The sequence below is a fragment of the Nyctibius grandis genome, chromosome 28 (assembly GCF_013368605.1).
Source record: "Nyctibius grandis isolate bNycGra1 chromosome 28, bNycGra1.pri, whole genome shotgun sequence".
In the NCBI taxonomy this organism is placed as follows: Eukaryota; Metazoa; Chordata; class Aves; order Nyctibiiformes; family Nyctibiidae; genus Nyctibius; species Nyctibius grandis.
The window spans coordinates 4135642-4260283 of NC_090685.1; the positions used below are offsets into that span (position 1 = coordinate 4135642).

The window sequence follows — 124642 nt, forward strand, 5'->3', positions numbered from 1 at the left end:
GATCGCCACAGTGGAAAATTGAGCCTGGAAGGAGGAAAATAAATTTCTTTGCTGGGACAGTGCTGTGCTGTGCCAGGCTCTGTGATGGAGCTTCGCCCTGAAGGTGTGAGTCCAGCCCGGGGGGACCACGCCAGAGCCAGCGCTGCCTCGCTCCCCTTCCCTGGGTAGCGAGGGAACGGCTCCTGTCGATACGCACCATACGCACCAGCACAGCCCCAGAGCAAGGGGTGAGGAAGGGAAGTGAGATTGCAAACCCCAGACAAACGTCTAAATGAACAGCACAGCAGCTCAATAGCGTTTCCCCATGAATCCAGCGAGCCACACTTACAAATGCCTCTGACTGAAAGGCAGATTTCTCATCAGCTCAGCAACCACCACTCCTCAGGGCACAGGCTCGTACTGAACAGCCTGTGCCTGCCTGGGCTGGGAGAGAAACAGCAGCTGTAGCCACAAAGGTGAATCACCGAATCATTTTGGTTGGAAAGGACCTTTAAGATCATCGAGTCCAACTGTTAACCCAGTACTGCCAAGTCCACCACTAAACCATGTCCCTCAGCACCACATCTACACGGCTTTTAAACACCTCCAGGGATGGTGACTCCACCAGTGCCCTGGGCAGCCTGTTGTTTCAGCCAGGCTGCTGCTCAGCAGGGTGTATTAGCCCAGCCCCGTTGGGCTGCACAGCATCCAGTCCCCAAACTTGGTTTGAAGCTGGATATCCTGCCCTGAGCAGGATAGTGTGTCCCAAGGACAGGGGAGTCCCTGCTCCCGGAGGCCAGGATGAAACCGGAGGCTGGTGCTCGCCTCCCAGGGCTGCCAGCATCCCCTCTCTCCCCTCCCACTAACCACCCTCCTTTCCAGCTCTTCCTGGCTTGTTAAAACCAGATTAAGCTTCTGGGTTCAATGTAGTTTCAGTCCTTCTGTGGCTAGTAGTAAAAAGTACAACACTCCCCTTGCACCTGTAAAAAAAAAAAAAACAAACTCCAGCTATCATTTGGATTTTTATATTCCTCTGCCTTTCAGAAATTATGAAATACAGCCACGGCGTGCCGATCCCCATGGCTGTGGGTGCTAAGCTGGCCACAACAGCACCCCTCTGCCCGTAAGGAGCCTTTGCTTCCCCTGCGTAGGGAGCCACGGCCATGACCAAAAGCTCCCCGGACACAGCAGCACATTTCAGCCTTACGCTTATTACCGCTATACTTTTAGAGCAAAGAGATGCTACAGAAACAAAGCACTGTGTGCTCCAGGGCCCTGCCTCTGTGCCCGAGATCCTGTCCCCCTGGTCTTCGCCCATGTCCCACAGGACATACCTACAGTCTCCTTTCCACTACCTACATTTGCACTGAAGAGCCTCCCAAAAATACTTATGGGATTTGATGTTGAATAGTAGGAAAAAGCAACGTGGAAAATTGGAAATAACAAACCACAGGAGACCTCAGGCCAATCCAGAGGATGCACATGGCCAACAGACCGCAGAGCCCCTCCTCAGGGGACAAGTTTCCACCCTAGAAATGAGCTATGACCACCAAAACAGTTGAGCCCATAACATCTAGAAAGGTTGTTTACTGGCTGTAAAATTACTCCATACTTGTCCAAAGAAGCCATACACAGCTTTGATTTCCCTCAGCAGGAGGGAAAAACTGGAGTTAATGACACCCTGCAGCAAAAGCTCCTTCAATTGATTTGTCCTAAAATTGTGTACTTGCTCACTCAGTTGAGCAACCCACTGGAAGGGACCAACAAGAACTGGGGAGCTCCACCGAGCATCATCTCCTTCCTGGCAGGCAGACAGGAGGGGAACAGATGCTGATATTTGCTACGTCCGTGAATGCACCTCAGGGCCTCAAGATCAAGGACCCCACGCACAGAGCACCGAGCACAGTCCTGCCCCGAGGAGCTCGCTGGCATGCTGCCAGTGACCGTCTCTGCTCAACAGAATTAATTATTTATTTGGTTTTATTAACCTTCACATGTCTAGACACAAGGGCTACGATTTATAGCTCACACACAGTCAAATATGAAATCACCACATCTCCCCATTTAAGACATATGCAATCATGATGTGCGATCTGCCCCATTATTAAACGCTGGTCCCAAATCCAGGGATACAAGGGAAGCAATTTCCTAGAAGGTGGGAAAGCCCAGCTAACCCTCCACCCTCGCCATCCAATGCATCACCCTCAGTCTGTTTGCAACACCTCCCCACATCACCCTGCTTCGCTATCTCACCAGCCTGGGCCACCATCTTATTCCTGATTCAGGAAGTCACCGCACCTGATTTACTGCATTCAACAAGAAGGAATTTAAAACACAAGGTCTATCCAGAGGTGAGCTTTTGAAGTGTTTCTGCATTTCTACCTTTGTCCCCATCCTCCCAAAAGGTGTGACCTGTTTTGAGTGGAAGAGGTCATTCGGGGCAGTTTGTAGCTATCCCTGGGGCGCAGCAGAAGCCCAGAAGCTGAGCTAAAGCACACCTTAACGATACGGCCTCACGCATCCTTTTCAAACACCTGCATCTCATTTACTTCAGAGAACAGATTTCTGACACGGGAAATGCAGCAAAACTAGCTGGGGTGTCTTTCGTGCCTTCCTAGCTCATTTTGCCACTGGTTCTTTCAAAGCAAACCATGAAGCCAAAAACATCTCCTTTAATGCACTTGATTGGGGTTTGATGTGAGCGGTGGGCTCTTTCATCTGCTGCTGCTTCAAAAAAGGATGTAGATAAAAAGATAAAAGGAAAAGGAAACCTCGTGTATGTACGTATTGCACCGAGGGATTTGCTTGCTCTGCACTTGCTCCTTCACGGAGCTCGTGCTCACACGTCACAGTTTCACCTCTCTTCTCCGAGCAGGGGGAGGCAGCACCCTGCCCATCCTGGTGGCCTTAGCCCACGGGACAGGGCTGTTCCATCCCTGGGCCACCAAAAGTACGGCCAGGACGGTGACAAGGCCAGCCAACGTGTCCTGCTGGCACAGGTCCCCAGGCACCTCTCTGCCGCAGCCTGCCTCGTGAATACAGCAGAGCTACACGGGGCTCCTGGGCACTGCGATCCCACCCCAGCCAGCTCGGACATCTCCACAGCACCTCAGCTCACCCGGGCCGTGCCAGCACAGCCCTGCTCCCCCCGAGAGCGTGCCTCACGAGCCGGGCAGGGTCCCCCCAGTCCCTCACCCCTCGACCTTCCCTGCTGCAGCCTCTCAGGGACTCATCTGCAGTTTTTCCCCCACTTCGTTCCTCAAGGTCTAAAGGTTCAGCCGTACTGGCAGGAGAGGGCTTCCCACTAACCCTCGCGGGTACCCACCTGCTGCAAAGAGAGCATCAGCCAGGGCATCACCTTCCTAGGAACAGAACGGGGGGGAAAGGAACAAATCGGAGAGGAAAGATCAGGATGAGAAGATATGAGAGTTGACAGCACTCTCATCTATCACCGCAGGTCTTAGCCTCAGCGCTCATTAAAGCCCTGGGTCTTCAAGTCATGCGAATTAGAAGTGGTGACAAAAAAAAAAAAAAACACCAACCTCTAATGGAATGGTTCCTTGTAGAACAAAGAAATGTCACTTCTGTTGAAAAGTGAAAAAAATCTGTTTTGACTTGAAAATCTTTTGCTATTGTAAGTGAAACAGAGAGGTAAATATATTTCATTTAGGTTTTATTACTGCAACTCATTCTGACATTTACATTGTATTAAAGCTTTAATATTAATATTGTGCTGCTATATAATATTTAATAGAAAAATTAAATATATATATTTAAGTTAATATTTCATATGCTAAAACCCAAATGGCAAAATCCCTTTTCTCTGTCAAAGATAAAAGCACCCAGCACTAATTAAAAGCTATCTGATGTTACTGAGGCTCAGGACCAAAAGCAGCACCAAATAAATCCCCTGGAAACAAACCACGATGATGCCAGTAACGTTTGCAAGAGCATCTCAAGGGCTCTTCACTGACCTGTAGTGATGTGGGGACCAGGTAGACAATGACCCTTCTTGTTCTTCACACCTTTGTGCATCACACGCCGTGAAAGCAGAGCAGCACTGAGACAAATATGAGGAGAAGTGGGATGAGGAGGGATGGTCGATGGTATTTTGCAGGAAAAACGTTAGCTGTGTAAGCAAGTACCTCCAGCCAAGGCTTAGTAGCTCTCAGCTGTCCATTGCAGAGGGTCAGGGCCCCAGAGAAGGGAGTGCTGCCTTGGGGCAGTGGGTTTGGACCAGATACAACCGCTGTCCCCATCGTCTGCCCCGGGCCATCACTGAGATGTATTTCTTAGCTGTGCCCATTAGTAAGGTGAGCAGCCATGGAGCCCACACAAGAAATCAAGAGGAACTGTGCAAATCTACAGTAAAACTGCTACTGGGTCCCCAGCCGGCCGGTCTGCCCTACGCACCATCGTGGCCAGCAGAAAATGGAGGATGGTGTGAGAGCAGAAGTCTCAAACACCCAAACCACAGACCCCAAGCCAAGCCGTGCATGGTTCTTTGGGTATTAGAAGACAGGGGAGTGCCCACATTTCCTTGTCATCCATAGCTTGTTGGACACCCAAACACTTTGGGGCTGTCCAGGACTTACCCCTCCATGGACACAATCACCTCACCTACGGCACAGCCCTTGGTCCTGTCCAGGTCCAAAGAGTTGAGGCATTACAGCCCACTGACACATCTCTAAAAGAGAGAGAAAACTGAGGGGGACAGAGGATACCCTTCTATTCCCCCAATTTCTCAAGCCCCTCATCCAGTCAGCAATATTCCCCCAGTCCCCAGTTGTTCCAGTGAGCATCACCTCCAAACCTCTCCTGAAGCCTCAAGCCTCTGGTCTCCACCAGCCTGGAGATCACCCCAGCTTCCTTCCTGCTGAAGAATCCATTTGGGGTAAATCACCACGTGCAGGCAGGACCATGAGCACCCTGCCCACAGCTGGCCAGAGGTTCATTCCCACCAGGGAGCAACTGCAGATGCACGGAGCTGCTCCACAGGTCCTCCTCTCCAGACAAGCTCCGGTTCTCCAACCGCCTCTGCTTAATTGAGGGCCAGCTTTGAACTGCCTGTGTTTAACAGGGCCTAATCTTCAAACTGAATATATTTAATAGGGCCTGATCTTCATAATGTCTGTGTCTGAGGCCCTGGGTTTCAAAGCAGCTCCACTTAACAGGACTTTGTCTGGAAGCTGCAACCACATAATAAGACCCCGTTTTAAACCAGGAGTGTTTAATAGGATCTGATGTTTAAAGTGCATGTATCTAATTGGACCTAATCTTTACAATCCTCCTTTCCTCCTCCTTTTCTGGTGTTTCTTCTCCTCTTTTGCTGCTCTCACACCTCCAGCACCGAGACCCCCATCCCTGCTGTGGCAGATCCCTGCCTCTGCCAGGAGCCCCACCAGTGCCACCAGCTGCTCTTGCAGGGACCGTCCCAAAGCAACCACCAATTTGAGGTGTCCCATTTGAAAACCCCCCAGGGTTTGCCAGACCAGCTCCTAATTCCCACTGCGCTCCCTCTGCTCTCACCATCTCCTCCTCAGGAGCTCACCCAGCTCCGGCTGGTCCAGGGATATGGGCACAAGCCCATCGTTAAAGGCTTGTTTTAACAGGAATATGAACAGTAGTAAAAAGAAACAAACCCCTGATCTGGTCAAAGGAAAACACACAGGGTTTTTTCCATCCTGCTCTGCAAGAATCACCAGCCTCACACAATTTTATTTCAGTATTGCCTTCCCTGGTGCTATGAGAGAAGTTGCTCACCTTGGAAGGAAGGTCCCCTCCTCTCCTTCTGTTCTAGAGAGTTGTAACTAAAAGGCTGAAGCAACAATTTATTTTCCCTCATTATTTATGAAATGGGAATTTTTAATTTTTTTTTTAAATCAACTCTATTTCACAAAGCTCAAGCATGAGGAATCAGCATGTCTTCCAAACACAGAAGCCATAAATACACACACACACAGTGTTTCTACAACAGCTCCGAACAGTCCGTGCCCACCTACATCCGAGCCTTAGCCATGCCCACCTCTGACTACAGCCAAGCCCCTCAGCTCTCGCTGCCAGAAACACCACATCTGCCCAGATTTCGAGGCACCCAAGTCGCCCCACACCCATCCATGTAGTTTCTCTCACACACAAATATTTCAAGATACTTTTTTCTACGTACTTAGAGCCCAAGCCTTCAAAATAACACAAATCGTGGGGCCATACTGTGATTTTTTCACATTGACAGAGACAACAGGCTGTGCTGCTGGTCGGTGCACACCACAGGAAGGGTCACAAGGACTGTGCCAGCAGCTGCTGTGCCCGACCCTCCCATCGCCTACCTGCTGCTGGCACCATTTCCGAAACACCTCAGAGGTTACTAAAGCTTCAGTAGTCAATTTTAATAGCTGCGTTGACTGTGCTTTAAACTGTACTGTCCACAGGCCAAGCATCTTTTAGCACACCTCACATCTAAGGAAGGACACCATAACCACGCCATAAAGTTTACTGTCCCCAGAGCTCTCAGCCGGCAGCAGATCACAGAGCACGAGGAACAAAGTTTGATGGGTTTTGTTCCCTGCCTGACCTGATCTCTGCCACTAACACAACCGCTCTCTATACAGACTTATTTCACTCCTGAAGGTCCCCCTGCACAGGGGAGATGAGCTCTTGAGCTCACGCCGAGGCTGCCCAGGGGTCACAGCAGCCCACCCTGCACCTTGGCCATTATCTGGCACCTCGTGGCTATTGCAGAGTTAAACAAGCCCATGTCCAGCACGGCCTTGGTCACCTTATCTGCTGGTCCCTGGAAGTCATGCTTTTACCCAGAGGCCACAAATTGTCCACATTAATATTGCCCGTGAGCAGAGGCTGGGGTGTAGCACAGCCAGGCAGGGATGTGGCCATGCACGAGCCCTGCGGGAGGTGGGATCCCAGGGCACAGACCTCTGCCTCGGTTTCCCCCCACACCCTCCCTGCGGCACTGGGAGGGGACAAGAACATCTGTACTTCATGGCCCATTGCCATAGGACCTTTCAGCAATGCTCCTCAGAGCCATCGACCTGCAACGTGGAGGGAAAAAAAAGAGAAAAATATTCTTGACCCCAGCTGACAGAGAGAAATTAAAGCAGAGAGAAACCAGTGGGTGGTTCAAACGGCGAGGAAGGATGGGGCGTGCAGCAGAGCCAGCACACGGCAGCTCTCCTCCAGCGCCTGCACAGCCCAAGAGCGAGGACATCCCACATCTCCAGTCCCTCAGATGGTCAATGAACCCTTCCCTAGAAGGATGCTTCTCTCCTACATCCCAATGCTGACCCCAGCACCTCCCCGGACAGGGCAGCCCAGCTCAAGCCCCACCACGGGGTTAGGCACCCACATCTGCCCCGTGCCCACCCCTCCGCCGTCGTTCCACCCGCCGGGCACTCCTGCGGAATTAATTCGCCATGTTTTACTCGCAGCTGAATCAAGCTCTGGCACTGCCCTAAGATTTATGCTCCGTGCGAGCCTTATTGACAGACAGCGGGGTTGGGAGGTTAGAGAAGCAACATTTCCAGAATTTGCATAAAACAAGGGCATTTCATAATTTAGCTGATGCAGATTTGGATAAAACGAAATTGTTGGCCACTTCATAATTAGATGGCTAATCAGGAAATAACATTTGCGAGTCATCAAAAATCATTATTATACAAATGAATTCCTTGTTCAGTGTTAAACTTACTTTACCCTTGTCCTTGAGGATCAGAGACAGTAAAAGATGACCTTTTTGGTAGAATTCATTCCGCAGCCAGCCCCTCGTAGTTACTGTGTTTTATGGATCACAAATGCTTAATCAATAACGCGGTGCTTGCGGGAATGATGGTCTTCCTCGTGTCTTTCTGGGGCTGGAATGGTTTGGCTGGCTGCTCACAAATCTTTTGACGTGGATTCATTGTTTTGGAGATATCCTTCTCTGCATCTCAGGGCAGATTCATCAGCTGAGCTAGAAGGAGGGGGAAAGTTTATCGGGGTGAAAAGAGACGTCCTGGCAAGCAGCTAGAATCATTGCTCTGGGTTCGCTGGTGGCTTGTCAGGTTAATGAATGGCCCCAGGAAGCCGTTAAGCATGCAGCAGCTGGAAGATCCCCCCTTAGCAAATAAAACCAAAGTGCTTCTTCCCACACGCCAGCGCTGCTGTTCTCAGAAAACCAGCCTAGGAAAGGCGATTCCTGCACAGGGACCCCCTGCTCGGAGCCCAGGACCCCTGCACAGCCCTCACTCCCTGCCCATCCCTCGCTCCCTGCCCACTGGCGATGCTGCTTCCCCCGCAGCACGACAGACCCTGCACCAGCACCTGGATGCAGAGATGGAATTTTCCAGAAATTCAAGTTTCCCCCCACAGAGCTTTCCCTACACTCGATTTTCTGTCCCATTACAGAGGGGCAGATGTGTTGCTGCACGGTTAGAGCTGAAGAGCAGGTGTCAAGGCTCCCCACACACCTCATCTCCCCTCATATCACAGTATTTCTCTGCCTCGTAGGGTTGTGAGAACAACCCCATTAAGCAGCTCACAAAAAAACCCTGCATCAACACTGGGGACTTAGCTCAGCTCCAGGCCAGCCCTGACCCAAACCCACACTGAGCTTCAGCAACACCCAGACCTTGGGCTCCTGCTGCCACACTCACCCCTGCACCAACATCTTCTGTGACTCAGACTTTGCTGCAAGATCAAAGCTGGGGTGTGAAGGTGGCACTTTGACCAAGCACAACTGCTTGGAGGGGGAAAAAACAGCAGAAAATGCTTGGACTTTTACACACCTGGAGGCAAAGCAGGAGCCGTGGTCTGCAGGGCAGCCCCTGCCCAGCAAAGGTGGCAAGAAACTTCCTTGGGAATAGTCTCTGGAAAATAGACAGGCACTTAATTCCTGCCCTCTCTGTTTAATTTTCCATGCTCATTATAAGAGGAATTATCTATTGTAGCTCACCTTAATTCGTGTGCCAGGCTGTTTAACAGGTGTACTGACCACGTTTGACTTTGCCACCTGAGTAAATGTTGTATCTGCTCAGACCTCACGGACGGGCAAGAACGAGAGACGAGCGAATTGGGGTCTGGCTCGTTACACAAACCATCTACGACGACATTTTTCCTCCAACAATCTCAAAGCACTTTGGCAAACAGGGATTGAACCGAAACCCCCCACACCTCCGGCACGCAGGAGGGGGTGAGCAGCCAGCCAGCTTACAGCAGGGACCGCAGGAGAGGAGCCACCGAGGAGCACGAGAGGCTGCAGCTCCCCGGCCACCTCCTCGTCACCACTAGCTCACACCCCGGTCACTGGGTCAGCCCGTGCACCCGCTCCTGCCTCCCTGATCATCACAACCAGCACCTTTGGGCACAATTTCAGTACAAACTGAACTGAGACCTTGTCCCCAGTTCTGCCTCTGGGATGAACCCAGGTGGGAGCAGGACTTCCTTCACGGCGGCACAAGGACCACAAGTGCCGCGGGTCGGGCAGCCAGCAGCATGGGGCAGCCCCACGGGCTTCCATACGTGCAGCGCAGAGTTACTGTAGAAGCATTAACTCACTCTCATCAACTATGCAAACAGTGCATTCCAAGGTCCATTGCACAAGCACCTTCTCACTGCAGTACACTTACATTTTAATTAGCAGCTCATGCACTGATTACCCTGTTGGTACCCAGCACGCTACGCGGTGTGGCTGGCTCGCTCCCCGCACTCACGGCCTGGCAGTCAGTGCAGGGTGATAACTGCACCCCTCGCCACGCATCGCTCCTGGCTCTGGGGTCTTCTTCCTCGAGAGCCTCCTTCCTGTGAGACAGGCAGACAGGCTCTGCTGGGGATGCAGGAACTTTCTCAGAGGGGCTGATCTGGCCGAGCTCCTGTCTGAAGGAATCATAGAATCACAGAATCATTTTAGTTGGAAAAGACCTTTAAGATCGTCGAGTCCAACCGTTAACCCAGCACTGCCAAGCCCACCACTAAACCATGTCCCTAAGCACCACATCTACTTGTCTTTTAAATACCTCCAGGGATGGTGACTCCACCACTGCCCTGGGCAGCCTGTTCCAGTGCTTGACAACCCTTTCAGAATATCCTTCTGCTGCTGAGGGTTAATGGGATTCAAAGGAAAAGAGAGAAGCAGCTGGAAAGGACAGGGGAAAGGAAGAGGTGATGGCAATGACCGGGAGATGAAGAGAGTTGGAAAGGTTTAGTCGCCCTGGCAAAGGCTTCCCGATACAGCTACGCAGAGGCAGGCAGGGTCTCGCCATCTCTCTGTTCTGTCAAGTGCCTTGAAGCGCAGCAAGGCGAGGGGACTCCTCGGCCTCCACCCGCAGCCCACCAAGGGAGCGGTGGCTTGCGTTAGCCACGCCAGCCTGGGCGGCAGGACGAGAGCAGTTACCCATGGCCAGGGTAGGCTGGCAAAACTTTGCAGTGTTGGGAATCGATCAGATAATTCAGGCTGGAGGTGTCTCATCCAACCTCCTGCTCAACACAGCATTAGCACTGGCTTCAGACCAGGCCAGGCTGGTATAAGCATCAAACATGTCAGGAAGGCGCTGTGCCAGTCGCAAGGTGCTCTGCCCTTACACAAACACCATCTGCAGAGCCCAGCACCCACAGCAAGCACCTTTCTGTGCACTACAAGACAGAAGGAAGACATACCCTGGTTCAGCAATTAGATGCCAAGTCCTGGCCAAATCATCCAGACGATTCGTCCCCCCATCAAACTCATTTCAGAAAGGACAACACATTTAAAGCCAACCCTGTTCCATCACTTTCCTGCAAGGAGGCCACCTGAGACCAAGGGGCTCTCCAGGCACGACCCTGCAGACAGAGCTGGCCCTTCTCTCAGCCTTCGACATGGCAGATATTCCAGTTGTCTCTCCTGTGGTTGCTGCAGGGCTGGGACCCTGGGTTGAAAGGCAAACTGAGGGTGCCACCTCCAAAGAGTTCTCCATTATTTGAAGCTGCATGGTCTTACCCAAAGTTCATAGGGAATGAAAGACTTTGAGGACCTTCCCATCCTTCAACCCCCAAGTGAGGCCACTGCAAAATAGCCTTTAGGTACAAGCACGACAGAGGCCAGAGATCAAGACGGGCCAGTACCCACAAGAGTATCACAGCTGCCCTTGCAAACCAGGACATCGTGGGTTTCCTGAACTACAGCTCACATGTGGACTTCCTCCAATTTCCAAGTCTCAGCAACTCTGTTGGTCAGTTGGGACAGGAGAGGTCACCAACACCTCAGCTGCCAGTTCACCCCTGCAACACATCAAGGAGGCAATTCATAAAACAATGTGAAGTGTAGGGGACTGGGCCATCTCACTCAAAAGCCATCATTTACCTGATAAAGCAAAAGTCTTTGTTTTGTCCTAAGTAAGAGGGATTGAATAAATTGGGGCAGGTGGGGAAGAAGAGGATTAAGTATGTAAGCTTATAAAAAAAAAAACCCAAACAAAAAAAGCCCCACAACTTTAGAATGTGGGTCATACATCATGTACAGCAACCTGCCTTCATCTGTGCAGTGCAGCTCAGACATCCACGTGATCCTCCTGTAAACCTGGTGCTAATCCTGAAAGCCTAAAAACTGTTGACCCATCATTATTAATTAGCTTGCTGTTACCAAAATACACAAGAAAGATGATTTACGTTCTTAATTTCTGTGCTACCTGCTGTGATGCAGTGCTGGGCAGGGGAGCCTGACAGAAAGCCCACCAAAGGATCCCCCTCCCACGCCCCGGGAATCAGCTGCTCGCCCAGAGCAGAATTCCAGCTTGGCTGCAGGCGCATCCACAGCACAGGATAGTGTGTCACCATAGCAAGCGTGTGATAAACACAGTTATGGAAGAGACTGATGATTATTCAGGAGCGTGTGTGGGCAGAAGCAAGCACTAAGCGATGTAAAAGCATTTCAGTAACTGCAGCAGCGCTTTCAAAATCTCCCAACTCCATGTTTTATCAGAAGAACAGGGGGAGCCATCGGTGGAGGATCTAACAGACCTTCCTCTTTAACCTCGGTACAGCCACCAAAAGCTCAGGCTAAGCAGGGTTTACTCACACCTCCTGCTACGGACGGCTGTTTACTCCCAGAAACTGCATTACTTCTTTCTGAGAAAGAGAAGCACTGATCCCTTTGCACTTCGCTTTGCCTCTCCCACCACCCAACGGAGAAGCCCCGATGTAGAGCAGGACACACAGACCCACCGGCAGCAGGCAGATGTCCCAGTAAAGCTCGCCTGGGAGGGTCTTCTGCCTGCGAGGACAGCAGGCTCTGTCACACAGCCCCAGCCCTTGCTGGGAGCCCACCTGGGCACACCAGACCACTGTTTGGCCCACGGCTAGAGGCTTCCTCTGAGCCCGGGCAGGCTGATGTTACATTTGATTCACATCATTCACGGCACGGGTGATACGCAGCGTTACCAGACGCACGCTGCGACACCAAGAGCTGACGTGCAATGCCCGGGGCATGTTTCCTAACAGAGCTATTATGGATTTAAACGATAGCATTTTCCAAGCACTTGCACCAAGACGCTTTCAAAAGCCCCGTGTGCTCAGCTGAAGAGCTGAATGATCTCTTGCAGAGATGGGGACACAGAAAGGAAGAATTCAGTTGATTCCTTATCAGTAACACACAAAACGGCTTTTTTTTTTCCCTAGGAGGACAACTTCTCCTCAGAAACAGCAGCTTTGCCTTCCTCGCCTTTGCTGGCTGATGCTCTTTGTCCTTACTGAGTTATTCTGCTGTGCTCTCACCAGCTTCCCACCCCGACCTGGTTCCTGGTCATCTCCATCTCCCAAAGTCGTTCTGATGTCCTGGCATCACCCTTGTCCCAGGGACACGGCCCCAGGGGTAAAACCCCCAACTAGAATATTAAACACTATGAGGGAGAGATGGTGAAAGTTTTGTGTTTCATTGTGGCTTGTTCCTGATCACAAAGGAAACTTGGCAGGTCTCCAGCCAGCCACAGAATCCTCCAAAACACCCATGACAGACCCAGCATGGCTTTTTATCACACAGAAAACCAGTTCATCTCCCTTCACTTTATCTTAAAAGACACCTCTCGAGGTCATTTACCCAGAAAAAGCAACAGAAGGAACACCACAAACATTTTATGCTTAAGCACGCCTTTTCTGACATAAATCCCACGCGTGAGTCCCCTGCCTGACGCAAAACCAGGGCGAATTGCTTGGGGATGACTGGCAGAGAGCACCCGGAGAGCATCTCCCAGGCCACTGGTGTCTGCAGCCCAGCATCTCAAGGCAAACCAAACCCAGCACCTGGGCAGTCAGCGAGCCAGCTGCCCTGGCACAAGCCTCTGCTCGGGCACACCCAGAGCCAGCGCGGCACCAGATCAGGCCTTTCTCCTCGGGATTTCACAGTCCTCCCTCCCATCGCCTATGGGTGGTGAGGAGGAGGACAGGGAAGAAATAGGATCTCACTGCCTTCTCCTGTGCGTCACACAAATTCAAGACGGATTGGTGACCTACTTCGTCTGAGAGGCAGTAAATAATACGTGGTGCAACCGATTGCCACTCAGACCCGCCAGCCACATGTAGCAGATAAATCTGCCTGGGCAAAGCAAGGTTTCCCACAGCACCCCACTGCCAGAGCATGGCCCTGGCCTCATAAAACCCTGAGGAATGGACCGATGAGAAGTACATGCCAGAGACACGCAAAGCTGGAGATGCTCAGCAGGTCCATGCTTGACCAATGGGAGCTGGGAGAAGGGGAAGGTGGGCTGGGTGGAGTATCTGCCACGCAGGCACAGAACCAGCTCACGGGGAAGCTCAGCTGATCTGAGGTGTTGGTGTTGGGACTGCTGTGCTTGTGCATAATTGCCTGACTTTTAAATAAGGTCCATCAACACAAAAGAGCTTTTGGTAGAGGGTGCAGGGTATCAATGTGTAACAGAGCTCCCGCTGTCTGTGTAACGCACGGGAAGGCACCAACACAAAGCTGCTCTTGGGTTCACTGGGCCACCAGAAAGGCTCTGCGTGATGCACTCACAAGGGTTTGGGGAAGACAAAGGCAGTCCTCAGAGAGACTTCCTTAGCGACTCCTTCCCTGAAACGCCAGCAACGTCCCCAGATCACTGCACGGCTGAGAGCCAGACGTGACCAAGCCAGGTAGCCAAGACACAGAGGGGCTCGAGAGTCATCCGCAGGTACGAAGCCTCTCCAGGGAGCTCACCCCGCTCCACCAGCCAAAGTGGGGCCCTGCAAAGCCCAGCAGGTCCCACCACAGCACAGCACCCTCAGCTGCAGCACCCATCCCCGGTCTTCCACCTCCCGCAGCGAGGAAGTCACCACCCCAGCTCGTGCCAGCCCAACCTGGCACCTACTACATCACGCATCTCCATCGCGGGGGGTCCCCTGAGCCCCACACCCCGACACACCGGCCAGAGATCTGCTGAAGACAACCAAAGCCTTTTTGGGTCAAATCAGTCCATTGCCACCTGCATGATGCCGCTCCGTGACCGGAGCCACAGGGACAGGCCACCTCTCCCACCTACGGCCAGGAACTGCGCCCTGAACATCCGCACTGGGGTTATCCCAGCTCCCAAACCCTTTAGGCGATGCTCTGATCTCTGGCTGCCTCTCCTGCCTCTCTAGCGCAAACACACAGGAGCTCTGCCGTCCTCCCACTCAGACCCATCAAGTCTGTGCTGAATTGTGGGTCCTGCCGTTTTTGGCAGGGCTGTGTGGATGTCAGTGCGTGGCAGGGGGGAGATTTGGCTTCCAAAGCAGAACAAACATGATTCAGCCACTGTTTTACAGCCTGGGAGAGGCAGAGCAGGCAGGGAAACCGGACGGAGCTGTCACCAAGCCCCAACAAGCTCTGGGTCTGGAGGAGCTCCCTGCTGCGGGATGGGGGGTGCTGGGCTACAGGACTCTCCCTGTCACCAATTTGCAAGGCAAAATCCTTGTGTAAAAATGAGTGTGTGCCCTCACCAAGGAACCTCACACCTTCCACCAAACCCTTCCTTTGGCTTAAGCTCAAGGCAAACAGAGCTGGAGCAGGAGCAGTTGCCTAAATAAGCCTACGGGGACAGGCCCAAGTGCTGAGGCCCCCTGGGCAGGCACTGCTGCCCCCCACGCCAGAGGGGGCTGGGTGGAAGAGGGGGGGGTCTGGCTGGGTTCGACCAGGAAAATACTGGTAATACCAGTCTGGAGGAAAGTGCTTTATAAGAATATTGTTGATGTGATGGGAAAACAAGAGCCATGAACACCAGCCCAGACACACAACAAGGGTTGGAGGCAATCAGACCCAGGTCTTTGGCCCATAACCCAGCGGGTTCCCAGGTGGTGTGAAGGGGGCGGCGAGTCGGAGCCCTGCCAGGTCTGCTCACCACATCACAACTGGTGAAAAGCCCCTGGGTGCTCAGACCCAAAAACAAGCCAGATGCAACCAGCTGACCCATAAACACCAGCAGCCCTGGGGCAAAACCCAAGACAGAAACCCAACCACTGCCCGCACAGACCGCCCGGCGCGGTGGGACGAGTATATATATGAGGTGTTCGTGCTGGAGCCCCTGCTTCACCTACCTGTTTTATTTTTAATCTTCATTTCATAGAGCTCAGACAATTCTTTCAAGGTTCCTGTGAATGATCTTTATCCCTTTTGCAGCTCATTCCAATTCTGTGAATAAAATCCCTGGGTGGCCCTGGAGAAGAAGAGAGAAAGGATGATATTTGAAATAAGAAACTGAAAACAGAACATTTTTAAAGAAAACTCACAACTCAACTCCAGCAAGCCATAAACAAGTGTGTTTGGCATCTGTAGATCCCAAAACCCTCTGTAGGGAGAGGCAAAAAAAATTAGATGAATGGGGTTATCTACATTTCATAGGCAAAGAGACTGAAGTCCCAACGAGGGAAAGGGTTGAATTGCATCTATCTGGTGTATCTCACAGGGCAGGGAAATAACCTTGAAGTCAACTTGAGCACATAAATTACGACATGAGCATCAGACCACATGAAAGCACCCCAAAGCAGAGCTCCTGAGCTGCCCTGCCCTAACAAGTGACCAAGCCCCACTGCCTCCTCCCTCCTCCGGGCAGGGAGGGACCACTTCCACAGCAGGCTTTGGAGCGCTTCTTTTCTCCTTGCTCCACTCGTTCCTGCAGCAGGAAAGCCCGTTTCACCACACTGCCAAGCGTTCATCCACACCCCTGCATCCTCATCACGCTCTCCCCGCTCTTCATCAGCGTCTGTCCTCCTCGGGCCTCAAAGGGCTTTGGGGGCCAACCAGTTCCTCTCGGCCCAAGTTATCAAACCCATTTCGTTGCGAGGGAAGGATGATACTCGCCCTTGTTGTCCAAGACAAGTCTGAAATGTGGGTCACTCCCCGCTTTGATGGAAAGCAGGAGGGTATTTGCCCTCCCCTGGGTGATGCTGTGGCGAGTCCTTCACCTCTCCCATCGCTCCCCGAGGAAGAAGCAGCTGCGAGAAGGGATGAGGACCGCTTGCTTTGGCCACATCCCGGTCTGCGGCAGCCCTGCAGCGTGGCAACACTCCCCCTTAGTGGCAGGAGCTGAGAATAAGCCTTCAGACCAGAAATAACTCTAATAAGGGACAAAACGATCTCCTGGCTCAACATGGGTCCAGTGAGTAAATCTGGGTATTAATCTGGCTGCGTCTCCACAGCGTGGTACTTACCATGGCCTTCTAAAAAAAGGTGCCTGACATCAGGAGAGGGGGGAAAAAGATGTTCTTCCTTGCGAGGGAAGGATGCCATGCGCTCCCCTGATGGCAGAGCAGGGGTGGGTTTGCAGGAGGGGTTCAAGCCACAGTCCAGCACCCCAGTGCTGGGGGTAAGGCAGGATCTTCCCACGGCAGCCCAGGGACACCGACCGGGAGGGAGCCGTGGGGCAGGATACGGCCCCGTGGCAAGGAGGGCTCTGGAGAGCCGTGGCTGCAGGGATGATTAGGCAGAAAGTAATCTGTAAAGAAAACTTAGCAACAGTTCGAGCAAATATCGATTTTGTGTTTGTCTGCTTCTGCAGGGCCTGAGAAATGGCAGATTTAGACCTTAACTGGGGCTGGTTTGGCTTAATTCAAACCTCGATTTACACTAACCCTGGGAATAGACGAGTACATCAGCAGAACCGAATCTAAGTTATTACTTTTTTTTTTCCCCCCTTATCTAGGCCTTTTGAGCAGATCTGACACCAATTTTGGCACCCATTACCTGCTACACAATTACAGATAACAGGCTTTATTTTTACAGGGCTGCAGATTCTAATTTGATAGCGGAGTTTTGCGACCAGCAGTCTCTCTGGACGGAGGCACTTGGCAGCACCGTTCCCAGCTGCTCCCACCAGCTTTGCAAACACAGGACATGAAAACCACAGTTTTATGCACCAGACTTTGCACTCGAGCTCCGGCTGCAGCAGCAAGGAGGGGAGCAGCGGGCAGGGAGGCAGCTCTGCTCCCCCTCGGGGTGGTGGGGAACATCAGCACAAGGCGCTGGAGCATCTCCCTGTCCAAAGCGAGACGCTGCCCTGGGTCTTTGCCCGAAGCACAGCCGGGCGCTGGGCCCTCCCTTCCCCAAGGGACAGACTCGGGAGCTTTCGGCAGCTCGGTGCCCCGGCCAAACTCAGGACTGGACACAGCACGTTTCCACCAAAAATAAAAAAAAAACAAGAAATAGCACCTTAAAAAGCATCCCTGCGCAGCAGTGATGCAAGGCATCCTTTCCCCTGGGCCAGCTGCTTCACTCGAAGCCAAAGCTTTGGGTGAGATTTCCAAAAATCAACCCAAAAAAAAATCCCTAGGGGAATCAGGAATGTAATTTCTATTTATTTTCCTACAACATGTCTCGTATTTTGAAAAGAAAAAAAAAGAACTAATGCATTTACAAATAAGCCCCCTATAAAGGCATTACATCTGCCTTTCACTAGCCATTAGGTCACGTACGTCCCCGGTGGTGGTTTTGATCGCTGCCAGTTACACACGTACAAGCCGGACACTGCCCGTGGCCAGGGGAGATGAGCCTGCCTCGTCCCCAGGCACTTCTGCTGAGTCTTTTCACAACCTGGGTTTTAACTCTCTCAAATTTCTCTTTTCTAACATTTTCCAAATGGAAACATTCATTTCCTCACTCCGAACCCTTTGGTTGCCACAGCAAAATGTGTTCCCTGACCTCGTACCATGTTTTAATCTTTCATTATTCCGTACTGGCAAAGATGAAGAACTGCAGTTTCCTTGCTCCAGAAATGGGGGGGATTAAGTTTCCAAAGCACAATTAGTTTCCCACCCAGCTGCAGTCAGCTCTTACCATGAGCGGTCTCCATCCCTTGCAAAATCCAGGAGCTGCTCAGCTAATCCTCAGCGTGTATCTACCAGGCTAAAATTATCCTTTTAACTTCCTAAATTTCTAAACCCACAGGTTAGAGCGTCAAAAAAAAAGCACACAGGAAATTTTACAAGGTTATTGCTAAGCAACTGTTCAATAAATACCATAAGCAAAGGCAGGAGAGGAGGGACTCTGCTGCTTTTGAGTAATCCCCAGGGTCAAAGCATTTTTTGTCAAAGCAGAAGCCCCAGATGCCCACCCCGACCTCAGCATCCCCTTGCACCCACCACAGGGTCCGACGCGGGGTCTAGGGCAGCCTCCCTTCCTGCACCGAGCTGCGATAAAGCTCGTGAAACACCACGGAGGTGTGACCAACTCAAGTTTAGCCACCAATGGGAAATTCATCTTTTTTTTCACCCCAACACAGCACACCCGCAGCCCCAGAGGATGCGCAAGCTGGGTAAACCCTGCTGTCGCGGGCGGGAAGGCAGGAGAGCAGGGACGGAGTAGCACACCCGTACCCCAGGGAGCAGGGACAGCTTCTGAACGGAGCTGAGAGGCCCCCGGTGCAGCGACAGGTCACGCTGAAGCTCAAACCCCCGTATCAGCATGAAGCAATTACTTATCGTTCCAGGCCCTGCAATTTACTTTGCCCTCTGCCATCGCATTAGTTACTAAGTACTGTGTGTTAGAAAGGTCAGCAGGGCGAGTTTGGGTTGTGGCAGTAACTGCACCCAGGTTAGCGGCTTCTCCTGTGTGGGAGCCCCTGCTTTACCAGGGCTGGTTTCGTGGGCGAGCCAGGGAAGGGGGTGCATCCCTTCAGCTGCCTTTTTCTTTTATTTCCTTTAGTTACAGGAAATACCCAAAATAGGAAAAAACACTTTATTCACCGTTTGCGTCCCTCCACGGCTGCGTGCAGGGTCAGCTCTCCCCATGGGTGCTGTGCCAAAAACCCCTCTGTGAGCAACCTGCTGTTTGCACAGAGCTTTAGCAGAATTAGCTGTGAAAACAAGATTAAAAGGCTGTGAAATCCCTCCAACCAGCAGGAACAAGCCCGGCAGCCGAGAGCCCTTTGAGGGACATGCAGCTGCTCCCGCGCTGCCGGCCAGGGAGCAGTGTGAGCTCAGCACCGCTCTGCCCCACCAGGCACCACCCAGCTCCATCCTGAAGGAAGCCTGCCAATAAAAAATCCTGGGTGTCCTCTTTTTTTCCTCCTTACCACAATATTTTTGCTCTCCCCAGTTTTTCCAGGGCTTGTCCCAGCTGGAAGCGATGTCCCAGTTGCGGTCTGGGCACTACCATGACCCAGGAGCTCCAGTTCTGCTATTCCCCTCTTGTCCCTGCTAAAAATCAATCCTTTTTCCATGTCAGGATTCAAACTGGGGGTCAGTCTGCTCTGTTGAGGAATGCAAAATACCAAAAGCAAATACAAAGTTTAAAATAAAGCAGCAGCCCGGGGTTTCTGCAGCTTCCCGGCATCCGGGCCACGGGAGGGGATTCCTCTCCCACATGGCAGAGGCACCGCAGCTCCTGGGACTCTTTTGTCCCAGTCTTTCTTTTAAAGCTAAATTAAATTTCCAGGTTTCTTTGTGAATTAGGGCTGTGCAGCCTGAGAGGGCTGGGTTACTGCAGAGGCTTTGAAGGGACAACGGTCAGGGCACAGCCGGGGACACCGCACGGACATGGAGCCCTGGACCGAGAGGAGTCTCCAGCAAAACTTCCTCCTGGGGTCTCCAGCTCCAGTCCAGGGACTCCACAACCACCATAAAGTTCAACCTCTGCGAGAGTTTTACTGGATATAAAGCAGAGCATCCAAATTAACAGAAAAACGAAGCAAATTGGGCCTTTTTTCCCCACCTGCAGCGTGATGCTTATTCCTGAGCCCCAGGACAGCCAAGCCAGGCTGGTAACATCCACACCAGAAGCAGCTCCATTTTCCAATTAAAAACTAATTGTCTTTTTACTCATTACTCATGCCAGGCCTTACTCATTTTCCTCGGTATTTTTCTGCCCCTCAGTCTCTCCTAACAAGCGCTCTGCAACGCAGGGCACCCGGCGCTATCTGGGTTTACAGCATCAGAGCAGCAGTTAACACTTCTCAGCCTCATAAACCTTTAATTTAGGGGCAGCTCCCGAACACACGTGCCAGCCTTACACACCGATTTACCCTCCGGCAGCCGCTGCCTGCTCAGGACTCCCAGCTCACATCGGCCCCGGGAAGGAAACGCAATTCTGGGCTTGGTTTTATAAAGTCGCCCAGCACAGGCACGGCCTATCCCGCTAAAGCCCAAGTGGAGAGGGGTGGTTTTATGATGATTTCTCTTAAAACAACAGAATTGAAGCGGCTAAAGCCAGGCTTTCAGACAAGAGGTCCCAGCCGTCTTTCCAAAGCAAACACTGCAGCACTGAGAAACAGAAATAAAGATGACTTCATGGATTTGCTTTGGCCCTGAGCTTGTAAAAATGAAAAATGAGCTGGGCTTCTAAAACTCCCTTCGTTCCCAGGATCCAAGGTTTTATTAACAACTTTGTCAGTGAGGATTTTTTTTTTTTACTCTATTTCCAATGTAAGCCACAAGCTGAAATGAGATTTATACCGCTCTGCTCTTTTTCCACCCTGCAAAGGGACTGGGGACAGTGACCCCGTTAAGAAGCACAGGAGTGAACAGAGCCCTCTCCCATCTCTCTGCTGTGCGGCCACCCCCAGTCAGGGGCAGATCTGCCACGATGGCTTTGGTGGTTTGCAAAGGACAGCACAGCACAGCCCTGAGCAGGGCTCACCCAACGAGCTGCTCATGTGCTGGTCTAACCACTGAGCTGCTCTTCAGTTTTCCCAGCACCTTTCCAACCAGAGTTAACATATCGCTACAGTCACCACATTTCATCCTTGGCTATGTCAAAACAGGACACCATACTACTGCTATTGCACTGAAACCGCTCCACGGATACAGCTTTGGCCTCTGAAAGACAGAAGAGGCTCTGCTACATCACACGCTCCTGGTGCTGTTCTCCAGCCCACGGTTCTCTACAGCCTCCACCCACTCCTGCAGCCTCGCAAAGATCCCAGCCATGCTAAGCTCAAACACGCTGCAGCACCATACAGTAGCCAAAATCATTCCTAAACAGCTGATGGAACTGAGGGTGGGGGGAAGCCATCCCTTCTACCGCACGCTGAGATGCTGAATTCAGCAACTTGCCAGGAAAGAAGAGATCCCCCATGAAGGCCAGTGCTTTGCCACATCTCGCCACGCCGGCCCAGCGCTGCCTCCCTCCCAGCGCCACGAGGCCCCGGGCAGAGCCAGAGTCTGACGACAGGGTGATGTTAGCACCATCGTTTATTTGAAGAGGGAGCACAGCCCTGGGGAGAGGCGCCCGCCGCTCCCCTTCTGCGGCGCGGCAGTACAGAACAGCCCACAGGGAGCAAGGGGCTGGCTCCAAACATGAGGCCCCCCAAAGCACGTCTCCCACAGGTATGCAACACCCTCCCTCCTCCTAGAGCGAGGAGGGACCGCTCCAGCCCCTGGGGAAAGCTGGGAGACACAAGACACGCAGGAACCTTCACAAAAGCCGTTCCCGAGGTACCAGTGCAGCCAGCACCAAGTCCAGGCAGGCTGCGAGGTTCGTCCCCGCCACACATGCTGCTCCGAAGCGGAACACGGCTGCGTCGTTCTACTTTTGCAGAAGCCAGGTCTTGCCGAGAGAGGTCTTGCCGTTAGCTCTCCATCCCTCCCTCATTTGCCTTTCCGTAATGATCCCAAACTTGCTTTCCACACACTAGCCAGCAGTTAGCCCAATTTATTACAATACAGCTCTACCTGGGAACAGAGGACAAAGAAATCCACCCCCCCACACTAAGGCCTGGCAGAGGCTATTTTTTCCTGTGGTTGCCCTTCCCCTTCACTTATAAAAAACATTTTAAAAAATAAAATTAAAAAAAGCAGAACAATCCTTCATGATAAGATTAAGGTCCTTGATGTGTGACTCTGTTTCAACGTGCCCAAAAACTGTCGAGCTTTCTCCTGCATGAAGAGTTGGTCTCGGGTTCCACCACAGGCCACCGCTTTCCAAGCCCTGGTCATCTACAGAGGGAAAAGAAAGCATGTGTACAGCACAGTCAAGGGAGAGGACAAACACAGTGTCAGCAATCTGCTTTAAAAGACTGCAATAAAAAACTAACAACTATCTGCTACCCAAGGGAAATAAAACTTCAGACTTATGAGCACCCATCTTGCAACCAGGAGGAATTGCACACTCATTACTCATCACAGCCGAGATGGTCGTCTCTAGCAAAGGGGGGTTACATTCAGCAGCTTCCCAGGGGAGTCCTCCATTTCAGGATGACCCACATGCCTTTTTCAGGCCTTTCCCTTACTTGGCTTGAGACAAAAACCCCAAAGCACAAACCCACTAAGGCTCCCTGTGCTGCAGATTCCAGAGGGATGGAAAGAATTCAAGAACAGTTTTGGGGTTTATTCCCAACCAGTTCAACTCCTACAGGAGCTGCTCAGCCCCAGGTCTAGATTGGTCCAAGACCATCCTTAACAGCCCTTTGGTGCCTTCAGTTTCAGCAGGGCCCCAAAGCACACTGGAAGAGCTGAAAATCAGGTGTGCTTCAGTCACTGCGTGCACTAAGGGCTCCCGTGAGGTGTTTTGGCACTCCAGGAAAACCCCTGCAAATCCTCTGATAAGCGCAGCCACGACATCCACAGTGCCCTGAACTGGAAATACCCGTTTACACGCACTGCAAAGAACCAGAGCTCGAGTTTCAGCGTTTGCTTACAGTGACACCACCCCACGCAGCCACAGCACGGCTTCGGGGCTGATTTAAGCTCCGTGAGCTTTCTGAATACCTAACTGCCACACCAGCCCGGCACAGTAAATCCCGAGAGCCCAGCAACACCACAGACAGCTCTGCTGTCTTTGGGCAATGGGATTTCACTGCACACCTGTACTCTGTCACCACGCAAGCTGCCTTACTGCCACCTTCAAGTCGCTCCCAAAGCTTTATTAGTATGGATCTATTAGCTCTCAGAGCAATACAACCCTGCCCAGGACAGGAGGAGAAATGGAAGTGTTTAAGTAGGGTTTATTTTGAGAAGGGGAAGGAATTACTCTGGCTGAGGAGTACTTATTTGTCAGAAGAAAGAGCTTTCACAACAGACAGCTCTAATCCAGGGACAGATGCAATCCCCCTCACTGCAGTGTTTCATGGAGCCTGAGCCAAGGCTGCTCAGTGAAGACAACACCGCACCTGGGCTCTTCCTGGGATGTGAAAACAGCCCCACACCAGCCCCCAGTTGCAGTTTCAGCCCCACTCCCCCACCAAGGGGAGCAGGTATTTCCATCCTCATTCAAGCTACCAGAGAGCTCCCATGACTTGGCCCAAGCAAACACCTGCAAAACCATGGCCCAAATGCCCTTCTCTAAGGCACGTGGCCTAACAAAGCAGGGATGCCCCTCTACTAACGTGCTCTGCCTCAAAGAGAGCACAAGAAACTGTTTATGCCCCAGAGGCCATTTGGAGGCTGCTGTGACTCCAGCACAACCCAGATATAACTGTGTGGAGCTGAGGAACAGAGTAGCTGTAACAGCAGCAACCTGAGCATAAGCTACAAGGTGGCACAGTGTCAGATGGAGCTCTGTATTAACCCGGGTTCAAATAAACAGCACAACAAAGCCAGCCTGTGCTGCCTATGGCACACAGCCCTCACCACAACCTAGAAACACCCTAAAAATCACAGGGGTGGAAAATACCTTTTTGTTTAGCATTTATACAGCACTTCACAGACTTGCTATGCCCAGAGAAAGAAAAGGGATGAGCCTACTGTTGTCCACCCAAGGAGCGCTCGCTGGAAAAAGGAAGGTTTACTTCACTGCTGGATCAGTCATCTAAATTCCCTGATGGCCTGGGACAGGATGCAGATTCCTACGGGGAAATCCAGGGCCAAACATGCTAAACAGGACACAGCTCTGATCAGCAACAGGGCTTTAAGCCCCAGCAGAGAAGGGCAGGTTTGAAAAGAAACAGGAGGAAGCTGTAGTGTGACACCACTGGCTCAGCGCCTCCAAACCTTGGTGCAACGACAGCCCTGACAGCGTACGGATGCCCATGCAGGAGCACAGAGCTTCATCCCCTCGCTCCTCCTCCTGAGGAGGGACAGGGGCTGCACCACCAGCTGACCTCCTGGCTGGGAGAGCGGGGGCTGCAGGGCTTACCGGTGCTGGTGGTCTGAAATGGCTCGGCATTTTCCTGTAGGACATTTTCTCTGGCTGCACTTGCACGAAGGCTCTGTTGAGCAAACTGCTATCGCTCTTCCTGCTCGAGGAAGAAAGGTTGAGGGACCTCGACAGGAAATTCACAGGCTACAAAGGGGGAAAAAAAAAAAAAGCAAAGCATAAGGAAACAAGTTAGTTTGCCCTAACAGTGCTGATACTTGGCCTGGCCAAAAGGCCAGCTAACAAATCCACATTCACATGTACTGTTCAAAGGCAGCTGCAGGCAGCAAAGCTCCCACCGCTGCTTGGCACAGGGCATCTCTGGAGCAGCAGCCAGCTCTGCCCCTGCTCGCAGCCCAGTGCCCCTCACCTGGGCCCTTTTGAAACAGACAGCCTTGGGGAGGGCAGGTATATTTTGTGTCATATCTTCATCCACAATATCCAGGGCCAGAGACTTCCGGACCTTCTTGATGGGACTCCTGCGCAACTGGGGGACATGGAAAAACAAGTGTCAGCAGGAATCAACCCGGTGAACCGCCATCCTAAGGGCCCAGGGTGCACACCGAGCCCACGTGACCCCAGGTCTGCATTGCACCAGCACCTCAGGAAGGTGTGCTGCAGCCTTCCCCACCACAGGGCACAGCAGCTTCCAGTGCTCTCCTCCTGGCACCAAGAGCCACCCATGCAGAAGAGGAAGCCCCTTTCAATAGGAAAGGGAGGCCACCAGGGACTTTGCAGACCAGCCCACAGCCTTCTGGGAGCCCAGCTCGCCACAGGTGCTCCGAGCGTGCCAAAGGTCTCTCCTGTAGGTTAGGGACACATCATCTCCTAGCATGCCCCGAGTTCAGCACAAACCAGGGCACAGCTGGCAGTATTCTAAGCAGGTCTTAACCTCAGGCACCTCTTGCTGATTAAAAGACAGCAGCCACAGGCCAAAAACTTTTTGGCATCAACATTAGGATGAACAAAACCAGCCAAAACACCCCTCAACAGCACAGGGCAGCTCAGCAGCAGGCACTAGATGCAAAATCAGCTCACCCCTTGTTTCCTCTTCTGTTTCTCAGGCTTCACATCATCCTCGATGATAAGTTCAATGCCAGCTTCACTTCGGAGCACTTCTTTCAAGTCTTCTTCCAGGTGAGGAGTCTGGGGCTGGTGTGAAAAGGCAGAGAGCAAGCACAAGACAGTCAAAATCTGTACGCTGGGTAGACTCCCCAGTATTTCCCTCAAGGGATAACGGGGTCAGGAGAGCCCACAGTGGGAGGACAAACACAAAGACGACTTATTTACTTCCCAGATGGAAAACATATGACAAGATTTCTGCTAGCCTGACAGATTTACAGGATCTCCAGGCACGAGAGACTCTTATCAGAACCCAAATGTGCCATCAAGAGACCAGTATGCACAGAAGACCTGGGATACTGGAAACTGCCATCCCCACACTTGCATTAAGAGACCCAGTTCCTCAGGGATGCTTAGTTAGATCGTTCCCTTGCTTTTCCTCAAGGTCATCACTTGCCAAGCACTGCAGCCTGATTCAAGGGCAGGTTTGGGCATTTTTAGCTGGTTTAGAGGAGCTAGATGTCCTGCGGCTACTTACCATGACACATTCACCATGACAAGGTCCCCTTCACCCCTCCCATCTCAGCCTGGCACTCCCAAACCGTACCTTCTTACGGCACGGATAACGGCTCGCTCACAGCTGCACTGCCACCCACCCCACGTCCCCTTTGCATTCATTACGTTTCTGCCACCAGCAAGCAGCGGACCTGCCCAATACTTACCAGAGGCCTAATTGGTCCATATTTCTCCAGGGCATTTTTGAAAGGCGTGGGGGTGTGAGGAGTGTTGTCCACCACATACTTCTGATCTGGTGTGACAAACCTGGCAGCAGAGAGCAGCAAAGACGAAGGATCAGACATGTTGTAACCCACACAAAGTAACCCCCGTCCTTCCAAGCCCTCTCATTACACAAGCCACCTTCAGAGTCTCATGTGGTGGTGGCAGAAGCCACCTGCCTGGCTAGACTGCTCCTGGGGTGCAAGCAGGGCAAACAGGCACAGAGGAGCCTTTAGCAGGGAAAAAATCTTTCAGGCACGCCAGCTACGCTGCTCCACCCTGCCAGCAGCTAAGCAGCCTTGTCAGAAAGCAGAAGAGCACCTTCAACACAGGCAACATGCAGCTCTGCAGGCCAGCCCTACTCGGCCATGCTTCTGCTGGCCGATCTGCTCAGGTCCAGCCTGGGCTTCACGACAGTCGCAGCTGGCCCAGCAGAAGTCCTGGGTGCAAATGCACTTAGAGCAGCCAAGCCAGCTCGTGCTGGCTGGACAGGGGAGCTGCTCTGGGCCAGGCCAACAACAGAGGCTTCACTAGCACAGCCAGCACCCCCAAACACTGAGCTGCTTCAATGCAGTGACAGGCCTGCCAGCAAAGCACTCCCCCCATGCAGACCACCCCTTCTCACCTGCCTGGTACAGTGGCTTGGGTAATCACCACCCCGAACTGCCCCTTAGGTCAGGTAAAGCAGAGTGTGCAGAGCTAAAGGGATGGATCTGAACAGCTCTTGTTGAGGAAATCAAATCCCTTCCCTGCTGGCACAGGGCTCACAGCACAGCAATGTTTCCCAGACAAAGACGTGCACAGAAGGCAACAGCCCACCCAGCAACTGAGCACAACGGTGGTCACTTGGCTGCAGCCCAAATCAGCCTGGACGCTTGTTCCCTGCAGCTCAGAGAGGAGCTGTCTTTGGGGGAAACACTGATTTAAGGAAATCCCCAGCCTGCCCTGCCCCTCTCTCAGCAGTGCCAGTACAAGTACTGGGGGAGGTATGTTTGAATTGGACCACACTCCTGTGCGGAAAAGGATGCTGCTCAGGTGGGGGTGGGGGAGGAGGAAAGGACTTACGCGGAGTTCTTCTGGAGCAGAGGGGTCTTGTCCCTGTGCAGAGGGGTGGTGACAATCACCTTCTGACTGCACACGGGTGTGGAGGTCAGAGATGGGTTCTCCAGTTCTAGTGTATCCTGTTTGGTCCAGAAGTTTAAGAACTGCACAGCACGGGAAAGAAAGAGAAGACACTCAGTCTCAAGCATCCCAGCATAGTATCACAAGTCATTACTTTTTCCTAAGCATCAGGAAAAACCTGAAGTAGGGACAATCCTCCCTTACTGAGTGGCACAATAGTAATATGTCCCAGTATAAACCCAGATGACTGTTACAAACTCATACAGCCCTGTACATGGACACACACGTGGAAGTTGCCAGAAGGTGCCTCACACCTATAAAGGTTATTCACTTCCCATAAGGGATGAGCTGATATGACTACAAGCAGGTACAGTGTGGGAAAGAAGTCTCTCCTTGCACTGGTCCTGATAAGGCCAAGCAAAATGGTGAAGGAAAAGTAATGCCAGCCCACCAAAGGTCTATTCCAACCTCAGGCTGGCAAACGTGGAGGCAGTCCATGTAACACAACAGGGTACAAGTCAGCAGATTTTGCATTGAGCTGTCTTCAGCCTAAACTGCAAGAAAACAACAAACTGTCTCACCCCTGCTAGGATTTTACCTCACGACAGCTAAGTGACAACTTTACTCCCATAAGGAACACAGTTTGCACCCAAGAATCTATCTATCAGGAGAGAAGAGCTGCATGTGTTACATTCACTGATGGCTGAAGCTCAGCCCAAGAGGCAGGACATGCCATTTGCCTTCTCAGATTCACTCCAGGCCTTCCAGCCTTTTACGTTCTGCAGAGCTGCACATTTCAGGTCCTGTTCTGATTTCCCAGTTCTTGCTGGCCTTGCATTCGAGGTCCACCTGAACCTGGGTGTCACTGTCGTGTGATGCTCTCCATGTGCCACCCAGGGCTGCAGAAACAGCAGAAATAAAAGGCCTGGAAGGCGTGGGTAGACAGGGTCTGAAGTACAGAGCAGCTGTGGGAACTGTGCTGGAGAACACAGCAATGCAGCAGCCTTTATTCTGTTTTACAGACAGAACTCCACCCTGTCAACATACGAGACACCAGGGGGTTTGAACATCGCAGTGCTCCAAGATGATGTATGTCAGAGACCACGTGTGCACATGCGTGGACACTGTAGGAGTCATGGCAAAGGCTGAAAGATCCTGAGTCCCTTTTGCAACGAAGACAAGCCCAGGAGCATTTTCCAAAGCCCAGCAATTCAGAGACCTGCACAAGGCGTGTGCTGCCGAGCCTGCCTGCGTCACTCAACTGGAAACAAACGTGGAAAGCCACTTTTTCGTGTTGCCACTCTGCTACCCACAGCTGGGGCAGCGATGCCCAGGGGACAGAAGCATGGTGCTCTCCGGGGATCCTGAAGTGGGCAGGCATGTCGGTCTGCACAGTGGTGCTCTTTCCTCACAGCAGGCACGTGCCATGCCCTGCCCATCACACAGGGCAGCTGGGCTTCCCTGATGCCACAAGTGCTCCCAGAGGCAGACCCAGGCTGCTGCTCCCACCAGAAGGGCAGCACTGAAGACAAGCAGTGCCAGAACCCAACTCCGTGCTTGTTTTCGCAGAGACACACGCTGTGCACTGGCACTGCCTCATTCAAGGGAGGAGAAACACAAAGCTGACAGAGCTGATGGGAATACATGGTGTTAAGGTGAGCAGACAGAGCACTAACATGCTTATTAGCTCACGTCCAAGCCCAAGCAGAGGAGCACAGACTGGGCTCTGCCATTGCTCTGTACCTGAGACGGAGAGAAGGGCAGTGTCTTGACAGGGGTGCTCTTGGGCGTCATGCTATTGCAGGAGTCAAGGAAGGAAAGGCTGGTGCTGGTGGCATTCTCCGTGACGGGGGAGAGGGAGATCTTCCTCTTCTTCTGCCTCTTCAGCACAGAGGGTGGCGTGCCAAAGCTCACCTCTGCGTGCGGAGAGATGGGGATGAGCTCCCCCTTGCTGCTCTTGCTCAGGTCTGAGATGGTGTGGCCGTCCAGGCGGTACTCGGTCACATTGGGCAGGGATGGCATCGGCTTGCTGGGGGTTGGCCTCACCGGGCTGTTGCTGCTACTGCTGCTGCTGGCGGAGGGTTCCTCAGGCAGGTCGAACTGGGTCAGATCACACCACCCGTCTGGGTCCTGCACACAGGGGAAATGATCAGCAGCAGCCCAGGAAGGAAAGCTGGGCAGCCCACTGGTGCAGATGAGGACATGAACTGGGGGGTGAAACAAGTGGGTGTGGGAGATTGCACCAGCTTTTGCAAGGAGCCTGGCTAGAGGAGAGCCCAAGCCCTCCTCCCCTCTGCTGCCAGCACAGCTGAGAACCAGAGCAGGGAACTGACCCAGCTGAAAGCTGCTGCGTGTGCGTAGGGCAGATTTTCCTATTTACGCAAGGTTGGTTTCCCAGTTCAGTTCACAGCACAGCTGCACAAACAGCTGCAGCCCCACACTGAGGGCACGAGAAAAGCAGCTGGGGATAGGTCTGGGGACAGGGGCTGAATGCAGCGACTGTCACCCAACACCAAACCACAGCCTTGGTCTCGGACACGGGGCTCTGCTGTAACCAGATTAAAAATAACCAGACCAGTTCAGAGATCAGCTGCTTCACAGGTCAACCCCACCAATACCCAAAGTACCATACAAGCAGGCCCCTAAGGACCCCCAGATGGGCCGTTAAGCCTTGGGCACAGACTCTCCCTCCTGCTATACACATGCAAAGCGGATCCTTAACGGATAATCAGCTCATAAGCTCCTCAGGCAGGGTGGGGGCTGCAGAGACATTTCCCTCTGATGGCAGCGAAGTGCTCTGTTGATTCTAGCCAGCCCCCTGCCCTGGCATGCCTCTGTCACCCTGGGGGCCTCAGTGCTGCATGACTGGCCCAAAATTACTAGTTTCAGCGAAGCTACCTCCACTGAAATCAAACGGTGGCATCATCTCAGTGTAAAGGGGTCTGTCCTGCACACTACAAGTGGGTCTGGCCTATTCCCAGTCTGTCCTGTCCATTCCCATCCCATTACAGGAGGGAAAGGAAAGCCCATGAGCACAGTCCTGAACCATTAGGAAAGGGAGAGCTGGGGACACTCTGGCTGATAAAGGAGGGCTTGAGATGAGGTTTGCCAGCATCTGCAGCTTCCCACACCAGCAGAGCCCAGGCACAAGGACACTCACCTAAGGGAATCTGCAAGCCCAAAGCAATACTCACAGAGCTGGAAAGGCCTAATTCAGCTGTGGAAAAGAGACAGTGGGAAGCCACAACCCAATGACAGACCCAGCCCTCCTCAGGATGCCCATGGTGATCAGCAAGGGACCCAGTAAGTTCACTCAAGGGAAAGGGGTGGGGATCAGCCTCCCTACATTAGCCAGAGGAGCAAGGGTCTGTTACTTACGGATTCAATCATGTCCAGAGCTTCACTGAAGGCTGGCACAGATGTTGGGTACAAATAGTTGGCAGCTTCAACGACCCATTTGTATGGTGATGTGACAAATGAAGAGCCATCATCAGGCACCACATCATCTGGGGTCCCCTCGGCGTTATGCTCTGCCAGTTCAGCAGTTGGCAGCTCCGAGGGCAACTCCTGTACACCCGTCACTTCCTCGTCACTGACATCCTCTTCCTTTATTTCAGAGATATCGACTGGCCAGTTCGGTGGGACACTCTGTGCAAACAACAAAGAAAGTCCAGCCATTAGCAGAAACCAAAGGAACAATGTCAAGTCCTGGGGACAAAGCACAAGGGTCCCTGGACACACTCAGCTCCACCTGCGCTCCTACCTGCCATTCAGTTTGTTTCACTTCCCCGCTCTCCCTCACTGCTCTGTCCCACACACCATCTGAGCAGGACTCCATGCAACGTAATGAGCACAGGACTGTTTAATTGAGGATTTCACTTAACAGTATCCCAGGAGAAAGCTGAACGAAGGCTGAGGAGGTAGCACTAATTCTGCATTTCCTACTTGCCAAGAGCCTGCCTTTGAAAACTACATGCTTTCTTCATGAAAAAATAATTGGGTGTACTTCCTCTGCTTCCTTTTTTAGAGGAAAGGAACACAATACCTCTTCACCATGCCCCCCACACTGTCTGGAGCAGTCTCCTTCTTCCACCAGCAACAGCACAATGGAGTCAAAAAAATCTTCAGTCTCCATGACAGACTTGATACTGGGATCGGCAAGACAACAGCACTAGCAGACTGCTGTCCTCTGCCTGGATAACACACACGGGCACACACTACACCTCTAGCTCCTGGAGGAAGAGATCTCCCAAGAGTCAGTGTCTTGAAGAAGGCTGGGGGAAGGCACAGACTGTCTATGTAGACACCAGGCTGTGGCAAAGGCGGTGTGAGAGGCAGCAGAAGGGTGGATGAACAGCTCTGATATGCATTAGCAGAGCAGAGGACTGACCCAGCTGCCTGCTGCAAACGTGCTGGTGCAGTACCTGGCTCCCAGCTCTCGTTCGACTTTGGTTCTCATTATCATCCACCTCCACAAGCAAGTACAGTGACTTGGACTCCTTAGTTTCGTTGAGAAAACCTCCCGTGTCCACCTTCCGCTTGATAGTGGAGTTCCAGTGATTCTTCACAGCATTGTCGGTCCTGCAGAGAAAGCAGAAGGAAACAGAAATCACCATTTACAGCAGCTTTAAAGCACAGCTCCTACACACTCTCCAGCCCCATCCGGTGAGCCCAACACATGGACCTCCACGGGCCACCCAGCTGTGAAGGCACCAGTGAGCAAAGCGGTCCTACCTCCCAGGCAGCAGCTTGGCAATCTCCGCCCAACGATTCCCCAGGACCTTGTGGGCCTCAAAAATGATGCGATCCTCCTCCTCTGTCCACGAGGACTTCTTCACCTCAGGGTTCAGGTGGTTATGCCAGCGTTCCCGGCACTGCTTCCCTAACCGCCCTTTCAGGTGCTTGGCTATCAGGGTCCATTGTTTGGTGCCATATTTTTTAACCAGTTCAATTACCTTTGAAGAGAGAAGAAGGGAAATAAGGAAATGGAATAAAGGACAGGAAGGTCAATACAGTCATCTTCAGGCTTTGCTCTTCACCTCTATTGGGACCAGGTAAGGGCAGACACAGAAAGGAGCCTTAGGAGAAAAAGCTGGAGGGATCCAGCACTAACAATCAGGTGTCCCAACACCTGTGAGAGCAACAATTCAGCTGAATTTCTGAAAGAAGTTGTTTCCACACAGACATTTTGTCACATGGCACCTGTGAATGCAGATGACCGCTCACAGAAGAGGGGGTGGAGACTGGCAGGTGCACCAGGGGCAGAGGGGCCCAGATTTACAAACACACGGCCATTTCCGAGCAAGGGCCAAGTCCCACATGCTCCAAGGCTCCTCTGCCCTCCCTCCTACCAAGGACCTGGCCACATGACAACAGTCCCCGTCAGCTCTGCACTGGTCTGCCTGTGGGCACAGCCTCCCTTTAACAGTGTGCTACACCAAGCACATGGAGGGCTGCAGCTCCATGCCCCACTAACACCAGGACACACAGTGAGAGCTCCAAAGCATAAACAAATCATATTCACTTAAGAGCCATCCACTTTCCCTTCACCCAGGGCTTTGTCACTTCTGCCTGAGGCTCAATGCAAATGCTTCTGAGCACAGAATCTGTTCTGAGCCCCTGCGACACGTCCACAGCATCACGACTGGGTAGGCTGGCAGAGCCAGGACATGCAAAGGGAAGGGGAAATCAGGCAGCTATCACGCTGCTACCGGAAGGTGGAAGGGCATCATGATAAGCTTCCTTAGGATGTGCTCGACATAAGACACAGATGGGAGGCAAAAGGGACCATAACAGCCTGTAATGGGACCAAAAGGGAAAGAAATGGGGGAGCAGAAGTTTTACAGAGAATCTGAAAAACTAGGAAATTTTGCAGCAGAAAACCTCGGTAAAAGTTAGAATGCGTTTCAACTTTTCTTAAGTGTGTCAAGATGAGTCTGTCTGAGCTGGCCCCTCTCAGCTCACTCTGGAATCAGCAGAGAAAGAGGCTCACAGAAGTCCTGATTCACCTAGCCAACCTCAGACATGCACTTCAGGCTGTCCACTGTGGCACAAGAAATGCCAGTTTTATTTTCTCTTAGGTCCAACGTGGCCAGGTCAGGTGGAGATCTGCCAGTAGGCAGATGAATTCATTCCCTTCTCTGCTCTCTCCCTTGGCAGCCTGCTGTAGCAGTACTGTGTGAAAGAGAGAAGGTGTTTAGCTGAAGAGGCCTAGACCTGCTCCTGCATGTCACGACCATGGCTGCATTAGGCTGCTCAGAACAGGCCACAGTGCTGCTCCCAAGGGTATCCACCATTGGAAAGGATTACCCACAGTTTACAAAAAGCCCTGAGGGTCTGACACATCCATCCTCTCTGCAGACAGTCACAGCCCAACACTCAAATCCTCTCAGCCCTGACTTACCTTTTGGTCCTCCTCTTTGGTCCAAGGGCCCTTAACCAGGTCTGGATTCAACACTCTGAGCCACCGGTACTGACACTGCTGATCGCTGCGGTTCTAGGACAAGGAATGAGAGTAGCCACGTGTTAGACCGGAGGCTCCAAAAGCCCCAATAGCAACAGCAGTGCCCACACACATAGGCTGTCCCATGGAAAACCTGCAGAAGCACATGGAGAATACATGCTCTGACTAGGGCACTGGGCACAGGGACAGGAACCTCAATTTCTCACCCCAGCTCCAACAGACTCGCCCTTGAACATCCTCTGTCCAAGAAGGATGTCTCCCTGCCCCGAAGGAGAGCTGTTTTACAGCCTGGAGCTGCAGTCACAGAACAGCATTGTGCAAGGTGCTGCACAGACACACAGAACCAGCACAAGGAGCACAAGAAGCAACATGCAAACACTACGATTCCCAACAGGGCAAGGGGTCACTTACAGGAAAGTGACTGGCCAGGAACTTCCAGTCATTCTGCCCGTAATGCCTTACTAACATCTTCAGCTGCTCATCCTGCAAAGAACAAAGACATCCACATTCACATATACTGAGGCAACACACACCACAGGCACCCCTGGGCTGATGGCATCAAGAGAACAAGCTAGATATTTTGAACTGTCAAGAAGGTGGTTTTGGCATTCTGCGTTCGGGGGGGGGAAGGTAGCTCACACCGTCCTTTAGCAGCGCTCCAGTACGTGGAGCCCAACTGGAACAAACTGTTTGGTTCTGGACTCTATACTGGGCAAGCTCATACAGTGAGTACAAAACAAGAGCTCAGCTCTTTCCCAGTACAGTTTGGTTCAAACCCTGTGGCCAAGGCTACCTACCTACCCACCCAGCTCCAGTACCCCCTGACCAGACAGTCCATCTCCAAGCTCAGCCACTGCTTTTGCCTGGCCAAGCAAGCTGACTGGTTTAAGCGTATCACCACTAGCCAGTGGTCTACTGTCCTTCAGTGCTATTGGGCTCTACAGCATTTCTTCCACGAACCCTGCTATAGCCCAGGTTTGCCTACTCTTACAGCTCACAAAAAGCCTACCATGGGTCCTTGCCTGTGTGCTCTGTCTGGGCAAAAAGGCATGAAATAATCCCCTGCCCAACACGAGCCCTAGGCTTTGATCTCTGCACAAAGACCATCTTACTCGGTGTTCAGACTCCAGAGGAGACAGGACATATTGTAGTTTTCACACAGAACAAAGACGATGGAGGAGGGAAGAGAATAACCCAACTAATTTCAGGCTCTTAGCCAGGATGACTAAGCCATGATCCCAACAGTCTTAAAGCTCCGTGCTTTTGCTAGAGAAAAGGGAGGACTTTTCCACTGTGCAATTCAGCTTGCTAGAGGCCTCAGCCATCCTCTGGAACCCCTCTTTGCCCACAAAAGCACGGCAGGCAGCAGATGCCTCGCTCAGGGCTCACATGCTTAAGCTAAAGTGGTCAGAGTTCTTACTTTCCAGACTACATTTCAAACTCACCTGAACTCCTTACCCCATTAAGACCTTGGCTCACATCAGCAAAACAGACACACGGTCTTCCCCAGTAGCAAGACAGCAGGAGGTGGTGTCACGGCCAGTGGGTGAGAACTGGGGTGGAGGCACCCAAGCCCTGGGCACCATGCCAGAGGCCTACCCCAAAGCACCTGCTCTCAGCAAGTGCCAGACTCTCACTCACCTCTTCTTGCGTCCACTTGACTTTGCACCTGCCGTCCCGCTGCTCCGGCACATCCGAGTCAGTGTCCTGGCAATGCAGCTCATCCTGGTCCTCACTAGAGATGGATAAACGTAGATTATAATTGCTGCCTCTGATGAAAATGCAGCAGAGAGGAAGCAGCTTTCACCATGCAGCGCAGAGCTCCAGACCTACTCTCTTCCAGCACCGCACCCTGACACCTCACAGACATTCACTCAGACACCCCGGGTTTAAAGGGGTCCCTCACCTTTGGGCTCCCGGTGCGTGCCAGCGATTTTAACGCTACCGAGAGCGGGGGAAGGAGCGTTTCTCTTGATCTCCGCTCCCTTCTGCCCCTCTGGCAGGACTTTGCATCTAGCGACTGGCACCATTTCACCCCTTACAGCCCTTACGGTGTCCCGGATCGCTGGAGCAAAGGGAAGGGAGGCGCGGAGCAGCCAGGGCCAGCAGCCAGCGCCGGGCAGCGGCCCCCACGGGCTCTGCACCCCCCGGGCCCGCCCTGCCGCCCCCCTGCTCCCGCGCACGCAGAGCCAGGCCCGCACCCAGCTCCCGGGTGGAGCCGTTAGCGCGGGGCCCGCGGAACACAGAGCCCGGGGGTGCGGGGCCGCGGCCCTGCCTGCAGCCCGCCACCCCGCCGGAGAGCGGGAACGGGCCGGCCGGCGGAGAGGAGCCTCCAGGGGGTCCCCGCGGCTGCCCCGCACCCCCTTCGCCCCGCACGGCCGCGGGGGCAGGCACGGGGCCGGCACCCGGAGCCCCGGCGGCGGCGGGGCCCGCACTCACCCGCGGCTGCGGCGCGCCATGGCGGGGCCGGGCGGCGGCGGCGGCGCTTTCCTATCTCGCGCCAACGGCGCCCCCACCCCGCGCGGGGCCGGGCCGCGCATGCGCGCTGCCGCCTCCCGCCCGCACAAAGAGGCGCGCGCGGGAGGGCGCCCGCCCGCCCCGCCCCTGCTGAGCCCCCCGGTCCCCCCACACACATCCCCACAGGCATCCCCGTGCGCGGGGCGGGGGGATCCCCCTCCCCGGGTCACCCCTAGCCCCGCAAAGCCCGCTGCTGCCCCCCGGGGCCGCGGGTCTGGGGGGCACCGAGCCCCCCTCAGCACACGGCTCTGCCCAGCTCCAGGAGGGGTTTGCGCGGCCACAGCCCAGCTGCGGTCACCCCACGCCACAGCGAGCCACGGGGCGCGGGACCCCCCCCTGCAGCCCATCAAAACGGGGGAAAAAAGGTCAAATGGAAACCAAGCCCCTTCCCCACGCTGCCTCTGCAGCCCCCTCGCTTCAGGGGTGCTCTAGGGGGTCCCCGGAGCACAGCACAGCTCTGGCGCTCCCCAGAAGAGAAGGGGCGGTCAGCGTGGGGAAGCCCCGCTCTGCCCCGCGCCCGGGCAGCAGCACTGTCCTGCCGCGCACGGGCGCAGCCACCCCGGTGCCAGTTGCCCCTCAACACAGAACCACAGACTGGCTGGGGTTGGAAGGGACCCTGGAGATGATCCAGTCCAACCCCTGTCAAAGCAGGGTCACCCAGAGCACGTTGCACAGGGTCGTGTCCAGGCGGGTTTGAATATCTCCAGAGAAGGAGCCTCCCCACCCTCCCTGGGCAGCCTGTCCCAGGGCTCTGGCACCCTCACAGTAAAGAAGTTTTTCCTCATATTGAGATGGAACTTCCCCTGTTTCAGTTTGTGCCCGTTGCCCCTTGTCCTGTCACTGGACACCACTGAGAAGAGTCTGGCCCCATCCCCTTGACACCCGCCCCTAAGGTATTTGTAAGCATTGATAAGATCCCCCCTCAGTCTGCTCTTCTCCAGGCTGAACAGCCCCAGCTCCGAACGTGCCAGGACTTGGCACACACGCATTTGGGATTCCCACTCTTGTCACGCTGCCTGTGCACACACAGCACACACCTGCCGGTGCCCTGTCCTAACCACAACGTCTGTGTTTAGCCTGCGCACGTGGGCTCTCCCAGCCAGTGTTGCAAACAAGACAAAACTTAAGATGCCACCTCGTTGGGGACCCTCCCCGAGTGCTGTGCCCAGGCAGGAAGGCTCCCTGTGTCCTCCTCCTCCTCCTGCAGCACAGGAGCGTGGCTCCTGTGAACAACCTGACAGGCGACAGGCTACAAGCACACCGAGCCCTCGCAGGACTCAGTTTCCCCTCAGCAGTCAGCCACAACCCACAATTACTGCCCCTGTGCTTAAAAAGAAGCAAACAACAACCCCTCCCCTCTCCCAAACAAGCTTAATTAGGAAATTAGCTTGTTAATTAACTAACAGAACTATAAAACTGCTATAAGCAACACTAGCAAAAAAGGATCAAGATTCCAAGGAGGGTCTCTATAGAAGCCAAAGGTAAGTAGTGCTTTTAGTCTATCCTCTTAGCATGTACTTTTTATTTCCCTTATATTTCTCACATACTAATTTACTTAAATTACATTTAAGGAAAAAGCACTTTAGCCTCTTAAAGAAAGCATTCCTCCTAGACTGACCATATGCCCCCCTTTGCAGTAAATTCAGGAGCTTTTTATCTCTGCTTTTAGCATGTTCAGAGTAAAAATGGTTCCAGACCAGCATAGCTGCCTGTCCCTGCTCTGACCTGTCTTGGGTTCCCTCTGGGGGTGGCTAGAAGGCAGCTGCTGACTGAGCTCGTGGTGAGAACCTCTCCTAGGTGGAAGGGGAGCGTGAAGGAAGCTCCTGCCCAGGGAGCAGAAGACAGGGTTGTATGGCATGAGACCTGCCAGGAGGGCTTGTCCCCAAGAACCTCCTTTGCTGCCCTATGTAGGCTGTGGTACCCAACAGGTCTGCAGGTGGGACTATGTGTGGGACTCAAGGTAAGATGAGAGCTGCTCCTCAACTTCTCCCATTCTAACAAGAGCCTGGTTTTAGTGCCTCCTACTCAAGGGGACTTAACTCTAACTGGGGTTAATGGCCCTCTGACTTGAGGAATGAGGATGAAGTGTCTTATCTCTGGTGAAAACCAGCTCCATCTTAGTACCCAGCTCCATCTTAGTACCACTAATAGATGGAGAGGTGTACTGAGACTCTCTACACCCCCATACAAAGCTAAGAGTAGTGGTATACAGGCTTAGGCCAAAAAAATACAACTCTAGGGAGGCTCCATGATAACCCCCAAGCAGTAAACAGGCCATGGTGCAATTGTGTTGCTCTAGAAGACAGTGACAAGCTGGATGCCTACCTACCTGTCCTGGATCCTGCTCAGCTCCTCGCTCTCCTAAGCAAGAGTGAGCCTGGACTTTGCAGAGGGTGCTCCTGCTGCTCTAAGTCTGTAGCTCGCTAGTGCACAGTAATGAACAGTAACACTTTTATTCTGACAGGGACGTCCTGGTCTCCATAAGCCTGACAGTGGTGAGATTCTGCACCATGCTGTCCACCAAGCGGCACGGCGCCAGCATCCTGACCATAAAGGAAACCCTAGAAAAGGGGTTTGTGGCCGGGGCCTCCAGCCATACCCATTCTTCTCCTGTCCACACTTATTACATGGACTCTAGCAGTGCCTCCAAACCAGACACCTGGGAGCTTCTCATGGACTTGGACAATGCAACAAAAGGCAGTTCCCTGTGTGTTGTCAAGCAGTCAGAGTCTCTGAGCAGCTGTGTGAAGACTGACCTGCACAGCCTGACCCAGGGCACCTCTGACCTCAGTCTTGTCTGTTTATGCAAGACCCACCACGGCCAGGCCGCCTTTGACCTGTCTGGTTTGCCTTGTGAGCACCCCAGCAGAGCCGGCTGCCTGATGGACATGGCGTTGCAGAACACCTCAACACCATGCAAGAAAGAAAAGCACCCCAAAGCTCTAGAGAGCCTGCTCTCCAAGAGCACCGAGCTCGTCAGCGACCTCTCAACCCTTGGGAAGACACCAGCACCCAGATGGGAGATCTCAGCAATAAAAGCCCCCCTGGACACCAGCCTGTCCCTTGATGTGAGCACTGAGGACTTACGGTTACTGGGATGCTCCAAACCGGACACATCGTCCCTGGAGACCTCTGTAGTAATTCCTCTGGCTTGGCCTGGAGCCTTCAAGAGGCACCCTCTGCTGACCCACAGGTCTGCCACCCCGGAGACCCAGCTGAGCGATCTTGACCCCGTCCCCGTGTTTCTGCATCAGGCTCTGTGACACTGCTGGCTCCATGCCGGAGCGTGGCAGGGCGCAGGGTGCCAGCCCGTGGATCCTCTGTGCTGCACAGAGCTGCCATCCACGCTGCAGCACAGACGATGCTGAAGCCGCCCTGCCCTGAGCCAGGGGCTCGCTGGCTGAAGGCACCACACGGGGAAAGGGTCAGTCCTCCAACCCGGGGTGACACAAGTGGCACCAGCTTACACTGTGGAGGGCAGTCCCCCACCGCCAGCGCCAGCCCTACTGCCTCCCCCCTCCTCCCCCATCGCTCTTTTGTATTCCTGCAATAAAGACATAAATCGCGCTGTGCCGGTGGTCTCTGATGCTCGCTGCCGGGCACGGGGCAGGGCCCGCGGGTGGGCCCGGCTCCAGCCGCACTGGGGCCCGGCTGCCGGTGAAGCCCCACCGAGAGCAGCCACCTCCGGCGCTTCCCCACCCGCGAGGGGAGCCCCACGGCCGCCACGGAGCTCCGGGGGAGGGGGCCCGTCCGCGGCCGCCCCCCCCCGCTGCCTCCCGCCGCGGCCGGCTGAGGAGGGGCGAGAGGCCGCGACAAGATGGCCGGGCCCTGCCGAGCCCCGCGGCAGCCACCGCCCCGGCCCGGCCCCGCTCCCAGGTGCGCGGCCCGCGGCCGCCCCGCCCCCGTTACCTGGCAGAGGGGCCCGGGGAGCTCTCGGTGGCGGAGGGGCGCGGGAGCGCGGCCCTGGCCCCCGCGGCCGGGCCATGGCGGCGGCGCCCGGGCTGCCCGGCTGCCGGGGCCGCCGCTGCCCGGGGGGGGCGCGGGCAGGGAGGCGCCGCCGGGGCTGGGGGTCCCTCTTCTGGCACCGGGGGGAAGAGCAGCCTGCGAGCGGCGGCAGCGGCCCGGGCAGCGGCGGGGCGGCACCGCGCCGCTCGGCAGGGGCAGCGGGGATGGAAGCGGCCCCGGGAGCGCCCGCAGCCCTCCGGCCCCCCCCGGGTCACCCTCCCGCCGTTCGTTCCGTGCGGGATTTTAACCCCCGGCCCCGCGGGAGGAACGCAGCTCGGCGGGCAGCGCTGCGGGGGCAGTTCGCTCTGCGATGCCCCCACCCTGCCCCGAGGGACAGCAACGAGCCCACCCCAATCGCACCCCCCCGTTACGGATTTTCTTGCTCTGCTGTTCGAGCTTCCACCTCACACAGCCACCTGCTCTCCTGCCTTTTTTCCCCCCTCTCCCATCTCTGCTTACAGCGCACACGAAGGCATGGAGAATGACTTGCTAAAACCACTTTTCAGGGCATTTGCAGTTTGCTGAAGAACAAATATACCCTCCCCTCGCTTATGGACAGATTAAGGGATGAGAAATCATGTTGCACGAGAGGACAGACACAAAAAAAGGACAGCAGCAACAGTTGCTTGGAACCTACTTTTGTAAATTACAGCAATAATTTCATTAATATATAAACTTCCCGGCTAGCTGCGTGCATAACCTTCCCGTGACCTAGCCTCGCTCCTTGAAAGCCCTCACCCACTTGTACTCCTCCAAAATTCTGGCACTCAGCCATAAACTGTATGTGTATCATATTCCCACAACCAAAGTAAGCTCTTCAGTTTACAAAATAATAGTTTAAATACTTCCAGAGGGCCAAAGGCACAGCTTTGAAAGAGAGATGCAAGCTATTGCCTCTGCATATATTTCACACTAGAGCTTCTAGCCAAAAAAACATCCATTCAGTGAAAAAAAACTGTTCTTTTACTTCAGCTGTCAGAGAGGCAGTACAAACAGTAAACAGGGAACTGCTTGTATCCTCTGGCTGCTCAGATGACTTTTTTCTAAACCATGTTACAACATCAAGAACAGGTGACAAAACAACCCAGAAAAAGGGCCTGGAAAGAGAAAGTATTTACAGTTTGAAGTATAAACACCACAGAACAGTACAAACCAGATCTATAATTAGCAAGAGGATGGCACAGTTGTTTGGTTCAACAGCAGCCTGTGCTGGTTGACTGATTGCTATTGATACTGCAGAGGAAAGATTAAGCTTATTGTGTAAATCCGTAGCAGGAACATACAGAGTACTCTCTGTGACAAACACCACCATGCCATTAAACAAAAATAAATAGAAGAGGAAGAACTGAAAAATTTCAACCATGCTGCTATGAAAAAGGCGTGTCTGCAGTGCAAGAAGAGATACAACTGCTTCTGCTAACATTATATTAGCACATCTCAACTGGTCAGTAACTTAGCAGGTGTTTTGGGGCACCTCCCTCAGAAAAACCTGTGCCAAGTTGGCATCCAAAGCATGAAGCAACGTAAAATGAAAGGATTTTTTGTGGGATAAAAGATGAACAAATCTTTTGCAAAAAAAGTGGCTTTGACGTTAAAAAACATGGCAGAGCAAGATAAAGCACAGGTGTCACAAAGGCTGCACAGAAGGCTTGAGCGGGGAAAGAATTCACATTTCACAGTGTCAGACTGACATCCAAAAAATGATGCATTTAAGTGCAATCTCACAGTGTTGATATAAAAAAAGTCCTTGCAACACAGACACTGTTGACAATCTTTCCTTCTCACCACTCATGTCCTTGGCTGTATTTTTGCTGTGCATTGAGCTTCAACATTTCACGGTCAATGAATTTCACATGAATTTCCATTCTTGTGCATTACCTGGCTCACTGTCTCTGGGAATGGGCTAGATACCAAATAACTGTAAGTAAAAATATTCCTGAGTTTCTAGACAGTATCACGTTTTCTTAATAATGATCCATTAAATCTTAAAGTCTTTTTCATCCAAATGCTGTCACTTCTTTTCAAATACTGGATGTATTTCCAGTCTTACATGAGGCAGCCATCTGCAACAATGTCATTATTGCTTAATTTCAGTTCTTCCCCTCCCTTGGAAGAAATGTTTTCCTTCTACAGCAACAAACCCACCTCTCCTCGGTTCACTCTGGCAGAGAGACAAAAGGAGACTGCCTCAGGGTGACAGACTAGCATGTTTTCAGCAGCTCCTGTATTTATGGCTATATTTTCCTTTCCACAGTTCACAAACCAAAATAACAATCTTTCCCACAATGCAATTAAGGACTATGTGTACAGCAGGAGAACCCACAGCAAGCCTTACTACAAGAAAATAAATACTAGAGCCAGAAAGAAGGACCCAAAGCACATTTTCTTGTACAAGATTTTTTTTATATATATTACAAAATTACAGTTTCAATAAAGTAGAAAAATAGGAAATAATTTGGAAAGTGCTTGCAAAATACAAGCAATTCCTCGAAAGGCATTAATTATCCAAACTACTATACACAAACTATCTGAACATTCAGTGAACTACTGAGATGGTCCCAATCAATACGCTGAACATAGAGGTTGAGAAAAATGGATAAGTATGTTTTTACCAAAAGGTCTGCCTCAAACTGGGGAACGGCAGGTCTCAGTTACCGTTGTGGAATCCAGCTTCACTTGTGTCAGTATCATGCTCCTTAGGTAAGGGAAAAGGAGGAAAAAAAAAAAAGAAAAAAATAATTCTAACAATACAGTAGAAATGTCAGATTTTTGTCTTAACTATTTCAGAAACAGGGAATACTTGTCAGTAGGAACAGCTGACCTGCCAATATGCTCCAAACAGACTTTGAAGCATCAAATGTATTATGAAGAATTATTTCAACACAGTACTGCTTGTGAGTAACAACGCTGGTTTCACAGGGACATCATGGCATGAGCAAGCACTGTGAACATTCCCGAGGCCACGCTGCTGTTACTCAATGCGCCATTAGTGAACTGTGTTTAGCTGAAATTACCGAAACTACACTTGCATGTATTAATCCCCCAATTAAAATAAATGAGAGACTTAATAAATTGAGCACTACACATTCTATACTGATTAACAGTCACAAGTATTCTGGATCACACTTCACTGGTCTAATTTATTATACAACAAATGTCTTAACACATTACCTTGCCTGTGACAAGTGTAGCTGCTATGACGATATATCAGCCCCAGTGCTGATACCACCAATTATTCACTTGTAATTCTGTTATTAAAAATACCTGATTCAGCTTCTTAAACTCAACCACTTGGAAGAAGATGTGCTCCAGGATATGTTTGGCGTCTTGCTTCTCCTTTGGGAGTTTACTTGCGACGCCTAAGATATCGCCGCATTTCCGTACGTAAAACTCCAGGTCATCATCAGTACCTAAACAAGCATCCCAAGGAAGAAGGCAGTTGAATATCACACATATCCACATCAGCTGGGCAAAAATGTTCTACAAATCTCATCTGTTGTTGGAATTTTGGGATGTTAAGTCCTATAACTAAGTTCAGGGGACTAGCCATGATGTACTCCTGCAGCTAGTACTTCCTCATCTTTTTAGATTTAAGGTGTGTTTAGAATAATCTTAACATTTTAACATCAAAGCATAAGAAGATGTGAAACGAATCAGCAGAAGTGCACAAAGCAATTGATCCATGATGTACGAAACAGCAGGCAGAAACATAATAAAATGTCACGTAAGAAACATAATAAAATGTCATGTAAGAAACAAAATGTCATGGTACATAAAGTCACGTTATAGATTTTCAAGGCCTTTCAATTTCTCAGCCCAGGAGATCAGTGGATTTTCATAAATGAGGTCCATGTTTTAAAATTAAATATAACAACAATTTTCCTCCAAAAACTTGGACTTTATATATAAATGTGTAAACAATCAGTCTGCTCAGCTTACATTTGTTTGTAATCTCTGCAAGACGAGCTTTCTCAGAGGAAAAGGTTTCATCCAAGTCAAACAGCTCCAAAGGGGGAGGAGGCAATTCTCTGAAAGCAGGTGGAAAAACCTTGAAGAGAAGAATTAGCATGGGTTATTGCCAAATATTTTTCTTATACTTTACAGGTCTCTAAGACAACAGTTTTGGACTTAGATTGGACTTGAAGAAACTGTTTATAAAGTCAAAAGCAACTCCAAAGGCCACAGTACAGAGGTACACCTTTTTAAAAATTCCATTTGTATTTTGTAAAAATAAATGAATATTCCAAAAGAGTTTAGTCACAAGTATGCCAGAATTATCACCCACCATCACAACCAGACATACTGCATTTGCAGTTTGTTTTTAGTTTTGCTCCATGAGATCCAGGTGATAGCTGAGATAGCTGAGGTACTAAGCGCACCATAAGAGCTCACCTTGGAAACATATTCACATTACTTCTGGTAAGGGTATGTTCTTTTTCATGCAGTCACCACTTATGCCACAAGTTGGACTTGTGTTTTTAAAGAGCAGCACATGAGACACTACTTTCAGTTGCCCCCCTGCAGCTGTAAGGATCCCAGTAAGGTTTCCTGCAGCCAAGGTAAACAAGGATGGAGCCATGATGGCAAAACTCAAAGATACCTGCTTTTCAAAATAAGTTTGACACTGCAATAGCTCATGTTGTTGCTGCCAGCCCAAATCTCTGCTGGTAAAAAGTTTGGCCAGCCCTTGCTGTAAAAGACCAATGCTCCACTTTCTACTTCCCCAAAGGATATGGGAGATGGAAGAAGAGTGGGACAGACTGGCTCCTCCCCAGGCAGCAGTCAGTATATTACTCACACCACCACTGCTTTCTGAAATACCTCATTCTCTTTTCACAGTGAAGGCTGAACCAGCACCTCAGAGGACTAGGAGCAACTACTCAGCTGAAGGTTTATATACACACGGCATTCTGAGCTCTCTGGGAAGTTGTGCTATGGCACTGGATGCTACATTTGTGAGCTCTGTTGATAAAAATCAGAAGCGTAAATAAGTGCTCTTTCCTAAAAAATAGTCCCTGCAATGTATTCAACTCCCAAATGATTATTACTACAGCATTTCTCACTTTTTTCTTTTCTGTTTTTTTTTTAAAGAACTATGGAAATAACACACAGAGGTGTTACATGAAACAGAAGGGTTCTCTGTGTGCTGTATCAGCAAGGAGATTACTCACAGCTGGCTGGAGGACAGGTAGCGGAGTCTCAAATTGAGGCTGAATGAGTTGGAGGGGTTCATGCTTCACATTCAGCTGTTCATAAGCTCTGCAGCACAGAAAAAGACAAAGTATGAGAGAAAGAACGATACAACAGCCATTTCCACTTGCACGCAATAAAGGCTACAGAGATTAATTTTTATGAAGATATCAGGGTCAACATTATGCACAGTCATAGCATTAAAAAATGGGATGTCTAATTTTAGAAGGAGCCCAGAGAACTACGTATCAATAGTAACTGACTTGTACAGCAAGCAAATTAAAATTATGACTGAGACGATAATGATAAGTGGATATATAAGATGATAAAAAAGAAGGTAGTCACACCTCAATTCTTCAAGCAATTTTTAAAGGGATGAATGTGCATGAGCAAAGAGTGATCCAGTTCAAAAAGAGCAGACTTGGGATTTCAAAAAGGTTTTTCAGGAAGTCCATAACCAAAAGCTATTTTAAAAAGTTATTTGTTATGGGATGAGAAGGGAGATCCTACTATGAATTCACATTGAGCGAAAATACTAGAAATACAGAGTAAGAAGAAGAGTGTCCACAACAGTGTGGAGTTTCATCGAATCTGTGTTAAGCCTGCTACTATTCAACATGTTCATACATGATCTGAGTAACAGATGAGTTATGAGGGACAAAGCTGCTAGCGATACAAAACTGGTAAAACTGAGCAGCAGATAAATCTCAAGACATAATCATTGGGAAATGCAAAGATGAATGAAATGCAGCTTCAGTAAATGCCAAGTAATTCAAAAGTGGAAAAACAACCAGGTCTCAATTATCACTCCAGAAAGTACCCAACATCCCTCTAAATACTTCTAAAAATAGCAGTTCACTGCATCAGCAGTAGTCAGAAAAAAGGAGAAAACAATGTCAGAAACTACAGCTAAGACAAGAACCAAGAGAAAACATCACTGACACACTGTACAAATCTGTACAGATCAATCTTCTTGTATATCCACATTCAGAATGCTGCCTACAGCTCAGTCCTTTCTGCTTTTAAGTAGACACAGTTAAGCACAAACAGATAATGCAGACTACACGATGGAAAAATAAATAAATAAATGAATAAATCACAGCTGCTGACTCGATAACTGAAGGGAGGGCAGTTGTGTCCAGCTGATAAAGGCAAGTATCAAACAGCTTTGTGAAGTCTCTTGGGTTCTCATCTCCTTCTTGCAGACAGACTCGCAGCTGCTCAGACAGTGCGGCTGTATCGGGGAGCACGGTATAGTCTGAAATCTGAACACACGCACACAGAATCACACACCTACGATTTAAAAAGACCAACCCATTGACATAGTCGCTTTCTAGTTTATATCTCACCTAAAATCTCATCTAGAAATAATTGTTTCACTCTTTACCAGGTATGACCCTTTGCAGCACAGCTTACTAGGTTAGTAGACTGCGCAGACTCTATTCTCTTAGCTGTAAAGCTACTCGCCACATGGATGTTGTATCTGGATTTCTGTTAATTCTTTAAAATTAAATAAGACAGCTTACTAGTCAACTGTGCAAGACTCTCGTTCTTTTTATGCACACCGTGTACTATTTTATCACACATATTTCCAAATAAAAATAGCATTTGCATACATCAGTTAAAAAAACAACTAAAGTTGATACACAGGTTGATCCCTACTCACACGCAGAAAATCTGCCTTCACTTCCTGCACATTCCTCCTGTCTGAGGGCTCAGAGCGAAGGGCAAACTTATTATGCTGGAGCAGCAAATAATCTCATAAACATGGGCAAACTGGAAAAAGACTTTCACAAATGAAACCTGACAATGAATAGCAATCTGACAGAGCTAAGATACCATTATTTTTTATGCCTAATCCATCTGTTTTCTCAATCTCAGACCTTGAATAAAGGGTCTGCAACAACAACAGCATCCATCTAGCTGTTGACGATTTTGTGCTGAATATATGATTTGCCAAAACTGGTGCTAATAGATCACACTATCATTTATCTCCCTGTGATGGATCTCTCTTACCTCAGGGTCCTCCATATCCATCTGGTTTAAATGGATATCTGATGTTGTGAGCCACTGGAAAAGCACATCCTGGAGAAGGCAAAACATTAATTTCAGGAGGGTCCAAGTAATCTTGTATTACGCTTAAACATTCATATTAAATCTATTAAATAACATACCATGAAAAAGAAGAAAAAAAATGGGTAATAAATCAAAGACCATCTAGGGAGAAAATACAAACTTTATTTGTATTTACATATGGAAGCAATGAGTCATGGCAATAAGCATACATTGTATGAGGTGCATACTTTCAGGACACCTCAGCAGGAAACTCCCCTTCTCACACATAACAATGTTACATACCCCACTTTGGAACGTGCGTAACAATCTCCAGGTATCAGAAGCTACATATGCAAAGGTTTATTATTAATCAGTAGCCATAATCAAGCACTAGAGAAGCTAAGAAAAAGTAGTAAACAAAAAAAATCCCTACTTAATATTTAAATATTAATAACAATAAAGTGGTAAACAGAAGTAGGAAAAGCTTTTCAGAGTTCTATAACATAAATAATGAACTATATCTTTAAAAACTCCTTCCTCTTAGGTGTGCTCTAACAAATTCCTCAGGATGTTACTATTGGGTTAGAATCTCCATACTGAATCCATTTCATAGATGTCTCACTCCAAGATGAAGCTAGTGAGCTTGGATTCCTTTGTAAGTGCTGTGAAGATCCACTAAGGTGGTTTTTTTTAACAAACAAACAAACAAAAACTTACCATGATCTTACCGTTTTCTTCTTTATCTAAATACTGATCACAGAACATGTGGGAAGATCCCAGTGCTGCCATCTTTCCACCTTGATTCTAACAACAAAGAATACAATATAGCAAGACATCCTTCCAGACTGCAGTTTTAGAGGCAATTGTTAATGCTGTCTAATTACAAAGTGATTTAAAGAAATAGGAAAATTTGGAATAAGGAGCGGAAAAAGCAGTTGCAAACTTCGCAGGCTCACAAGAGCGCAGCATTATTATAACAGTATATGCTCTTAAAGCTCATAAATTTATTAAAAATACTGATCTGCATTTCCTAAAAGTAGACAGACAATTGGCTGGCAATCAAAAAAGAACAGAGAATATTGTCAAAAATAGCTGCACTTAGGCTATTTTTTCAGAAAAAGAACACACTCTTTTTCAATCAAGTAAAAAAGAATTAAGTTAAATGAATGCATTATTAACTGCCTGCAACCCATTCTTCAGTGTTCAGAATGTGAACCTAGAGGCCAGTGACATGCATGAATGTCAATATAGCACATATTCATGCCAGCTGATGAGAGGAGAGTTTGGTAATTTTATTAGTTGTAAGATAAAATGCAAAATATGCAGGTCATTCTGTTTTAATTTAGCTAAATTAAACATGCATGAAAATGCATTCATGAAACACCTTTGGAATTCTCTACCAGATTACCCCTTAATCCTTCCACCAGGACGTACGTAAGAAATATTAAGTTTTCAACAGGACAAAGAACACTGTAATGCTCCCTGCACCAACTGTGAAACCCATGGCGTAACATAACCGTGAAGACCACCGTAACAAATCTGAAGATATATCAAACAAAGCTCCAGTTCGTCTAACAAATTTCTGATGTTTCATACTCCACATTTGGCAAGGTTTTAACCTGAATTCTACATGCTTTACCCGCAACAGCATAACTGAGTAGTATCCCCTGCTCTTACTTCCCATTCCTTCACTTTCTGTTGCTACCCTCTTTTTCACTCCAAGAGATCTTGTTTTCCTTTTAACAACCTTCTCTGCTCTGCTTGAGAGACAACCTCTGTCTCTGGCTTCATCTTGTACCCTTGTGTCTATAACTTTGAGCTAGATAGGAAATACGATGCCATCTATTTGACATTCACATCACGGTATTATATCAAAGGAAGAACTATTGGTATGATGAGTACTGGTTTTCACTGAACAAATTTATTACACTTCAGCGATCAACCTATGCAAAACACTTCATGGAGGTGCAATCAAGTTACGTGGATTTCACTTACAGCATAATTAAATTATAGCTGTTCTAATTCTCAGAAGAAAATGCTCACCTCCACACCGATTACGTGAAGCACATAAACTGGCAGAGTCTTGAAACAAGAACACCAACCAGCAAGGCTATAATCCCAGTAGAGTTAAGGCTTTACAGAACTTATGTCATGAAAAGACAACTCTACCATTAATGCAAATAATGTCAATATTATCATGGATGCAAAATTAGGCATGAGTCTATGGGTCCATTTGATCTATGTGCAAATATTGTGTGGGTGGAGGGATTTTATTATATCTTACTCTGACAGCTGCAGATAAAATGTGAGCAGTAATTGTCCTTGTAAGTTCACCTCATGCTGCTGTATTGTCTTTGATTTATGGGTTTATTTCAGCCGCAACATGGGGGGATGAAGTTGGGAACCCTCAGAAAAAAAATCACCTTCCTACTGAAGATATTAAAAAAAACACAGTAGTGTTAGAAACTCATCTACATATTAAAAAATGTGTTAACGTGTTTATGTTCCCTAACAATATTAATCCTTTGTTCGTGCCCATCAACTACTACTAGACTTCTGAATTTTTTTTTTTAATAAGTTAACAGGGCTGGATGGGTAAGGTAACATATAAAAATCTACTGGTTCCAAGGTGACAGTCCTCTTCCTTAACTCAATATGGTGTATTTATGAAGCTAATGATAATCATACTTACTAAATGATCTCTAAAACAGTGGGAAAAAACACCAAACTTTAAAGAAGAACTAAAAAATATCCGTCAACCAAACAAGTATATAATCTTTGCTGACCATCAAATTAATTCTCCTCTGAACGCCATGCAAAGCTTCCCATAAAAGGAGGCAGGAGTCACTGGGCTCATCTGGAGTTGGCAGATGCATCAAAACATAGCAGTGGGTTTGTAAGTACTCCCAGAAAATACACTCACAACTTTTGTGTGGGGTAGGGGGAGAATGCGTGGTTTGTTACATGCAGAATCATACCTCATGCTGATAGAAAGCAAGAACAGGCCTGTTGAGTGGGAAGCAGACAGATCCTGTTGACAGAACAGCCGCTGCTGGTTTCATCACATTCAGGGTGGCACCAAATGGATACACAAAAGTGAGAGCTCTGCAGGAAATACAGAAACTCCGTAAGTACCTGTATGTATCAGGTAGGCTGGACGTATTTATAAAACTCAGTCTGTCTGCCTAAACTGCAAACTGGAATGGTGCACTGGTGGTGGAATGCCAAGAGGCATGGTTTTGAACATTCAGATCATTATAATGACATTTCAGTCTCTTTCTACAGGTCTTTCCAGGCTGACGATTTGTCTTAAATAAGGAACAAAGACGACTCTTGATTTCTGCTTCCACACTCCTGGACCCGTGAGAAGCGCAGGGGTATTTAACTCACAGATGAATATATATTCTGGAACAAAACTACATGAAATGTTTTTACACTTACATTTTTTCTTGTAATCAAACACATGGTCATTTATTAGTCTAAAAACTAGCTGCAAGGAGGAATACAAACATTAATAGTTATTTACAGAGAAGCTGTATTTTCTCAATACTTTTTCAGTCCTCTACAGCAGAGAGGGATGGAAAGCTAAAAATTGCAATAAATGTCTATCTTACCCTGGATTAAGACTCTTTAAAAAGAGGTAGAGTTGCTCACGTCTGCAGCCAGACCACCCACTATCTAGAGGTTATTCATATTTACATTGTTTAATCAAATTCAAATCCACAGACTAGGGGCAAAAAAGATCTGCTCAGGAGAGCAATAATTCCCTTCAAAACCTATCCCTCCTGCTCTTTTGTTGGTTATCAAGTGTTACTGAACAGATTCTCCTTTCCAGATATAACCTTGAGGAGCAAGAAGGTGACATAAGCAATACATTAGAAAATCTCAACATAAGCACAACATACTCCTGCTAAATTACAAGCCTGCCAATTCAAAGTTGGTCTAAACCTTTTCACATCAGCTACCTCAAAGGAAAGCACTTACTGTGAGTCATGTCCACTTCCATCTTCATCTGTTGTCTCAAGTACTGTTTTTCTTGCAGCTTCACTGACTCCCCTACATGTTGGAAAGCAAAACTTACTGAAAACATTATGGATTATAAGAGTTTACTGTAAAGATTTATATACCCCAAATATTTACCTATTCAAAACTCCATCAGAGATTAGTGCTTCTTTTGGGTGGTGGTACTTGTAATATACATTTCGTACAACAGCATCTTGAAGAAAGAAAAAAAAATAAGAAATTTACATCTCAGCTGATCAGTGTGCTAGCTATAGCAATGAAAAATGAGTTTAGCTCTTGGATTCCCTGGGTGTTTGCCTCTACCACCACAAAGCTGGCATATGGCTCCCAAAAGAATTCAAATCAACGTTCACTGACATTTCCTTTTGGACATACAGATTGAGAACAGGAATACATTTGCAAGTTCAAATAAGAATATGAAAAACAAGCACCTCTCCATGTCGTCTGCAAAGCAGAAGAGGCGAAAGGATGACCCAGTTAAAAGAATACATATCAAGTTTTACAAGCTCAAATTCTTTTTTTATACAACTTCCAAAAGCATGATGAATCTAATACTGTTGATGCAAAAAAAAAGGCAGTCTAGAAATGCCACCAAAGACCGTAGAAATATTTTATGTACACTGAGACACAGTTGGGGTTTTTTCACATTGGCAGTACAACACCAAATGAATGGCATTTTGTTGGTCTGCTAAATAAAAGTGCCACTGTTTATTCAGGGTGAGTATGAAGTGATTCAACCCATTAAAATGGAAAAACTGTTTGAAATGAAAGGCTTTTTAACCAAGAAATGCCACTGGAATTATTTTTTGTTGGTAAATAACATTAAAACTGACAACTATAGCAAAAGAACGGAGATGGTCAAGTTGTTATCAAGGTACTCTGTCCACAGAAAGCCCTTGATGTGTTTCGGTATTACGCTACCATGTACACGTAGACTGCAAGAACAAACATCCCTTAGACCTAAAGGTACTTTGTGAGAGGGATCTGCTTGGCTTACACCAACAAAGGCTGAACCTGCTCTTTAGATTTTGTTGAAAATGGAAGAATAAAAGGTACCAGCGAGCCCCATTACCATTATTGAAAACAATTCCATATTCTTCTAACAAAAAGTTAATATTTGTGCCACATCGGGACTCCCCGCCTTCTCTTAGCATCACCAGGATGGCTCCACCATCCTCCAGGAATTTCTTCAGAACCGAAAACTAGAAGACAACAAAGATCAAGAAAAAATATATGTGAAAGAAGCTACACACAGGAATGCAGGCAGTTACACTGAGATGAGGAAAGGCAGATGATTCTAACTACATGCAATGAACTTGATCCTACAAGAAAAGCATTCAAATTTCAATTTGTGTAAATTCATATAAAGCAGTATTACTGCAAAGTCTTCTGTGCTGTTCTTTTCTAACTTGCATTAAACAAATCTTAAAACATAATTCATTTGCGTTCAATTATTGACTTCTTACCTCAGCAGCACTGAACTTTTCTCTTGGCCCTGCTGTAATCCACAATTTTACCCCAAACAGTTTCTCAGATGTGATCTCATCTTTTAAGCTACAGATAGATTAATAAAGAGATGTTATTCTTGGATATAGTCCTGAACCACAACTTTTTTTTTTTTTTAAAAGGGCAAATAAACACAAATCAAATCACTTCAGTCACTTCACATCCTTTTATCTGGGTTTAAAGTTGACAACTCAAGCAAAAATAATCCTTACAAATTTCAACCCATTAAATAGTAAAGCCCCTCTAACAAGGTACTGTGGCAGATCCAGAAGTGGTATAAACTGTCATAGCTGCTATTAAAGTTTGCACCGAATGAGCTTCCTCTTATTCTTTGTTTTCCTCTGGACACATTTTTAGTGGACAGACAGGCAATATCACATGCACAAGGGCTGATTTCTTTTCAGCCCAAACTCTAAACCAAGATTTGGTTTAGACTCAAAAACTTGTATCTGGAGTTTCATCCTTATAACTTATGCTCTGTCTCTTCCACAGATAAGACAGCTGGAAGCTCCAAAAACAAATATGTGCAGCATCCAGCAGTGAAATTACAGCGAATGCCACAGAGTGCAATCAATACAGAAGAGATCTTCGCTTACCATACACATTCCCAGAGACAATTCGGGTATTCAATGCAGACCCCATGGAAATTTCAGGATCTCTCTACGCACTGCAGGTGCCCCAACCCCTACCCCCGGGGGCTGCAGAGCCGGGAAGATGAGGCACCCTTGCCTCTTCGCTCAGGGGCAGCCAGTCTCTCCCTCGGGGATGAGGTGGATCCACACAGCCTGGGCAGGCTGAAAGACGACCCTTCTCCACCAGCTGCAAGAAACCTACGCGTGCCTTCGGCCCTGCCTGTCAAGGACCCCCACACCACAGGAACGCGGCTCCTCCCCCAAGCCAGGCCTCCAAAAGAGCTGCCAAGTTACTCAGCAAGCCGCCTCTCACCTCTGTATCTTCCAGTTACCGTGAAGCCTTTTCCGCAAGGATTTGTAGCCGCTGGCGAGGGTGAAGGCCTCCCCTTTGGACGCGTTGAACACGATGGCGTTCCGTAGGCCCCTCTCCATAGGGTCACCCGCGGCTACCGCAGGAGAGGCCGAAGGACGCCAGCTCTCGGGACGTGACGCGAACCTCCAACGCTGCTGCTCCCCGGCGGGACCCCCGCGGCGGGTCCGGGGTGGGGCGGTGCGGGGCCCGCCCGCAGCGGCGGCGGGAGAGCGGGAGCGGCGGCGTTACCACGGCAGCGCGCCGAGGCCCGGGCGCATGCGCGGAGGCGGCCGCTCCGAGTGCAGAGGCTTGTTCCATTCCCGGGGAGTGGTGGGGGGGGAACGGGGGGATGATACCACTGCGGCGGGTAGGGGGGCAGCGGGCCTTCCCGCAGGGCACCGCCGGGCCGGCTCGGCCCTCGCCCCGCCGGGCCCCGCGGTGGAGGCTCGGCCTCCGCGGCTTCAAGCTGCCGCCCGTGGAACCCCGGCCCCAGGCAAGGCCGTGCTCGTCCGGTGACCGCTGAGGGCTGCCCCGGACCAGCGCTCGCGTGTCCGCAGCCCAGGGCAGGCCCCTGTGTCGTGTCCCCGCGACCCTCTCAGGGAACAGGTTTCTGGGCCTTGAGCCCAGGTAAAAAGCTAAAATACGAATCCTTCTGTTAGCATAATTTTAAAAAAAGGAGTTTCAGTGACTTTCTACATCCAGCCACTCTCAGATGCAGCATAAAACCAACACCCACCTCCCTCCACCCCTCACCCCCCACCTCTCCCCTACACAGACGACAGATGCACATCAGTGTATGCACTTTAATATAAACCATGTCATATTTCTGATCACCTCAGTATGTACAAGATAAAGTTTGATAAAAAAAAAATAATTCCAGCACAAGCATGAGCATCACACAACTTTTAGAAACCCCCACGTTTATCCCCTTGTTGCAGTTAGAAGCTCTTAGCCCCCTTTCTCCTCCCCCCAGCAACAGAACAACAAAATGACTTAAAAAAAAAAAAGTGGGAAGTGACATTCGATGAGTATAATCAGCATTTAAATTAAGGCAGAATAAATAACCATTCTATACCACTGATGGACATTTTCAGAGGGGCGCTGGAGCCTCTCCAGCAGTGTGTTGGTGTGCCTCAGGCAAGCAAAAGGATCCCCACCCCAAGCAGGTTTTGGCCAAGAGGTTGTTTTTATTTTGCCAAGCAGCTCAGCTTCTTCCCCACCCATTTTATCTGGGATTTCCCCCACACACACTGGCTCCTCCATAACAGCCTCCTCGTTGCTTCAGCAGCATCCCAGCCCTGGACCAGAGAGAGATGATCCCTTCACCTCAGGGAGGGACAGGCTGGCACAAAAGGCCACGGTGCAGTTCAGGATTTACAGACCTGCAGCTGCCTTTGGAGCAATAACTGATGAACAGTTTCTGAGCCCAGCTCAGTTGAGGATGAGTGGCTTAAGTGGCACAGTCCACTTAAAGGAAGGAAGCCAGTGCTCTTAGCAATGTGATGAGTTTCCCCTCTGTATTATAGGGGCAAAGCAGTTGGACAGAGCTGGGCTGAGTTAGCTCCACAAAAAAAAAAGTGGCCCGTTAAAGGGACATGGCTGTTGATGTGAATGATGGTACCTCAACCCTAAATACAACCACAGAGTGAATACAAGTAGCACAAGACACCCAGAGGGAAAATAATAATAATAATGTGTCCCACTTTCCCTGCCAGTGGAACAGTCATTTACAGGTAAATCCGCCAAACAGCAAAAGTTAAGAGCTCTGTTCCATCCCAGTTAGTGTATTAGTCCCAATTCCTTAAACCATGAGCAAAGGACAGTACCAATCCTTTCAAAAAAGGAAAAACAAATAAACATAAAACCACATTCAGTTAAAATCCGACTTCTCAAAGCCTTTGTAAAACCTAGATGCCCTCTTCAGTTGGTGCATAAGAAAATCCTAAAAACGCATCTGAGGCACTGGAGCTGCTGGCTGCTAGGTCAGGCGTGCGGGTGATGGAGGCGGAGATCGCTTCTTGGGTGAACTCTGGATCAAAGTGTCGCAGATCTGCTGGACCGGCCTAAGCCAAGGAGCAGAGAGGCACGTAGTCATTTCAAGAGAGCAGATAGACCCCAACCAACCACTTGTGCTCAGTCTAACACAGCTGCTCTGCCAAAAGTGTCATCACCACTGCATTTGCCATTCCTAACCTGCATTTCAGCATTCCTCAGTGTCACCATAAGACATCTGGAGAGGATTCCTTTTGTACCGCTATATAACAGACACTGACAGAAATACCCACTTACCACATTGGGGTTAAACGGAGGAGTAAGCCTCTTATGGTACAAGTCATCCCAGTTTATTGGGCTGAAGAATACGTGGTTCTTTATCTCAAGCTGCACAGAAAGTGGGGGGAAAAAAGTCAGTCTTCTGCCAACCCTCCTTTCCCAGCACCTGCCAGCTGGTTTCATAGCATTAAGTGGTTGAAGCAAGGCTTGGAGCTACCACATATCCATGTAGGGCCCGTATAGCAAATCCTTAACACATGAGGGTCATGGTCCAGTAAGCCCTTGAAGGGAGATGACACCATCACACATTGGTGTCCTAGCTTGCCACCACACCTTGAATCATAGTGTTTCCCTTTGGAAACTTAAGTCAACCCCATATGCCCCTTTTAGGGGGCTGGAGAGACATCAGCGTGCATGGAAAGCTCTTTCTAATGCAGCACTGTTATCATGAAAGAAAGGCTCAGAGTAGAAAGGTTTCCTGTCCATCCTCCCTCCTGATCCTAATGGAGGCAACCTACAAAGTCTGTCTTGGCACCCAGCCTCCTCTTCTGGTCCTTGTGGAGAAGTCCCTGGAGGATGTCACAAGCTGCCACAGTCTTGCTTCCTTGGATCTGGAGTGGCTTGTGCAGAATGTTGTCATACATCTGAGACACATCCCGGCTGTAAAAAGGAGGCTAATTTGAAAGAGAGGAGAAGCAGCCAGGTAAAACATGAGCTACCATAAGGAACCACACATCACAGGTCAAAATTAGTCCTGCAGCGAGCAGATGAGGGAGACCTGCCATGTCTCTCTGTTCAAAAGGGCAACGGTATTATTGAACCAGGTCATCTAATTCAGGATTCAGTTGTCTGCATCAGGTACCATGTGACACCAGACCAGCCTCACACCACAACTTCTGAAAATAAATTCTCTGCCATGTAAAGTAAAACAGACAGCTTCCAAACTTACCAGTCCAAAGAGCATTTCATAGAGGACAGCTCCTAGACACCACCAGTCTACTGTCCTGTCATACGGCTCCTTCTTTAGCACTTCAGGAGCCAAGTACTGGGAAGAGTGAGAAGTAAATATTTCAGTCAAATTATAAAAAGGAAGGGCTTTGCCCTCGTAAGTACACAAACCTAACTGCAGTTCAAGCTGAGCAAATGCATTAGGAAGCAAGCAGATGCAGCTCCTACTATACTTTGATAAATTCCCCACTTGCTTTAGAGCAATGTGTTTAAAAGACACCTTCCAAAACCCCCGAAGTGTTTTTCTGGGCTACAGAAGGTTCTTTTCCTATAGAGGACTTGTACAAGGATTTGCCATCCACCACAACTCAGCCAGCAAACGCCTGTCCTGCACTGACACCTCTAAGGGGCTCCTGTGGTTTTGAGAAAGCTGCAGTGTTCAGTCCCAGTAAGTGTGTCCAAAGCAGAAAAACTACCAATAACTCCCACCAAGGAGCAATGGGCAAGAATTCAAGCGACCTGCAGAACAAGCAGCACATCAAGCCTGGTCTCACAGAGGATTATCTCTGTGTACTATCTGGCTCCTTGTCTAGGGCAGAAAAAAAAACCCACACTAACACCATACACCAAAAACCACAAAACAAAGGTCAGACATTCCTGCTCGGTTCATGCTGTACTATTGCACAAGTGGGTCTGCACTGAAAGTCAAGGGCTACCACCAGGAAATTCCTGTCCACTTCTACTGAGCTTGAATACTGAAAGCTGTCTTGTTTACAGATGCTTCTTCAAGCTACCTGAGGAAGGGCAGCAGGACAGGGGTATTACCTAAGCTCAAGTGCTACCAAAATGCCCAGCTCAGGAAGAAGCAGGAAAAAAAAGCCTCCAAGAAGCCAAACTGGAGATAGGTTTTGCTAAAACCTATTTGAGGTGTACTGGAGAACAGGCGTTTTCTCCCCTCTGGGCAGTGTTCACATTCCAGAGGAGAGCCGGGTCCTCTCCTCTGCACAGGGTGTTTTGCAGCTCTGGCGTATCAAGGACACGCAGGAGAGCACAGCAAGGTCCTGTGTATGTCAGTACCAGCAGGCTCCTGCTCTGCAGCTCCAGGGTATCAGAGCAGGTAAACAGCCAGCTCACAGGCTCCCAGGGTCAAGGTTGCCTCAACAGCCACCTGGAACAACCCCAGTTTCACAAGACTGGCCATCTCCAAGTGCAGGGATCCCTGCCCCGATAGCACAGCAAGTTTAGAGTACCAATCGGCTGTTACAGGCAAGACCATCTCTGCTGAGTAGCAAAGGCCTTTATCTGAACTCTAACTTCAGGCTGACAAGCTCAAAGAGCCCAAGACGGTCTAATTCACAGAGCCCATGTTTTGAGATGCTGAGCACCCGCACAAGTCTGAGACCCAGTGCAGCAAGTGTCTGAAGGCTTTCAGTCCCCAGGTCACAGTGAAACCCAGCACATGCTGTACCTCAGGAGTGCCACAAAAAGTAGAGGTTGTCTCCTCTTGCTCCATTCCTTCTTTGCAGAGTCCAAAGTCTGTCAATACTATGTGTCCCTGAAAGGAGAGAGAGAAATTTCAGCTTGCTCCACTTTTCTAGAGAAGAGAAGAGATTTCCAAGCGTTGGCCCTCACATGGCATCTCATGTATGTTTTAGTTCCCCGCTGCTCATCTGCTTCCCCTCCCTCACCTTCCGGGCATCCTATAGTACAAGTACAGGAGCCTATAGAGAAAGTAGAGTCTAGATTTTTTTTATTTTTTAATTTGTCTACAACTGCATGGCTATGAAGACATCCAGCACTGCTGTGCTTTGCCACTGATTTATCCCAGAGCCAGTTTACACAGCGGTCACCACCAGAGCAGCAGCAGTGACTTGCTCTTAGCACCCCTGATCCCTGCCCACAAGTCATGTCCCACAAGCTTTTGGGAATGAGCTGAGAGGGCTCCAAGTGGGAAGTTCTGCAGAGGGCAGGTTCACTCCCTCTTGCAGGATCTGCGCAGAAGCACAGCAGTGCATACATACAAAATCCATGCAGTGAAGTGAGCTGTAGCCCAGCTTGCAGAACCATAGCCCTCTGTTTATGCTCCTGATGCTTTTAAAGTCAGAAGGAAGGCAGCACAAGCTGTGAATATACCTGGCAATCCAGGAGGATGTTCTCAGGTTTTAAGTCCCTGCAAGACAAAAAGTGCTGTTTGAGCAGGTTTGGCCAGATATTTAGAAAAAGCCTGATGTGAAACAGGACCAGCTAAGAACAGGAGCTCACAAAACTGCCCAATGCAGTTCACCAAGACCTTGCCAAAGCGCAGATTCCCATCACTGTTGGGTATCAACATACAATGTCCGCAGGCATATAAAGACTGCTCTCATACAGGATCAGGTATTAGCCTGCATTTCCCTGCATGTCTGTGTATAAATTGGGACAGAGAGGCAGTTTCTTCCTTCTTATGCCAGGGTTATTTTAGATCTTTTCACCCAACCATTCTCCTTCCCACTATCAGGCTGGGAGCATTTATTGCCCATCAGGTCCCGTGCAGACAGCACCCTGCCTTGCAGGGTAAAATACCAGCAGTGCACCATCTTGTCTGGGGGTAGGAGATCCTTCAGCTACTCTAGTCCTGCCTTTTTCAGGGCACCAAAGGACAACTTTTCCCTCCCCAGCACTGCACACAGCCTGGCTGGGCAGACTTGGTGCCCCTGCTCTCACCAGCAGGACACGTGCCTTACCTGTAAATGATGTTTAAGGAATGCAGGTACCCAACTGCACTAGCAACTTCTGCAGCATAGAATCGGGCCCGGGGCTCCCGGAAGCAGCGCTCCCTTTGCAGGTGGAAGAAGAGCTACAAACAGATCATAAGGTTGATCATTCTTTGTCTAAATAACTGAAGGATATCTGGAGCAAGCCTAAAAGCCAGCTACTCAAGTGAAAACTGATTTGCAGCAAGTGGCACATGAACAGCACCAAAGAAGCTTAAACCAAATGATTTTAAGCAATCTAAACACCTTTCCAGAAAGGGTTTCATTTGCCCTCCTCTTATGTCACCATCTCACTTAATTCACTGCCCCAAAACTGGTCATCTGCTCATCTAGTTAAGCTTTCTAGGTTGCTACAACCCACAGGCCAATTATAGCTGTAGTATGGCCATGAGTGGTACATGCACAGAGCTGAACCCACTAAGATCCCCAATACAGATTAGACTTGGACAGGACAACCATGTTAACAGTATCTCCCAGCCAGTTTCAGACAGCACAGAAAAAGACAGATGAAGAAGGAGGAGCTTCTACAGGACAGAAAAAGAAGTCTGCAGTAGAATCACACAAGAACCAGACTGGAATCCAGAGCAGGCCCACAAGTGGGTTTTGCCTAAAGCTCACCAACATCAGCATTTCCCATATTCTCCACAGGATTTCAAAATACCCCTAGCATGTTTTTCCTCAGTGTCATTGCCTTGGTGGAATCAGCTGGCACAGGTCATACCCAGCAAGATCTTCACTCAACTTACAAGTGAGATAGCATGCCAGCCACTCCTAACCCATCCTTGCCAGCAGTCAAGGCAACGTCATAATTCAACATCATTATCTTCTGACAAGAAGCAGTTTTAGGCAATAACGCAGCATTTTTGGGAAGGACCACGCAGAGGATTAAAATAAAGCATGTATGTGCACTCACCTCTCCCCCATTTACATAGTCAAGCACAAAGTAAAGCTTCTCTGAAGTCTGGAAGGAGTAATGGAGTCCCACAAGGAAGGGGTGCTTGACGTTTTTCAGGAGCACGTTGCGCTCTGCCATGATGTGGTTTTGCTATCAAAAAGCAGGCAAGGTGTTAAGAGTTTCAGGCAAGGGTCCAGTGCAGTCTGCCAGATGTGCTCAACTGCTGTTTTGAAAACAAGCAGAAACTGGAAGTTCTAGGAGGTTATCTCCAGCCCCAGAAAGGGCTCTCTCCTCTCTAACCCAGTTCATCTCAGTTCTTCTCCATTTTCCCATGACACCAAGAAATCCATGTTTAACACATGACTTGTCTACATAAATGCTCACTCAGCCAAAGACACCTCAATTGCATTACCAGGATTGCTCATACACTGACCACTATTTGCAGAAGTGGTCAGGGAGAGCAGACGTACCTCCTTTTTCTTTAGGATGGTTTTCTTATGCAAGACTTTCACGGCATAAAAAGTCCCATCACACTTGCGTTTGGCCAGGAGAACCTGCAACAGAAGGTCCTGGTCACAGGTTTCAGTCTCACCTTCTGCCACTTGGTTAGTGATTCCTCACGAGCTCACCACTCTTGTGAGTGATTGTACACAGAGTACAGCTTCAGGGGGTCAGGTGCAGCTTTTAAACACCAAGCTCCAGCCCACCAGCTTCTCAGCACTTTCTCATTGCCAGAAAAAGGCACGTGATGTTCCCACACATCTCTTACACACCCAATAGAAAGTAGTTTTGGAGGATCTGGGGACAGTCCCATTTAAAGTGGATCCTTGCTACCTCACAAGGTACAGATTGGTCTAGACATCTTTTGCTAGCTGAACAAGTCTGGGGCTTATTTTGAATCAAGTACTGCTCCTCACCATCACCACCCTGAGAATAAAACATCTCACGTTTCTGTCCTTAGAGAGGCTGCAGGACAGCTCAAAGAATGGACTAGGAAAACCCTGTCTCAGTTCTCATCTTGACTCAGTCCCACTCAGGCCAAACTCTGCAGGAGAGATGCAAGCAAAGGACATTGCTAGAAACCCCTTCAGCAAGGAAGTCTCTTTCCAAGCTGCCTCTAAAGAGCTACAACCCACCTGTAGCTTACTTACAAATCCACTTACTTTTCCAAAGCTTCCTTTGCCAATAACCTTCAGGAAGTCAAAGTCTGTTGGCTTGGCACTGTTGGGCAAGAATGAAGCAAGTTAATGTTTCTTGGAGAGAAACATGCAATAGCAACACTACCATCAAAGCAGAGCTCCTTCTTGGAAACAAGAGTGTTTGTGAAAGGGATTAAAGGGCTCTGGATGGGTGACCCTTGCTCCCAGCAAGCAGGGGATTCACACCATGTATGTCAGTGCACCCAGCAGAGGATGGGATCCCTCAACAACCCACCAGCTGAACACAGCAGCAGGTGAAAGCACCCGTCAGGACCAAGTGGCACCTGTACAGGGCAGACAGTTTATCCCCATTTATTGGCAGAAAGTCAGGGCACCAGCAGTGATGATGATCTTCCCTTACTACCTCTCAAGAGAGATGGGACAAGGGGCTGCAGACATGGACAGGATGATTATGATAACAGGGACCATCTATAGCTGATGTTTTGAAAGCTGATGCGTTGGTGATACACATGGTATTAAAGTCCAAGTAATGTAATTGTTACAACTTCTGCAGACACCACCCGTGCAAGACACAGGGACCAACTGCATTCCCCTGCCAGATCCCTTCACTGCACGCCCCACACCCTACCTGGCTTTTGCAGGGAGCTTACTTTGGGTTAGCAGAAGGTCCAAGGTTGATGTTGTCAGCTGGTGTTGGAGGCTAGGGAGGATAACGATAACATTAGTCACAAGGACCTCGCTGCAGATTGTGCTTTCTCTTCCTCAATACGACTTCCCTTGCACAGAGCCTTTGAGAAACACCCATCAGCAAAGGACACGGTGCCTTGGTAAACCAAGTGATGGGGAAAGGGAGGACAGAGCTGTGCCCTAAAGCAATAGTACAGCTGGAGGCTGTACTAAGCTAGAATCTCATCCCGTACTTCTGCACAAAGGAAAAACAAAAAAAAAGTACCAAGAGAGTGCTTGGCTCCTGACTTGAGGATTTCGAGACCTGCCGTGCTGCCACAGAAGAAAGGCACTGCATGGCTCAGCTGCCCACCACAGCACTGAGACAACGCATTCCCCACTGCCTGTGCTGAGCAAAAAGCCCTGTGCACAGCTCTGAGACAGGAACACTCCTGCAGCAGAATATCAGCATCCCTCCCCAAACCCTGCAGCCCTCTGTCCGCCCCATTAACACCCAAAACTGCCAAGTCTGGGGCCTTGGAAGTGGCCTTATGCACACCCAGCACCACAGAGGTGCTCAGCCCTCTTCCCAATGACAAGGAGGTACATGCATAAACACACACATGATCTTCCTCCTGTTCCTGCGCCCCAAGAATCTCCTGCTCCGCAGACTCTGGAACCATTATGCCTTGTCCTAAAGGCTATATAGGGCCTCTCTGTTCTCCTTTTCCTCCACCCAGCATCACTCACAGGGACAAGGCGGCAGGAAGCCTCGCAGCAGGCTAACACAGGCTCTCCTCCTTGCCTTTCTCCTACAGGCACCACCCCTCTCCATCCCAAAGGTGGGGACTTGCTCTCTCAGAGCCATGATCTCACCTGGGTGCTTTTGTCCGGGCTCCGAGAACGATCCATTAAAAAAGCAACTCGTTCAGCACTTTGGAAAAGAAGAACCCAGTATTGAAAACAAAATCCAAGAAACAGCTTCACACCATTAACCTGCCAGGGACCAGCGCAGAGCCCAGTGCATGCTTGCCTCCATCAGAGAGGACCTCAGCTGAGTTCCCCAGGTGCTACTGGTACCCCAGCACGGCTGCTCCCAAGGGGCTGGGGCGCACATGCACTGGGGGAGGCAGGGGACAGTTGGTGCACGCTGACAGGAGATGGGGGAGGAAAAAGATTTGAACAAGCACAAACATTAAATGCCACAGTTAGCCCTTCATTTGCAATGGGTCAGGGTGCTGACACATGAAGACCAGCACAGCCCCAGCAGAGACACAGCGTCAGGGGCCAGGCAAGGCTGCAGCCCTCCTGGCCATGGCCAGCCCCCTCCCCACCTCACAGGGGTGCTGCAGCACCCAGCCCTGCACCCCAACGAGTGTCCCCGCAGGGCAGCCAGGAAAGTCCAGCTGGGTCCAACCACCAAGTGCCATCAGGCTGGCAGCAGTTAGAGGCTGTTCCCCCAGGCCAGGGCAGTTTGGGGCTGTTGGCATTGCAGGGAAGAGGGGCTGGCCATGGTAGCCATGGTGGGCTCGGTGAGCAGAGGTATTAAAGCACAGGGTTCTCATCTACCCAGAGCAGCTGCTGCTGGGGCTGGACAAGTTGGACTTGAACAACACTTGTTGGTTCAGACCCACCCTGCTCAAGCATCACTGGGGAGGGATGGGTCCTGCCACCCTAGGGATTCCTCCCCTTGGTTTTAAGGGTTCCCCCACACTCCTTGCAAAACCAGGATTAAAGAGATGACAGGAAGAAAAAAAAAAAGCAGCTCTGTACCCTTCTCCCCTGCCCCAGAGCGCTTTGTCCATTCCTGCTCAGCCCCACCAAACTGTTGTACACCACGGGGAGGTTCTGAAGGCTCCCATCCTCCCAGCCACCCTCCACCCTGCCCATCCAAAAAGGGGCCTGCGGATCCCGCCAGCCTCCCCCGGCTCTCACCTGTGGGTGCTGCCCCTCTCCACCCCCACGCATCGCCCGGTGCAGACCCACGGCCATCCCCGAGCCCCCCTCCGCCGCCGCCGGGCTGCCCATGGCAGGAGATGCCAGGCGGCAGCGGGTGCTGGCGGCCATCCCCGGGGACTGCCCACATGTGGCCGGTGCCAGCCAGCTCCATTCACCGCCCAGCCAGCGCGGGGTTATCTGGCTGAGCTTTTAAAGGGCTCTCATCCCACTGGAGCCTTTCATACTCACTACGAGCAGAGCCTGGAGCCAGAGGCCTTGATGGTTTGTCCTATCCTTTCGCGGCCGTGCTTGATGAGTTCTGTGAGGAAAGTTGGAGCACCGAAGCCGATTAGCTGGCAGAACGATCACAAGTGCACAGAGGCACGTTTGTTCTTCACTGACCTTGCTCTTCTCTCCACAGCCACCCTCCTCCCCCTTCCACCCACATACCAAAATAACCAGGAAATTATAGGAACCAGGACAGCTCCCCTCCCACCCCAGCCAGGAGCCCTCAATAGCTCACAGGACAGGGATAGGTGCCACTAAACAGACACTGTCTCCCATTGCAGAGGGGACTCAGGCTAAAGCACCACCATCACGCCTCCCTGAGCCACCCCTGGGTCCCCAGGAGGGACAAGGAGAGTGCTCACAAGGACTATGTTGTACTGGGCTACGTCACACATTTGGCACATCCACTGCCCCTTTCATTCAGGGCTCTGCGAGTAATTAGGGACATGAATGAAACCTTTCAGGGCCCCGCAGGAGGTAAGCCAGCACACACAAGTCACAGCAAGTAAGTGACTTGCCCAAGGACACGCAGCCAGTGCCAGAAGCTGGGATTCCCACCACGGAGCATCCCTGCTGCTCTGCCGCGCAGGCGGTTGCCAGCGCCCATCATCATCACCTCTCCCTTCGCAGAAAGGCAAAGTCCCGAGCCTGCTCCTCCCAGCACAGGCTGAGCAAGAGAAAAGCCTGAGAAGTGCAACCTGGGTGGAGGAGGTCCTTGTTTTGCTTAGCAGTAGATAACAAAAATATTCCAAGGCTCATTATTCCTCTCTGGCTCAGCCCTAGTTTTGCTACTGGAGGGAAAGAGAAAGAATCAAAACATTCACAGAAACACACTTCTTCCCCCCACCAAAAAAGTGCCTTTGCAGACACAAGCAAGTTGTCATCCTGGAATAGCTCTTCTACTGACCAAGGACTTGGCAGCGCCGGCTGCCAGAGCCCATCTCCCTGGGCAAGGAGTTTGTAGGACAACGAGCTTTGAAGTAAACACAAGCCCATTTGCAGAGCCTTTCCCACATGGGTCTTGGGATCTGGCAGGTTGCAGGACCTGCACACTCCAGAGAGCCACCAAACCAGGCACTGCCGGCAGTTCTGGGACCTGGGTGCAGATCTGATGAGAAGCCAATACCAGGCTGTGGTTTTAGAGTTTCTGAATGGACAGGGAGGAGAAAGCAGGAATTTGAAGAAACACAAACCATTCAGTGAGTGATCTTACAGCATCAGGCTGGTCCGAGACCCTGACCTTGTCCACCACTTTGCCCTACAGCAGGCAGGAGAGCTTGTCCCAGCAGGCACCCACCAGTATGGACAGCATGCAGGCAGCACCCACAGAGATCAATCCCCACCTCCTCCCACTGAGCATAGTCCTTATTTCCCTGACAGTCTGGCTGTCCTTGGCTCACCGAGGTCTACTGAAAGTCATCCAACGCCTGCCTCGGGGCTGCGTCTGTCCCACAGGCTGCCTAACAAGCTGCCCTGATACCCTGGTCACAGCACAGGGATGCCAGCCCTGCTGTCTCAGAGCAGGCAACCACTTACTCAAGGCTCAGTGCCAGGGAGGAGGCTGGCACAGGGGATGGCCAGGGGCACACAGGTGTGGGTGGAACAAGTCCCAAGCTGCAATGGCAGCAGTAGATAGAATGAGGGCTCCCACCCCCTGCCCAGGAGCTTCTCACCACAACAACCCAACCAAGCCCACGCAGTTTAACACCTCACTCCTGCTCCACACGTGCGGCTCCATCAGGTGATGCAGCCTCTTCCCTCCCAATCTGAACCCCCACAAGCTTGGTTTTGGCCCCAGGGTCAGCTTGCTGCCACTGACACTGTTCTGAACCCAGATGTAGGGGGAAAACACTGACTCAGGCACAGGTGGACCTGTCACAGCTTGGGCATCTTGGGGAGCACGTGGGCAAGTCACAGAAACACAGCAGTCTGGCTTGGAGTTATTTGCCGGCAGCACAGGATGCAGGACAAGTTCCCGGCTTGCTCTGAGGGGCTTGGACAAGGACCTTTCGCAAGGTCTCCACAGCCTGCAGCTAGGCAGGAGCATCGCTGCTGAGCAAAGGCTGCACAACTCTGCCAGGGCCACAGCCTGGCAGCCCATTCATGCTTCCCTCCACCAGCCCCATTCTGCTCCACCGCTTCTTTGCTGGAAGTGAAGCTACTCAACAAGTCCCTACTGACCAAGGGCAGCATTTTCCAACAAAGCTATTTCATTAAATGCACTTGCTCTGAGGCAAGAGTCTCTTTATGCACTGAAGTACCATGCACGTTTTTAGGGTAATTATATCCCCATCCCGTATCACTTTCTATTCAGGCTCAGAGACACCTTCCCCAGTCCAAGCCCACCTTCAAAGACAGGTTAGTTTCTGGTTTAAATCTCCCAAGCCATCAAACAGGTTTTTCCTTATCTCTAACAAACCCTACTCCCCCTAAAGCACAAAGATTTCCTGAGCACACACACGCTGAACAACAGAATCAGAAATGGGTCACGAAAATACGCTGGAATCCTTGGTTATACATGCCTGGCTGCATCCCTCCTTGTGCCTGCTGGGGCAGCAGGGATGCTCCAGGCACGGCCAGGGCCACAGAGAGCATCAAGCAAACAAGTCTAAGAGTTTCCTGACACGGTGTGACTATTACACACCAGGAACACAAACCACTGCATCCCACAGCCCCCTCCTCAAAGACCACTTCACCCCAACGCCCAGGCAGAGGCATCCCCCAGGCAGCAGGCACCCACTCATGCAACAGAAAGGTGCTACTTACAAGTTGGAGCAGTTAGAGCAGCCAAATCTCCCCCCCACCAAACATCCCTCAGTAACATACGTTTTCTTCCCAGCACAAGCAGCTCGCTCTTCCTTCAACAGTTCTGCCAGCGGTGACCCACATTCCCATGCCAGCCCAGCATTATTTGCTACAAACACATTACTAATGCACCGCGTACCTTGCACGGAGAGGCAACCTCATAGACTCGTCATCTGCAAGCTGCCTCCCACCCTCTTCCCTGATGTCACTGCTCTCAGCATCGTTTCCTACCTAACCTAGATTGCAAACCCCTCCGAGCAAGTGCCTCGTCCTCTCCCGCTCTGGGAAGGGCTGGCTGCCAGCATGGAGAGGCAAGGAGGCCTGGCAGGCTGTGGCTGGGACAGCAGGCGAGGGTTTGGAAGCAGCACGGGGTTTGGAGGGGCAGGGTTGAGAGGGGGGCACCTAAGGCAGCCCACAGCTTTCCCCCAGCGCAGGGGCTGTGTGCAGCTTAAGGGGGAAGATGCCCCAGTTTCAGCTCAGAGAAGGAGCCCAGGGGGAGGTGGGAAGGAGGACTCCTGCAAACACATGCTTTTACAGGCAAAAAAAACCCAAAGCAGCCCAGGCTTTCTCCTACTACAGATCTAAGAGAGAGCTCCAGGCCAGCTCTGAGCTCCACTTTCATTCCCATTGAGACACTATAGCACACAGCAAGTCCAGAAAAAGGTTAGGAAAGACTTTAAAGGACTTCTGCACTTGGGGAAGCTTTCTTAGCTGCCCAGTGCAGAGCTCCTAGCTTGTTCAATTTTCTCTTGAGGATCCTTTCCCCTACACCCCAGGGACACTGTAAACCAGAGCAGGAACCCCAGCCAAGCACTCCTGACTCTAAGAAAGCTGGAGCCCACAGACAAACAACCCTCCACACTTTAGAGAAAACCTGCATGCAGAGCTGGAAAAAAAACAGCAGGTAGCTAAAGCTCACAACATTTTATAAAAAAATAATCCCATGAAAACAGAGAACAAAGCTTCAAACACACCTGGGAGCACATCTACCAGCAGAGGCTGTGTCCTGAAGCACGGGAAGCAGCCCACAGCCGGCGAGCACAGAGACCCCTCACTCCCCATCCTCACACCAGCCCATCCTCACACCAGCCCACCCTGCCACCAACTGCCCTGGCAGACCAGAAGCCCAAAGCTCTTTCCTAAAACTCAGCAGAGAATATCTTTAGTTTCCTGCAGTAGTTCATTCAGCCCATGAACACTAACACTCCCCACCTTCTCAGGGTGATCATGCCACTGCTGCTGGCTCACTGCAGCCCTTTAAAGAGAGCAGGAAAAGCTGATCAGCTGCAAAAAATTAAGAAACACCTGCTAGATATACCCAAGGAGTGAGAATTTGGGTGGGGGGTGGTGGTTTTGGATGAGGAGGGAGGGGTACAGGTGGTGGGTAGGAGCCAATTACATCCCAGCTGGCATCTCGGGTGGTTCAGAATGATTTTCTACACATGGTAGTAAGCTGGAAATTCGTCCATTGTCCTCTGGCTTGGAGGAAGGTCAAACCTGTCATTTGGTTCAGGTCAAACCCAGAAGAAGCTGCTCCTTCCAGTGTCCTCCACTGACCCGGGAAGACTGCAGCCCAGGGCAGCCAGACCTGCGCTTGGCAGCAGTATTAAATGCAAACATAAACACGCGTGGAGGGGAAAACCTGGTGTCGGTGGCATGCAGTGATTTGAGAGAACAGAGGCTAAGCTCCGAGCAAAAGGAGACATTAGAGGAGGGCTGGTGTCTTCTCTCTCTCTCCATTAAAAATAAAGCAGTCGCTTTTTGCTTCCATTGTGGTTTCCTATAAAATCTCCCTGCGTGCAGCTGCAGCAGGAGAAAATCCAACTTCCCTAGGGGAGCAGAGGGGCTGGTCCCCGCAGGACAAGCCCCTTTCCCCAAACTACAGCTGCCAGGATGAAAACAACTGAAACATCTCACGTGCTCATTGCCATGTGTAAGGAGAGAGGGGAAGCAGCATGTTGCTTGAAATACTCTTCTCTCTCAGGGCAAAGCCTGAATTTTTTGCTCAGCCAACATCCTTGCACACACCCACCTCCTGGGTCACCAGCGGGTCCCAGGGGAGTCAGGCTCCGTGCAGCCCTTGCTGGGAAGGGTGAACCCTGGCTGTCCATGCCTGCGAGGCTGGGCTGTGGCACGAGCCAGGCTGGAGCCCCCTGGCAGGCGTGTGATGGGGCTCTGCCAGCGGCTCCGCAACCCAACCCTGGCAGGAGACCTCCCCGGGGAAGCCTCCTCCATGCCCCCACGATCCCCAGGGGGTCAGTGACACTGTACCAGCTGGGAGCATTACCCTTTGTCTTCCCCAGAGCAGTGGAGGAGGGCTCCATCCAGGCCACGTACATAAAGCCAGCTGAAAGAGTCCCCTCTCCTTACGGCTGGGGCAGGAGCTCAGCGACCAGCACCGGGTGTCCTGGGGAAGCAGAGCACGCAGGCGTTTCTCCAGCTGCAAAGGCAAAGGGCACAGGAGTAAGAGGAGAAACAAGCCCTCGGGTGCAGCACTGGCTGTCCGCCAGCCAGGCACGGCGCTGGGACACGGGGCCAGCTCCCTGACCCTCGTCTGGCCAGCACCCACCGGTCTGGTGGGGATCGGGGTGCTCAGGTCACTCCGGGCTCTGCCACCGCTCCCATGTCCCTCTCTTTGATGTCCTTTGGAAAGTACTTTGGGACTGGCAGGAGGGCGGCAGTGGAAGAGAGCTGGGTGGTACTGGGTGGCTGTTTGACTTCTGTACAACAGAAGAAATTTACCCTGCAGTTGTTAAATTCACAAATTTCTGCTCTCGGGAAAGAATTTTGTTGTTTGATTGCTTTTGAGGCTCTGAGACTCCATTTGTCCTCCCTGTGCCTGGGGTGACTTCCCTGGGACTGATGGCTCCCTGGCACAGGAGAAGGCATTCGCTGGAAGCACGGGGACACATGGACCACCAGTAAATCCCCAGCATAGGGCAGGTCCTCACCTGGGGATTCAACATCAGATGCCACCAGATGCCTGGGGGAGCTGCAGAGGCTTTGCCCTGGAGAGCCCCATGACTGTCCCTGGAGAGGTGTCCCGGGCAAGCGGTTGTCCCTGTGATGAGGGACATGAGTGGGACAGGTAGACGTGAGCAGGGCCAACCTCCAGCGTGCTGCCCACCCGGGCAGCCTTCCCCATGTGCAAGAGGTGAGACTTTCCTTCTCTCACTGCCCCTATGCATCCACGGCCGCAACCAGCAGCAGCCTGCAGCAGCTCTCGCCCCTTGCCCACGATGGGTCACATCAATGCCACGCTGAAGGGGCTGCTGGATGTGGGAGCGCTTGCAGGGCACGTACGTTATATAGGTATACAGGCACACATCCTTACAGGTGCTGCAGACATGGCCATGAACCCCTTTCACCAGGACTGGGCTTCACCCGTTCCCCCGCCCAGCACCCAGAGGCTCCTAAACACGATTAAACAATTCCAGTAAAGCTGGAGAGCTGCTGGTGTCGGTGCTGGGTTTTGCCAGAGTTGTTGGTCTGTGTGGGGGTGGTGTTTCCCTGCCCTCCAGAGAGCACATCTATGCCAGGAAAACCTCTGGCTGGACCTGGGTCCAGAGGTGATGAGCACCTCTCGGGTGATTTAACCCCTTCTGTGCACATCTTCTGTCTGGGCAGGGCTTGGTCAGACCACGGTGGAAAAATCAGTCAAAGTGGGAATAAGGCCTGGCCATAGAAAGGTGATTTTTCAGCTAGCTGGCACAGCTCAGAGCCTCCTGATATTGCCTGTGCTTGGAAATATTTTCCTTTTCCTCCCGAGGGAGAAAAGCTGCCTTCATTCCCCATGCCCTATGAGGGGTCGAGGGCTGCGTGATCCTCCGCGGCTGAGCCTGGTCCCTCCCCGGTCCTGTCCAGCAGACAACAGGCCCAGCCCGTTGTCCCTACACGCAGAGGAGTACCCCTCTCTCTCTTACAATATTTTATTTGCCATGCATATATGCTATTTTACAGGGAAAGGTGTACTATCTTAATCTCCCTATCTAGCAATATCCATAACCATAATCATAAAAGTATCACTGAAGTGGAACCACAGAGTCCTGAGCAATCGGAATTGCAGGGAAGGGTCCAGATAAGATTAAAACAAACATTTATCTAGGGAGCACAAAGCCAGTTTCCATCAGCCTGCAGTGAAAGGTGACCTAAAATGTTTGGCTACTCACTTATCTCTGTTGGGTAAGGAACAGGACAGGGATAGGATAGGGATAGGATAGAGATAGGATAGATAGGATATTCTTTAAAAGGTCTTAGCCTGCTCCTTCATCTTAAGAGGAAAGACTAAATAGGCTTTTGGTGACCAGTTCTTTAAAATACATATATCTTTTTGTTTCCCCCCTCTCTACTTTTTTCTTTTAGCTTCAAAAAGCCCAGGCTCTGCCTCAGGCATTGCCCTTGATTTTGCCGAGAGTCCCACATGGGTGCTGGGAAGTTTCCCATGCTTTGGTGACAGGAGCCAAGAGGAGGCCGCTCGGGATCAGGTTTTTATTCTGAAGGACAGCTAAAGTGGGTTTGCAACTTTCTGTGCTTCTGTTTCTACATGTATGAACGTGGCAGGGTATTACTGATCTCTTGTAAAGCCTTTACACCTGTGGAGGAATAAACGCCTGACATTATTATTGCCATTAAATTAGTTGGCTGGGATTTTTCTTGCTTCCAAGCAGTTTTTAAGTGGAGGCGCAGCCTCAGTGAATAAATAACACGAAGCTGGAAGCAGCCTGACCATAAGCAAAGCAGCTGCCCAGCCCTGTCCTCAGGGAAGGTACAGTTCTCCTGCTTGCTGTCCTCTCCTCCCCAGCAGGACTTCAGCCTGTGTTTTAGAGCCTTTCTTAACAAGAAACAACTGTCTTCTGGGGATGAGTGCCTCTTCTCTCCTTTCTCTTCACTCTGACGCAGGCTGCACACTCAGGGCCACCACCCACAGCTCGAGCCCCGAGTGTGACCAGCCGGGAGGGGACAAGGGCAGAGAGGCAGTTTCCCGGCCAGATTGAGCAGGGCTTAGCAGCTTGGTGACGGCTCGGAGAGACGGAAAACAGGCCCCTCGCTGCTGGCAAAGCGCTGGGTTTGTTCGGAAAGCTTGTGGGCAAAGCGTCCCTGTGAATGCCTCCCCGCTGCCCTGCTCCGTCCCCGTCCCCGAGAGCTGCCCACTCCAGCTCCACGGCGTGGCATGGATTTTTTCACCCCTTTTTATCCACATGCAAAAAGCCTGGGAAGCAACTGGTGCTGGCACGGCCGGAGATTGTCTCCAGAAGAGCTGAACGTACTGGATGCAGTGGGCAGCCCAGTGCAAGCTGGGCCAAGCGCTGCTCGAGGCGTTATCAGGACCCGCGAGCCCCTGTGCTGAAATCTGCTGAGCCCATCTCTGTTCCCCTGCTCTGGCACCAAGCAGAAACAGCCCTCCCTGTCCTGCCGGCGAGGGGGTCAGGGATGCCTCGTTAGAGGACACAGCACCCCTGAGCTTCACCAGGCCCAGCCCGGCCGCAGAGATGCAGCCCAAGAGACCACAGCCGAAAAGACCTAAAATCTTTGGTGCAAACCTCACCCCCCTGGTGCTGGCTGCAAAATCCCAGTGCAGCCCGAGCCTCCTTTCCCTGTGCAGGTGGCTCGGGGACATGGGGACACACACGGTCAGTCACCAGCTACCTCTGCTGATCTGCCAGCTCCTGAAATTACCCAGGGTCAGAAACACTTGTGGCTGCTCCCCACAGGAGCTCATGCAGGGAGGTGAGCTGGTGTGGGGCTGCAGACACAGCAGGGTGATGGAAGCTCCTTGTGATGGAAGTTTCCCGGGGGAGGCACAGTTAATGCAAGAAACCTTTCCACCTCCTACTATAACTCCAGGGAGAGCAAGGAGGCTGCTGTCTCCTCTCTGGGTTCCTCTACAGCTGGGAAACAAACCCGCTGCTGGAAATCAAACCCCCTTGGCTTCAAGCTTCTGTCCCTGTGCCAGACCCTCGGGGAGCAGCTCTCCCACAGGCCAGCCAGGTCCCTGGCAGCAAGGATTGAGTCCTTCACAAAAACCTCTGCTTCTGCCAAACAGGTTCTGGACCTCATTAAGAGAAGGGAAAGTCACGATCATCCCAGAGAAAGTAAATCGGCGTTACCTGCGGAGAGCGAGGCGCGGGGAGCCGGGCTCCTGGGCTCCGGCAGCGGGGCCAGCGGGCACTGCCACGCTCCAGCTGCAGAAAGCGGCGTGTACCGCTCTCCCTCCCGTTGTTTTTATTTTGGCGATATGGTCTGAAGGTCGAAGGAAAAGTCCGAAGGAGTGGCTTGTGGCTTGTGGCAGGAAGTAAATGATTACCCTGCCACCGCTTTCTGAGGGAACAGAGGCACCGGGAGCTGGGGTGGGAGAGGAAAATCCCTCCTCGGGGGGATTAGAGGGCAGCTCGCTGGCAGGGAAGTGCGAAGGGTCAGAACAAAGTGCTCTGTTCACCGGAGGCTGCGCCAGGTCACATGCCGGCTCCTAGCAGAGGTAATGAGGCGTGGGTCACTCCAAAACACCAGCAAGACGTCCTGGATGTGGACATGACCCATTGCCAATCCACCAGCAATCCACAGAGCTTGCCAGCAAGGAAGGAGCTGGGCAAGGTGGAGCCTCGTCCCCTGGCAGCTCTGTGTCCGGGGCGGGAGATCCAGGGACTTTGACATGCTTGAACTTTGCAGGTGCGACAGTCCTACAACCCCACTTCTGCCTCCTGCGTGACCCTCCTCTGTCTCCACGCCCCCCACCCTGGGCCACATGTATGCAGGAACAAGCACTTGAGTAGCCAACGAGGACCGAGCCCCGTGGGCACATCAGGGCTGAGCCCAGAGGAGGCCTCTCAGAGCCAAAATCTGCTGCCCTCCATTCGCACCATCCTCCCAGTTCCTCTCCCTGCCCCTCTGCAGGTGCCCAGCACCAGTGGTCACCACATCCCTGCTGGGTGCCCAAATAACGGTTTCATGGCCGAGCATGCTGGTGGAATCGCTGCTGGTCACTGGTGGAGCCCCCAGTTCCTCACCCAAAATACAAACTCTGCACACACAGGGCATTTTCTGATTACCCAGGAAGGTTTCTTTTACCCTCAAAAGCTCTTTTACACCTGCCTCTCTCGTGGGAGTGGATCACGACGTAGCTGACCGATAGGTCCCACAGCTCTGAGGAAACACGAATGGCAGCACAATTCCTTGAGCGTTTGTCGAACTACTGACCTCTCGCCATCGGCACGTGCCTGTCTCAGCTGGGCCTGTGAATCCCAACACGGAGAGAAGAAAGAATGGGCAGGCCATTACAAAGGCAAAAGCGTGGGGTTTGATCACACAGGTGGGTACAAAGATGTGTAAAATCAGCCGATGGAGAACATTGGTGCCGCCGTCAAAATAAGCTTTTTTCTGAAACACTCTGGAACGCGTGATTTGGAGCATTCGAGGTTCATGAAGCCAAGACAGCCAGCTGCCACCGCAGCCGAGGGCTCCGGCCCCATGTGCGTGGGGAGAAGGCAGCGCCGTACCTGCCCCTCTGTCAGCTCCGGCACCGGCAGCAGCGTGAGGCGGAGCGGGCTCAGCCCTCGCCTCGCTCCAGCTCCTGCTGACAGTCCCGTTGGGTGGCACGGCCGTGCGGGAGCGCGAGGATAACAGAGAGTCGATATTACGCTCCTGCCTTGGGGAACGACCCCAAATAGAGTTCCCTATTGTACTTGAGGAACCGTAAAGACACAGAGGGAGAAATAAATCCGTTCCCTGCTAGTGCAGAGAGGGCCTTTGTTTGTCCCGTTCTTGGAGTGAGAAGGTTTAGGGGATTGCTGCAGCACATGACCAGAAGCTACGGAGCTGCAGACAAAAGCTGTTTGGAACAGAGATCAGACTCTGCCGTCGTGCTGGCTTTGCAGAAGATTTCTGCTTCATCCAAGTTAAACCTGCTGCTGTTTGGGGGTTTATTTTGCTCACTCCGCTGCATCCCCTGCTTTAAAGGCTGCTCATCTCCCACAACGCCGGGTTCTTGTGCGCTTTCACTGGCATCAGCACAGCATCAAAATGTCTGCTGGAAGGGGCTGCCTGTATTTCAAGCCCAAGTCACAAGGGTGGCACCAACAGCCACACTCGCTCCAGCCACGGCCAAGTTTAGAGGACAAAGCCTCAGCTTATCGCTCGGGCTTGCTGAGCGGGCTCGTTTCGCAAGCTCATCGCACGTCAGCTGCGAGCATGCGCCGGCACCCGGCAGAAACACGGAGGAAAGCGCTGGAGCAGAACTGACAGTGAGACAAAACCCGTTGGGGCTCTCTGGGTAATCGCTGGCTTTACCACAGCTGAAAACTACAGCGAGCCAGACGCTGAGGTGCCCTGTCATGCCTGGGACCTGCACAGCCTGCTGCCAGGCATCGCAGGGGAGGCAGAAATACCTCGCAGAGTCCCTCCAGCCATGCGGTATCTCTGCTCCCCAGGATGCAGGGGCTTGGGGGGGGCTGCGCCGGGGCGGGACGTGGGGATTTGAGGTGCCCTTGCAGGGGTTGAGGGCACTCTCTGCTCGTGCTCCCCTGCTCTGTGCCCTGAGGGACGGGGCAGGGGCACAGCAAGGAGCCCTTGGCTGCCCTGACTTCTCCCTCACTGTCACAAAAAAAAAGGCACAAATCATCTTACAGCCCCAAATACACTCAAAGCCGGAGCCGTTTCTTTTCCCAAGGCGGAAAAAAAGTGCTGAATTAGGTTTAAAACCTCTGCAAAGTTAAAGCTTCATAAAACGCTTTCCATCATCGTGTGCCCTGAACCGGAGAACCTTTGGCCCCTGAAAAACACAAAGACACGGGACAGGTTAGTCTGTGAGCATCCTGCATCCGCACACAGGCAGCTGCAAGGAGAGGAGAGCAAGCTGCGCTCCCACTGCGGCGTGGCAGCTGTCCTGGCTGCATCGTTTGCTTCCTGCAATCCAAATGAGGAACACGGAGAGAAACGGACCCTGAAGCCATGGCGTGCAAAGCAGATGCAAACCACAGCTGTGCAGAGGAGTGTGTTAACCTGCCAGGGCTCCCCAGCTCTCTGCTTGCTCCCAGGATCTGAGGCGTTATCTCAGCCCTACACAGGGCAGGGAGCAGATGGGCTGGATCTCCTCCCACAGGATCACAGACTGGTTGGGGTTGGAAGGGACCTCTGGAGATCACCCAGTTCAAAGCAGGGTCACCCAGAGCATGTTGCACGGAGTCGTGTCCAGGCAGATTTTTAATATCTCCAGAGAAGGAGACTCCCCACCCTCCCTGGGCAGCCTGTGCCAGGGCTCTGGCACCCTCACAGTAAAGAAGTTTTTCCTCATATTCAGATGGAACTTCCCGTGTTTCAGTTTGTGCCCGTTGCCCCTTGTCCTGTCACTGGGCACCACTGAGAAGAGTCTGGCCCCATCCCCTTGACACCCGCCCCTAAGGTATTTGTAAGCATTGATAAGATCCCCCCACAGTCTGCTCTTCTCCAGCTGAACAGCCCCAGCTCCCTCAGCCTCTCCTCGTAGCAGAGATGCTCCAGCCCTCTGACCGTCTCCGTACCCCTCCGCTGGACTCTCTCCGTGCTGGTCCCCTCTCAGCACCCGGGGCAGAAAGCAGAGCTGGAGCACAGAGCTTACGGCAGAAGAAAAAGCAGCAGGCGCCCATGAAGGAGGAGCTCCTCGCCCAGATGCACCGGCCGGTCGATGGGCCGGCTCCCGGGCCGCGCCGTCGGGCGAGGGCGCTGCGGCACCGCCGGGCCCCGGGCTGTGAGGGGGCGGGGGGGGACCCCGGCAGGCGGCGAGCGGGGCGGGCAGGGGGCGAGGGCGGCGGTGGGTGCCGGTGCCTGCCCCCGGGGCGGGGAATGACGGGACACCTGCGCCGGGGTGGGGGTGAGGTTGGGATTGAGGATCGGGGTGAGGATGAGGATGGGCGTGAGGTCGGGGAGGGAGATGGGGATGAGAATGAAGATGATGAAGATGGGGATGAAGATGGGATGAGGATGGGGTTAGGAGTGAAGATAAAGATGGGGATGAAGATAGTAAAGATGGGGATGAGGATGGGGTTGAGATTGGGGACGGGGATGAGGATGGGGATGAAGGTATGAAGACTATAAAGATGGGGATGAGGGTGGGGTTGGGATTGGGGGCGGAGATGAAGATGGGACACAGCTGGATACCCCCAGGAAAGGGAGCCGTCAAGGAAGGAAACGCGGCTAATCCAAGGGGGGCAAGACCCCCACCATGATGCCCCCCACCCACGGCACCACACCTCCCCGTCCCCACGCGGAATAAACCCCACAGTTCCCCTGCGCTTTCCTGTCGGAAGCTGCCCGGGAAACTGCCACGAAATGCTGTTTTTTCCGGGAAGGGACATCACCCCCCTCTTGTCCGCAGCCCCTTTCCCCGGCTTTGCCAACCCCCCCGTTCCGGAACCGCATTGCGGAGCTGCCCGCTGCCGGGGGGGGTGGGCAGCTCCACCAGCTCGGGCCGGGCAGGGCAGGGGGGACCCCAGCCCCTACCAGGGCTCGATACGATTGCGGGGGGCAATAAGAAAAGCCCCACGAGGACTTCTGCTGTGCCCGGGCTGTGGGAGAGCTGTCGGTGGGTGTCCGTCCCCCCCCCTCCATCCCCACTGTGCAGCAGCAACGGGAGGACAACGGATTAGTTGTTGTGGCTTTTAAATTGGTGTAAATCGAGGTGTTTTTGGTCACGGGTGCGGAGGGATCCGCGCGGCGGGGATCAGCCCCACGCTGTGCACCCGTGGGTGGGGGGTTCAAGCCAGGGGGTCCCTCCAGCCCATTATTTCGTTTATTTCCCCCCCCCCTCCCTCTACTGCATTTGTTTGTAAAGGTCTTTTTCCCCCCCCTCCTTCACAAGAACAAAAGTCTCAAGGTACATCTGCAAACTCCATCCATCCCCGAGGGCTGAGCACTACGAGGTAAAGCAAGCCTGGGAAAGGGGGTGGTGAAAGCATGTTTTCCCCCCCCCAACTACAGGATGACCCCTTCCCAAAATATAAGTAAAATAAAATATAACCTCTTGCAAACAACTTAATCCCACTGTCGGTGACAACCCAACGCTGCCCCTCCGTTACCACTGAGGATGTGTGGTATCCCCTGATGCAAACGGGCGCGGGGAGGATGAACCTCCCTCTGCTCCTCCGAGCCCCCCATGAACCAGGCCAGCCTCATCGACTATGTTTTTTCTTTATTCGATATATTTATGTACCACATTATATGTTAAAGATAGATTTTTTTTTTTTCTGATATACATTTTTCATCTTATTTACCACAATGACACCACACGTACATTGGAAACAGCTCCACGGATCTGGTAGATTGCACAGAATGAATTGTGTCGTAGTTTTATTCCTGTATCCTGAACAACGTCAAATCCAACAATATATTATTTTTTTTTAACCTTTTCATAATTTAGAAATAACAATTATTAAAACAAAAGTCACCGAGAAGCAGACTCTAGGTCTGCGATTTCAGCCAGAGGCGAAACATTGCAATCGATGGGAAGAGCCATTCCTCGGTGCGAATTCGGATGGAAGAATTAAGCAGTCCTGGCATCTATGTGACTACGGTGTAAACATTGCAGGTAACTGGCATCGCTGGTCATCAGCCGCTGCTTGCACTTGTTGGGCTGGTCGTACAATCGAGGTCTCATCTACATCCATCGCACACAGTGTAAAACGAAGGTCCCTGCTCCCAGCACCCACGGCTGGTTCGCTTCCGTCTGTGAGCGCAGTAACCCAATCCCATGGGATCGGCACCTGTGTTTCAGCTCCTGAAACACTGAATTGCATATCTGTAAGGAGTATTGAAAACTGCGACTGTTTCCCAACAGGTCATTCACGGGGGGCCAAGCTTCAGGCAACGAGTGAGGAGATAGGGCTGGGGCACCAGATAATTTCCTTCAAAAAATTCTAAATAACCAAAAAAATATATTTAAATCTTAGCTTATTTAAAAAGACGGCAGGGTGAACACTTCCATCGCTTCTTATTTCCTTTAATTTGCAGATTCTATGACATAGAATTTGTTGGATGCACGTAACGAAAATAATGACTCTTTCCATTACAGGGATGCAGAATTATTTGGCTATGCAGATGTTCGATGCGATTCTCCTACTGCAACCGGCTCTGGCCCCTCCTTAGTCTTCAGCGTTGGTTCTGAAGGCCTCTATGAGGCCTTCTAAAGAGTGGATGAACCCAGAGACACTGCAGATACCACCTATAACAAAAATGGCGACATCAAAGAAGACATGGTGCCACAAAAGCTTCCTCCACAAGAGTTTGAGGTGGAAAAGACTGGGGAGCAGGAAACAGAGCCCTGCGCCCGTGAGGCTCCCAGTAAGACCCATCAAGAGGGCAAAATGCGGGACATAGATAGCCATGAGCAGGGTGAAAACTACCAGGGCACATCTGAGGGTGAGTCCCCAGGATTTGAGGCGCCCATCACCCCCATAGCAGTTGGGGAAGAACGCCCTGTTTCCATCTTGGAAAAGGGACCGCTCCAGGACTTCCACAGCCGCAAAGAACGGCAAGGGGTACGAGAGCAAGGCTTTGGCCACCAAGAAAATATTGACTACTGCCCTAATGGTGGATGGCAAGTTGTCTGTAATGACTTCCTTGGTCTCATCGGCCCAGGTCAGATAGGCAACCAAGGCAAAGAGTCCCTTAAGGATGCAAGCTGCTATGTGAGTCCAGTTCATCATGCAATGAAACTCCTTGGGGTTCTGCATGTTCCCCTCCAAGGAAGGCAGAAAGATCTGCGAGGTGTAGCTGAAGACAATGATGCCAATGGAGATGGGAAACTTCTTCACATCAATGTAAAACTTGACTTTGTCCCAGGCCCAGTCACGTGCCCTGGAGAGGCAGTAGGCAATCACCAAGATGTTGATGACAAAGTGGGCTAATGTGCAGAGCAAGCTGAACTTGGAGACTGCCTTGAGGTTCTTCAAGAACGCACAAGGCAGGAGCACTGCCGTGGCAATGATGGACCACGACTTCTGGGAGACGGGCAAGTTGGGGAAGCTGTTGTACATCAGGTTCCCACTGACCACCACATAGAGAATGCAGGTCATGACCAGTTCAATGATCTGAGCCACGTTCACAATTCTGCCTCCGAGGGTGGGGAAGCGAGGCGCGCAGCACGCGTTCGCTATGTCCACGTAGGAGTCTCTCACCCTGACTATCTCCCCATCCTCATTCTCTTCATAAAGACAGGCAATAAGGATTTTCCCAGTGTAGCAGCAAACCACTGCAGCGAAAATTATTAAAAAGAGTCCTAGGTATCCACCATGAAGGATGGCATAGGGCAGGCCCAGAACAAACATCCCCTGGAAAGAGACAAAATGGACACCGTGTTGCTCGTCTCACGGAGGGGACCAGGCAGGCGCCCGCACCCGGGCACACGCAGTCGCACAGTCGCAGTCACATGCACGCTCGCTGTCTGGCTTGCGCACCATCACACCCACGCAGTCACGCCACGCAATCACGGCCACACATGATTACACACCCCCTCCCCGTTCTCTCTGACGTACCAACGCCCCAATCACACCCGCGCAATCACACCCGCACACCCGCACACTCACGCACACCCGCACACCCACGCACACCCGCACACTCTCACCCCGGAGCACCCAGAACAAGCCAGCACAGTTTCAGCACCCAGGCTTTGCCCCAATCTCTACCCTCTCTGCCCCCAGCCCCTCTCAATGCACCCAGACCCCCAGAGCCAGGGACACCCGGAGGGGTCGGCCAGGGCCCACCCCGATGCAGCCCCACCGCCGGTCCGGGTATCCCCCGGGATCCCCCCTCACCCCCTGGGGTCCCCCTCGCCCCCCGGCCCAGTGCTGGGACAGCCCGACGGGGACAGCCGCCAGCCCGGCCCCGCGGGGAGGGGCGGCGGGACGGGGCTTGGGGCCAGCACCCCTCCCGGCTCTGCGCGCTATGCCGGGGGCGGGGGGCGAGGCAGAGATCCGAGTTCGGGGTTGTTTTCCTTTCCCTTTTTTATTTTTTTCCCTTTTCCCCCCACTATTTTTTCCTCTATCTTTCCCCATGTTTTCTTCCTCTTTTTTTTCTTTTTTTTTTTCCCTTTTTGCCTTTTTCCCCCCTCTTTTCCCCGAAGTGGGTTTGCGATCACCCCGAGGCTGCCGGCGAGCCGGGCGCGGAGCAAGGAGCGGGGCCGGGAGCGGGGAGCGGGGCCGGGAGCGGGGCGCGCTCCCCGGTGCCCGGCGGTGCCGGCGCGGCGGCGGCCGTACCTGGATGGCGTTGGTGACGTTCCAGCCCGCCTCCCAGGCCGTGATCTTGGGCTTGCCTTGCCCGGAGAGCTCCGAGCATCCCACCGCCTCCTTGGAGGCGGAGGGCGGCGGGGGGCCGGTGCCGTCCCGCTGGTAGTGGATGTCCCCTTCCAGAGGCGGCTCGGCGCCCTCCTCGCTGCCCTCGGACTTGAGGATGTCCATCTGCAGCCCTTGCCGGTGCTCCATGTCCAGGTCGTCGCAGTGGGCGAACCCCACCGCCTCCTCGTCGGTGGCCGCCTGGAAGCCCATCCTGGCGAACATGCCGCTCATCTTCGCCTGGGACTTGTTGGACACCGAGGTGGCCACGTTGGAAAGCTTGCTGCGGAGCAGGGTGGCCATGGTGGCTGGTCGGAGAACTCCGCTGCTCGGGGACACTCGGCGACGGAGAGACCCGACGGGGCGGGGGAGCGGCGGGGCGGCGGACGGGACCTCGGTGCCCGGGGAGGGGCGGCGGCTGCTGCTTGGGGGGGCTGCGCCGAGCCGCTACCTCCGTGTCCCAGCGCAGTGCGAGCGGCTCCCGGCCGGGCTGCCCAGGGGCATGACACCGCTGCGGGGAGGTGCGGGCCCCCACGCCCCGCGCCCGCTCCGCGCTGCTCCCGCGCCGCTCCGCGCTGCTCCGCCGGCCCCCGCGGCGGGATCGGGGGGGCGAGTCGTCCGGGGAGATGGGCGAGGGGCTGTCAGCAGCCGGCGGCTCTCACCAGACGGGCAGCGCAAGCCCCTGGCCGAGCGCGCCGCGTCCCCATCGCAGTGCGCCCACCTCGCCGAGAGAAGAGGGAGAGGGGAGAGAATTGCTGCATTTCTGGGGGAGGTACCAGCCTCCCCGGCCAAGCCCAACCTCCCCCCGCCCCGCCCCACCCACGCCCGCCGGGTCCCGCCAGCAGCGCCGCAGCGCAGACCCCCCCCCCGGACCCCCTCTCGGCTCCGCAGCCCCTGCCCTGCCCCACACCTTGCCCCACACCCGCGCCGCCGGCCCCGGGCCTCCAGCCCCTTCCCCAGGGGCGGTGGAAATAAAAGAGCCCCACTGAAGGGGCGGACAAACGGCTCTCATCGGTTCTTAACGGAATTTTCCTCCCCGCACCCTCTCCTTTTTCTTTTTTCTCCCCCCAAAACCGTGCGGCCCCTTTGGAGGCCGGGGCCGGCAGCGGGGAGGCTCGGGCAGCGCATCGTGCCAGAGCTGCGGAGCACGGCGGTGTGTGGAGACCCGGGCACCGGGAGCAAGGGCTCAGCTGCCTGTAACGACTCGTGTGATCTGTGAGCTCCGAAACCGGAGCGAAACGGGTTCCCGCTCCCGCCCGGGGCTCGCAGCCGGGCGGCAGCGCCTCTGCCCCGCGGAACCGCCCCGCAGCTGCGGGTACCGGCACCGGGCGGGGATGCTCGGCTGCAGGTTTCTCCTCTTGATCTTCACGATCTAATGTAGAGATTTTCCTTTCTTTTTTAAAAAAAACCCACGCTGTTTTCGTTTTGCTTCCAAACGCTTATACTGTTTTGTAGTTAAAAAACCTTACGATTTTTTGATTTATTTAAAATAATTCCGAGGTGAGCAGCCAACAGGGCAAACAACGGCAACGAGAAATCCCTGTCCTGAGCTGTGACAAAGACAAGTGCTGGGGGAGCGTTGGCATTTTGGGGCAGTGTGTGTGTGAGCACGTCCCGCTCCGCTGCGGGGAGAGCGTTTGAATCGTTGTTTTATTAAAAAATAGGTGTTCCTTGAAAGGAAGGAGGGGGAGGAATCTGTGTTTCGTTTGCTGCTTTGGAAGGTAAAAACAGAACATTTTTTTTTTTACTACAGATGGGCGGAAAAGCCAGCGTTAAATTATTTCCTAATCTCGTTGTTGCGGGAGCGGGGAGGGAGCGCTCGGGCTGCGGCCGCAGGTGGGATGCGGCACCGAGCAGAGGTGGGGAACGAAACCCCCCCGGCTCCTAGGAAAAAAAACCCTTAAACACCCTTTTTCTTTTTTTTTTTTTCCTGCCAGAATCCAAAAGAAAATTGGTGCAAAGAGGCTGAAATGAGTAAAAAAAAAATCCTTGGTGAGTTCTTTACCCCTAAGGGGGTCTCTCGGCCGCTGCTGCTGCGGCAGACGGTCCCCCCCCCAAAAATGTTTTTTTTTTATGGCAACGGCTCCTCTGCGAGGGGAGGAAGGCGGCTGAGCGAGGCGCAGCCTTGGCGTTGCGGAGGAATTATGCCATGTCAGTGCACAAATAGGTCGAGAAAGCCGAGCGGGGCACGCTTTCGCCCCGGGTTTAGCAGCGTCCTGCCCGCACCCGGCGCCGCGGCGGGGTCTTCACGGGCTGGGATTTAATCGGGGAAAATTAAAATCAATCGGAGGAGGATGCGGGGGACTCGGGCCGTCACCGCTGCCCTCGGCTGCTGCAGCCGCCGTTTCGCTTCTTTACAATCCTGGAAAACGACTGCGACGATGAACACCTCGGGGGATTAATTCAACGATTTCTTTTTTTTCTTTTCTTTTTTCTTCTTCTTTTTTTTTTTTTTTTTTTTTTTAATTTAGCCTAAGACAAGTTCATTGTGGAAGAAGCCGCGAAGGAGATCTGTTTTTGGAGGCTGCAGGGGGCATCAGGGAGGAAGGAACGAAAATTCACCCAAACCGCTATCTGGTGCGTGAATATTTCCTAAAAAATGCCCTGGCACATCCCCCTCCCCTGCCCCGGCACCCCCAAACCTCGGCCCTGCCCCGGCTCCCCCAAACCCGGCGGGGCACAGCCGCAGCCCCCGGGCAGCCCCAGTGCGGCCCCGCCGGGGCACCGCGCCGCATCCCCCCCTCTCCAGCACCCCTCGATGCCAGGGAGGGGAAGGGGGCCCCGGCCTCATGCCAAGGGTGGAGGAGACGGGTTTTCGCCTGCTCGTTGAGCATCCAGCGTGTTGGGGATGTGCTGGGCTCGGGAGACACCTCTCAGGAAAAAAAAACAATAAAAGCAAACAAAAAAAACCCCAGACCAAATTAAAAAGCCCCACAAACCCAAACCAAAACAACAAAGACAACAAAAAATAAACCAAAACAAAACAAAACTACAGGGAAATTGAAAATAAACCCAGCTTCGCCGGGCCGGCGCGGAGAGGCGTGCCCCGAGGGGGGGGCTCCCTGCGTGGGCCGTGGGACCCCCCTGTCCCCGCCGGCGGACTCGGCCCGTTGCTCCGGGCGGGGATGTCCTAGGGACGGGGGATCTGCGGCAGTACCCCCCCTCCCCGCCTCGCCCGGGGGACCCCTCACCCTGACACCCCCGGCAAAGCACCGGCTGCTGCCAAGCCTCGGCGGACACCGGGGCGAAGAGGACACGGGGGCGTGCAGGGGATGCCGGGGGGATGCGGGGGGTGCTGAGCAGTTCAGGGGGTGGGAGAGATACAGGAGCCGGGGAGTGGGGGGTGCCGGGGGTGCCCCTGTGCCCCCTCGGTAATCCCGCGCCCGGTTCTAACGCTGGGAAGCTGAGCCCGCACCCGCCGCGTCCCCCCGCCGCTGGTGGGGTTCACCTCGGAGCCGCCCCCCGCATCGCCCTGCCTTGCTGCCGGGCTAGAAACACCCCCCCGGGGATCCCTCTGCCCCCGGCGCGGCGGCTGGCTCCTGCCCCGTTTCCAGAGGAGGGAGAAAAAGACTTACTGCAGCAGCGGCAGGGAAAAAAAAAACAAACCTCGGAACTTCTACCGGCGGCTAAAACCGGGGATAAAGCACACAGAAAGCGGGGGAGGGAGCAGGGGGGATAGAGGAAAGAGGCAGAGGAAGAGGGGAAAGCGAAGCGGGGCATTTACCTCTGCTGCTCTCCCCATCGCCTCCCGCAGCGCGCCGCTCCGCCGGGGAGCCGGAGCGGGGGAGGCTGGAGGGGCGGAGGGATGGACGGACGGATGGAGGGAGGGATGGACGGATGGAGGGATGGAGGGAGGGACGGATGGACGGAGGGAGGGATGGACGGATGGATGGATGGACGGACAGACAGATGCAGCCACGTCACTCCTGGGCTCCCCCTAACTCCTCAATTAACCCAAGCGGGATAACGGTGCCAGACCTTACCCGAAGGTTAGCGGCTCTCAGGGGGCCGTTTGAGCTGCGAATCATTTCAGAGGACGCTAAAAGCAGAGCACGAGCCTGCAGCCCAGCCGTAGCCTCCCCTCTGCCCCGGGCTGGCGCTGGGGCTCGCTGGCACTAACTGCTTTCTCTGCCGGGCTGAGGGTCTCGTCCTGCCCCGGGCAGCCCTGGCAGGGCTGGGGGTGTGCAGCTCTGCTCCTGCGGGGAACGGCTCGCCCAGACACCCCCCCCCCCCGCATCCTCCCCACGCACCAGCAGAGCCAGCCAGAGGAGCGACTCTGCCTTATCTCCGCAGAGCAGGCTCGGGGAGGTTGTTGCTGGGTCTTCTGGTTAATAAACTGAGGGAAAAGAGCTATTCATGCTCAAAAATCATTTAAGGAAAGCAGGAAAGGCCAGCCCCGGGTGGGCTGCCTTTCTACAGCCCTCACGGACAGCCCCTCGCCAGACTGCTGGCACAGCTCAGTGGCAGTTGCAAGAAGGTGTGATTATTTGGGAGCAGGACAAGCATCGCTCCTTGTTCACGGCTCAGTCAGGCTCCCAGACCCCAAAGGATTTGATTCTCAGGGGCTTTGGTGAGCTGTGAACTGCCTCAAACACACTGTGCTGCAAATGGTGTCCGTACGAAAGAGGGGACTTGCAATTCCTGCGTGCTCAGCTGCATCCTCCTCTGTCACACTCAGGAAAAGGGTGGGTGTGCGAAGGCAGGTGTGTAACCCTCTGATTCCTGCCCAGCCTCCTTGCTCATGCCACAGTATTTCCCCACACGCCTACAACCCACTGCAGGGCATCGTCAGCAGAGCTGCCAGCTGCAGAGACAAGAAGGCTGGGTGGGGGGAAGCACCTTCTCTGGAGCACCAGAGAAGCTCCCCAGCCACATCTACCCAAGGATCAGCCTGCCCAGAGCAGACCTAACGCATGTCAGCCCCGACACTGGCTCTTGGAGAAGCAGCCACCCCTCCCAGACACGTACGTGTGTACCTAGAGATGGGGGTCACAGGAGGGAGAAGCTGTCCGCCTTATCCCCAGCCGTGGCTAAAAGCACCTCCTGGGTTTATTGCCCAGGCCGTGACCATCCTCACAGCATCAGAGATGCACAAGCTCAGCCTCCGCTCTCGCCCGCGCGTGGCTGCGTGGTAGCGAGCTTCATCCCAGCTCTGCCTCCCCATCCACCCCTCCGGCACCGCGCAGGGGAACTGACAGGATAATAAAGAGTTGCACGATATACTATAAAAAGGCAATTAGATAAACTGCTGGATTGGGACCAGCTCCCGTGACCTAGTTAATAGCTCTGGGAATTTCGGGAGGGCAGGGAAGGAAACGGTGTCGGTGTCAGTATGCGGTGCAGGGCGAGGGGGTTTGTGGAGGGGAGGGAGGGCTGGGGTCTGCAGCACACACCCTGGAAACACCCCGAGAAAGCAGCCCCAGCACAGCGTAGCAAACATCCCTGCCTTGGGTTACACCATCTCCTTTCTTGCCCACGTTTAGAGCCTCCGTCAGCATTGAGGGTATAAAGCGAAAACGCTGGATATAGCAGCAGTTCTCGCCCAAGCTGCCGTTCGGTTTGCGCTCGGGCTGAATTCATGCGCAGGATGGTGTTCAAGACAAAGATAGAATGACAGATCCTTTGCGGTGAGGGAACCGTTGCAGAGCAAAATCCACGAGGCAAAGTCTCCAGGAGAAAGCCCGCAGTGGATGTCCCATCTTTACTGAATTTTTTTCCTGAACACAAAATGGCTGCCTGAATTATAGAGACATAAAACAACGACAGAGCATATAAAGGGCTGGGAATATCATAATTTTAGCTGAACAGGGGTTGCACTAAGAAAATTCACCTGAAGAATACATGAAAACTAAATAAAGGCTTCCAGATTTAACCTCACTATTCCTAAAACAGACGACATCTGATCTGTAATTTGGGAGACAGTTTGTACATGAATTTCTATGATTTTCATTTCCCAGAAGGGAAGAGCCTTGATAAACCATTATCATCTAGAAACTAAAAATTCATTTGCAGTTTGACCACGACATGTTCTCAAAGATACTTCCAATGAGTTGGAATTAAATTTAACTCAGAGTTTGTCTTTATTGTTGACATAAAAATTAAGTGATAGCCATTGGTTACTTGCAATGCCAAATTCCCAGCTCACTACGCAAGTAGGATTGTTCCCACGAGCCTAACAGCATTTTCATTGACTTAATATATAAAGCTGCATCACTGTCAAATTAAATATTCATATATGTACATGCTCTTGTACATATATTGCATAGGAAATGATTATGGACTAGGAAAGGGAAGTGCATACTCCATGTGTGCCAACCTTTTTAAGGTCAACTTGCAAATAAAAAGCTCTCCTGCTACAGCTGTAGAGCCAAAGTGCTGTTTTGCAAAATCAGATTATCGTGCTCCCCACTCCTAGCTTGGCTGTTTTCCTCCAGCATAACGTTATTTTTGGGGGTTGGGTTTTTCTTATTTTTTTTCTTTTTCTTTGTGATTTTAAACAAAATTGGGGTCAACTTGCAATGAAAGTGCCAGCTGCAGAGAAGCGAGCGTTCCCTGTAGCTCTAGGCTAACCGGCGGTGACCGTCTCGCCCAGCCCAGCCCGGCGTGTTCCCAGGCAGAGCAGGACCGCGGAGCCTGCCCGGGAGGGCACGTGTTCGGCTGCTCGGCTCGGTCAAGGGGCCCCTTTCTTGCTCTGCTGACCCTGGCCCTGCTCCCCACGGAGCACTCAGCCCCTCATGCAGAGGCCTCCGGACCCACAACCGCTGCCTGGATCTGACTCACCTTGTCGTATCCCAGCTGGTAAGTGATGCTTCAAAGGAATAAAAGCTGCTTTAATGAACGGTGACTGGTCTGTACAGGAAATTTCTCCCTAAGCACCCTGTGGTCAGATGGTGCCCCAGTACTGGAGAGGTTTTATATCATCTATATTTTTTTTTTTTTTTTCTTAATATTATTTTTTCCTATTTTTTATTAATCTGTGCAGGCTGTGAGGAAGGGCCTCTCAGAGCAGAGGGACGGCACCGGCAGCCAGCTTGCCTTTGGGGTGTTTCTTGTCAGGAAGGCTCAATCTCAGCCAGCTCCATCCCCCATCTGTCCATTTTCCTTCTCCACTTCGTGTCCCTTCCTGAGAGAGGCAGGTCGGTGACATAGACTCTCGCAAACATCTCCCAGCCCCATCCGAAAGCGAAGACCAGCACACTGGGAAAACCTGCCCCCACTTTGTGATGTTCCCGGCAGTTCAGCCAAGGCTGACAAGGGAAGGCAGCAGGCACAGGCGCGGGTATCCTCCTTTAACAGGACCTTGCTCAGTATTTTGGAGTGATGCAAACAGGGAACACCTAAACCGGGGTCTGGTGCTACAGGCAAAACTGCAGTCGGGTCTCTGCACTCACCTCTTGGGAGCATCACACACAGAGGCTGCTGTTTCCAGAGGCAGGGTTGGGATGTGCAGCCCCTGCGTGCTCATATCATCAATTAGTTTGTGGGGGTTTTTTTTGCCAGAGGCCAAAAATAAAAGTCATGTAAAGGATACAGTCAAAATCTGAGCTGAGAAAAACGCCGCGTGAGGCTGTTACCGCGTCGTAAGGAAAACCAAAGGGCAAAGCGAGGTACGTCACTGCTCGATCCACAGGGAAGACAGCTCTGCCCACAGCAACACTTCCCATGCCGCTGCGTCTGCTGCCGGAGAGGATGAGACAGAAAAACCTCACCTCGTGCTGGTGTTTGGAGTCCTCTGCGTGCCCACGGCTGACTACTGAGATACCGGGGCTCGTGGGCGAGGACTGGACGCTGCGCGCTGCTCAGCTGCCTTTGCTCTGCAGGGCGGGAGGAATCCTGTTCTTAAAAAAAATAACATAAATAAAGAAAAGCAGAAAAAAAAAAAAAAGCTTATTTTTTTGCAGAAAGGCTCCACACACGTTGTTCTCTTTCATCCCACGCGTACCAGGGTGAGCACTGCAATGCACAGCGCTGGGAAAACCCGCTGCAGCCCAAGGAGGGTGAGAGCACCGGGCTCTGTGCAGCCCAACGGGGACCCAGCATCGGGCAGAGCCAGCCTTCCTGGGACTAACAGAGGGCAAACACAAGGAAATACAGTTATTATCAAATACCCTGACCTGGAAAGCTTTCCTGTCAGCACTTCAGACTAGGAAAACTGGGATGGGGTAATAGGTATTGTCCTTACGAGCAGCAGGCTCCAAGGGAGTCCAGGCAGCACCAAGGGTCTCAGGACCAACCCCACCTGCAGAAGACCAGACCACTGCAGAGACGCTTTTCTTCTTTCATCTCATGTAACGTGCAGCAAGAAAACAGCTATTGGGACAGGACTGAAATGATCCCTTTCCAGGAGACAGTAAGAAGGGAACAGAGCACGAGCTGGAAATCACAGCTGTAGCAGAGGATGTGTTTTTTTGTGACACAGCAGCTCAGCTCGCGTTGACCCACAGCAAATATCTCAGCAAAATAGAAATTCCACCTGTTACTGCTGCTGAAAACCCCACGGGAGGTTCACTGTCAGGCTTCCCGGCGAGCTGCTCTGCACTGCAGCGTTCCCAGGAGCGTGCAAGGTGCAGGCAGCCCGGTGAGCACAGGGTGCCCCTCGCCCAGGGGTCTGCTCGGCTGCTGCCAGCATCCCGCGGGCAGCGGGTTAATGGGTGTTACAGGGACAACCTTTGTGCCCTTCCGTGAATTAAGCTTAAGCCTTTGAATTAAGAGAGGAAGGAAAATGGGATTAAAAAAGTACTTATAAATAATAGTGCTTGGCACCCTCCCCCTCAAAAATATCATATATGCACACACACACATATATTATATATATATAAAATATGCATACACATGCACGTGTGTACTCATCATGACACGTACCTCCTCGCATCTGCAAAACCAGGCAAAAACGCTCCTCTTACCACAGAGAAAACCGAGCAACCCAAGACCTCGCCCCGGGGGATGCTGAAGCCCAGCTCCCCGGCCTGTCCCACGCTCGCTCTGCCCAGCAGTGTTTTCAGGGCCACCACCCCCCCGTGCCCGGGCTTTTCCCAGGGACAGCTGCATCGTGCTCCCGGCGCCGCCGTGGGGGTGGGAAGCGCTGTTATTCTGCCTTTCAGACACGATAGATGAAGGCATGAAGAGACAGGTACAACGGGTACACACGCATCTAACTCCCACATTACCCCCCACAGAAAACTGCAGTTAAGCACTTCATTACATACACACGTTTTGGCCTAAATTACTGCTACAAATAGAATGCTTTTTCCCCAACACCAGCCACCACACTAACAATGTCTGGATCCCAAGCCTGGGCCCTTGGCACAGCAGCACCCGCTTTAGCCATTGGCTCCGCTTCCTTTTTAAATGCCTCCCCTTCCAGCCTGAAAAACCTTCTTTTTTAAAAAAATACGTTTTTGGTTTGAAGTTTTTTTTGCCTTTTCTTTTTATTGCATTGACCCTATTTCAGCCTTAAAACCCATCCCAGCAAACAGCCCCCCCGCAGCAGTGCCCACACAGCACCCGCAGTCCTTTCTGCGCGTTACAGCAGCGTTTCTGCTCGCTCTCTCCCTCCTGGCTAGCGAGCGCGGGGCGGCAGCACGGGGCGGCTGCCCGAGGCTCAGAGATGCTCGTGGTGCCAGCAAGGCCACTGCCACCCCTCCGCTGAGCACACCAGGAGCCCAGCCCGGCACGGTGCATCTGTTCGGGACACCGTGGGTTTTGGAGGGGGCTTTACCCTCCTGTGCGGCTGCTCTTCCATCTTACCTCACGCTGCAGGCTCAAATGCTGGGGAACCTGCCTGGTTTGCTGTTCCCCTCCACCGCTTTCCTCCTGGGGTAGCTCCTAGTAGGAAGAGGGGGACGTGCTGCTTCGTGAAGCGTGTTGTTGTGTCCCATGGAAGAGTCCACGAATGCACCAGCCGCGCTCACTGTGTTTGCAGTTCAGGAGCTTTCCAAAACCAGTGAGGACCATGACCTTGTGCGTGTCCACATGGCTGGCAAACCGATCTGGGACTGGCTGTGTCTGCCTGGCTCCCCAATGCTGATACCTGCTCTGAGCACCATGCTCTTGGCCTCTCCATGACAACGGAGCTTGACGGCTAAACGGGGCTCAGATTTACTCTCAGAGCATATTTTAGAGGACCATAGGGTCCATCACCCTGAATTTATTTGAATGCTGCTAATGCTCAGGTGATCAGACTGGCTTGTGTGGTTTCCTTGGCATGGTCCCCAGACCCTCTCAAGTCTCCAGTTCTGCTGGAAGCCCCGATGGGAAGGAGGAGTAGGATTTTATTGACTGCTCCATCTCTCCACCATCTTAAATGACATCTCCATCATAAAGCAGAATGAAGAGCAGAGATCCCAAAGCACTAAAGATCCAAAGCCTTAAGTCCAAAAAACCAAAGCTTTGACTTACCCGTGTGTGCCCCTGTGGTCTAACCCTGTCAGCCCACCTGAGCACCTCGCTGGCTTGGGCGTTGTGCTGGGCTAACGCTGAAACCCTGCCATGTAATCACCTAAATTAGAGCTGCATTTGACTTGATCCAAACTGTTATTGTCCTGGCAATGAATGTCCCTCAGCTACCACTCCTGCTCTGCACAGCGATCCAAGGGTCTTCAGCAAACAGAGCAGCCCATCTTTTAGCCACCTTCGTAACTTTTCATCCATTCATACCTCAGTTTAGACCTCTGTAAATGTGTTCCAGAATATTCAGTTCACAGGGAAGTCTTAAGCATGGTCAAAGCCTTTAAACTTTAAAGACAGCAGCCCATAAACTCAAAGCATTGCTATTAAACAGACAGTTCTCATAGTAAACCTTTTGGCATCATAACACTATCTTCTTTTAATAGAAAAGTACTTAAGCAATTTAGTTAATTTGAGTTATGAAAAAAAAGAAATTTGAAGAGTGTAAATCCTCAGGAAAAGAACAGCAGGGAAGGGAGCTCTGTGATTACCTTCCCCTGCACACACGTAAATGGTGGCTAAGACAAATTTATAATGAGACTTAAAGTTACTACTTCTCAACAGAACACATCAGGAAACAGAGTGAAAGATGACTGCAAGCGTGGGAAGGAAGAGGGCTGTGCGGTCTGAGTACAGGACTGTGATTCAGGAACTCTCTTCCAATACTAAATTACCTAATTTTAGGATTAACTTATTAATTTAAAATGTTTTGGTGATTGCATGGGGTAGAAGATCCTCAGGACTTGTTCCTCAAGACTTGCAGGTGTTGTTAGACTTAGAGCTGAGCAAGGCACCCGCTCAGCCTCTCAGGAGGAGCTGACATCCTTCTTGCCGTGTCAGAGGTCTGCGGCTGACAAAGCTGGAGGCTTTGTTTTGCCAAAAACTCCTTCACATGGTATGAACCCCTGATGAGGAAGGAGCCACCTGGGATCCCAGACTCTACCAGCTTGTGCAGGAAAGCAGAGATTAAACTCCCCTGTTCCCATTTCAGTCGCTGAAGCTTTGTCACTCTGGATAAATCATCTGAGCCTGGTTCATGTCACATCCCAGCTGGTAATGGGACAGAAGCACCCGGAGGTAAAGTTAAACTAGAGGGTCTCGCTTTCCATGCTCTGTCTAGGTTTAACTCTTTCTACAAACCAGGATGCCTTTCTGGTCATCTGATGCCAAGTTTCCCTCCGATATCCCCTCTAACACCTCGCTGGCTGCCATCCCAACAGATCCCTCTGTGGGGATCCTCTCCTCACCTCCTCACCCAAGGGCTCTGCCTGGCTCAGCCACTAGCCGTGCTGGAGGCTTCTGCACACCCCAGGTCATCCTCCCTCTTCCAGTGTCACTTCTTTTCTGCCCCAGGAGGTATCATTCATGATGTCCCCACTCCTAACCCACATGAGGTCACCTGAATGATACTGCTAAACTACAGGGGCCAAGGGTAACACTGACTTGCTCTCATTAACAATAATTACTGAGGGGCCTGAAGCTCCCAGATCTGAGAAATGGACATTAAAACATTCCTTATTTTCTTTCATTTTTCCAGTTTCACTAAGAACAGGGCTCTGCTCACCAAGCCGCAGTCTGGGAGGGCTGAGGGTGACCTTGTAAGTCCCCGTATCACAGACAAGATGCTAGAAGTAGCACCTCCTCTTGCTCTGAGTCAAACCTAATACCTGTTCAGATCATCAGCCATGGTTTCTCAGTTGTGTTTGTACCCACCAGTCAAATCTTTCTGAGGAAATTCAATCTTTAAAATGATTTCCCCATTAACCTTCACCATAGAAAACCACCTGAAAGAGCAGTAAAAGAGTCACCTTTGAAACCAGCTCTCAGCACAACCACACAGCTGCTACGTGGCATCTTTCTGGGGCAATGGGAGAGGCTACAGCAGCCAAAAAGTGACCATTACTGGAAGAACCTTCTTGAAAGCACAGTTCCAAAGCAGGGAGGAGTTCAGAGCAGATAACCCCATGTCCTCAGGAGCTCAGGTGGTGTCCCACAAGGAGACAAGGGTGCCCGCAGAACCATCACTGGGGCTGAAAGCAGGGAAATAAGTCAATAATTGTGTAATCAGTGGCATCTTACTCTTTTTTTAAATGAACCTGTAGGTCGAGGATTTCCCCCCAGCGCCCTCCCTCTCCTCTTTTTCCCAGAGCTCATCTTTCACTCTGTCATGCAATTCCCAGCTGGCCAGCCGCAGCCTGCCTCGCTCCCTTTTCCATTACACACTCGGCTGAGCCGAGGACGAAAGGGCCCCTGGATTCCAGCGAGAAGGTAATTAATTGACTTTCTACTCTCGTTGCTATGCGGCAAAGGTGGAAGCCGCAGCAGCTACAGTTCATTTTTAATCCTGGAAGATTAGTCACAAATGGCATCATTACGGAGATGATCAGCTGCCCACGATAAAGACACTGGCTCAACCGAGGGCTGCTCTCGGGACGAGAAGGGCTGTGATGAAGAGACCAGGAGCCGTGAGTAACGCACACCCCGTTAACCCATCAGCCACGTATCAGTATTTGCAGCTCCTCTCCTGGGTAGTCTTTCTCCTTTTCATCTTAAACCTGTCCTAACCTCCAGGTTGGGCAGAGATCAGAGCCACCACTGCTTTGGTGGCTGGTGTCACCCCCGAGTCGCTCACTCCAGGTAGGAACGAAAAAAAAAAAAAAATGACTTTTTGGAGCTTTACATAAAACAAGCGGCTGATTCTGCACCGTGCCCAGCTCAGGTGAGCGCCTTTCCCTGGTGTGAGAGCAGTGCCGAGCCCTTGGAGGCACAGACATCATCAAGATCAGCTTCCCAGTGCGATGGAATGGTGAATTCTACTGAAATTTCTTAAAATATCATTTTTCAGCTCAGAATACTAAAAACCATTCTGTAGCCGAGACAGCAGGACCGCTCACACGCAGAAAATTACACATATGCTGAAAATATGTTTGAATTTCAGCTCTAGACTCACACTGGAAATGAATTCCTCTCTCTTCAGCATCAACGAGTAACTCCAAAAAATAAACCCATTTTGCTACTGGAAGAAAAACCATTAACCCAGGGGGATGCTTCTGTTCTTAAGCTTTACAAAGTTTATATTAAATCCGAGTAAGAGCAATTGTTTTGTTCATTGTGCAAAAGAGCTTCTTATTCCTCCCGAGTTATGTATTTGCCTGATGGTTTTCACCTAAGCTGCTCTTCCCTATCCGCTAAGTCGCCGTTTGAGCACTTCCTCAGTAACTGTGTCCAGATTTGAAGCAATTTGCTAAGGCAGAGCTACCCCCGGGGGACTTGGGGGCACCCCGGTACCCCACAGCTGCCCAGAACTGCTCCTGACGGTGCCTCCAACCTGCGCCGGTACCTGCCCTCCCGCAGCCCAGCCAGGCGGGGAAGGGGGGGGTTTCTTTGCCCAGACCTTACTCTCCAACCTCCCAGGGGGTTATTTGGGCACGTTCAGCCAGATAATGGGCTTCTCACCGCGCTGGCGTTTGGGGAATACACCACGGCTCCCCCGAGCCATCAGCTGCTCCTCCACAGCCCGCCCTGGCTTTCAGGGGTCTCTCGCTCCCCGCAGCGCGATGCCTCCAGCCCACGGGGCCCGGCGCGCTATTTGTCTGAGAAGGTCAGCAGCAGAGCAAATATTTGCCCTTCCTCTGTCTCGTTCAGGGCTTCATCAGAATTAGTTTTATTTTATGATCAAAATCTGTATCTCTTTTTCTTTTTTTTTTCTGGTTCCTTGTTACTTTGGGACCGTTTCCTTTGATTTTTCAGTTAGTACTAATGCCATTTTGCCAGCATACACACACACACGAAACCTTGCCAGGCTCTTACCCTGTCTTAGTTACAGCACAGAAAAACATTGTTTTAACCTAATATTTCCAGCTGTCAGCATCAGCCTAAGATCTGAGCCCTGTACACAGCTTCCATGGCCTGAAGTAGAAGCAAACCAGCCTAAGCAGCAGCATTTACACAGATGCCCCATGGTGCATGAGCGCAAGTCAAGACAACGGCAACGTTACATCAAGGAGTGAGGGGAGCCTCAAGCTTCACCAGGGGAGGTTCAGGTTGGACATTAGGAAGAATTTCTTCTCAGAAAGGGTCATTAGACATTGGAACGGGCTGCCCAGGGAGGTGGTGGAGTCACCATCTCTGGAGGTGTTTAAGAAAAGACTGGACATGGCACTTAGTGCCACGGTCTAGTTGACATGGTGGTGTGAGGGCAATGGTTGGACTCGATGATCCCAGAGGTCTCTTCCAACCTGACTGATTCTGCGATTCTGTGTCAGGTCAGACCGAAGAAGTCACGCTATGGACAGACGATTGCAGTGAGTGGGTTACTACAGCAGAGTAAGTCCCCACGCATCACCCAGAGCTCAGCACCCAGCTGTGTAGATAGCCCCAGCCTTTTCCTGCTGTGCAACTTGGCTTCAAACATCACCGCTGGAGACCCTATGGTTCAGAAGCACCTTCAAGCCACTCCATATGGCTCTCCGCAGGGTGGTCCCAACACAGGGCCAGACCCCCCACACACATCAATAACCACAGAAGGGCTTTTTCTACCTGCGTGCCTTGTCCTCAACACTGGGCTCAGCCTCTTCCACTCACCGGTGTCCTGAGACAGACTCACCTGCAGATGAGGGCTAATTTCTGGTCACCCTCTGCAGCACTGCATGAGGAACGTGCAGGGGCTCGCTGTGAAACGTGCTGAGGAAGGATGGAGGGAGGGTTTATTAGCCACAAGGTGAGATCTGTCACTGGAAACAAGGTAAAGATCCTCTTCTGGCTTCTGGTCAGGGCCATCACCGAATTTACAGCGCCTGTAAAAGCACAAGGCTCCCCCCCGCAGGCGTGCCCAGCAGAGCTCTCTCATTTCGCTGAGGTGGCAACTGCTGTCCCACGCGGACCTGAGTGCAGGCATCACACACGGGGAGCTGTGGAGGGGTCTCAGCTGCACAACACCAGGAATAAAAGCACATTGTTAAAGGTGTCAGTTCACAGCACACAGCTGGGTCGAGGCAGAGATTCATTTTCACCTTTCTGAAAGCATTGCAAAGCCTAAAGTAATCTCTTTGAGCACTGTGAACTGCTGCCTTCATCCCTGTGCTGTGTTTACTCTGAAACTTAATGAAGGTGACCTGTATGTCCCTGCTACTTGCAAACAGCTGTTTTTCTGTGATCCTCACAAACCACGTGGCTGTATAATCGGTGGGACAGCAGCACGAAAGTGTGCAGACAGTAGCAGCATCCCAGGAAGCTCCTTTCAGATGTTCCCAACCCCTCCTTTCCATCACCATGTCCAAGGGATTTCTGCTTGCGTCATCAATAGCATTAATATACTCACCTGCATAATAGCTGTGCTTCCCCCTTCTCCTCCCCAGCAGTCTGCTATCAGAAACTGCAACACAGCTCTGAGGTGCTCTCTAGAGTGACATAGAAGAAAATTCAAAGCTAAGATGTGTTTTACCCTTTGAACATTTAACATCTCACATCGATTTCATCAGCTGTGAATTTACAACCCACCGTACATCTCCTATGCTTGACCAGGCATGCCGTGAGTGGTGGTTGGCATCCAGCTGCACAACCAGAGCACTCCTCTGTGCCCACGATGAGACCAGGGAGCTGCTGTACTGTGCCTCTAATGTGTGATTTGCATCAGCAAAAAAAAAAAAGGTCTCAGGTTGTAAAGAGATGTTTCTGACTGGGCTCACACCCTTTGTCTTTTAAAACGTGGAGGTGGCGTAACGTACAGCTATGCCTTGTATGTAGATGTAAGGGCTACATATATGAATACAGTGGCTACCGCAGGTCATCTTCTTTCCCCTGGAGTTACCGTAGGGTGTGATTTGGTTCATTTGCCTTACACCCTTAGATTCTCTCTAAGGCACCATTCTGTAGGTTACTGGGTGGATACTGGAGGCGCAGCCCCTCATCAACATCCACCCACACTCACTCCAGTTGCCCCTTTGCTCACGGAGTTACGTTGCTCTTTGGGGACCAACAACGGAGGAGCAGCCAGCTCCGACTCCCGCCTCTCAAAGCGGGCGAGCTGAGCAGGCTCAGAGCAGCGAACCCAGAACACTTCGCTGTGCTGCTGACACGCCGCGCGGGTGGTGTTGTGACCCACCGCCCGACGCTCAGCGTACACGGACCACGGGGCTGCGATGATGTAGATCTGAGGCCCGAAGCAGCGGGAGGCAATGGGGAATTATTCCTTGCCTTATCTCCTTCGTTCAGCAGACAGCATCATTTCTGCCGTGCCCCGACCTGGCAGGTCCCAGAAGGACGCATCTGCCAGTGCTGCTCTCCTGATAAGGGAAGCTCCATCACGTACAGCTGTAGTTTCTCTCCTTACACACTTTGCATAGTCGCAACTGTTATTCTGCCTTTCTTAGATCTACGGAGATTTGGAAGAAAGCACGTGCAAATAATTCTAATTAAAATGCATATATTGGCTGCTGGTGTCACAGCATTCACAGTGGAGACCAGACCTGGAGGCTTGATATTTGCACGTCATAGTGTAACATGCAAATTTATGCCGAATGCCACGATATTTGGTGGGAAGCAATGAGATAGTTACCCCAGAAAAAAATTCGCCTGCACAAAAAGGTGTGGTGCACTTTTCCCTCCCTGTCTCCCCCTTCCCCAATTTTTTAACAGCAGAGGTGAGATTTGGCGTAGGCATTTTGAGATGCTCTGTCCAGAGCAGCCCATCCCCAAGAGCACCAGTTTCCCTGCCCTACCTGCAACCCACCCCCAAGTCTGAGCTGGAGCCTCTGGTTTCCTCCTGCAGTCATATTATGCTGTAAATAAAAAGCAGAGCATTTTAAGGTACCGTAACCTCTTCCCATGGCCAAGGTGATCTCCATCACCACTCACTCAGACATCGAAACTGAAAAAGCAAGTCACGAAACGGAAGGTCAAATATTTATAGTTATGGACATATAGAAACCTTACCCTGTGCAGATATGTGCATGGGAATATTTACCTACTTACCCAGGGATATTTACTTGCCTACGGCCATTAAAATACCCCCTGCTACAGGGGATCTGCTGTGCCCCATGGGGGAGACTCTCAGCTACTGCAAACTGTGACTGTACCCACTGGAGTTGTCCGTCTTGCACCAGTCAGGATGTGTATTTTAAGAATCCCTGGTTTGCACTTAGCTGCAGAATATCCAGGAAAAGAAAAGGCTCAGCCTGCTATGTGCATCTCTGCAGCTGGAGAAGAGAAACTCTAGCAAAGAAGTTTCCATCAGCAAATTTCATGGCTAACGTCTCATTCACAAGCGTGGCTCTTCTTGGGCTGAAGCCACTATTGTATGTATCAAAGTCAATGTCTGCAGAGTCAGGCAAGAGCCCTCAGCATTTGTGCTTCCTTTCTAACAGGAGCCCAGGGTGAAAACATGACAATATTATGGGAAGTGAGAGGTCCAGGTCTTGTTTAAGTAAGAGCTGATGCCTGGGGGAATGTACCCTATGTAACAACGGGATGTTTTGTGCCTTTCAAAACTTTCCTCTTTGCTAGAAATAGACTAAAAGCAACTTCTAGACATCACATTAGGAAGGAAAAGGCTCTGGACAAATAAGATGTGCCTATTTATTCATAGTCAAGAAAAAGTCCATATTCATTCACTTAAAAAAAACCACGGCAAAACACCCAACATCTTTTTCTGTGTCTCAACGTGCCTATTCAACAAATAAGAACTCTAAACCTTATTTCATTCACAGGTTTTGGGGAAGGATCATTTGTTCGTTCAATATTTTGATCTCCACCTTTAAATCACTGTGCCCTCAGTATTTTCTTTCCATGCACCCAGCTCTGACCCCACTGCAAGAGGTGGGAGAATTTCCATCGCTTTCAGGGGGAGACGGATCAGGCCCATTGGGAATTTCAGACCTTGTCTCTTTTCTGCATTTCAGGCTTGTGTGTTTAAGAATTGGCTTATTTTCTACCCTGCTAATGTTTTCAATTACGTGAAGCCCAATTCAATATCCCTACCTGATTGGGAGGCAGCAGGAGTTGGCTTTTTGTGTTCTCTGACCTAGCGCTGACTCCATTTGCTGCCTATCTGACTAACTAGTGAAGCAGAAAATGCACACAATACAGCACAATTAATGACAGAGCCTGAAAAACACACCAGATCCCAGTGGAGAGGAAGAAATTAGGCTCTTGCACAGTGAAGGAGTTTGTTGATGATGTTTTCTATTTATAACATTTTAAAGGGCAAGGCGGGGGGGGTGAGCTAGGCTTAGTGGAAAATTCTATTTTTTTTTTATTTTTCTAAAATTGGCTTAATTTTTTTTAAATTGAAGATGATAATATTAAAATTCACACCAGTTGTGTGGCACTGCAGAGTGCCAAGAGAGGAAAAGGGTTTCTCTGGCAAACAATCTGTCTCTCCTGGCAAATATGGCAAAGTGTTTAAATTCACATAAAGAGAAAAATATTCCTTAAAAAGAATAGTCACGTGAGGTACCTTGCTCCCCTACTCCGCTGATATACTACCATTAAACAGGATTTTACGGCAATGCTATACATGGAAGTCATCATAGTTTGACCCTTTACTTTTTTTTGCCCATCCAAACTAAACCAGAATTACAGTGTCTCACACCTACTTTAACCCTAAACACTGTGTTTGCTGTGCCATATTGGAGTCAGCCAACTGTTTATCATTATATACCCTAGAAAAATGGCCAATGTTTTGCATTTTTTCTGCTGAGTTACGCGCATGCAGCCAACCCTCGGCCAGACACAAGAGGCACAGGCAACAGCTACCTCCCTTCACCACCACTCCAGGTACGACTCGGGCTGCAAACACCTCAGTTTGTATGTAAATACTAACACTGTGTTAGCAATCACTAATTTCATTAAGTTCACTAATGGGATGGGGCTTTTTAACCGCCTGGTCTTTATCTGGAAATTGCTCTTGTATACAAGGTGCCTTTGGACACCAGGAAAGAACCAGTATGAGCAGCATAAGCTCATTAACGTGATGATAATAGAGCGGACAGGACCCAAGGTATCAAAATGAGGTGTAACAAGGGGAAAGAGCAGACAGAGCTATCTCAAGACACCACCTTTGAAAATCAGGAATGCACCAACATCCCTATTTGCACCTCCCTTCTCTTTCAGACTACTTCATATTTTTTGAGGAGCAAACCCTACTTCTGCAGATGTCAGGGGGACACGGATAGTCCTTACTAATCGTTTTTAGAATACTAGCTGCCCGATTTAAATATTCAATCTAGATTTTTACTTAATTTTATCTCCCCACCCTCGAAAGCTGCCACACGCCCTGTCCTCTCCCAGGGCAAGAGTTTCCTTAGCAGCGCTGCTCCCATGCTCCGTTGTCCTTGCCCACCACCTGCAACACCTTACCACAGCACACAATGTCTGCAGGTGACACGGCTGGCCTAGGACACTGTGGGTGGCAGTAGCATCTAATCTCTCCTCGTCCTACCTCCAGTGCAGCAGCAGGATTGAGATGAGGAAGCTGAAAACCTCTCTACAGCACCTTCATCAGTTATTTCAAGGGGCAACAACGTGTTCCCCAGACCTACAGCATTCATGTTACTTTTTAAAATAGAGATGTTTTTAAAAAAACCTGCACCGTGTCTAAGTTATATAGAGCCAAGACCTCACGCAGCATGAGGACTATTAAATAGTAGCTGTGCCGCCTCCTGAATAAACACACCAACACACTGGCCGTTGACTTTCACAAGGGATAGCAAAGTCTATTACAATTTTCTCTCTAAAGGCAGGGAAATGCACACAGACCATGCCCACAGAACCTGGTGACCATTGCAAAATGGAGCATGCAGGAGACAGAAAGCATCAGAGTTGAACTTATTCCTACAACCTTAATTTAGCATCTTTAAGCAGATCCAAAACTCAGCCTTCCAACCAACACACTTCCAACCAATCCACTTCATGGGTCCTGCTTCACATCGCACATGGAAAGGGTAACACTCCATGAGACAGCACAGAGCAACATTTCCATTTCTGTTCACTCTGAGGCCACAAGCTTCATTCATTGCCTAGAGGCAGACACTATTCTAAACGTATCAGTGTTTGTTTCCCCAAAGGCCATTTTTCATGGCCAATAGAGCAACCAGATTTTTCAAGCACTAATAAATATATCTGCACAACAATTCTGTACGACACGGCAGCATTATTCCCATCTTACCTACGAAGTACAGTGCTTAGTCGTACAGTCAGCTTGAAACACACAGGGTCTCATTTTTTCCAATAGAATTTAACGTCCTTCAGCAACTGGTATCTTCAAAATCCAAACTCTGTTGGCTTCAACTGCAGACTGGAGGAGTTGGACTACTGAAAAATCAGGTCTCAGAGTACCAAGCTGTGAAATATTAGCATAGGCTCTGCACGCATTCTTTAATGAGTAGTTTTTGAAAAATAAACATTCTTTACCTCGATAACATTTATTTTAACACCAATATCTTTCGTTCATCCTCTCTGGGGAACAGACAGCGCAAGCACTGAGCACCGTGCCAGGCCAGAGCTGTGATGAGCAGGAACGTGCCATTTGTCCTCTTCGAACTTCACATCACTTGCATATTTTGGCAGTGAATTTCTAATTCTCTCCTCTTTACAAGAGCCATAGAAGTTTGTTAGGGGTTTTTTATCTATTTGGTTTTTTTTTTGTTAAACTTCTAATTTAATAAGTGATTATTTATTTTTGTACAAAAAAATTGAAAATATTTCAGAAATTCCCGTTCCCCTACTGCTTTTCTGCACTTTCCAGCTATTTATTAGGGAGACATCTCACTGGATCCAAGTGGTAACACACGGCCTCAAGAGAGCTTGCAAATGGATTCTAAATTGATGTTTAAAGCCGCCTTTTTTCTAAATGGGAGAGGCTAATGAGTTTTAATTCCTTGGAAGGTCAGCTACTTCAATAAAAAGGGATTTTTCTGTTACTAACAAGTCATCTGTTTTGGAGACTGGTTTACTTATTTATGTATGTCCTGAGCAAAAAGCACTTGATTAAGGCCATGTTTTGTCATACAACAAATTATAAGGAGTACTGCTGGAGCAGGTTCACTTTGTAAACATTCAAAAGGAAGGATAGGTGGAATGGAATAAATATATTAGCTGAAGGCCAAAATTTGAGCATTCCTACGAGCACCCTGGTAGATAAGCAATTTTCATATGCTCAGAGTGCTAAAAAGCTCCCAGAGTGGCTTAGGAGCTGCAAGAACAGCAGATAGGTCTTGCTCCCACACTAAAGCCAAGAATAAGATTTCAGCTATCAATATCCAACTTGGGCACTTTACCTGAGCGTTCCCATATCTGCCCACGGTCTGGGTTTGCAAATCTCACATTAATATCCAGCTCAGTGAAGATTCTGCTGCAAATTATTCCAATGACCATCACTAGGTAAGGGACTGCCCAAGGAGAAGGCCATCTCAGGGGGACGGGGTACACAGCCCTTTTCTAATTCCCCCTGAATAGAAGTTGGACAGTCCCATTCCTTATTGCTTTAAAATGTGAAGCCAGAAAAATGAACATCCCCACTAACATTTAGCTAGACAAAGCGATTCCTGATGCACAGAGAGAGGAGGAGGTGTGAACTGCTGCTTTCTCCATGGAGATCTTGCAGCCATTGCAAATCACATACTGTTCTGCTCCAGAATAAAAAGGTGCCACTATTTCTTGGAGGAGTTACGCAGCTCTGTTCAGTTGTACACCAGCCAGGGGAGAATAAGTTATTTCACTGGTTTCCTCCCCCCAGTCTGGAGAGAATCATCCTCCCTCATCCTCAGTTTCATCCTTTATAGAAAAGGATCCCGAAGGCGAGAGACATTTTCCCAGTTTCAAGAACAGAAAAGATGACACTGATGCTTCTTGCCACCTTCCTTGGGAGGGAACCTGGAACATTAAGTAAATGGGGAGGAGAAGAGCAGAGAAACCTGCTGTCCCCCGTAAGGAACAGCATACACTGGAATATGGCTTGGCTGTCTAGACAGCTTTCAGCTGCTGATGGAGCACAGGAGAGCCTCAAAGAGCACTGTGAGGGGGGCTGAAGCCCCTGAAAAATGTATCAGCAGAAGCAGAAAAAAAAAGGATAGACTTGAGGGAAGGATGATAACCTGTGCTGGAGCCCATGAACCCCGGGGCTGTCCCCCACTAGAACTCCCTCTTGACAAGTGTGGTCCAACTGTGGTCCGTGCAAAGCACCAAAGGCTTCGTCGCTCCCAGGCACACCGCAGCTCACTGCCAGCAAGAACGAGGTGAGACAAGAAGTTTTGCTTTCTGGTCCCTGTGTCCCCAAAGGGCATCGCTCCAACAACAGCTGAGCACAGGTAGAGGGAATGGCAAAGCTGGAAGAGACCAACCATGGAGGAAGGATGTGACACACCTCTCCCACTGGTACCCACCACGGCTGCTGCGCTCGGCATCTCACAGCCGTGGTGCTGCCTGGTGAGGACCCTCCGTGCAGGGCAAGGGGGGCTGCTGGGTGCCATCCCCTGCCTCGCATAGCTGAGGAGCTGCAGGGGAGAAAACCAAAACTAGAAGCCACAGGAGGGAGATTTATTGCTCGGTTAATAACATCCTTCCCTTCCCAATGACCGCAGGGAAGAAAGGAAGGGCTGAGGGCCTTTATCTTTATTCAGTGCAGTGGTCCTTCTGGGACACTTGAAGGTGATTGCATCACTTTCAGTGTCAGACTTGATAAGATGCTGATTGTGTTTCCGCGTTTTTCGTGGCGGAGGACTCCCCGGCAGCCCGGATGGCTAATGGGAACTGACTCCAGCCGCTTCCCTTTGGCTTCCTGCTGTAGCACATTAACACAACAAATTAACATTGTAATTGCCTTTTAACTATTTATCACCGTGGAAAAGGGGGGAAAAAAAAAAAAGAAAAAAGGAAGATCACAGGCAATGACCCAAGAGACAGCTTAGGAAGGCAGGTCTCCGTCTGCACCTCCCTCTATTTCTATTTATAGGCAGCCATTAAGTTATGCTAATAAACAGCCAACTGCAGGGTATGGCAAATCCCTGGCTCAGGCATAGAAAAAGCACTGAGTCAAATATATTCATCTTACCCAACTCACAGGACCCGTGTGACTGCTACCAAAACCACGGGGATCTAACAGCAGCTTCAGCAGCTTTCACTCAGATCTATTCAGGCAGCGCAGCCCTTACAAGAGCACATACATTTGGCATATGTATATATGTAAATCAAGCACATGATAAATAAAACAAGGAAATTCAAACAAAATACCCAGTATCAATGACGCAGACTTAATCAATTATTTTGGCCAACGACGACTCACTGCAGTTCATAAACTGATTAATGTGGGAGAAAACAACCTTTTTATCCAAATAGCAGCATAATGCATTTGCCACCGATTTCTCCAGAGCAACTGCGTCAAGAACAGCATTTATTGTAACTCTCCCTCGCACACAGTTGGTGGTTATGCCATTTTCATGTATATGCAGCAGTTTCTAAAGGGGATTGCATCAGATCCTCACAAAACCTATCTATTTAATCAGATTATCCAATTAAATAATACAGCCTTAAACAAAAAGTCTGCTATTCCCTCAAGCATTTCTGGGAAAGCTTTCATTGCTTGTTCTTGCACTTAAAATGTACCAGCAGCACTGTCTTCCGCAGCTATTTTTAGGTATCTAGACGTTTGTAAAGCCCCCATCGCTAATTTCTAGATACCAATACTTGGTTTTCCTCATCAAATTACAGCAGTCAGAAATGTCACATCAATCTATAAAGTCACAGAGCGCACAAAAATAACTTTTTCTGATTGTGAGCAAACAGGACGAAAAAGGGGTGGCTGACCATGGGGGTTTTGTAGGGGAAGGAAGGGAATCCCAACCAGGGCGATGTGATTGCTGTGCCCCGTGGGGCAGCGAGGCGTGGGAGGGCTTGTGATCCTTCCCTGGGGCAGATGCTCCAGGTCTGAGTCTCTCTGCAGCCTTCAGAGCAAGGATACGCAGGCAGGGAAAGGCCTTTTATCAACCCTGAGCAGAAAGCGCTGGAGTTTGCAAATCTCCAGGAGGATTTCACACGTGGAAGGTCATCGCAGAGCTCTGCTGCAGAGGTAACTTCTTCCAGCAGCAAACCCTACGAGGACAGCAACACCTCTGGTTATTTTGCCTCCTGGTCCCCTCATCTTGGTTGCCTTACTATCGATTTACAGTTTAATCCAATGCCTTCAAATCATTTATTTTAGCAATGATTAAACAGGTCACAAAATACTACCGGGAGAAAGGCTGGGAGGTGTCACAGCACAGCGGTCTCCGGAGCGGTGGAAGAAGCGACGCAGTGGTTCAGCACCGTGGTTAAGTGAACACAAACACCAAGTGTTATAACAAGTTTTTTTTCCCCAAGGGCAAAATCGAGGAAAAGTGACAGATTCAGTCTAGACTGAGCACACCGAGCAGACGGGCTGACCAGACTCTGCTGGCTACAACAGCACCGAGCTCCCTCTGAAAACCAGTCGCGAGGTCCGTGGCTCTGCTCACACGCCCGGACGGGACTCCGCCACGAAGCTCTGATGGTGAGTGCTTGTGCTCAGGGCTTTCTGCCAGTCTGGCTCTCCTGAAGTGCACGGGCTTGGGCAGATCTGGCAGGGATGGTCAGAGCCTCAAAACCCATTCAGGTACCAGTTGTACCACAACCATATGAACAGAGTCGGTTGCCTGTGTACGCCACTAGCAAGTCAAACAAATCATTCCCTGGCCACTTTTCTCCATCCTTGACACTAAAAGGTGATTTAATTTTTTTTTTTCTTTAATTAAAATACCTGTTCTATTTCTTTTCTCCTCCTTACAACCACACCCTCCAGCAAAGCAGGTGAGGGGCATTCACCCCTCCATCACAGCTCTCAGACATTCCCCAACATCCCAACCCTCCCCTGCCTCCAGAGGCCAATTGGGTGGAAAGGGGGATATTTTGCAGCCATTAAAATTTCATTTTATTTTTAACCAGACACGCTGCCGTTTCAAAAGCTCCCTGGTGAGAAGGGGATTTGCAGTCTGGGGAGGAGAGAGCAGAGGAGGTGGGGGCCAGTCCGGATGCAGGAGGCGCATAAGGCAGCAGCAGAGATGCTGTGGGCGCAGGGAGGGGTTGGCCTCTTGCCAGCCTGCTCCACGCTCTGAAAAACAGTGAAGCTAATAACCTCAATTACAGCCCGGCCTCCTCTGGGGGCAGCTGATGATGCCTTTGTTTATCCGCATCCCAACGTGAAAGCAAAGATTGTTTTCTGTCTGCAGGGGCATATGTTGTACAGACACCAGAGAAATAAGCAGTCCACGTAAGGTCGAAGATACGTTCTTCCAAAATTCACCTTAGATGCTGACAGCTTTAATATGCCTTAAATTCTGGCTCCTTTGGGCTCCCAAATACTTTAATTTGGCAATAAGTCACCTGGAAGGTGACTACCGATGTTTTACCCCCACCTGCCACAGCTGTACCACAGCCTGTGCTTCCATTGGGGCACTCACCCCAAAAATGGGTCTTCTGGCTTTTTAAAGAAGCTTGGAGCTCTCCTGTAACAGTATGTGGGGACTGACTACCAAAATATTTCTTTTATGAATATATTAGACAGGGACGCCTAGAATGAATAGGCAGAAAGAGAACAGCCACGTCTGTCGAGATACAGCTCTGTTTGAGCCATATCTCAAAGAATATTTGAGACTTCAGCAACATTGTTGGACTTCTTTCAATTTTGCTAATCTACATTCAGGAAATCTGGAAGGATCAGGCAGAGAAACCACCTTCATCATCAGACATGGGACCAGAGAATGGAGTACACAGCATCTACGCAGGGTCAAGAAAAACGCAGCACGTTGTAGAAGCGAGGTCTGCCTATATCACCATGAAGAAAAATTAACTACAATAGATTTCATAGCAGATGACTGTCTCCATAAAAACCTTTGTCGTGTTTACGCGCTGTTCCTGCTGATAAAATGAGCAATGCTTTTGTTCACGCGTGGTGTCCCTGCGCGTGTCACTGGACGCAGAGCCCTGCAGGCTCAGCCGTTTGGCTGGGTCTGCCAGATGGTCCATACGGATGGTCCTACACTGCAGTTTTAAGGTGGCAGCTCACTGTACTGCAACTTCATTTGCTTTTTATATGAAAAGCCATATAAAGGCTTGTCGGGACCAGCAAAGTCTGTGATGTTGTTCAGCCACAGGTTCCCCCTCAGTCCGTCAGCACACCCGAGCAGACCTGCCGTCTAAGGTGCTTACAGCAAAGTGCCTTCAGGCTGCATTTGTATAAATCTCAATGTGGGTGAATTTATGTAATGGAAGTTAAATTTTCTCAATACCCCGACGAAGCAGAGGCAATCAGCCAGCACTCACGGCCATGTCACGAGTCAACTCTGTGCCCTATATACACACGTGACAAACACAAGCCTTGTTCATCTGCAGTGGCATAAATCTGAAAAGACATCTAACAATTCCCAGTTCCCACTCACCACGTACTAGACGCAGAGAAACAAACCGCTTCTTCCTGGTATAAGTCAATAAAAGTGTATGATGCCACCCATTTTTTGGCAGCCCCAAGTTGGACGGGTTATGGATAACAGGTTACCAGGGTGTGTTAGCTCAGGTTTACACAGACTGACTAAAACCCCTCACTCCTCGCAGCAAACGAGGACAGTGAGGTTACGCTGTCAGTATGTGTTGCCTATGAAAAACCAGAATCTAACAAGCAATACAACAGCTCAGGTTAGATACCCTTGCCTCAGGCTAGGAGTCAAACCTTTCTTGGCTAGGAGAGCCTTGCAATTTAACCTTTGCCTGATCTCACACACGAGTGGCTCTTAAAAAATTACAGCAGAAGAACTGTGAAAGAAGGAGGGGGGAGTTATTGTACCTTTGACCTTGTTTGCTCACATTAAATAACAAGACACGGAAGGGGGAGGCTGGGGTCTAGCACAGCCAGGCTAAACCTCACCATGGGCACACGCTGGTTGTCATTAGCCACAAAGGCACGTTGGAAAATTCATAGGAGCCAGTTGTACAAGACCCATAAAACAAAGCAGATGTCTTCGCCTTGTCCACACTACGGAGCTGAGCATCACCCGACCGCAGGTCTCCAGCCCCACTGCACCACTGCTGCATTGCCCACTGGTGCCTGGAGCCTTCAGAGCCCAACGCCACAGGCTGTACCTTCTCACTTCACATCATTTTTCCTCCTATAGGACAGCAAAAATTGCACAGAACTTAGAGCTGGCAGTTTAACCTGCACATATTAACCTGATTTTTCAGTAAAATCACAGAAACACCAAACACATGCTTAGGTTCATCAGCCAAACTCTCTCTAGACACCTTCTCCAGATCCCAGGACCCTAAGTCCTCTTCTACCCCCCACACTCCTGCAGAAACACTTGCTATTCCTGCCACATTTTGGCACAGTGATGACAACTGTGATATTAACGTCGCAGGCAAAGGCAGCCAGAGCAGCAGGAGAAATAGGAGTAGCCACAGAAATACTAAAAGAAAAGCTGTTTTTTTGTTTGGTTGGGGTTTTTTTAGCTAAATAATCAAAGGAACATCAAGGTCAACAGAGACTTGACAGGGTGCACTCAGGATAGGTTAGGTACTCTGTCCAAAATAACTGCGTGGGTGATGGACCAAATGACAACTTGGCCTGTCCTCCTGCAGAAGATGTAGTTCTCGCTACAGCATCTTTACTCTTGTCCTTTGCTGAGGAATTACAGTTTGTCACACCAGACCCTTGGCTCCTGCGGAGGTGCTGACTGGGCTCTGCGGGGCACCCACACCCCAGAACGGGCTCACCAAAGGAGTACTCGGCACTAACGGGGAGGGTGACCCTGAGGTGACACCAAGCAGGCAACGACCAGCGTGGGGCTCTAAGGGAACAGGATGTGCAGCACATCCCCTAAAGCGGTGACAAAGCCAGGGTGGAAGTGGTGCTATACCACCCAGCGCCGTGGTACGGATGCTGGTGTTACTGGTGCCAGAGGCAGATCGGACCTTAATCTTTGAAGACTAAGTGGATAACTGTGTGCCCCGTAACTCCAAATTTAAGTAGCTCTGTGCTTAAAAAGAAAGTTCAGCTAAATGCCAATGTAGCAACTCAATGAGCACAATAAATTGTGCTTCAATGTTTAAGCTTAGTGAAATTGCAGACAATAAAGGATGCTTCACCCCCCGATCAGATGAGAGGGAGAGAAAGAAGGGACAGTGCAGATACTGCTGATGCTTCTGGGAGATCTGTGGGCTCGAGGCTGATTAGCGGTTGACTGTGTCCTTTCTGTGTCAGGAGAAGATAAGCCGGGAGCAGAACGCTGCAGGCAGCTGATAGCAGCAGTTCCCAGATCAAGGCTCGTGAGGGCTGAGGATGCGGAGCAGGAAAGATTTGCTGGAGAAAACGATTTGTGATGCTGAATGGTTCTGATATTTGTAAAAGTGCCTTGAGCCTGCTAAATAAAAACATGTCACTGAAATCCTCTCATGCCTACAGAAAACAGTTTTGTTTTAAATAGAAAGCGGTAGCTCCCAAATTCAAGCCCAGATACATTTCAAATGTAATTAAGTTTGCCAAACAGCAACTCCTCAGCCATCACTTACAACCCCAACTACTTAAAACCACGCAAGTTTGTTCTTGAAAACATCATAAATCGTACACCGCCTCCCCATACATTACCCTTATCAACAAAGGGACACACACTTCATTAAACCCAAAAAAATCAGTCTTAAAGCAGTCACTCATGAACTGTCTGGAGGTTTACAAGGGAGTGTAGGTGACTCTAAGGACCTATACATATTTGATTTTTTTAGCCTCTTAAAAAAAAGCTTTAGTGTGATGTTTTAAAGTAAAATGAAGCTGTTTGTTTGTATACCCACACCACTGTACAGGGGTGCAGAGTATATGCCGGTGGTTCCCAGATGGCTGTGAAGAGGCCTCGACCAGTTCTTGAGTTTCTTTCCAAGGATGTTGTACATGTTATTGTATTTTATTACAGGCCAGAAGGTTTAACCAAATCTGATGTCCCTTTACATACACACATACTCTATATGCACAGACCAAAATACACCAAAGGAATATTATTATCCTATTCTACACATGGTACCAGAGATGCTGAGAGGGCCAGTGATGTGTTCAAAATTGTAATGACGTTTATAATAGAACAAAATGAAGTCCAACCCTTGCATCTCATCAGCCTCATCCCATTCACCCACCACACAGCTCTACTCCCCGTGCTCTGCCCACTGGTCCTGCTGGGGGAGGATCTCATGGGTTTGAGCTCTGTCAGGTTTGGTTTCTTCACCTTCCTTTGACTTGGTGTTTCTGAGCTATTCAAGAAAAGCAACAATTCAGCTAATTCAAGTCCTAGCCCCACAGAGTGGTTTGGAGCAGAGGCACCAGCTCAGCGCCACCGGCTGGGGACGCACAGGTGACCCGGGAAGGGGTTGGATCAGCACCAGGGATGGAACTGCTCTCCTGCATCAAACAAGCTCAGCTCCTGTTCATCACCCTCGAAAGGACAAAGAAGGAGCCCTAGCAGCTCCTCGGCCATGCAAAGTACTACAAACCGTTAGTTGTCAAGGAAAATAAAGAGACAGAGAGTTTCCAAGCCCCAAGCAGGACCAGTCCCTCCAGCCAGCTGGGCAGCACAGGGGCTCTGCATTTCAGACCAAGCACCAGGCTCCTTTCTGTGTAATAGCCCTATAATTTAGATATCAAGCCCGGGCCAATGAGGGCTCAGCAGCCACAATCACCATGTTTTTAGCCATCCAAGCTAGCACAGAAACCCTTCTGTAATCCCCTTTTCCTAGCACATTATCTTTAATTATAGGCATAATAGAGATTCAATTTGAGCCCTCAGCTGCATTTTCTTCCTCATTATTCACACTGCTGTGTTTTCCTCCGCAATAAACAATTTTCCCCCATTCCCTTTTGCATTGATTTGCCTCAAAGTTCAAAGAGAGCCTTTTAAGGTTTTTATAGCTCTGTGTGGAAGCTCCTGGCCAGTCGTGAAGACAGAAACTCAGGGTTTTTACCCAGAAAATTGAATTGCACAAAGCAACTACCAGGAGAGCAGCCGCTTCCTTTGTTCTCCTTCAGATAACATCCCCAGAAATTTGACAATTATTTGCAGCCATTTTCCAACACCATTTTCATCCAAGAGCCCAAATCCCACCACCAAGGGCTGCTCCAGCGTGTGCCCTGGCTGTCCGGGCTGATGCTCAGTCTATCCCACTCCCAGAGGAGCGTCCACATAAATATTTTGTTATCAGAGGTCTGTGCTTCACCTCTTTCCTCTGGTACCTTCTCCAGTACTTTCTGAACAAGCAACCTCTTTAAGCAATATCAGCAGTCTCAACTGTTTAAAAAGAAAGTTGCCAAAACACAAAATTAATCCAGGCTGTGTAAATACACAGTTTCCCCTTAATTGACTCTTTAAATGCACCTGTGTCAATGCAGGCACCCAGCAATGTATCAGCTTGCAAGACTGAAAGGTCTGCTCCCCCCTCGAGGCATCTGGGCTAACATTTCATAAATTACAACGATGTTTTCCTTTTCTGTTAATATTTCCATTCCAAAGGTCATTTACCACACACACACACACACACTGAAAAAACAAGGGAAGGTGATGGAAGCTGCTTGATTCCCAGACTGGGGAATCACAGTCACTCCATTAATGATGGAAATCCATAATCTTAATACAAAGATGTATCTATCCACAGCCAGCGCACTCATCTAGAAAAAGCTCTACTTTTTAGATCTGCATGAACATCGTGACTATGGGAGCAGGTGTGAACCACTTCTCTACCTGTATATTTGGCTACTGAAGATATTAGATGCTCTTTTCTGAAGCTGAGTGCTTGAGTTGGGCACCTTCATCCTACACTAAGGCAACCAGCCTTCAGCCACCAGCCTTGGACATGGAGCAGCTGGAGTCAGTCTTGCTCAGGAGAGTCAGGCAGGTGGATTCTTCCCTGGGGAACAGAAAAGACCAGGCTACAGCCATGGATCAGCACCAAAAGAGGGACCCCAAAGGCGACCGGGGTACTGAGCCTGCTCTATTGCTCCAGCGTGAACTCGGGGTCTCTGACAAGGGACGCTCGATGCCAGGAAACCAGCCAGTACCTGAGCGACATTTGGGTGAAGAGGACATCACACACACACACAGATTGAGAGCCTTAGATGAACGGTTAATTCACTTTCTGAAATATCCAAGGAACACAATATTTTCTCTTACTGTTATCACATTAGCCCAAGAAGGTTTGTGCGCCCCGTCCTAGAGGGTGTCAGAAGCTTAATATTGATTAAATAGCAGATTTAAGGTTATTGCTCATAATCACAGCTGTGATCTGAATTATTGCTCGATGATATTCCACTTTTGCCCGCTTGCTGCTTTTGATTGATTATTTGCATTTGCTGGTTTATAACGTGCATGTATTGCTTCCAACAGAGGCATCTTTTTTGATTCCAACTGCATTACATTCTCTGGTCAGATGATGGATTGGACTTCCGAGCATACCATAAACACCAGCCCGCTCTTGCTGGCATGATACGTATCTATATTTCGTACTCACTCTTCAGTGTAACCCGTATTCAATCATCCTTATATTAATTTCTCCTGATATTATTATTATTAGCCTTGGGGAACTTGTTTTATAGGCTATTTAGTTTGAATTAAGCATGTATGTCAGTCATCTCTTGTTTCGAAAAGAACACAGATGATAAATGATAGGATTTAGGCCTAGATTCAGCTTTGGACTAGTTTCCATCTTTACCTAGATCTAAGTATTATTACTACTAGTAAAACAACTGCTGGATTCTTTGCCAAAACCTTCCATGCACAAACATTCACAGGCTTTTTAGTAGATTCATTCACTTCCTTGTTTAATCCGATATGGTCTCAAGAGAAGAAGGTCTTTTACCATTTTTTCCCCAGGAGGGCTCACTGCCACTTCCCCAAAATAAATTCAAGGATTGATCAAGGTATTGATTATATTTCAGCCATGTTTCACCTTCATTTTAAGTGGTCTATACATTGAGACTTATTGAAATTTTGATTTTTTTTTTTTAATTAACACACTTGGTCATTTAAAGAGACACATGCATGTGTAGACACTTACTCCGGGTAAAGAGATCTAATTAGTGTACTGTTAGTGTAAGCTGATATACCCACAGTGTCAAACGACCATGTGTGCAAGTTATAATGAAATATTCAGACATAAAATCAGATGTTTCCCCACACTCCTCTTGATGCAGCTTCATTAGATTTTAATGCTTTATCCCCTTCCCACGGTTTTGTAGCAAAGCACACCTCAGATAACACGATGCTCAAACTGTTCCCCATCACCCCTGTACTTTCACCTCCCACAAATGACTCACAGCAATGTCTCTGGGGATTTCTTGAGTAACGGGCCCACCGTGTGATGGAGGGGAGCATGCCACTGCCCGCTGCTCTGCACCCCTTTGGAGCAGGAGCGAGGCACCTTTTCCTATTTTTGGGCTGAAGCCTACAAATCCCTCCAACACTACTGAGAATCATGGAACAGTCTGGGTTGGAAGGGACCTTAAAGACAACCTAGTTCCAACCCCCCTGCCATGGGCAGGGACACCTTCCACCAGACCAGGTTGCGCCAAGCCCCATCCAGCCTGGCCTTGAACACTGCCAGGGAGGGGGCAGCCACAGCTTCTCTGGGCAACCTGGGCCAGGGTCTCACCACCCTCACAGGAAAAAATTTCTTCCTAATATCTCATCTCAATCTCCCCTCTTTCAGTTTAAAACCGTTCCCCCTCATCGTATCACTCCATGCCCTTGTAAAAAGCCCCTCTCCAGCTTTCCTGTAGCCCCTTCAGGTACTGGAAGGTGCTAGAAGGTCTCCCTGGAGCCTTCTCTTCTCCAGGCTGAACAGCCCCAGCTCTCTCAGCCTGTCTCCATAGCAGAGGTGCTCCAGCCCTCTGAGCATCTTCGTGGCCTCCTCTGGACTCACTCCAACAGCTCTGTGTCCTTCTGCTGTTGGGGGCCCCAGAGCCGTACTCAGCACTGCAGGGGGGGTCCCCCGAGAGCGGAGCAGAGGGGCAGAATGGTCACGTTGCAGACATAGCACGGGGAACACCACTCCTCTGCTCTTTCCCTGGTTACTACACAAACTCGGTGACTTCTCTTTACCGCGATTCATATAAAGCTTTTCAGGGTGCTATCCATGGGGGTTTTTGGTATCTTTTTGCTTCAAGTTTCCAACTCATACTAAAATCACAACGATGCATTTACAACACACTCCCTTTCTGGAGGCATTTGCTGAAACATGACAGCCCTTTGACTCAAGCAGCGCAAGCTGGCACGGTTGTGTCACATACCATCGGACAAAGCTGTACATTAGTCAGCCAGAGATCTCCAGGAATAGAAGTGAGCAGCCTAATGCACAGAAGCGGATTATGAAACTATTTTGTCACATCTGCAGCGGAAGATTAAAAGCTGTCAAATGATTATCATCATGGAAATGGGTTCTCCAGCGAGGTGAAGCTTGGAAACACCTGGGACACCACCACCAGAGCGGAACACTTCGAACTGGCAGACTATCTCCTTTCTGCATCATTTTTACCATACACTTCCAGCTACCTGACCAGGGATTAAGGCAGGGAAGCCTTAAATCAAGTACAATTTTTCAGAAAGGAGTTTTCCTCAGCCTCCACTAATGCAGTAGGCAGGATATTTGGGAAGGAAAGGCAGACCAAAGAGTTCTTATCCCTCCAAATCTGGTTAGAAAGCAAAGCATGTGTGAGCCAAAACATGAACAGAAAAGAAAAACATCAGCACCCACAACCGGAGGCTACGCCTGAAAATACGACAAACAATTTAGATGACAATTCTTGCTCTCTACAACCCTAAGCAGCACATCTAAGCAAAATGAATCCCCACACACTGGCAGAATGCCTTTAAATCAAAGGAATAAAAAAGAAGCCAAGAAGCAGTCAGCAATGCACGCTGCCGGTCACCTGATGTGACAGCGGGCATCCCTTCGTGCCGTACTGCCATGCAGCCCTTGGACCCTGCTGGGGACTCAGTCAATGCCCCTGCAGCCAAACTCGTCAAGCGATGACTCAGAAATGGCTTTGAGAGCAGGGACACCCTTGCGGACAGGACTGCAGGAGGATGAGGCATAACACATTCTTCCCCTTTGATCCTTGCCGGTGTAAGCAGGCTATAGGACTCAATTTATTATGGTAGCTTTAAAAAAATAAAATCCTTTAACCACCGGAGCAGCAATATTTGTCCCCATGTATTGCATCTGCACCCTGCTGCAGGCATTCCCACGTGCGTGTGCCCACACCCAGGATGGTGTGGGCAGAACAGGACGATCCGTGTGCGCTGAGCAGGAGCGGTGGAGGGGATGCGAGTTCAAGATGGACTGTATTTCTGTCTCATTAGCCTGCCAGCTGTAGCACTCTGATGTAGAGATACTTGCCAAGAGTCCTGATGCATTGGGTCTTAGAGATCATGGGCTTGAGGACAGAGGGGAGGAAGAAGGAGGGGGTGAAGATATTTTTATGCCTGACCTTTCTTTGAAGGTCAGGAGTTAGGGGTTTGTTTCTTTAAAGATCCAGGTCTTGATCCCAGAAGCAGCCTGACTGAAATGCTACAGCACTGAGAGGCAGCATTTGTAGGTACCCACGTTTGTGGGGTAATGACCCACCGAGTGTCACAGGCAGATCACTGTCCAGTATAAAAAAAAAACCAAACAAACAAAACATTATTGGTGATAACCTCGATTAAAGTCATGAACAGGCAGTGATGGACCTAACTACATTTCCTCATTAGCTCTTGGATTTTTTTGGATTTGCTCATACCATTATCCACACAACCACCAGAGACAGTGTCACCCATAGCCCCAGTGTCACCCTGACCACCACTGAAGCCCCTGTTTTAAATAAGAAACTCTGCATGTAAGTTCACCAACAGGCAAAAGACCCCAAGATTTTGGTGCAGCTCGTTCTGCCAAGCTGGAGAAGGGGAAGGTTAGTGAGGGAAGCCTGTTCAGAAACAATACATCTACCCAGGTCCTGCAGCCTCCACTTGTGAGTTTACTGAAAGTACACAGATATGTAAAACATCTCATGAATTCCTGGGGATTCACAGTGTGAGCTTCTAATAAGCAAGCACTCAGGAACATTATGAAAAAGTTAGGGCACTTAAATAAACATTCGTGCTGGGCACCTGATTTATAAATCTACTGTTCAGCCAAAACAACAGCAGAGCCAGCTCACCTCCCTCGCCAGCCACGGTGAAACCTCCCAGTGGGTTCGTAACGAATGGCAGGGACAACGTCCCTGCTCGATTATTCACAGAAGTCATCCAAGAGAGATGTCTTGCGTATTAGTGAGTTAGATAACACTTTAATCAAGCTCAATATTTTTATTAGCAAGGAACCATCCGCAGCACTTCACACTCCACAGAGAAAAGAAGGGGGTATCCTTCTAGTGGGAGTAATCTGAAAGGAAACTTCACCAACAGAAGACAATTTCCCAGTCCCTATATACTAACCACACTTTGGCTATTCCAACTTTTTGAAGCTTATTTGCACTGTGAACCTGCTACCCCGAACATGGTAGATACAGAAGAAAAGATCTTCCTGAGCTGGAGAGCCCAAAGTTTCCATAAGTGGAGCAGAACACAAAGCAAAGCAATTCAGCTTGGTTCTTCAGCACGCTCCATGCTTCAAAGGGAGATAATAAAACCTAAACCCACCACCATCTCTGCTTGAATATCCATAGAGGGAAGCAGGAGATCGGTGAATGTTGTTACACATCCCAGCTGACCTGCTCAGTGTCCCACGTGGTTTGTAAAAGGTGTTTCCAACAAATAGTATTAACTCACTTTATTTCCTACAAGATACTGATTTCCAATATTTTTAACAAGTCCTTTGGAACACACTGTGATGTGTGTAGTTATTGCTTGAATAGGTCTGAGGTCTCAGGTGCAAAAGACTGCCTGGGGCTACGCACCGCTCCACCATGAACTTGATTAAAGGAGAAATCCAGACCAACACGTAGAAGAACAATTTCACTGTTATAAGAAACAAAACTGGATGTGAGAGGAGACGAATTTTCTCCCTTTTGCCATATACATCTCCAAATTTTCACTTGCTGCCAATAGTTCAGCAGGGAACTATTGATTATAAATAGATTTGGTTTCTTAAATGAGCCCTTAATTTGGCGGACCTCAGAACCACGTTATTCTCTGCACTCCCGACTGAACTGGCCTGTGTTCTTTTCTTTGAAATAAGCTCTCTTCCATGCAAAATCTGCCACGCCACCTTATTTATTACTGACCCGTCACAGTTTGGAAACATAGCTTAAAATAAATGAGCCTGAATGCCATGGCTGTAGAGTTATTAAACTGCCTGGCACTGAGGAAATTGCTGTTCATAAACATCCTGAGCCCCTATGGTTTTTCTTGAAGTGTTCAATACATTGAGAAGTCCAAGTTAATCTGAATCTGCAAACTGAATTGCTAATGAGAGGGAAGATGTATTATTGTTCAATATTGAAAGACTGAAGTTAGAGGACAGAGCAAAGAAAGGAGTTTCACAATATATGAATAATATTCTTTCTACTTGCTGTCACTTGATGCACTATCTAAGCAGTGAAAGAAAATGTCTCCAGTTTCTCAGTAGGTGAGACTGCACAGAGGATGTTCCTTTCAGGTTTCCTCCATCACGGATCCCAAATCTCACTGCCAATACCAGCACCCTTCTATTGTTATCTGCACACTCTTGCAATACAGATATTAACAGGTGAACAAAAAAATAAAACAGTGATTGCCACATCACCGTACAGAGCTGCAGAAGCACAATAAATATTCTGTAGTTGTTAATTCCCTATTTAGTATCTTCTCTTGGTAGCACTCAGGCATGCCCTTTGTGTGCTAGCACTGTTTTAGGCACCCAGAGAGGAACGTACAAGGGTAGGTGCTCCAGTCCATGCAAGTTTGTTTAGAAAGCCAGGTACCTTGTCCAGATGGACGGCACATAGATAGCGTGCTTCCCTGTACCTAGTCACCAAATCCAGACAGATTCATCAGGGACACCCACATAATGTCTCAGCAGCCCAGTTCCTCTTTCAGGACAGATTGCCTCTACCCCACCGCTGTTAGTACACGATACACACCAAAGCTGATGCTTGAAAAAGCTCTTTGTGTCCCTTCCGTGTGAAATGGCTAGAGCTGCAGCAGGACAGGGAGATGATGGGATGCCCTGTCCTACCTGTGCGCTTGGCAATCCCACTCCTCAGTGCTGGGACTCATTTCTTACTTGTGCCACGTAATCACGCTACTCTTCAAAACAGTCCTGGACAGTCTCTGTTCACCTCAATCTCACCATCTAGGGTTCCATATCCATACATCCAACGCTCCTTAACAGCCCCACAGGCATGGCAGATTTGAAGGGGCTCTGCAGCCTGACCACTTCTGCAGCCTGACGTGGAGATGCAGTAGCAGAACCACCCCCTTCTGCACTTTGCTCTCTAAATAGGGCGCAGAAGGAAGAGGGGACATGGTCACCTTCTCACCTGTAATAATCAATGTGATACCAAGAAGGGCTCCCTGGAGATGCCTTTACATCAAGTCTGAAAGGAGCAATGAAATTTCCAGTCCTCATCCCATTTTGAGCCCCAGCAGGACAAAGGGATGAAAAACAGCAGCTGAAAACACAAACAAACCCAAGATCGTCCCAGGTTCATTTAACTTGTGAGTTTGTACCTACACGATGCTAAAACGAGTCCAACACCGCCTGCCATCTCTGTACGAGATGTAAAACCTAAGCGGATCCTTTGTGGATAATGAATTCCTGTTTGCAATGACTCTAAATTGAAGAAAATGAGTATTTCTTTTTGCTCTCGGAAAAGCCGCGCCGTGCCCCCATCGGGGTTGCTACGCAACCACCTCCTGCACATGGCTGATAACACTCCCGGCATTATTTCCCCGCCTGACTGCGCCGTCAGAACAAAGCCCGGCTAATGAAGCTTTCAAATGCTCTTGGCTCTGCCTTTGACGGCTCAACACGGGTTTTCCTTGCATGTACGTGACAGTTACAGCAGCGACTCGCCATCCCCTCCAGCCAGGGATGTCTGCGGAGCCGGACGGAGGAAATGCCCAACGGAGAGCGATGGACGGGATCGGAGAGGAGCAGCAACACACCAGACAGACGCAACCAGCCTCCAAAATGGAGGGCAGCCACGCACGCCGCAGAACAAGGAGGCAATGAGGTCTGAAACGTTGAGCCATCAGCATTACAGACCAAGCCAGGCCTATGCCGGTACCCATTTATCCGTCAGACATAATACCCTTATCACACCGCAGCTGCTGCCTGCAGGTACGGGTACAGCAGGGATAACCCCACCCACTGGCATACGCAAAAAGGGACGGGATGAGGATGACTCTCCAGGTTAAGCAGTTCCAGTCCCTTGAAGCACTGACAGATTATTTTTTTAACTATCTGTTGAAATAAATTTGACTGTGATTTCCTTACACAGCATGTATAAGCAAACCCCTCTTCTGCTAGATGAGTAGGCGGAGCATCATTGGCAAGGAGCTTCCCCCACAGACATCTTCGTCCTCCTCTAAGAGCAACCAGCTGATGCTGAAGCAGTCCCACTTTGTAACTGGGAGAGTCTCCTCCCTCCATCACTGCCAGATCTGCCCTTCATAGAGTCAGTCACAGGGACAGCCCCATTTCCCAGAGGAGGCACTTAGTTACCCTCCCCATTTTCGTACTGACGGCCAGAGCTGGTTTCTTCTACAGCACATTTACCCTTTACCAGTTCATTTCACAGGAGAGCAGAATACAATGAAATGGAGAGCATCTCCTTGGCCCTCCACTATCTTATCTACTTAACGGGATCACTTTGAACACATGTGCGGATGCCACGCAACCCTGGGGTGACAAGGCAGTGAGGATGGGCTGACCACACACGCAGCGTGAGCTTCCCAGAGCGCACGGATGTACCTCAAAAGCTTCAACAGGGACAAATTCCTGTAGCTGAACGCTTTCTAGACAGCACGTGGCTCCAAGTGTTGTTTTCATTAGGAAACTACCATGAACTAAGCCAGGGCACTAATTCGAAGCCCAGTGACTGTTCCACCCTGTGCTATCTCAGCACATTCAGGATGTGATAGGTGCAGCCTAAGAGGTGCCAGCGTAAGGTGGGTGCCTGTCCAGAAATCCAGGGCAAAACTGCAGCTAACAGTGATTTAAACCACCTTCCGATGTGAGCAACTGCTAGCAGGTACCGATTACCTGGAAGAAGAGCTGGAGGATCTGCCAGGGCCAGACGCACATACACCCTCAGACAGCAAAGTGGCACGAAGAGCAGCAGCTGGAGGAGACGGAGCAGGCAACATCTACCAACCGTAAGACAACCCGAGGGATTAACCTTACTCTCGAAGACATAAGTTCTGCAAACAACCAGATAAGAGTCACAAGAGAGCACAGCACCCAGGGAATCCAACCCACTCCTGCTCGAGGTTTAGGTTATAACAAAACAGCCCACCTGGCTACTCACCCGCCGTGACGCTGCCTTGCTGGGCCGAGCTGAAGAAAGCCCAGCGGGAGTGCTTTTTGTTGGAGACAAAATTATCTAACAAGAGACAATTATGTGACATTACCATTAAAAGCAGTGCGTGAAAAAAAAGCTTTAAGCCTGTGTATCCCAAGGTCTGCGAACCCCTTTCCCTACCTTTGTACTAAATAGGTCTCGTTTAGCCCATTTGTTCTGTCCCAGCCAGGCAAAGTGAAAGTAGGGTTGATCGGTTTGTTAATTACAGTAATTTTAGCTTAAATACAGACAGCTGAGTGTTCATCAAGCCACAAATTCGCCTGTTACTGAGAGATCTCCCCCCTGCTAAATAATTAGGGATAATAAGTGGCTCATAATAAATGCAACCCACAACAACGCGCTCCGAGAGCGCAGCGCAGAGTCAGAAGGGCTATTAGGGAACCCCCAGGTCTATTTCTCCTTTTGAAGAAAACAATGCAATATCTTTAATTGTCTCTCTTGAAACCCTGAGCCAGCTCTGCTGGTTTGTTAAGTGAAAGTCAATTATTGCACTTTCTTGGCTGCCTCTCGTGTCCAGAGAAGGCTCACTACAGAGCCATCAGCACAGATAAGAGCTACTTTCTCTGCCTGCACAGACTGGGCACATGCAAAGAGCTGAGACAGGAGCTAACACAGGTGGGTTACCTATAACCACCACTCCTCAGGACTTCTAAAACTCTGGGAAAGGCTCAAAAGATTCAGTTTCAACACAAGTCACAAGCATCCGTCCACACGCGTGGACCAACGTGAAGCGTACTCAGTGCTGAAGGCCTCACGTCACCCTCCCGGCACAGAAAGGGCAGGCTAGTGAAAGCTGAAGGCAAGGGAAACCAGCCTTTGGTTTTCAGCCAGCAAAGGATAGGGAACCACTGGAGGAGGTTTCTACTGCAGCCTGCCAAGAACAAGGTTTGGGATGAGTGAGGAGAGGACAGCAGAGCTTGTGTGCATCTGCATGTCTTCCAAACCCTGCAAAACAAACCAAAAACCAAACAACATCCACAGGCACACCTACATCCTCCATTTCTGTTTGTTTTCTTCCTCTTTTCCTCCTTTATTGCCTAGCTACTTACTCCTTCAACTTCACCAGCCAGGCAAGTAGGGACAGCCAAGAGGGTCAGACAGGTGAAAACATCACTACTTCAAGTTCCCTTCCAAGGACTAAGGACAAAAGGGATTTCTTCCCTTACCCTCATTCTTTAGACCAGCCCTTGGAGAGAGCTAAATAACAGAACATAGTGTGGGGAAAAAAAAACCAAAAAACTTTCAGCCCCTTGAGCTCAGTGGATCACGCCAGGTCCAGGTGCTGTGGAAAAGCATCTTGGCAGGTGAGGTCACCTGCCTTCCCCGGGACAAGGAGAAACTGGGAAGGGTCACCCAATGCAAAGCTGCTTCGAGAAAGAGTTTGTCACCACACACACAAAAAAGCACACAAGCCTGGGTTTGTAGAGAGCACAGATTGCTGGGGAAGACTATAGGACCTGATCCTGCCCCGAGCATTTCCTAGCTAAGTCAGTGCAGCTGCGCGTTTTCTTTTCTAGTAACTAAAATATTGAACTACAGACTCTCATTTTTTCCCCCCAAGGTGAAGACACACGCAACCCTCATGTGCAATCAAGACCAGACAGGATTTGGAGAGAACTTTAAAGCTTCATTCTCTAGCGTGCAAAACCACAGACGGCATTTGTCTTGGTTTCAACACTGGGGCGTGCACGAGGGGAAAGAAACATTTAATCAAATGCAACTGTATTTTTTTTACAACAGTATTTGCCGTCCTTTACTTACTTTGCTCCAGGAGGTGTATTTAGTTGTTTTCCTACAGCATTTCCCTTCAAGGGTTGAAGTGTCATTTGTTCCTGTGAAGACCCTGTATTTCTGCAAAGATTTTTTTTCCCTGAAGCAAATTATTTATTTTTTTAATACGTGGTATTTCAGTTCCACTTCATCCACAAATATGCTCAACCGGCATTTGCAAGATTCTTTTATGCTCCGTGCTGTTATCTCAGCACACCCGGCCTGAAGTTGCATACAGAATAAATACTGGGCTTTTGTCGTGAGCTGGGGAGATAGCTGTGTAATGATCAATCAAAAAACGCCCTTGGGGATGGGAGAGATTAGCACTTTGATACTACTGAAGATGAATGGGTGAAATGAGTTTGATAAAGCTGGTGTTTTCCGCAGATAATTGCTCTGAAAGCTTTCTAAAGCCGCTTGGATCCTCCTCCCTTTCCCTTTGTTTCTGGATGGGATAGCAAGTCCTGCTTTTCCATCAGTAACAACTGGACAGGCTGCTGCGGTTACTGTTTTTAAACAAACAGCAGTGGATTTATGCCACATTTCATCACTGCCTATTGAACACTAAAATATTAGTCATAATTTAACCAGAGATTCAGACTGGATTCCTATTATTCTTGGCCAACTTGGCTCATCGTCCCAGCACGTACATCACTG

The 124642-nt window shown here is 50.5% G+C and overlaps 5 protein-coding genes across 5 annotated transcripts; 1 reads left to right on the forward strand and 4 right to left on the reverse strand.

Annotated features, from left to right (window-relative positions):
- Positions 1–21576: 21576 nt before the first annotated feature.
- MYBL2 (MYB proto-oncogene like 2) lies at positions 21577–42286 on the reverse strand. The gene is made up of 15 exons (XM_068419603.1): positions 42207–42286; positions 40326–40517; positions 35541–35634; positions 34311–34382; positions 33840–33932; positions 32171–32391; positions 31861–32017; positions 30815–31084; positions 29180–29566; positions 27380–27519; positions 26260–26359; positions 25514–25627; positions 24846–24962; positions 24476–24622; positions 21577–22338 (listed from the first exon to the last, which is right to left on the reverse strand). The coding sequence occupies exons 1-15, from the start codon at positions 42284–42286 to the stop codon at positions 22210–22212; spliced, it is 2313 nt and encodes a 770-aa protein (XP_068275704.1). The 3' UTR covers positions 21577–22209.
- LOC137674419 (uncharacterized) lies at positions 38927–39679 on the forward strand. The gene has a single exon (XM_068419758.1). The coding sequence runs from the start codon at positions 38927–38929 to the stop codon at positions 39677–39679; it is 753 nt and encodes a 250-aa protein (XP_068275859.1).
- Positions 42287–42851: 565 nt separating the features above from the next.
- IFT52 (intraflagellar transport 52) lies at positions 42852–54423 on the reverse strand. Its single transcript, XM_068419715.1, has 13 exons — positions 54141–54423; positions 53156–53243; positions 52762–52891; positions 51807–51882; positions 51651–51722; positions 50645–50771; positions 48384–48470; positions 47628–47696; positions 46722–46876; positions 45593–45680; positions 44361–44469; positions 43686–43831; positions 42852–43116 (listed from the first exon to the last, which is right to left on the reverse strand). The coding sequence occupies exons 1-13, from the start codon at positions 54257–54259 to the stop codon at positions 43069–43071; spliced, it is 1314 nt and encodes a 437-aa protein (XP_068275816.1). The 5' UTR covers positions 54260–54423; the 3' UTR covers positions 42852–43068.
- Positions 54424–56086: 1663 nt separating this feature from the next.
- SGK2 (serum/glucocorticoid regulated kinase 2) lies at positions 56087–64982 on the reverse strand. The gene is given in 14 exon segments (XM_068419678.1): positions 56087–56242; positions 56469–56558; positions 56969–57124; positions 57400–57495; positions 58867–58953; positions 59532–59568; positions 60122–60234; positions 61065–61196; positions 61517–61600; positions 62210–62267; positions 62857–62906; positions 63749–63806; positions 64808–64874; positions 64877–64982. Coding segments are annotated over 14 exon segments (1290 nt in total).
- A 15028-nt stretch (positions 64983–80010) lies between these two features.
- Positions 80011–82500, reverse strand: SLC32A1 (solute carrier family 32 member 1). The gene is made up of 2 exons (XM_068419757.1): positions 82123–82500; positions 80011–81198 (listed from the first exon to the last, which is right to left on the reverse strand). The coding sequence occupies exons 1-2, from the start codon at positions 82498–82500 to the stop codon at positions 80011–80013; spliced, it is 1566 nt and encodes a 521-aa protein (XP_068275858.1).
- Positions 82501–124642: the final 42142 nt, after the last annotated feature.

Bases quoted from the DNA above. Each gene is read 5' to 3' on its own strand.
- IFT52 (XM_068419715.1), bottom strand. From the start codon at position 54,259: ATGGAGAGGGGCCTACGGAACGCCATCGTGTTCAACGCGTCCAAAGGG. The intron at 48,471-50,644 runs GTATGATTCTGC...CTTTGTTGTTAG, and splicing joins TTGCTTTCTATCAGCATGAG to AATCAAGGTGGAAAGATGGC. The intron at 43,832-44,360 runs GTAAGCTGAGCA...ATGCTTGTTTAG, and splicing joins TGCAGAGATTACAAACAAAT to GTACTGATGATGACCTGGAG.
- MYBL2 (XM_068419603.1), bottom strand. From the start codon at position 42,286: ATGGAAATTCATGTGAAATTCATTGACCGTGAAATGTTGAAGCTCAAT. The intron at 29,567-30,814 runs GTAAGTAACAGA...CCCTGTGTGCAG, and splicing joins CTCTGGACATGATTGAATCC to GACCCAGACGGGTGGTGTGA. The intron at 22,339-24,475 runs GTAAGCCCTGCA...TTCCCTCTGTAG, and splicing joins ATTTCAGACCACCAGCACCG to ATGACCAGGGCTTGGAAAGC.
- LOC137674419 (XM_068419758.1), top strand. From the start codon at position 38,927: ATGCTGTCCACCAAGCGGCACGGCGCCAGCATCCTGACCATAAAGGAA.
- SLC32A1 (XM_068419757.1), bottom strand. From the start codon at position 82,500: ATGGCCACCCTGCTCCGCAGCAAGCTTTCCAACGTGGCCACCTCGGTG. The intron at 81,199-82,122 runs GTACGGCCGCCG...GTCTCTTTCCAG, and splicing joins ACGTCACCAACGCCATCCAG to GGGATGTTTGTTCTGGGCCT.